The 113486-nt window shown below is 41.1% G+C and overlaps 2 protein-coding genes across 6 annotated transcripts in view; both read left to right on the top strand.

The window, feature by feature from the left end:
- Window positions 1–7855: 7855 nt before the first annotated feature.
- On the top strand, window positions 7856–101050 carry ARFGEF3 (ARFGEF family member 3). 4 transcript variants are annotated; one of them, XM_035323280.1, is made up of 38 exons: window positions 7856–8237; window positions 9161–9212; window positions 25279–25360; window positions 29987–30118; window positions 43954–44022; window positions 46544–46672; window positions 47596–47718; window positions 49325–49367; window positions 50381–50459; window positions 53788–53892; window positions 57306–57630; window positions 58973–59085; window positions 59789–60699; window positions 64070–64153; window positions 65353–65519; window positions 66799–66964; window positions 68788–68895; window positions 69140–69355; window positions 69615–69725; window positions 71089–71239; window positions 71714–72028; window positions 73547–73680; window positions 75081–75226; window positions 76791–76970; window positions 77679–77823; window positions 78824–78946; window positions 79226–79323; window positions 80841–80985; window positions 84008–84136; window positions 84700–84876; window positions 85453–85567; window positions 86175–86277; window positions 86891–87022; window positions 88471–88601; window positions 90018–90026; window positions 92066–93290; window positions 94037–97944; window positions 97979–101050. In XM_035323280.1, the coding sequence occupies exons 1-37, from the start codon at window positions 8153–8155 to the stop codon at window positions 94226–94228; spliced, it is 6750 nt and encodes a 2249-aa protein (XP_035179171.1). In that variant the 5' UTR covers window positions 7856–8152; the 3' UTR covers window positions 94229–97944; window positions 97979–101050. The 4 variants fall into 4 exon arrangements, with proteins under 4 accessions (XP_035179171.1, XP_035179174.1, XP_035179173.1 ...); XM_035323283.1 differs by lacking the exon at window positions 46544–46672; XM_035323282.1 differs by lacking the exon at window positions 90018–90026.
- An 11702-nt stretch (window positions 101051–112752) lies between these two features.
- SMIM28 (small integral membrane protein 28) overlaps window positions 112753–113486 on the top strand; it is a 7519-nt gene continuing 6785 nt past the window's right edge. The window contains exons 1-2 of one of the 2 annotated variants that reach the window (XM_035322598.1): window positions 112753–112839; window positions 113181–113422. In XM_035322598.1, the coding sequence (XP_035178489.1) occupies window positions 113312–113422 (111 nt within the window). In that variant the 5' untranslated portion in view covers window positions 112753–112839; window positions 113181–113311. Of the gene's footprint in view, window positions 112840–113049; window positions 113423–113486 lie in introns of those variants that run through there. The other variant, XM_035322597.1, reaches the window with a different exon arrangement.

Below are 113486 nucleotides of genomic sequence, written 5' to 3'. Positions count from 1 at the left end.
TCACATGGGCAGCTACTGGACTATCTGTTCCCGAATGAAGCAATCATTCACGTTAGACACTTGGTATTCAAGAAGACAATGTTTTCATCTTCCACACAGATCAGAAAAGCCACAGTATATGAAATGAACAATATTGCTATTCCTAACGACATGTTGTGGCTGCATGAAATAAAGATTGTATCTGTAATATATATGCATGTATGAAGTTGGCTGGCATTATAGGTGGGACTATCCAAAGGTTACCTGGCAACTGCCAGAGTACAATCTCATTTTCACTTGCCTCGCCAAACACTAACCGGGGCTGAAATCTCCCATCTGGATGGGAGCGGGAGTGACTGCTTTACATTTCGATCAGATTAGTTTCACTGCTTCCAGATGAAAGAAAGAAGATAATGTTTTGCCAGTGTTAATACAATCTGATAACATTTCTATGAGAAGATGTGCTGTCGCTGTTTGCTGGCATGAAGAATTAATATAAAAGGTACAAGTGGCTTGTGTATCAGTTATGCTTTTTGCTGCATTTTTGAAAACTTGTCCAAATCTTGCCAAATTTCAGAAAATCAGTCCACACATGTTTTATTGGCTGAAATCTCTGAAGAGTCTTTTTATAGTTATGTGCTAATACTCTACAATGTAAGGGAGTAAACACCAATTTTCTTGTCTTTGTAAATCTGCACACCTGCAGGCTATGTGTGACACAGGAGAGTGAGTAGACTTGCTTATCTTGTACCGTAATAGTGTCCAAGTAATGGAGCACTGCGCAACGTAGACATACATTGGTTGCCTTGTCCTAATAGGAGAGAGTACTGAAGTTATTCTAACTGAATTCAGAGTAGACCATCCTGCACATGTGAATATGTCACCTGACTTTAAAGATCTATGAAGGTAGGTCTTTGCAGCAAAAGACAGATGAAAAAGAGAGGAGGACAGAGTCATCATCACCTATTCTTTAGCTGTCAGCAAATCATGGCGTTACTAATTCAGAACATCATTAATTCAAGCCAAACCTCAAATATTGGTGTGCATGTCCAAACATTCATTGGTATTTAAATTTTACACAGGAGAACTTCCATAAGATTGCAAAGATAAAGAGCTATGACAGAAAACAAACAAACAAACAAACAAAAACACCTCTTATCATGTCAAGACTTTAAATCAGACAGTTCTGCTGGCTGCAATTGTGGCAATATAATATCAGGAAGAAGAGGTCCTATCATGTACCACTGAAATGAGTGAAGCTTACATCAGTGATGACTACAACAGTTCTGGAAGCAAGGCTTCTTCTAGGTGTCTTTAAGATCAAGCCAACTAAACACATTCAGACTGTATCCCTATAAACAGTCATCATGCTTTAGAGGACCATCATTCTAATAACCTCCCAAACATTTTTGTCTGTTTTTCTTTCTGCTTACCCTCAAGTGTACCATAGATACCAAGAAATCCAATTTGACTACTAGAAACTGGATGAATCTGTAGCCTTATTTGATCCCTATTTCCCCAACTTTTTTTTTTTTTTTTTTCATTACAGACTGAGTATATTTGTGATAGAAGCTTCTGAAATCCAAATACAGAACTCTGCAATGCCATTCTTGGAATTTTATTCATGTATTTATTTATTTATCAAATAGATGTTGGAAAACACTGTATCTTTCTGCTAGATTTTCCATTTAACCTATTGGAAATTTCCAAAAGTGTTTAAAAACACACACTTGGATACTAGTGCTCAGTCCTAAAAGGCTGGGTGCTTGTGTGCCTATTGCTGTAATAAGAGCTTTTGTCTGTCAATAGCCACTTTGCATTGGATTTTCAGATCATGACTTCAAGGCAATTACTATTTACTCTTAGCAAGCTGAAAGCTGAATGCTATATTGCCTCAGCTACAGTCCCAGAAAGAATATGCCAATAGCAATCCGAGCATTGACTTCACACTGGTTAATAGTAGTAGTGAAATACAAAAGGGCATCACTCAATGTGCAAGTTCATTGGCCAGTTCATAGCAGATGCTTTATTATTGCTCTTATTGAATGCTCCAAGACAAACTTCCAAGCGTATGGCTATACCACAGGTCTACTTACAGGTCAACTTTACTGTTAATATGCAGATTTAAGTGTCAAATTCAGGAATTCTGTCCTGTGCCCAGCCACATGGCAGAAATAGGTGTTTAAGCAATTGTTAGTCTGACGCACGTTGGAAGCATTGAACATGCTTTGCTTTGAGATAACAAGTAGTGTCTGCAGGGGTGAGTGCATATGGGGAATAACAAATCCTTTGGAAAAGCTTTTGGAGTCCAAGGCTTGCCTTCCTTGAACATGTTATTGTTAAGAAAAAAAGTATGCTAGACTAAAGTATGTTCAGGAGCTAACTTGCTGTCTTAATTCAGAACCTTTTCATTTCTAAATCTTCTAAGTTGGTCTGCAAAGTTGGCCAAATAAGCACCATCGACTCCCAGAGCCAAACTACACCTCTGAGCATTCTGAGGGTAGCACAGAGAAGAAAACACAAAATTTTCTCAAGTTCAATCTTCACATGTGAATAATATATGAATGCTTATTCATATGCATTCTGATTTTAATGTTATCGCTGTTGCATTGTAAAACTGGCAACATTCCCCTGAAACCAGAAAATTCATTTTAAACTGATCTGTCTGTGGCAGAAAATAATCTGCAAATCAACACTATTAAATAAAATTCTATTTAGCCTATCTCTTTGTAATTCTGTTTACTTTTCACTATACTTAACAAGTTTAGAGATCTGTCTCAGAGGAGCCATACATTAACATTTGAAATAGTGATATGAAAATCTATTTATCTATTAAAAAAAACAACAACAACATTAGGTTGAATGCTAAAACAATCTGAGCCTTTCTGGGTATATTTCTAGCACTTCAACACATTTATTTATATGCTTAACACCTAGCAGAGTATGTAAATCACAATCCATTTCCTGGCCAGCGGAGAGATGCACTTAGGTCTCGCTGACCTTTCTCAGCTGTGCTTCACAAGCTTCTGACAGATGTGGATGCCATGATGTCCTTGTTTCCTCATAACGAGAGCCATGCTTTCATCAAAGGCCACAACAGTATATGGCGCCAAATATGTTTAATGCATTTGTAACTTTGAATGACCTACGTTTCATACAGCATTATGACAAATTATCAGTTCGGTCTCTTTCTAGACACAGCTCAAGACAGCTGTTTTTGAACATTTTGGATGTTCTAAATGTATGATGGCCAGATGGTACGATCCCTGCTTTTGCATTTAGCCCATGAACGTACTGTGGTTGCACTTTTTAGCTCTCTTGCCATAGATTATGACTACGGGAATCCTTTGGATTAAAGTGAGAAAAGTGGGAGAACTATGAAGTTTAGCTTTTGGCCAACTTGGAACTCTTGTGATATTAACTCCATAGTTATTACTAATTTTCTTTCCCCTTGAAGCTTTTTCAGTAGAGTCTGACCAAAGAAAGAGAGCCTTTATAGTTAAAATCTTCATGCTAACTGTTTCCTATGTATTCACTCTTTTTTTTCCAAACTCTCTCATTTCAGGGTAGGACAGTACTGGAAGTGGTACAGAGAAGGGAAATTAGTATGACCAAAGATCATTCAGGAAAAAAAAAAAAATTAAATAAAATAGTGCACTGTGGGTTGGAATAAAAACAGCTGAACAGCTGAGGAAGAACCTGCTCAATGAATAAGGAATTGTAAGTGGTGTGGAGAAAGTGAATAGGGAATGCTTATTAAAAAGAAAAAAAAAAAAAAAAAAAAAAAAAAAAGAAGAAGAAAAGAAACTGTACAAAACCGATTTATTTCGTTTATGTGCAACTCACCTATGCAACTTGCTGCCACAGGATGTCTGTAAAGGTCAAAAGCATGAAAAAGGTTCAAAAGAATTAGACACATTCATGGAAGAAAAATCTGTCAGGTATTACGGAACAGATAAAGAGAAAAGCCCTGTCTCAGGAAGTACCCAGCCTGCAAATTAATAGCAACTGAGGGACTTTACCAGAGGGTACCAGAGGAAGGGGCACTCCTTCTGTCCCTGCTAAGAATCACCAACTAACCTCTGTCAGCAATGAGCTCCTGGGTAAGAAGGACCTTGATCTGACCCAGAATGGCTGTTCTGCATTCTTGATACCCTCGTTGATTGCCTTTGCAATTCTATGGGGAGATGAGAAGATTATGGTAGATTGAAGGTAGTTAAGTGGATTTTTGCGTTTAATTTGTCTTTGCAGAAAGTATGTCTCAGCAGAGCCAGAGAGTCTAGTCTCACTTTTCTCTCCTGACATGGATCTCAGGACTTTACTTTTGCTTCAAGTGTTCTTTACAGAATAAACAATGTAAGGTTATGTTGAACATACATTGCTGAATATATGCTAGCTTTATTCGCAGCTGGAGGGTTTTTCTCCTTAACTCTGTCATCCCCACTCTCAGCAGCACCCTTTGCCACTGCACTTTGCAGTGTTTTGCCTTTGCTTAGCAAGGTCATGCTGCGGAGGGTGCAGAAAGCAGCACCTGACAAGGAACAACTTCACTGAGCATTCAGCTAGCCTCTGGTAACTCACTGTGTAATCAAGCAAAAAATGACAGATGCCACCCTATCATCAATGACGTGGTTAAAGTCTATATAACCAAGACTAAAAGCAAACCCCAACAAAGGTCTTGCTTGCCAAAGCCTTACTGCCTTTCAGGAGAGGGAAGAAAGGGTACCTTCCTCTGTTATCAGGTGTCACAAAGGTGCGGGTGAGCCCATGTTCCAGCTACACCCATTTTACTACACGTTTTTGAGCAATTTGTCCAGCGTATGTGGAGCCTGAGGAAAACTGAGCCCAAGGATCTTTTGCAAGTCTGGTCTCTCCGGTCAATGGAGAGGCAGCACCTCTGGGAGAAGAGTAATTCTGAGAAATCTGGCTCTGTCCCCTTGCTTGAGCCATGGAACTGGGTGGGTGTTTTTTTTGTGTGTGTGTGTGTGTGTGTGTCATTGGAGGGTATTTCTTTGCATTTTCTACCTAGACTGGATTTTTTAGGAACACAGCCCACCTCTTTTATCCACACTGCCCAGAGTCTGTAGTGTACAATGAGATCCTGACCAAGCACATTGTTAAAATGGCTAAAGCACAGGCACTGTGTGATTATCTCAGTCTAACATGCTTTTTTTCTCTGGCTTTTCAACAGTACATTTGGTCCTTTTTTAGGATCTCAAAGAATACAGTGACAGGGCAGGTGGGAGCCATATGCTGTAGAGATTTAAACCAGCATCACATAGCCTTCCTTGGCTGCTAGAAGCAGCAGAGCTGTAGTAGCATGGAGGCAAGCATATGCTGCTCCTTAACTCTGCTTACAAGCCTATATGGAGAATTGTGCTAATATAACTCTAGTGCTTCGGGTGTGTTGACTAGCTTACACACTTCCAAGCTGTATTCAGTCACGTATATATCCTGGGATATAATCTGCATTCATGTAATGCAAAAGATCGGTAGCACTGCCAAGCGAGAGCCCTGGAAATGGCCTGCATGCCTGCCTCTGCGAGTTAGTGATATACAACTACCGCATCCTGCAGATGTGAGCTCTGCATAGATCCTTCTGACTTCCAGTTGGACAAGGCTTGAGCTGTGCAAGGGGCTAGAGATAAGTCCTGCATAGCTTCTTCCACTGCAGAAGGTTGCTGGCTTTTGGCAGCCAAGCCATGGCAAGGAGAACTTTAGAGCTACAAGAGTGTGACCATGCTTCATTCTCCCTGCCCTATACCTGGATTTACAGATTTTGTGACATTCTAGGCCATTTGTCCTGGAGGGGAGCCCTAAGCATATAACATGTGACCTCTGTGTGTAAAGTGAGTTCAGTGACTGACTCCTACCAGGACATGGTTACTGTGTATTTATGTGCTTACTATAGACATCAGAGACAAGGACTGATGATCTGTTCATGGAGATGGAAGGCCTTATATGATAAGTGTCAGCAAACAGACTCATGGTATTCTGAAATGCATTTCCTTGGGAAGACTCATCATGGCTTACTTGTTTTTCCATCTGCATTATCTTATAGGCATATCTTAAGATGCTCTAGAGAGCCTGAACATGACCTTTGGTTCTCCTGGTTCTCTCACTTTGCCATTCTGCTGACAACATCTGGGAAAAAAAAGTGTTTGTTTTTTTTTTGTTTGTTTGTTTTTGGCAGCATGGAATTGATTGGACAGTGAATGATGAAAAAAAATGCAAGTTTTGATTCAATGACATCAGCGTCTATGAAAACACTGCAGCTCTGGTAAGGATTTCTGCTGCAAAGGGTTTCTTGTAGAAACCACAATGAAATTAACTAGTGAGTTTGTTGTATGCATCTGGAAAATGATCTAAAATTCCAAACAAATTCAGTTTCATTAGTGGCTTCCTGAAAATAAGCAATTAGTTATTTATAATGAATAGACACATAGTTATCTATCAGTATTCTATGGGTCCCAATGATCTGTGGTATATCATTTCTACAATAAACACCTAAACATTAAATACCTCAAACACCATCACAGTCCTTTTTTGCTTTTTCGCCCCCCAGGAAAAATATCAAAGATCTACAAAGACAGAAATTGACTCCCATGCTCATTCCACTAAGCACATCACAGGATAAAGAGGACACACAGGTGGGGAAGAATTCATCACCACTTCATCAGGATCCGTGACCTAGCACATCGTGGTATGCTGACAACCCTGGCCACTAGCTATTTTCAGTAGCTATTGCCAGGTGTTCATTCCAAGGAAGGTAGCAAAGCATGGTCAGCTATAAGAAACTCTGGGAAACTACTTCCAGTTGCTTAGAGGCTGGTTTCACCCTGGAATCTGAAGCATAAAGGTCTTTCTGTCAGAGCAAGCTTTCTTTTTTTTTTTTTTTTTTTTTTTTTTTTTTAGTCCTTAGTATTGTAACTCTAGACATTCCCTATCCACCTACAGACCTCTCTGGCATCATTTTAAATCCTTTCCTTCAGACACAAGTTTTATACTCTGGCTTTAAAATGAAGCTATGGATTATGCATTCATTATACTTCCAAACACAAGCAGGATCAACGCTTGTTAAGACTTTGGATAAGGGACAGCCTCTGAAAGCCCAGTATCCTATGGGAAATGCTACGGGTGATTCACCGGGAGCCAATATTCTGTCTGGTAATTCACAATTGGTACTCTTCCAATTAGCAGTAGGAGAGATAACCACTAATACAGCCAGCTGCTACCTGCGCTGCCTTTCTTTTCTGCTGTCTTTCTCTTTTCCTATCCTGTTTGTCCTCCTGTACCTTTTGAGAGATAACACATACCCTGCAACAAGACAACGGCACCAAAGCAGTAACTGAACATGAAGTGATGCAGTCACACAAAGAGCAAGCTGCGTTTCCTAGGGATGAGGCAGGGAAACGAGAAACGGGAAAGGGAAGGAGTTCTGCCGGGTAGGAAGCATCCAGGGGCAGCAGGAGGAGGAGGGCTGGAGCTAGCTCGCTGGGGGCACACACTCCTCAGGGCACAGGTGAAGGCGAGCGGGCTGTGCTGACCCTGAGCACGCTGCAGCTGGGAGGAAAGCCGCAGATCATGCCGTTTACCCGAGCCCAGAGGCAGGAGAGCCCCATCGCGGCCGGCGCCTGGGGAAAACGGGCTCCGGGCCCTGCAAGCCCAGGCCGTGCTCGGTCGGAGCGGCGATGGAGGCACCGGCCTGGGGCACCGGGCCCTGCGGGCGGTAGCCATGGCAGCCGGCCAGGCCGCAGCCTCCCCGCCACGCTTCATTCCCAGCCCCGGGCCCGGCTTCGCCCCGGCCGCTGCCGGTCCCTGCCCGCCGGTGACGGGCGGGGCCAGGCTCGGCCCCAGCCCGGCTGCGCCACAGGGGCCTGCCCGGGGCGGGTGAAGGAGGAGGAGGAGGAGGAGGAGGAGGAGGAGGGACTCCGGCGCGGCACCGACTGACGTGTCCCCGTTATGGAGCCCGCCGTGATTCATCAGCGGCGGCGGGGCGGCAGCGGGGAGCCGCGCACCGGCCCCGCGTAGGCACGGCTGCGGTGGGGGCAGCACCAGAGCTGCACCGCCTTCATCCTCCTCCTCCTCCTCCTCCTCCTCTCCTTCTTCCTCCTCCTCCTCACCGCCCGCTCCCGTGCCCCCGCGGCTAGGCGAGGAGCCCGGGGGAGGCAAGATGGAAGAAATCCTGCGAAAGCTGCAGAAGGAGGCGTCGGGGAGCAAGCACCGGGCCATCAAGGAGAGCTGCACCTGGGCCATCGGTACGGGGCGGGGGTTGTCTTGTGGGGCCAGGCAGGTGTTATGGGGTCGGGGCAGGTGCTTGTTGCGGGGCCGGGGGCACCTGCAGGATGCGGAGCCCCGGGCGGCTCCGGGCTGGGCTTTGCCGGGGGTCCGCGAGGCCGGCGGGGGCGTCGTCTGCCCAAGGCTCTCTCCTCCCCCAGCGCCCTTTCCCAAATCATCGCAGGTGAAACCCTAGGACGGACTTTTTTTTTTTTACTGCTGGTTTGTGTTCCGGCAGCTTTTTGGAAAGCTGATTTTTTAAATTTTGACTGGATTCAATGAGCTCTTCTATTCTTGCTGTGTAATGGGATTAATAATCACCGATACGAGTTCTTCCAGGGGAATACAGGCTCAGGTAAATTTCAGTGTCGGTTGTCTGTGACTTGAGGTGCTTTTGACACCAACAGCTTGGAGCTTTAGTCAGCAAGACCCTTAACTTGTATCAGCAAGACCATGACACTGAACATTGCTTCAGTTTTCAAGAGATGGCAATTTTTATTTTTTCTTATCTGTACACGATTATAGCAGAGTTTGTGAAAGCTCAAACCTGTTGCTGTCTCATTACCAGCCCTTCAGCTGGATGTTCAGCAGATTGCTCCATGAATTTGCGTGTTACCCTCGCACAGCAGCCATGCTAGCATCCTCTGTGCTGTTCTGGTTTTAGTAGACGTGCTGATACGTGAAAGGGAATTCACTGAGGAAAAGATGGTACTTGGTGCCTTCTCATTGGGTGCCCGGTGCCCTGATAGTCACGTAAATCTTGCAGGAGGCTGTGACTATTGTTCTCTCGGTTGCAGTAGGTATGAACCTGAGGATCATTGGTTCAGGGATCATAGCTGGATGTAGTCCATGGTTGAACTCAGAGTCTCTTTTAAAGGTCTTATTGTTTTCTTTGATCACACAGAAACCTTGGATTCTCCTGATGCTGCTGTCAAGATCCCTCCATATCAGCTAAGGTAAGAACATGTAATGTTGAGACTGGCGGAGCTGTGAGTATTTGTAAAATTGAAGTCAAAATTTGAATCACAAACTAATTAGGAAGGGTCTGAATCTGCGTGTTTTCCTTAGTTTAGATATACACATCTGTAGGTTAGTTGTAATGAATACTTTGTTGATGTGCCCTTGGCTTCCATTTATAAATAAACTGTAAGGAAAAGTATTAAACTGGGCAGCAGTATCTATAATGCTGATACTTGGTTAGAAGGGAAGGTTGTTCTATGGTCCGATACTGTTTGACTTCTAAATTGCAGTCTCCAGTGTGATGATACATATATCAATCTTTCAGTGTGCATATTTTCTTTTAAGTCTAGATCAGTTCTTGTTTACTGAAACAGTAACGCCAGTTACTGTTTACTGAAAACCGTGTCTTGTGATTTCTTATGAAACGTATTCTAAAAATTGTGAAAGAATTATCTAAAAAAATATGAAAGTATTCTGAAAACAGAAAGGTATATAGCTGTCCTATAGCTAGGACAACGGGTAGGAACTTAAATAATGTAGTTCTTATGACTGCTTCTTCCTCTAGCCTGCTAGGTTATCTTGAGTAAGTCTTGTCCCTTCCTCTTGTCTTCATTTGGCCACCTATAAAGTGGTGGAGGCGGTGCTGCCCCCATTTGTAAAGCTACTTAAGATCTCATTTTAGCAATTGATTGTTAGGGAGAAAGTACATAGACAAAATCATTCACTGCCCCTCCCAACAGACTCAATAGGAAGCATCAACAGAAACTAGCAGGTTCAGTGCTCAAAACAGGAGGATGCCACTTCACACAGTTTATAGATAAGATGTGAAATGCTTAAAATTCTCTTGTTAGAGAATGTCGTGGATGTTAAAGGTTGCATTGGTTCAAAAAGCACATCAGCAAATCCATGGAAGAAGTTGATTGAGGTCTGTTATATGCAAAAGTACCCCTTCTTTTTCAGAAGTGTCATGGCAAGAGATAATTGAGCTTGTAAGAGAATATGTAGGAGTGTTGCTATGAATTCGCGCTGTCCTGTATTCTTTCTGGATAATCACTACTAGCTGCTGACAGAAGTGATGTTTTTAACCACAGTATTACTCTCTTGGGAGTATTTTTACCACCTCATTTCTCTCCACTGCTCTTGGTGTAGCTGTGTGCAAGGAAAAATACAGAATTGGAGAAGTAGTTATTCCAGACCAGTCACCAAATAGGGAAGGAATAAGAGCAATTCTCTTGCTGCTTTGCATGACTGCCAGTTACAGTGTCCACAAGGGGCCTGGTGTCAATAGGGAATGGATGTAGCGCAGGTCTGACATGACCAATCCCAGATCCCTGCATTTCTGACACAGGCAGAACAGCTGAGAGCAGTTGGATTAGTAATTCCCAGTACCTCCATTAGAATTAGATTGTTTACTTTGCACTGTGATTGGAGAAAACTTAGCTCTTTATCTTTTCATTTATCAGCTTCTATACTTAATACAGGGTATGGTCTTTTTGTATATAAGTACTCTTCTCATTCTGTAAGACTGATAGCTAGCTGTTAACACATTTCTTCCTTGTTCACTACCTCTTTAAAGATGCATCTTCTTTTTCGTCCAATGTTTTTAATGTTTTTTTTTTTTTTTTTTCTCCCCGCTGTAAATCCTATTTATTTTTTACATAAAGCTAATACTTTGGCAAGTGTAGCTGTGAAGTAAACGTGTATGTGGTGGGGGGTGGGTTTTGTTTCTTATGAAATAAAGGGCATGTTAGAAAATTTGAGTAAAAGCTTTGGTAATGGGATCTTTATGATGTAGGCACTGCCACACAACCTGAGATAGTGCCTGAGGAAATACTAACTTTCCCAGTACTCTGAGTTTATTCTTCGTTGTCTAACAAACTACTGTTAAGGTCCAAATGAGCACTCTGGGCTGCCTTTTGGGTTGGAATTTGCCTGTATAATGTACCGGTGAAAATATGGTAAGAGCTCATCTTTGCTTGGTATTTGTTAAAGAACAGCACCATGCTGTTAAAGAACAGCACATTGCAAAAGGATAGCCTTGAAAATAGGGCAAAGACAAAGACCAAAAATACAACCAAGACAGATGTAGCATGGAGAGATCCCGACCATGCACCTTGCCTTATTTCACCTTGATTGGCTACAGATTGCATCATCTGTTTAAACACACATCAGCCTTTGGCTGCTTACCCACTTTGAATCTGCCATTCACACCTTTACAGCTATGACGTTACTGGGAGTAGTAGCAGAGCCTGGGATGTAGCCTGGAGTATTCAGTGGTACCAGAGTTAGTGAAGGTATGTATCATTTTTCCATCAAGTGACCCTAGCCCACAACTTGGATCTGAAGTCCATAGTTGCAACATACGGAAAGTATTAAAGACGGTGTGGAAGGTAGTTCAGGAGAACAATAAGTATTTGTGAAGTCTCCTCCACGAATAGCAGCTAAATGCATGTTTTGAGTACTGTATGTGAAGAGAGACTATTCAGATGTGTTTAGTAGGAAATTTTGTTGTGTCCTTAGAATATACCAGATACAAAACAAATACGTCAGTATTTTCCTACATTATATTTTGCTAATAATCACAATCTGGGCACATATTTACTGCATAAGAATGTGGGACAGAGATTCATGAGCTGTCATGTCCAGTTGAGGTGGTTGCTGGCTCGCTTCCAGAAATAGCAAATCTGGTAAGTACCTCAGTCAGTTTCTCTTTCTTCACAAAGCAGCATCTGGCTTCTGCTAGCAAGTTGTGCTGGTGCTTGTGCCTTTTAACCATGCCGTTATTTAAATCCTTTTCCTTCTAGAACTGAATAATGATGTCTGCTTACAAAAAAAGAGGAGGTGTAACCTATTTTCTCTGCCTAACTCCCCTCTCTCCCCCACCCCCTTTCCTCCTTAAAATATAAAAGGACATTTGTGGCTTTTGAAAGCAGTTTTAGATGAGTAGTGGTCTTTCATTGTGTTTTAAGACAGTGGTCCTAGTGTGAGCATGGGAGTACAAGCTGTCTCTGCACTTCCTCAGAGTGACTAAATGAATTTCAGGTATTTCGTATGTATTAAATAAGCTACATTCTTATCTCCGCTACAGTGTTGGGGTAGACTTTCTTCGTCCTGGCTTGCTCGCATCCATAGATTCCTCTCCTGCCTTTCCTGAAGTCCATGCAATTAGTTAGCAGGCTCAGCTGTAGCATTTGTATGGGAGTTGTTTCCAGCATTTGTCTGGTAGTGGTTTAGACAGCACATACCTGCGATGGTTTGGAAGCGCCTGGGATACTTTTCCCCAAGGGAATGTGGTGATTGGACATTCAGCCTGGAATGTCATTTTTTAATTAGTTTAATGGTGATCTATTGGGCATATCTTCGGAGGGCTAAATGAGACTATTTTGCTGTTCAGCTTCCTTTGATGTTAATTGGACTTATGAGTCCAAATCCCAGTTAATGACCTTGAATATTAATTCTAGTGAGGGGCATTATTTAAATGACTCACTTCCTAAAGAGTTGCAAATCACCAACAAATACAGACTTCCCCACAGAGTCCCATTGGCTCTGCCTCGAGGTAGAAATGTGTGTGTGCTTCCTTAGTACTTTAACCTGTGAATGGGGTGTTGAGCAAGGGTGTAAAATAGTAAAGGCAATTAAGAGTGGACTGGGATGAGAATTACCTTAAGTTAGTTAAAGATTTTCCCTGGATGCCCTCTGAATTTTTGAGAAGGAAGAGTCATAACCCGCCTGGGCTGTTGTGGCCTGAATAGAATGATGTTTTTTGATGAACAGGTGTGAAAATTAAATATGTACTAAGTGCTTGAGGAGACTGGATGGATAACATAAATAATGAATTAGGTAAAAGGAACTGATGTGCTGATGTTTTAATTGGTGAATTGATCACGTGGAAGATAGCTTGAGAAAGAGCTTGATGTCATCTGTCAACCAGCAATTGTTTGCTACTAAGTTGGGCCACATTCATTTCAGTATTTTTCAAATGCCAAGTTCTGTCCTGGGGCAAGCTACCTGCACTGAGCTGGTCTCTCTTCTTGGCTAATTCCTGGCGAGTTTCTCCATTGTGATTTTAGAGGCTAAAATATGTTCCATAACAGGTAACTGAACAGAGACAAAAAACAAGCGTTGAAAAAGAATATTTGATCAAAGCAGATTATCATTCATGAGGAAATAACATGTATATGCACACCAGAATAAAATAAGAGTCTAGACGTTGCTTAACAGTCACATACCACTTTGAAAAAAATTAGTTAAGCAAGGGGCTTTTAGAATGCTTTATATAATTGCCATGCCTTATAGGCTGTATAAAACCTAGTGGCTTTCAGTCAGCATGGACTTGGTGCTGCAAAGAGGAGGTTGGTTGGGACTTGTGAGGGAGCCTGTGGTTTGGTGGCTAGTTTAGCTGCTGTGTGTTGGTGTTACTATCCTCACTGGAACTTGGAATCTTGTATACTGATTTTCTTGCCACATCCCTGCTGTAATTTGTTTGGAAAAACATTTTGACTACCAAGAGACTGTGTCACATATTCTAGGACACTTTTGCACTTTCCAGGTCTTATTGTTATCCTATCACTACTGTGTTTTTTGTCTTTTTTTTCTTCTGACCAAACCAGTGGCAAAACACGCATTTTGCCCTTTAGCTAGTAGAGCAAAAACATCGTTGCAGACTTGAGTTCAGTGTGTTGTCTCTTTCCTCCTGCAGAAATGTGATTTCCTCTGAGAAATGCAGATGATGATGCATAGGCAAGATTCTCAATGGTATATGTTGCTGTCAATGCCAGCTTAAAGTTTCCCCTATGGACTTTAAAGTAATGGCTGAGACGTGTTGAGTGAAGTGTTTTGGCACGGTAACTAATGTTTGCATTCCTTCTTCACAGAACCGGAAAGGCCTGCCAAATGCTTTCTTATCTCTGCAGCATGTATGTGTGCTGGACATTTCTGTACCTAAAAGTTTCAGGAAGTAATTGAAATTAAATGAAGGAACAGGCTCAAGCCTTCAAGACCCCAGTTTTGTGTACCTAATCAGAGAGATACAGATCCTGGCTTTCAGAGGTGCTGAGCGTTTGTAAGTCTGTGTTAGAAGCAGTTCCTATGTTCACTACTACAAAACCTTGAATCTCGCTGGTAATTCACAGCGGCCTCTCAAAACTAGCCAGCACTTCTGGGGATTAGAGCTGGAAAAAATCAGAAGTTTGTGGTGAGCAGGGTTCTCTAACATAACCACCTTATGTCCAGTTTTGTGTCTCATGTTTATGTCCAAGTACTGTTCATCTTCATGCTAGTTTTTGAGGGCTATTTGTGAACTTAGGGAAACCAATGCAATGAGGAGCTGTCAGGAGCAGAAGTAAACCTTAAATCTAGCTGACCTCTGAAATAGTTACACTCTTTACCTTTTTTCTGTAGTCAGATTCAGAAGAATTTGAGGGGGTGCAGTTGGAAGTTCTACTCTGCCATTTATTTTTGTGTCTCTAGCTTTGTATCTGATACCTTGCAAAGTAGCTGTGGCTTGCAAATTCTTAAATAAAACAATGTATAATTTTTAGTTTTCATGTGCTCAACAAGTAATAAAAGCTGTAAATGAGGTATGATCGTGACCAAACATACCTGGGATCCTTCCATCCACTTTGCTCTGCAGATAGTGTGTCCATTTAAAGATTCTTGATTCTTGGGATGCATTTTTTGGCTTCTCCATTGTGAAGAAATATTTGTGCTTTCATTTCATTCTTTTCCCATCCAATTTATTTTGTTCATAGCTTCGTTTAGTTCCTTTCTACTGTGAGAGAGTGGGGGGGGGGGGGGGGGCGGATTAGTCTTTATGATTATTTTTTAGTTTGATCTAAAAAATATTTTAATATGTTATAAAAGGTTATATCATCCAGCACTCCTAACTTTGCTTTCCTAACTATAGGAAAAAATTTAATGTGTGTGTTGTTTGAAACTTCTTACTTTAGAGTTATTAAGCAAACCTAAAATGGGTGGAGAAATGTGAACAGAAATTTACTACTCCTCTTGCATTTATCCATTGAGAACAATGTTGCTAAAAGATAAAAAGTTTACATGTGTTTATTATGGGAATAGAAAAATAGAGGGGGGACTCTATAAATATACGCAGACATGTCACCTCTGACTTGGTAAGCATATCATCTGTAGTCTCATGCAGTTGGTAGGGAAGGGTAATTGTCTGCTGGTTCTTCTGTTCTATTATCCATTCAATGTTGGCCATCTAGTAGGGTCCACTGTCTTTCTGATAATAGCTTTGTGAATCAAGAAGCAGATTATCTTTGTTTTATTTGTATATAAGCCAAAAGCTTAAATTTGTGATATCCTGTTAACATTTGTAGTTTATTGTCAAGAATTTGTCCACATCACCACTTGAGATTGTAACTGATTAACTTTGTGTGCCGTGGGCTAAGGTAATAACATACAATATACATCCTCCTTCGTGGATTTAGAAAAAAATCAAAAATCTTCATTTTTTTCAAGTAGTATGCTAGCATGCTGGTTGATTAAAACATCAAAATTTTTATTTATTTCATTGCACATTTGTCTTAAATCATGCTCCTATGAAGACAGGCGGAGGGAGCTGGGATTGTTCAGCCTGGAGAAGAGAAGGCCTCAGGGAGACCTCATCGCGGCTTTCCAGTGCCTAAAGGGGGCCTACAGGAAAGCTGGGGAGGGACTCTCTGTCAGGGGGTGGAGTGACAGAGTAAGAACTAACGCCTTTAAACTAAAAAGGGGTAGATTTGATTAGATATTAGGAGGAAATTGTTTACTCAGAGGGTGGTGAGGCCCTGGCACAGATTGCCCAAAGAAGCTGTGGATGCCCCATCCCTGGAGGTGCTCAAGGCCAGGCTGGATGGGGCTTTGGGCGACCTGGTCTGGTGGGAGCTGTCCCTGCCCATGGCAGGGGGGTTGGAACTGGGTGGTCTTTGAGGTCCCTTACAACCCAAACCATTCTGTGTTTCTATAATAATGATGAGGAGGAGAAAAAAAGAACAGATGTTTAAATTAATAACTGAACTAATATTCATTTACCTATTTTTTGAATGTGTATACGTTTTTTTAATTTTTCCTTCTGGTATGGCTGTGGAAGCTCTTAATCTATAGACAGCAGTAGACTAAATCTCCTATTGCTTTGTTTGGGAGTGGTTTATGAGTCTAGCAGATGACCTGACGAGAAGAATGGAGTGGGGAGGGAGTGATGACTCTCTCTGAGTTTTTTTGTTTGTTTGTTTGAGGGAAATGTTTTGAACGTACCTCTCTGTGTTAGCTTTCCTTTCTTTTTATTAAAACACTGCTTCCTGCTCTTGGTGCCACAGCCACCTGGCATTAATTGCTCCCGGGCTTTCCTCCTGAAGCTGACCGCTGGACGTGTGACTCATGCTGCTCAGCCACTGCAGAGCCGCTCTCTGGCATTCAGCAAGCGGATGATGAGCTGCCTGGGAGGCATCTGGCCAAGAAGAGGTTTTACAGACCGTGTGGTTTGCTGAGCTGCATCTCCTCTGTTGTCAGTCTACGTGCTGGATCCAGGCTTCTGGGGGCACTTACGGTTTGGTGTGTCTGAGTGGTGTATGCGCTCTGATCTCGATTTGAAAAGTTGTATTCCTGGTTCTGGTGTGTGTGGAGGGAGCGACTAAGTGTTGAGAAAGGCAGCGCAGCACTGTCTGATCCTGTGTTTGGATCAATCCGCATGTTTATTCCGAGATATGTAACTGGCCCCATTTCTTGCCTGATGGGCAGGTATTTTTGTCTCCACAGAACTTTGCATTCGTTCTGGGATCACAAAATAAAAGTGCTGGAAACGAAAGGGGTGTATAGGGTCAGTGTCTGCTATGCACGTCTGAATTCTTGCTGTCAAGGCAAGGTTTGGGGAATGTTGGAAGGCCTCTTGATCTAGGAATCCCTAAAAACCTGTCAGGCAGACTTACGGCTCTTGAAGGTATCAAAGGAAGTTTAGTATCCTCATGGGGAAAAAAGTGCATGGATTTTGAAATATTGTTTCTGTTGCTCTTATTTGGGGCCAGTGGGAGGTTTTAAAGGATGGTGGCTGTTGTTTCAGAGGCTAAATTCCTGCCCTTCCTGACATTCTTTGTTGCAATGAACCTTAATATTTACCACTGTGTTGGCTCTTTGTTCCTTTTACGTATTTCTCTGAAAGTCCGTTCTAGATTTGTGACAAAAGCATGCAGTTACTGTGTGATATACGCAACTTGTTCAGTATAGGAATAGCACCAATAAAGGATTAGAGCAGTCAGGTTTGAACATTTGTCCAATTTCTAACAACTGAAATGTTGCCCTCAGGGTCTAAGGATGATAATGGGATAGCAGTGTGTTTTAAACTTCCGATCGCTTTTAATACTTGAAAAGGAGAAAAAAGTGAGAAAATCAGGAAGCTATTGATAATTGCCTTAGAGAATGAAGCATGGCTGGGGGTGAGGATCCAGGGGATGGAAGAAAAGTGGCTCTGAAGCTGTGTGAACCGTTTTCCTTAAAAATGAGGCTCAGCTCTGCTGTGGTCTTTGTTGTGTAATGCAACTCATGACTCTTATTTGTTTAGAAAATTAAGGGGTGAGTGGGAATAATAAATGTCTTTTCTCACAGTTTTTATTTACCTTCCATAAAAGGCAACAAAGCAGCAGGAAACACGCTACCTTTGGTTTCTTTGAATGGTCGTTTGTTTAAGGAATTGAGTGTGCTAAGGTGCAGGGAGTATAAAACACACAGTGCATTGTAAATGTGATGGTATTTTTAACAACTATCCCTTTGGTCTGTCAAGATTTAAGATTGCACTGCTGTGAAAGTTGAATGAGATTACAGGTTGCAGCATTAACCTTCAAAACAGACAAACAGAAATATACTTCCTCCTATTTTTTCATCAAACTTTTGAAGTTAAGTTATCCAGCTGCAATGGAGAAAATAAGGTCATTAACAGGATGTCTATGCTGCTCTATCTCTTTCTTTTCTGTCACTCCTATCATACCCATCTCAGCATTGTAAATTTCTGTTGGATGTTTAACTCTTGTGAAATGCTTTTTTGTTGTTTGCAGTGTACTGAAATTTTGAAACAAACATTTTCAGTGGAAAACCCTTAGATTCCCTTCCAAGCTCACCAAATGTAAGGAAGAGATTTCATGGAACAGCTTGATAAGCTTTCAGAATCGCAGGCTCAGCTAGTCCAGCGAGTGCTCTTCCTAAGGCTGAGAGGTATATGCCAAGGATGGACACTGTGATCCTCACCTCATCTTTATGCTGTGCTTCACATGATAATAAATAAAATCGATGAAAGGATACAGATTGTTCTATGATGAAGACCTTGCGGGGTTTACACGTGTCATCAAATTCCTCAAGAGCAGAATTATTAAGTGGCTGTCATACGTCATGCACAAAGGGCAAAAATCTACTGAGATGGATGTTTTAGGGAGAGTGATGATAATGTATCACAGATTATGCTACAGCTTTGGAGACTGGAAGCATCCTGATTAGCATTTTAGCCTTGTCCGCTTTAATATTGTGTATAATCATTTGTTGTCTCCCTTCTCTCAAGCAAAGGTACACGGCGTGCTTATGTTTTCTTATGTTTCTTTTTTCCTCTTGACAACAGTATCAGGCTGCTATCTGGGAACTTTGTGTTGAGATGAAGATGTTATTAGTGAGTGTGGCAAGGAAGCAAACGACCTTAAAAGCACCCTCAGCTGAGTGACGGTTCTGAGCTATTCAATTGTTATAGTCGGTTTGAATTCTGTTGTGTCAGCTGCCTTAGGCTAGATTGAAGATTAAATTGGTTACATTGCCTTTCCCATGAAGTATATAGACTTCTGCTATTAAGGCAAATGCATTTCTCTTGGAAAGTAGGTAGGTAATAAAAAATTAACCTTTTTAATACCAAGAGGCATTAAATCACAGTCTCATTCAATATTTCAGGTTGACTAATTGTTAAAGTTCTAGCTATCAAACTGTGTGAAGCTAAATTCAGGCGTCGCTTCCCTCTTCCTTTCTTGTGTGTCATAAAGTTTCCTCTGATGCACAACTCATGCTTCCCTCCGGAGACATGTTCAGTTTATTGTAGGGTGAAGATATCACTCTGTGCCTTGGTTTGTAAAGTAAAAACTCTGAAGGGAAGACGGAATACATGAAGTAAAAAGGAAAGAAATACTGAGCTGGAGGAAAGACCCAGCGGGAACTTGGAGAGAGCTGATGTCAGCAGTTGAGGTGAGGGAGACTCAGGGATGGATGGAAAAGGAGAGTTAAACCTCATGCCATGTGACAAGAACCCTTTTCATAATAAGTGTGCAGAAGAGTTTGTACTGTGTAGGCAGAAGAAGAATGGCATAAAAAAAGCTGCAAGCGGCAAGGAAGAAAAATGAAAATGCTTTCAGCAAGAAGTTACAAACTTATTAGTGAAGGTGGAATCTCACCAGGTTATGTGGGGGAATCCTCTTAATATGGAAAGCATGCTCACAAGTGACTCTGCTTGTCTGAGTAAGTGGAGTAGAATCCTGGCCCTGTCAAAGCAAGTCAGAATTTATATCAACTAGTACAACAGCAGTGTCTCACTGTTTTTTTTAGGACCTGTACACTTCAACACTGCTTGTTCCTATGCAGTGCTGTAACGCTGATGTCTCGCAGTGCATGATCGTCGTAAAGTTGTTTTTTTTGTTTGTTTGTTCTGCTTTCTTCCCTTTTTCTCCCCTGAAAAGGAGGGCTCTAACCGGAAGGCTTTGGTTTTAGAACAACAGGATAAAAGATAGAGTTCTGTAAATGATATCAAAATGCTATTTGCAATGACATGTCTGTTGTAGTCATCTGGTCTGACTTGCTGCACTGAGGCTTGAGAACTTGCCCTGTGCTTGTACACTGCAAGCTCCAAACTTCTGTCTTAAGCTTAACTGTAATGGTCTTCATAAGTGGGGCATTCATATGTCTTCTGTAGATAAAATTAACCACTTGTCTTACATGTGAGCAAGGATTGAAAATCTGCCTTCTTCATGAAGAGTCATTGCTTGAATAAAAGATATATTTCCCACTCCTCCAGGGTTTAAGTGCTTCCATTCTGATCTATAAAGTTGTTCACGGGTTCTTTTGTTTTCCTGTGATGGCTTGAAGAACGTTGACAAGAATTACGGATGTTTCTATTTCTACATGCCTATGTGTTCATATTGACCCTGCTGGAATTTGTTTTACACAAACTAAATCCATACCTTTCATGTGGGGATAATATTTGCCTCTGTTTATTGTACTTAAAGGTAACAGCTGGGAGTATGTCCAGAATTTTGAGAATTTATTTTTACCGTTTATTTTCTCATGGTGGGCCAAATTTTCTGCTTGAGTAAGTGAGGTTAATGGAGTTTCATGCTGTGATAGTTTGTTCCTTTTAAGCAGCCAGGACTGAGGAGCTCTTCTCCACTGTCACTGCTGCTCTGACTGAAAAATGTCCGGCTCTAGCTATGACTGTTTTGCTGCCTAACAAACAGCTTATCTAGACCTCCACAGTGTGTGGACTGAATCCCAAGTGTCTGGGTTGTGAATTATACTGTGGAAAGCAAATTGCATGCTGATAACTAAGGTAAAGGAAAGATTTTATGATCTCTTATTTAAAATAGTCGTCCGTCTTGCTCTGCCCTTTTTGGCAGTGTGTTTTGACTGGCTTGTTGGATCATCCCATGTGACAGACCTGCAGAAAAAGAGGCAGGTTGATGAGCCGTGGCAAACTCAGACTATTAGGAAGGTGGTTTTTATTCAGAGTGCTGAACATAAAGGCTGTTTACCTTCTCATGACTCATTCTGCAGTTTATGAAGCTGACAGTGGCGGGGTGGGGTGGCTCAGGAGGGACAACCTGTGCTCCTGAAGATACTGCTCCTGGGGACGTGCTTGGTTCTGTCACTGACCTTTTTGCTTGACCCTGGGCAGGCCACTTGGGCTTCAGTCCACACACCGTGGAGGTCTAGCGGCAAAGCTCCAGCTGGCCTCAGTAGGAGCTGAGTTTTTTTCTGTAGTGCTCTCTGCTGACTCTGTTTTGCATGAAACAAGGTCCACACTTACCACGCTTATTTCCACACATTGCTATTATTTTCTTAAACTGAGCTCTTTTGAGAGCACTGCTGCGTGGACATACGCAAACAATGTTTTCCAGCAAGTGGTGTAGATTTCAGCATAATATGCTACTTGTATCTGAATGCACTTTTTCTTCACTGTTCGTCTTTCTTTACACAATCTAAACTTCCCTCCAGCTTCCATTTTCATTGCTTTGTTTCATGTATCTATGCCTAGGTTACCATATCCTGACGTTTGGTAGCTTCCTTCTTCTGCAGGTCAAAGGTGTCCCTTTCTGTTCATGCCCCCCCAGTGTTGTACCTGACTCACCTCATTTAGGTTTAAGATGGTATTTGTGCCAGTAACTGTGTGGGTATGCATGAAACCTGCATATAGCAATAAAGAAACCTAGGAGCTCCAGCGTGAGACTAGTTTCTCGAGGGTAATTTAAACAAGAAAACAAACCTGTTTTAAGGTATGTCAACGTGCACTAGTTTATTCTGAGAACTTCACGTAAAATACCGTATATGTGTAGCACCATGCAAGCTGAATGAATTGTCACTTGATAGTATAGAACTGCAATGTGGTCCGGTGGTAGGGGACCATGGGACCACTCAGAACGGGCTGCAGCCATAAAATGGCTGCAAGGCATAAGGCAAACCTCAATCCCTTTCTTAATTGCATTCTGATACCAAATTATGGTTGACGTTATCACTTGTGCAGCTTTATTGAACCCGTTTTTTAATGGTAGACCTTAATAAGGACCAACTGCGTTAATTTACATCATCTCCTGTTCTAACTGAGCACTGTCTGCCTTGACCCTCTGCGTTCTCATCCCAGCGGATGATGAGTTTAAATGGCAGGTCAAACCAAAGCATGGAAGATGCTCAAGCTGATCAAAGGTGGTGAGGTATCTCTGCAGGTGTTTTATAGCTGTAGCATGGAAATGCCTAAAGATTTAATAGGCTGAATGTATAACAAGGACAGGAAGTGACACAACAGCAATTCATTTTCTCTGAAAATACAATGTGAACAGAGACTGCAGCAACCTTAATTAGATTTTCAGTTAAAACATTTTTAGCAAGGATGAGAAGTTCAGCTAATTGAATCTGTTCTAATTTCCATCCTCCTGTTTGTCATTTTTTGCTCTTCATTTTGGGAGGTATCTCAAGAAACAGCTCTCATTGTTCTCCGCTGATTACAGTATGTGACGACAGATGGCAGGCACCATGCTGATGTGCAGGGTAGCTACACATAAGCCATAGGAGCTCCCACCTGTCTTCATTATAATGAAACTAAACTGGATCCAGTCCAGTGACTTACGACTGCCTTCCCTTTCTCCTCTACTCTATCTGCTTTAATATGAGAATGTTTTTTGTTTATTAGCAATGACTCAAATCTTTAGATGTTGCTGCAGTGAACTGTAGGAAGTCTAAAAGAACCATGTTCTTCCCTCAAGAGGTGTAGGTCTAAATAACTGTCAGTTTTTAGCATCACTACAGTTAGTTCTATACATTATTGTGACTTTTTTTTCTTAATTTTATTTTTTTTCCCATGTGTTTCTGGCTGTTTGAATGCCAGTTAATGCACAGGGACCTTGTTTTGGCACCTGTTGATCTACTAACTTCAAGTGCTGAGTTCACCACACAGAATAATATTGACAATATGCTTTAAAAGAGACCATAAGTCAAAGTGACAACACAAAGGTAAGCACTTAAATGTGCTTTGTGTGTTAGAGAGGTACTGCTGTGGCAACTCTAAACCAGTAAGTCTTCTTACAATTTTCCTGCACACTATGTGTGTTCCCAGGCTTAGGCAAAGCTGGCAGTAGTAGCTGGTGCTCAGTTCTGTCCTGGCTAAAGAATTGCTGTCTGAACCATGGAATAGATGTTTTGGCAGTTTCTCTAGGTCTAGATGACTGAACACTCTGAGGACATATATCCCAGATATTGAATAATTTTAGGTAGTTTGGATGTGAAACTTGCAGGTTTTAAGAGTCCTTCTAGCTAAATTGATTCCTGAAGCATTCGGGAAAGGATCTTCTGGGAAAACTGGGCTTTGTGCCTGCCTATTTCTCAGAATATCCTGAGTGAAGCAAATGGCGAGCTTTTTGTGGGAAACCTATTTTGAGATATACATATAGCCTACTGGAAGGTCTTTAGAAATCTGTGTTAATTCAAGGTAATTAAAAAAGCTGCTTTTGGTGTTAAGCCAAATGACCTTTTACAAATTCCTGTAACCTGGGAAGAAGGTACAAATGCGAAAGACCTTCAGATTCTCCAGAGATCTTTGTTGAATACAGAAGCTCACTAGATTGCTTAATTGAGCCATGCCTGTGACACTAGTCCTTATTTAATCATTAAGGCCTGTGACACTAGTCTTTACTTTATCATTAAGGAAGAGGAGCTGCCTTTCAAAGAATAATCAGCAGTTTTGTGCCCCTTAAGGAGAGCTTGTGATTTGAGTGCCTTTTTGGGACAGATGGAGGGAGAAAAAGGAATACAAACTGAACCCATAGAAATAAAGAGTTGATTTTTGTAACGGACATTAAGTCCCTGATGCAAATGGTATCTAATGAATGAGTTGCAAACTAGGTTCCCTGAAGTTGAAAGGGCTGGAGTTTGGTAATCTCAGCTTTAGTTTTTTCTTCTTCTTCTTTGCCTTTTTTTTTTTTTTTTTTTTAAAAAAAAATAAAATAAAACCTTCATGTTGTAGACCCTCAGTTTTGGAGGGAGGCTGGTAGGTTATGGGCAGACTCTGGCAAAGTGTGACTTTAGGTAACTGACGATTGCTGAAACTGCAGCAATTACTACTGCTCTAACCTAGGGCTTCCCCTTAGCTAGCTATGAAGGGGGGATTTGTAAAGGAACAACAGATTATGCACCCTGGAGTAATGCATGTATTTTCGTTTGTATCAGAATTGATCATTAAGAATTGTAAGAGTTTTATTTTTATATACTTTTTGGCAAATAATCATCATTTGGTCAACTGAAATTAAGTGAAATCAGGTCCAAGGTGGCTCACAGTAAATAATAGAAAAAGAGGAAAAATGCTTCATTTTGGTGTTTTAGAGATTAGACATCTTTTTCTCTGCTTTGAGAAGACCAATGGGTTTAGGTTTGAATGCACTGAAATTTTAACACAAGAGAATGCTCCGAACTGAGCAAATCAGGGCTTTTGAGTTTCCAGTTAAATAAGAGAAGTACCTAGTTGTTGTCTTTCCCTTCTTGCCTTCCCCACACTTGTCTCCATGGGCAGGAAATTCATGCAGGTGTTCCCAAAGAAGGTTGGAGAGCTCAGTCTCTTGAGGGCTGGCACAGAATGCTTTGCCACAAGCAGGCATGTCTATACACATGCAAAACTGGACTCTGGGTACAGATAAGTGCCTCTTATGATACGTGACCTAATAAAGTGTTGCAAACCTTCAGGGAGACTGGTCAGACATGGGCTAAGCATCTCTGATCAGGAATGAATTTCCTGCCAACTAGCAAGATTTTCTTAAAAAGGTTTGTGGCTGCTATGGGTTCTCCAGGTGCTGCAGACCCTTTCTGACCCATAACAAGGAGCAAGGGAAAAGTTACAGCTCCAGGCACTGTTGGTTTGGTCACCAAATAAAAGTTCAGTGTGTGAGCACTGGGTCAAAAGCAGAAAGTAGAATACGAAACTATTTTTCTGTCAGTCTGAATATTAAACAGCAGTCAAGGGACTGAAGTGTAATGCTTACAACGCTGAGCTGAAGAACCACCAGTGATCTGTGAATCTCCTCTTCATGCTTTGCACATTCGGGTATGCACACAGAGGGCTAACAGTTGGGAAGTGTTTTGTGAAATTTCAATTAAAAAGGCCACTTTTAACAGAATGTGAAGACATATGTCAGCTTTCTTGAAAAGTACCTCACAGAGTTGTGAAACTGCCCTTGTTTACTGCATCCAAGTGTTATCTTACTGAAAGTGATACAGCCTTTCTGGAACCATAGTTTTTTGAATACCAGTTCCATTGTTACCTCTCACGTTTATTTATTTATTTCACTTCAGGGAGAAGTGTCTCCTTCCTCTCCAACTGGCTCTGGAATCGAAGAGTGTGAAGCTGGCCCAGCAGGCTCTAGCAGGGATGCAGGTATGGATTGGGGGGGGGGGGGGGGGGGGTAATAGGAAGGGTAGCAGGTGCCAAGGAAATATAGGCTTTTCTTTTGAAAAATACTACAGAAAATGTCTGTCTCCTGGTGGATGTAACAACGATGTTCGTGTTTCTGTAATGGAGTTCGGAATTTAGGGTGCAAGTCAAGGTTGTTGATTATGTGGAAGTTAAAATGTTCTGGAGATAGGTGGCAGTTCCTGGCTTTCAACATTGAGGCAGAGGTGTAGTCTTCCTTGTGTGGCCCTGTGCTACCCTCAGTAAGCCTTACCACTGCTTAATTTCTTAAAAACTAAACTGAGTCAAGTGATGAAGAGGTCAGTAAAGTGTCCAGGTGCTGGATTTCTTGGGAACACTCAGTCAAGATAAAATTTATTATCCTTTTACTTTGTCTTACTCTGTCAACATGTCAACACGTATGCTTGGGTTCTGTAAGAACTAGAATTGCAAGGTTTTGGATTTACAGCATGGTGCCATACGTGTTAATGCCTATCTAGAAGTGTAAAAGAGTAATCCAGGCAACAAAACAGTTCTTCATCTGCAATTAAGATATGTGAAGATTTATGAAGAATTAAAAACAAACAAAAACAAACACGTGGGGGTGCTTTAAAAGTAGGATAAAAGACAAATGAGATGAAGTACAACTTGCATTCAGCAAAAGTAGGTCATGGGATCACAGAACAGTTGAAGTTGCAAGGGACTTCTGGAGGTCACTTGGTCCTATCCTGCTCTTCATGCAGGACCACCTGGAGACAGATGCCTGGCAGCATGTCCAGGTGACTTTTGAAGATCCCCAAGGAGGGAGGCTCCACAACCTCTCTGGGCAACCTGTGCCAGTGCTCCATGACCCACACAATGAGAAAGTGTTTTATGATGTTTAGATGGAAACTTCAGTTGGTGCCCACTGTCCCTTGTCCTGCCACCAAGCACCACTGAAAAGAGCCCGTCTCTGTTCTTCTTGCACCTTTTTTTCTTTTTGTTCAGGTATTTATATACATTGATAAGATCCCTCTGAGCCTTCTCTAGGCTGAAGAGGCCCTGCTATCTCAGCCTTTCCTTGTGGGAAAGATGCTCCTGTCCCTTTATCGTCTTTGTGGCCCTTCACTGTTTTCTCTCCAGCAGCTCCATGTCTCTCATACCAAATTAATTGTCTTCTCCTTTATGTAGAAAAACATAATATTTTCCTTGTACACTGACTTGTATCTTGTTAGGCTGGATGCTGATAAAACAGTTGATATACCACTGTGTGGAAACTCTTTTAAAATGTTGTGGGTTAGCCCCAGTAAGCAGCTAAGCCCCTCACAGCTGCTCACTTGCTGCCCCACAGCAGGATGGGGAAGAGAACTGAAAGAGCAAAAGAAAGGAAATTTGTGGTTGAGATAAAGACAGTTTAATAGACAAAGCAAAGCTGCACACAGGAGGAAAGCAAAATAAGTAATTTATTTACTACTTGCCATTGGCAGGCAGCTGTTCAGCCATTTTTTTAGTAAAGCAGGGCTCCATCACAGCTAAACATTACTTAGGAAGATAAACACCATCTCTTATCCCCCTGTGGTGGTTTTACCGTGCTAGGCAGCTGAACACCACAACTGCTCTCTCACTCCCCCTCCTCAGATGAGGAGGGGAAGAAGTAAAGAACAACTCACGGGTTGAGATAAGGATAATTTAACTAAAGAGAAAAAAATTAAGGAAATATTAATTAAACAATTCAACTAAAGGGAAAAAAGGGAAAGGGGAAGAGGGAGGGGGAAAGGGAATAACTAAACAAAACAAGTAAAGGCTGTGTGGAAGAGCAGAGGAAAGAAATTCTCTCTGCTTCCCACAAACGAGCGATGCTTGACCACGTCCTTGAAGCAGGGCCTCAACGCACGTAGCCGGTGTTCGGGAGGAGGACAGACGTTTTCTCAACAAGACCCCACCCCTCCCCTCTTCTTCCTTTTTCCACCTTTTATTGCTGAGTGTGACATCATATGGTATGGAATATCCCTTTGGGTGGTTTAGGTCAGCTGCCCTGCTGATGTTTCTTTCTCACTTTTTCGCCCACCCCCTAGGAGGGTCAGAGAGAGCCCTGATGCTGTGCCAGCACTTCTCAGCAGCAGACACAACACCGGTGTGATACCACTGCTGTTCTAGCTACAAGTGCAGAGCGCAGCACTGTATGGGCTGCTGCAGGGAAAGTTAACATCCCAGCCAGACCCAGTACACCCCCCCCACCCCCCATCCCATTACTTTTTTTTTTTTCTTTTTTCCTTCCAGCTTTTATTGCTGAGCACAGTGCCATAAGGGTAGGGAGTATTCCTTTTTTCAGCTGGGGCCGGCTGTCCTGGCTGCGTCCCCTCCCAGCTTCTTGTGCATCCCCAGCCTATTCACTGGCAAGGCAGCACGAGAAACAGAAAAGATCTTGATGCTGTGCAAGCTCTGTTCAGCAATAGCTAAAACATCAGTGTGTTATCAGTGCTGTTTTGGTCACAAATCCAAAACACCATGTGGGCTACAGTGAATAAAATTAACTTTATCACAGCCAAAACCAGTATAAGTGCAGAAAATATAAAGTAGGAATGAACCAGTGAAATGTGCTACAGACCTGAAGCTGAGAAGGAGCCTCAGGACAGAAGTGGTGCAGAACGTACAGGGTAAAGTGGACTGCTCTGAGTCTGGTCTGGGACAGAGCAAGGTTTTGTTTCTGGGAACTAAGTCGAGGTAGTTTTGTGCTGCAGTAGGAACTTCTAAGAAGGCTGGTTCTGGAAAAAGACTTGAGTGGGTACCTCTATTGCAGGATGCCTGCCACCGATGAGAGATACCTGTGAAGGTGGTTCTGGACTATATGGAAGATGTGTTTTCAGTAGAACTCTGAGGAAATAGTGCCACTGGTCATGTCCTCGTGATGTTTTACCGAATCACAGAATGGCTGAGGTTGGAAGGGACCTCTGAAGATCACCTGGTCCAACCCCCCTACCAAGCAGGGTCACCCAGAGCACATTGTGCAGGATGGCATCCAGGCGGGTTTTGAATATCTCCAGAGAAGGAGACTCCACAACTTTTCTGTCCCAGTGCTCTGTCACCCTCACAGTAAAGAAGTTGCCCCCTTGTCTTGAGTCAGAACCCCCCCATGCTTCAGCTACATGGTTCTGATTTAATTCTCCCTTCTTAGTAAGGCTGCACTGAAAACAATTTGGAGACAAGCTGTTATGGTATTTGAGAGAGTGTCAGTCTTGCTGGAGAATTCTAACAGGGCCTGGTTTGTCCAGGTTCAGTGAACAAAAGCAAACGTTTCAAAACAAAACAAAAAGCAAAGCACAACAGACAAACAACAAAAACAACAAAGAAAAAAGGAAAAACAAAACTAATCAAAACCAAACAAAAAACAAAAAAGCAAAACTAAAAAAAAATCCAGTAAAAACAAAGACAAAACAAAAAAGAAACAAACAAAAAAAAACAACACAAAAAACAGACACAAAAACAACAAAAGAAAAAATGCAAAGAAGAAAAAAAAACAATAGCAAAAATACTTTTTTTTAAAAAAAAACAAGAAGTAAAAAAAAAAGAACTTTAGGAAAAGCATGAAGAAAAAAGTGTTCTATTTTGGCAGCTGATAACTGTGGAAAGCTTATGGTCATGGACTGGCTGTGAATAAATTGATGCTGCAATGTTAGAGGAAGTTGTTTTTTATTTTTTATTTTTATTTTTTGTTTGTTTTTTTTAGAAATGTGTTGGTCCTTATGGGAGAAGTGTGAAATAACTGAAATCTTCTGGAAGTTGGACGTGGTTAGCTCAGGGGTGTGAGAACATAACACAAAGAGCCATTAAGCGATGCTCCAAGTCTTGCTTTCAAGCATGAAAATAGGCTTCCACAGAAACCTAGTGACAGTCTCCTAGATTGCAAATATTTTCATGCTGTTTCCTCTTGTTAACCCTCAGCCTTACATATACCCACGAGAGACACTGGCTCTGCTACTGGCTTTTTTGAGGAAAAGGATATCTGATTGATCTGATTTTCACTCAGTCTGTATGGAACCCGCTCCTGGGTACCCTCCCACATATTTGTGGTCCTCATGCTGTTTACTAGCTAGCTGTGTTCTTCCTTTTGAGGACTTGATGGCATCCACAATTAGTCAGCTTTTGAATAACACAAAACGCATCTTGTCAGTGATCTGAAGCGCCACCTCCACCATGCTTCTGTTCTGTGCCTAGCAGAATTTTAGACACCTGAATCTTTGTCTCCTGCTAGGCAGGGTATCTGCTAGTGCTAGTTTGAGGCCAGGACACCTAGCCTGAGTGTTTTGTTTTGTTTTTCTTAAATTCATTTAGAGGGGATGGGAAGCATTACTTGGAGTGGTTTGTGATTTTTTTTTTCTTCTGGACACACAAGAGGTGGGGTGGGGGAAGGAAATGCTGGAATGGCAGCTGATTCAAAAGATGTTTACTCAGGGCATGGATTTCTCAAGTTTTGCTGTGCTTTCTTATTTGATGTTACTGGATCACTGTTAAATCTGTACATAAAACCTAGGCACTGTAGTACCAAACATCAATAGGGTTAGGTGTAGCAGTTTACAGCAGAATTAAAGGCATTCTGTCTTCAACCTCTGCGTTGCCGTTTTCTCTCTGCAGAAGCTGCTGTCTGATGAGAGGTTTGTATCTGTGGAAACAGACTCAGATGAGAAACAGTTGCTTAATCAGATGCTGAATGCCGTCAAAGTGACTCCTTCGCTCAACGAAGACCTGCAGGTTGAAGTGATGAAGGTTAGTGTTTCACACACGTCAGTGCTCGCAGCAGAGAGGCTGTATGACTGAATGCTGGGCTTAGCAAACAAATTAGCTGTTGCCTTGAAAATCTTCACCTCAGGACAGTATTTGATTCCCTCCTTCCTGGTGGCAGATGTCAGTTGTTTTCATTTCTACTCAGTTTATGATTCGCTGTGTTAAACAGGAGATAGGTTGTGTTAAGAGTCAGTAGCAGTCCCAGTGTTAGCAAACTGAAACAGGACAAGCAATTCACTCTATGGTATTTCACATGTAAATGACTTGCAGAAATGGAAGTTGGTGTTTGAAGTTAGTGCTCATGAGTTGAGCTGTGCAGCCTTGTAATTTTGAATCATGTGGATAGGTGCTTCCTAGCTGTGTATTCCTTAGCTGTATTCCCTAGCTTGTTAGCTGTGTATTCCCTTTGTAAGATGCTAAGGAGGGAGCATGATTTGTCTCGGCACCAAAATGTTCCTGGACAAATGCGTAAGAGAGATTGTTGTCTTGAATGCTCAGTGAAAGCTTTCATTTCTAGAAATGCTTTAGCATTCTCCTGGCTCGTGTTAGGAAGCCTAGGTGCCAGGAAGTATCCTTTTGGGAAGGAGATGCTGTGAATTTTCCTTGCCATGTCATTGGGTCAGGATATGACTTGATAGTATTGCCACAAAAATTTGTACTGCAGGGTTTGTTGTGCTGTGCTGATCCCTGGTGGAAACCCCTCCGGAACAAACCTGAAGGTCTTTTTTGGTTGTTTGCTATACATACTACTGATTGATATGCTTGGGTCTACTTATTTGACTGTCCTTTACTTCTGAGTGTATAGATTAGATGTCTTATTTCTTTTCTGCATGTGTCATCCTCATCCTAATGAATGTATGTTATTCACTGTTGAACGGCTCTGTACTAGCTGTACTCTGCCAATGAAGCCGTCTGCTTGGTTTCTGCATGTGCTTTGTGCCAGAACATGCAGAAGGTTGAGCCTAGCAGTAGAGAAGAGGGATGAGCATTTTTCTGAACTGTTCCTCATTCTATGGAAGCAGGATTTTGCCCGTATGCAAGCTTAACTTGAGGCACTCACATCTGCAGCCCTGACCCAGCATGGCTCTTTCCTGCCTCATTTTTGCAGTGGGAAAGGTGAAGGGCTAAGAAGTAACCAACCTGCCAGGCTCTCTGGGTACAGAATACTTTTTTTTACAAGTCACTTTTTCAAGCTTTCAGCATTGCAGATTCAGAATCTTCGGGTACGCTGTTTCTTTGAAAACTGATACATATTTGTGATGCCTTGACTCCACACTGAGAACAATATGAATGCTATGTTCTTCCACAGTTACCAGGAAATATCTTGTAAAGTTGTCTTGATACATAATTTAAAAAAAAAAAAAAAAAAGTGCACTTAAAAATAACAACAAAAATCAACATGGTAAGTTCCAGTTTACTGCAAAAGTGAAAGGGGGACATGGTCTTCATTCCACTGAGTGGAAATATTAATGTATAAATCCTTTCCTAAAGTCCTGTCTAAAAAAAAAAAAAGGCAAAAGGGGGTGCATGGTAAAAATCAGGCCACATTGTTACAGCCTGACAACAATGTAAGACTTGTATTTTGACTTAGTTACTTAAAGAAGACCAGAGGGCCAAAATCTGGAAGCAGGGCAGTTAAAATCGTACAGGCATTACATTTGAGACTTGCCTAGAAGCCAAATTAAGCCAGATATCTTTTTACATTGTAACCTGAACGATACAGATGCAGTTGCAACACTTGAAAATGTTGTAGATAACCTAGGTCTGACTGAGTGCTGGTAAAGCCTTCAGGGGGCTTAAAGCAGCTGGTCTCAGCAATGCATTGTTATCCCTAAATCTGTGCTAAATTGTGTCCTGAAGGCAGTGTATGATTGCACATTAGACTGGGTTATTCCATCCAGAGGAGCTTTAAATACATTTTTATGCATTGCAGATATTAGACGCTCCTGCATGTGAGGTGTGTGTGAAAGTGGGTCAGCAGTGATACTGGCCTGGTTCTTTGTGGCTTGCTGCACAGTTGCACAGGTATTGAGAATGTAAGCATCAAGGATTTCACAAAAACTTCTGGTTACACAAAGTAGATGCAAAAATGGAGGTGCAGGAGTGCAGACCTCACTGTAAGTTGCTGGCACTTAAGCTCCTAAATCACTTAAATGTCTTTTTTTTTTTTTTTTTTTTTTTTTTTTGAAAACCCTATCCAAAAAATTCCTGTTCCTGTTGTTCCCAGCAAGTATCCACTAGAAATTTGGACTTCACAGATTATCCAAAACAAATGCTTTGAATGTTTATCTTAATGTTTCTTTGTTGTCCATCTGCTTTGCAGATGTGCATGGGAAGAGATTTGATTAACTCAGGAAGCGTTCTGTAAAGCTTTTCACATTCAGGTGACTGTATACTTGGATTGGTAGTAAGAGGAGGAACACAAGAGAGAGGCACAAGTGCAGTTAGCTGCCTTGATAGATATGCTTTTGGAAACTGGCAGATATTGCAAAGGGGGAGCATTAGACACAAATGCAATAGAACAACTGTAACAGTTGCTGTAAATGAATGGAAAGGAGTGCTGGCTGGACGTCTCCTGGCACTGAGGAAACCGAGCAGTTGGGACCACTGTTGTAAAAGTGGAACAGCACTCACTGATTTATGGCTAGGCACCAAGTCCTCCTAATTTTTAAGTGTGATTGACATAGCATGATCCACAGTTTCCCAGACTGGAGGATCACAAAAGCAGCACTCTGACAGTGTTCAGGCTTGAGGGCAGGGGTTGTGGACTGTGCTGGAATACAACCTGGACAGCCAGGGAAGATATATACTGCCCAAATGCAGCTGTTAAGATAAACTCAAAGCCTTCATCTTCTGCAATGCCCTTCTCTCTGTGATAGGTGATGTACCTTTATCCTTTCTATAAAGTGTTTAAAAGTGGAATTTTACTTACTGTAATAAGCAAATATTAAATTAAACTCCAGGTTAGAGATTGTTGGCAGTATCATCAATTCTTCTAAATACCAGCTGTGAACTGCACCTTTCCCTTATGTGTTTCATTCAGACTGATTATGTGGGGGAAATTTCCAGAGTAGAAGTGATACTCTGCTTATTTTTCTGCAGGACACTCTTAATATTACTAAGTACTAGGTAATCCCTACGTGAACAATAGTTTTGTGCCCAAAAGAAGGTAGTGGTCTTTCCTATGAGGAAGGGGAAATGGCTACAGTTTCTCCTTGGCATGAGTGTTTGCACCTACCACAAACACGGGTGTACGAACTACACTGGATTTCCCACATACTAACAAAAGCCATCTGTGGTGTATGAGACTTGACTGCTACTTAACTGCTGAGCCTCGTATGTCTTTAGAGTATCTCAGTGATTACGCTGTCTGTGTATTCTCAGTATCTCTAATACAGTTTGACAGAGATTTATAAGTATTTTCACACTGTGACGTAAACAGGGGTTATTTAAGTGGTTTAAATCATACTAAAAGGATGCTGAGAAATCAAGGTATCCAGAAAGTGTGACCAGAGGGAGCAATGCACGTGGCGCAGGGCCGCCTTAGCATTCACCTTGCTGTTGCCATGATACTTCACTATCACATGGAAAAGTCTTCTCATATACGTAGTACCGATTTGTGCTCCTAATATGCTCAGCTGGCTGTGTGAAGGGAATGGAAAATAACACAATCCTACTCTACCTTGTTGATCTTTCTGAAATCCATCAATAGCTGGATTGCAGTTTAAAATGGAATAATCTGAATATTTTTACTTGTGTATCAACATTGCATTATTCATGTTAGTTGGGAAGGGAGAGATATATTGATCACTAATCAAATTCCATGTTTTATCAGTGATGCACCAAAGTGACTCACTGCTCTATTTATATAGACTTGCAGGTTTATAGAAACAATATTGTTGGCTGGGGGGGTAACTCAACTTTACCTTAGACCAACAATATGGCCCAGAAAAGGTGACCAAACTCGATCAAGATCCCGCACCTGTGTTACAGGAGAGAAGCTGAAGCATTAAGAGTTAGGAAGAATTTTGTTTTGTGACACGAGGCCACATTATCACTGCAAGAAAAGCAAGGATGTATTACGTGTTGAGGATTAGGGACAGTTTGTTGACCTTGGATCTAGACAAACAAGCGAATAGATCGTCTGCAGCAGAAAGGGGTACTGGGCGAGTTCTTGACTGAAGGTAAATATCATGGATTTGGGTTTGGTTGTGGGGTGTAGATCCTGATTTCTTTCCCAGTTAGAGGTTTTTTAAATTCTGGCTTCAGAATTTAGAACGGCTGAAGTCATTCTCCTTCGTGTAATTAGACCTTTGTTTGCAGGAACACATGCAGTGTTGACAAAAGCACTATCAGATGTGGCCAGATCAGCAGTGGAAAAAGAAACTAAAGCGTAGCTGAGCATTGTTATTTTCCCTTTGACTTTTGGTAATTTTTCAGCAGGAGGAACTGGAATTTATCTTTGTACATAACTCTGGTGCCAAAGCAGGTGAACCCAGTGTGAAGAAAGAGGCTAGGGTGGAAAGAATCCAAAGCCACAATGGCTTTTTTCCTCTTTCCACTAAAGTTATAGTGACATATAAAGTCATAGTGATTTATAATTTGACAACCTTCTTAACAAGGCAGCACCTCTTTCTATCTGCCTGTGATAGCTTTTTTCTAAAGTAACAAAAAGGGGGGGGGGGGGGGGAGTAATGAATAATTGCTAATTAGTGGACGAGTCATCACCCAGAAATAAGCTCTCCAGATAAGCTGGATACACTGTAATGTGGTGGGCATTGACAGCAAACAAGCACTTTTTAAAAAAGAAAGGCATGATGGAGCTTTTACAATTCTGAGAAGATTAATTTATTTCTGGCTACTGTGCTTGTGATGTTTTTTGAAATAGACTTGTGGATCTTTTGGAACCAGAATCTGTTCTTCCAAAGTGGCTTGAGAGAAGACTCTTCTAATCCCTGTATTTACCTGTTACTCACGGTGAACAGCAATTTCATTTAGAAAAGGTTAGTTTATTCCCAGTGACTCCAACTTTCATTTGTTGGTGGATTAGGTGTACTGTACGCTGATGAGCATAACTTTTCCGGTTTGATTCTGTAGGCTTTCAGTGAACAGTCAGCCAAAACTCTTTTTAAGCTTTGAATGAGGTTTAATAATCCTTGCTAAATCTGCTGTGTTACGGCAATCTTCTTGCTTCTTCTTCACTGATTCATTAATACAGCATTTGGGAACTCTCCAGTCATAACACTAGACAGCTCTTTTTGTGATTTCAGTTCTTGGTTTTGGCTATATTCAGAAATGAAATTTAAATTAGAGTTCTGTGATAAAAATTAGCTTCTATAAGGACAGGCAGAACGGAACAAATAACTGCCTCTGAAATGCTTTTTTTAGGTTGAGTATTTGTAATTGTTCTTTCCAAGATTACTACCATAATGCTCTAAAAGTTGATGGCTGGTTATCTGAGTAAAAAGAAAAAAAAAAAAGAAGAGCTAACTCCTAGTCTTTTCTTTATTTTTTTATCCACTAATAACTTATTTTTATTGGATGGGCTGCAATTACAGTCAAATTAGTTGGGACCTGAGGATCTGAGAAGATTCCTATTTAAGACACACAGAGAATAGCCAAAAGCTTGGGGAAGATTTTTGTTTGCTCTTATTTTTTTTAACAGTCATAGCTGACCTGTTTTACATTCTTCACAACCACGTCATTGTAGGTTCAGGGAGACCGTCCTGATCTAATGCAAATATTGGACTAAGCTGGGTTGTGTTCAAGCAACCAAGCAAAACTTACTGTTAACTTTTTCAGAAAAGCTGGCAGGAACTTCGTTGCTCTTGAACCAAGAAGCCTCAGTTTTCTATTTTCTTTTTAGTTTTTTCAAGACTTGGAGGGTTTGCTGGAAGGTGCGGGGGCTGCTTGATTGTTGTGTTTTGTTTTCTTTTTCTTGTTTTGGCCTTCTGATAGAGAACAAATGATAATGTGTTTTTGAAAAGTAGTTCTAAACTGATCGGAAATGTTGAAGGAACTCAATTGTAAAATCCCAAGCTCTGATTATATTTTACACCTTTTTCTTGGATACTGGTAAATGAGCTGATCAACATAATGAACTTTCACAAATAGGTATATCTTCCCGTTGTTTTAAGGTTAATGTTTATGAAATGTCTTTCCACATGCAACTTGAACATGCTTAGTAGAATACTATTTGCAACTGTTTTGCTTGACCTGTAAAATCAAATGGAAAGGGAAATTGGACTGAAACAACTTGAATTTAAAAGTGCATATATATAAACTATATTCTCTGTACTGCCTCTTTGAGACACGGCATGTATAATGGTTTTATTTAGGAGTAAAAAGAATGATCCCACTGCCCATTTAAAAATGAGTATTCACTGGTGCAGCAGTAAAGCTGTGACTCCTAAGTGGAAGTGGAAGAGAGGAACTTGGAGAGTGTCATTATCTAAATAGGAATCAGCAGCCCAATTACTCATACTTGGTGTTAATCAACATGTTTTAACATAGAATTTTGTAGTAACCAATCACTTTTTCTTCACAATATTTATGCACTGCATCATTGCAAACACTTTTTCAACATCAGTTGCAATAAAAAATGCATTCTAGTCTTTATGAGTAGAGAAGGACCTGTTTCAAATAAAGAAAACAAAAGAAAAAGCAACGTATTTGCATGCTTTAAAGTAGAACTGGCTTTATGCATTTTATTAATGCATATTAATAAGAAAAAATAGTAAAGAACATGCTGAAAATTTGTAGATGAAAGTTTCACTTGAATGTGTTCATCAGTTTTTGTAACAATGCTGCCTGATATGAGCAATAGGCAGTACCTGATTTTTGTCCAGTCCCCAATTCAGAGATATATTAGCAGTGTGCCCTGTCAAAGAGGAAAGTCTGTAAAAACTTGCATAATGTCACACAAATAAGATTCTCATTTAAGATCAGTCCTACCTAGCAAAGCTAGGATTTTCAGTGTCTCCCCTGTTCAGCCTTTTCATTATGTTAATTGTAATGTAGACCAGTTACAAATGCAGACTCTCTTGGGTTTGCTTTTTTTATTTTTTTCCTGGTTCCTTTCTTAATTCACTTTATTCTTTTGCTTAATTTTACATAACCAGGTTAATTCCAATGGATTGAGTGACCTACCTTGTGTGTTTCAAGATAAGCTCGTCCTTTCCTGAATTAATTAGGGCTGTGGTAAATGCCTAGTACTTATAATTAAGATTGTGATATGCCTATAAAATCATAAAGAACTCCCCTGGTTTTTAGGTGCCTGGTCATCATAGCAGAATCCAGTCTTGAATTAAATACCTGAGTTTTCTCCATAACAGGTACAAAAGAAGGAAAGTGTAACAGGGCAAGATTTCTGTCTTCTGTGGTGATTCCTCCTTCAGTCTCTAGCATGGGTAAGACAGAAGGGTTCTTTACTGCAGGTCACCTCAGCAATATGTTTCTTCCCAAGTTACCTAACAAATGACTGGTCTGTGAAGGACAAAAAAAAATAAAAAAAATAAAAATCCTGTTATACATGGATCAAATGCTATATGACAGTATACATGCTCAGAAGCAGAGTTAATACTGCATAGATTTTGCTGTTCATGAGAGTTTTTTTGTTATTTTGGCGTGCTTCTGACTGGCATTCTTTGTTGCAAAAGTGCTGATTTTGAAGAAAAACTGTCTCAAAAAAGAGAAATAAAGGAACTTCAGCAGTTTTATCACAGAGCTGTTCCGTGCAGTGAAGCATATGCAAGCAACGAATCACTGAGTCATACCTGCAGATTTTCCTGTGCCACGTGGAAAATAGGCAGGTCTCTAGTTCTGGAAAGTGTCATTTAACACCTGTCCAGTGTGGAGGGGAACTACAAGTTCTTACGGACTTTTAGTCTTTGTTTATATAGCAAGAACTTGGAGATCACTTACCTGTTATGGAGGTAAACCACAAAGGCATTGTCTGATGACAAAGCCCAATATAGAAACCCTTTAACTTTCATATACTGACATTTAATCTTTGCCTTGCAGCAAGACTTCACTGCTTACTGAAGGTTGCAGTACAAGCTGGCCACGTAGCAGTGGCATGGAAGGGTCACTTGCCATAGCTTTCATTTGCAGTTGTCCACATAATGTAAATGTGCCACAGACCCAACGCACCTAGCTCAGACTCCCTGCTCATGAGCCTACTACGTAACAGAGGCTCCTGGACAAGGGCTGCTGCCACCACAGCATGCCTGGTGCTGGGGGCAGCTGAGGAGGGAATTCGTGTCCCAGTAAGCTGTTGTGATGCTGCCAGCGAGTTCTGGGTCATCTTCCCTAAGGCTCTTCACTTGTACAGGGACTTCAGGTGGTAGTGGCTGATGCTGCAACCACAAAAACAGCTTATCTGGGTTTTTATTATTTTTCCTGGATGCAGGTCAGGAGATGGTCTTGGACAGGGTGAAGTGCTCTGGCAGGTTGGACAACCTGTGGGACACCACTACTTAGGTTGTCTACAGGCCATCTTATCAAAAAATCTAGTGACTTGAAAACAGTAAGCTTATTTTAGCTGTCCTAAGGTATGTTGCCATACAGAAGGTTCCCTGGATGTACTTTAGTTGAAACCTTGCATGTAGCTGAGAGTAAAGATGTTTTCATCCCTCTTCCCTATCCAAAAAATTTTACTCAGTGGCAAAATCTTCTAGTCAAGGAATGTACTAGTTCTTGTTTCTTTCACAGCTTGGGGTTTACTTAGACCACTATGTTGACTTAATTTCTGATCATTTTGGTAGTGGATGAATGTAACTTCATTTTTACTTGGGAACTGAGTTTAAATGGAAGGGATTGCAGTTGAGAGGCAAGGGCTTTAATTTTTTTATTATTTTTTATTATTATTATTTTTTTCCCCAGAAACATTTAGGGCAATCATTGTAATTTGCCAAGTGGCTGAATGAATGAACTTGGTACAGAAAGAAAAGCTTCACCATGAGTGAAGAAAAAATAGCAAAATTACTGTCATGAATGTATGCAGTATGTGTTAGTTGGTGGTCACTTATTTCCTTCCTTTTTTAGCCTTTTCCCTCTCTTACAATTTCTGTTCAATTATGCGGTTGTCTTTTTTATACCAGCGTAATTTACCAGCATAGCACAGAAACAATTTTTAAAAATGTGCATTTTACATACAGTAATCTTACATACAGTAATTTTACATACAGTAATCTTACACTTATCTGTATGTAAAATGATTGCCTTAGAAATGTTTATTTTTATATAGTAATTGAGTAGACCAGTGCTTTGAGGGTTTGTTTGTGGTTTTATGTTTGTTTGTTGCTTTTTTTTCCTTTTTTTTTTTTTTTTTAAGATGCCCACTTAATATTTCTATATTTTCTTTCTTTTGGGTTTTACTACTTTCCTATTTAATTGCCTTTTTCATGGTGATAGTCCTTCTCTCCCTTCTACACTTTCCCCTCTTCCCTTTTCATTTTTTTTTCTCTCTTACGTAATACTACCCATTTCTACTTAAGGGAGGTTCCTAACACCGCGAGCAGACCAAAAAGCACTTATTTCATGACTGATCTACTTGAACCTGCCTTTAAAATCCCATTCTTAATGAGAGAAGGAGCATTAGAACTTTCATGATTTTTTAAACTTTTTAAACCTTGTCATTTTCATGTTTCAATTGTATTTCTTCCTTTTCAGTTTTGTTTTGCTCAGTTTAACTATCTTCTAGTTTATAAAGTAATGTAGTATACCTAAATATGTTGTAATCTGCAATCGTAGCACTGCTAGTCATGCTAGTCAGCCATTTTTTTAAATCTTCCTTGCTCTTAAGTGTTATAAATCTAAAGATAAAAGCCACAGTCAGAGCTGTTAAGAAAACCTGTTAACTATCTATTAAGCAATTGCTTTAAATCACTTCTTTCCCTCTTACAACTGTACTACATAAGCAGAAGTTTCACTTGTTTTCATACCATCATAAATAGTGCTCAGCAGTAGTTCTGTTTTAGTCTAGTGAACTAATGGGCATGGTCTTCTGGGAGCATTCAGAACGTCACCATTGATAATTTGTGAGGTTCTTCTATACCAAATACAATCCTTTTGTTTGAAGCCCTGGTGCATTCATAATGCTGAGCACCATTTGCTGGTGATAGCAAGACCTTTTATGGGTTGACTGATTCATGGGAGATGCTGTCTCCTTTCTCTGCATAATTAAAATCTTGCTGTGTTTTGTGGGGGGGTTACGTGGTGACACAATGTATGTAAGTTCATTAATGCCTTTACATTCTTTGGCTTTTTAGGAAAACGGGCAAAAGAAATGGATGTGACCAGATAACTAATTATTCCGCCAAATATGAGGACACCTCTTGCTTAAACTATTTGGCAGAAATACTGAATGACTGCTTTAAATGTTGAATTATTAAATAAGAAGATGACTACTCCTGCCTTGTCTTCTGTGTTTTCTGTCTACTGGGGGCAGCAAGGAGAAGGTTTTGAGAATCACTGAAGTGTACATTGCATGCAAGCTTACCAGACTGCAAGTAAAATAAGTCAGGAAATGGTTCTTTTATGAATGCTATAAAGGGATTAGAGGTGGCTGCAAAATGCAGCATTCTCAGGACTAAAGTGGCTGCACTTCTCCCAGCTAGGAGAAAAGCAGATGTTTAGAGGATTTTGCTAATTGAACTTTGAATGCTAGAACAGAAGAAGGATAGCAGTGGTATATTGATGCTGGACTTGGGCACCTAAATGCAGTGAATCACTGAAGCATCCTCAGGTGATATTAGATTACTATTGCTTTCAGGTTTTATACCTTTTGTCGCCTTCTCCATCTTGGGGGACACTGCTTGCTTTCTTTCAGACCTTGCTGATTTCATGTGACTCCACTGTAAGCTCTTCAATATGAGAATTGCTTTTTACTACAAATAGGTACTAAGTGCCTAGGGAGCATGGCTGGCACCCTTTAGCCTTACCTCTTATAAACTAAAAATGTTCCATCTTTAAAAGACCTCTTAAAATATGGGATAGACATTGTAATGTAAGTTTAATTCCATTGCAGTTCAAATACTGTACAGTTGTTTTTATGTCCACTGACTTAGTATATGATCAGAAACACTTTTTTTCCCGTTCTTACCCTATTGTGAAAACTGCAGGGCGTTGGAATTGTATTTCTTGTTCCATGACAGGCAAAGCTTCAACAGTAATTAAAATGATTGCTTTCATTATGGGTAAGCCTTTTATAGAAATCTGATCTCATCTGGGCACTTGCAAGATAATACAAGCCAATTAAAACCTCCTGGAGGTTGTGGGACTTTGAAATTATCTCTAGTTATCTGAGTTCGTTCTTAAAAAAAAGGTATGGACTCTAAAACAGCTTGAAGATCTTACCACAGTTACACACAGCAGAAGCCGATTTTCAATTTTGTACTGAAGGTGCTAAAGGGAAAAAAAATTACAAAGCATTTCCTTTCTACTACTAGTGGTTGTGGGAAAAAAAATGCCATTGCACAAGAAAGTTTCTCTGTTTTTTCTATTATTTTTTTTTAATGCAGACTGCTTGAGGTAGTATCATGAGTAGTTAAGCAGCCTATGGGATTGCATTGGGTTTATGTGGTTTTGGTAGTGGGGTGATGCAGGGTGGCCTCTGTGTGAAGAGACCAGAAGCTTCCCCGATGTTGAATAGGGCCAGTTCCAGCTGTGAGAGGGAGGAGTGAGAAAATGTGAGAGAAACAAGCCTGCAGCCCCCCAGGTCATTGCAGAGGAGGGCAGGAGGTGCTCCAGGCAGGCAGCAGCAGTTCCCCTGCGGCCCTTGGAGAGGCCCCTGGTGGAGCAGGCTGTCCCCCTGCAGCCCATGGGTCCCACACGGAGCAGATCTCCACGCTGCAGCCCGTGGAGGAGCCCCCGGGGGAGCAGGTGGATGTGGCCTGGAGGAGGCTGCGGCCCATGGAGAGCCCCTGCAGGAGCAGGCCCCAGGCCGGAGCTGCAGCCCGTGGAAGGACTGCAGAATCAGTTCAGGAAGGACAGCATCCCATGGGAGGGACCCCACACTGGAGCAGAAGAGAGTGACCGTAAAGAAGTGGTGTAGACATCAGGGACTGACTGCAGCCCCTGTTCCCCCTTCTCCTCCCCCCCTTGGGGGGGGGGGGGGGGGGGGAAATAGAAGAGTTGAGAGTGAAGTTGAGCCTGGGAAGAAGATGAGGGTGGAAGGGACGGTGTTTATAGTTTTGATCTATTTCTCACTATCCTACTTTGTTAATAATTGACAATAAATTAAATTTATCTTTACCAAGTTGAGTCTGTTCTGTCAGTGACAGTAACCAGGGCACCTGGCGTCTAGCCAACGTTAACCCACCACAGGGATTTACCGTCTGGAGAATTAGTGTCCTTAGTGGAACTGAATGACTTGGGGTTGTTTGTTTGTTTAATCCCATCTTTCAACCAGTGATCTTGAAGAGAAGACTGCTTGTTTTCCTGTTCTGTTCCACAGAAATGGGAAGACGTGTGAGTTGAGTGTCTGGAACATTGCCAAGACTATAAATGAGCCCTGCGGCAGTCCTGATGAAAATCATAGCTGAGAGCAGTCTTATGCATGGTGAAAGACCATCCTCCAGATCTTAGGAATGATTTGTAAGGGAAGATGCTCAAGGACAATAATCTTCCAAATTTGCCACTTTGGTTCCTTTTTTGTTTGTGTAATTTGTAAGGGTATCTGATCAGACATGCTGTGGTAAAGTTATTTGTTTTGCATGCTATGCTAAGGAGATTACCCCAGGATGTCACGTATAGCTGTCAAGGAATCGAACCATAAAATAAAAACCTAGTTCCACTGAGAAGCGTGTAATAAATGAGAGAAATGATTAAGAGTCAGCAATGCTGACTTATCTGATGTCCTGAGATTCCTTTGAAGCAGAGAACAGTAGTACTTAGGGACTAAGGAAGTTCTAGGGACCAATATATTACTGTTAGTGTGATTGATATTTCCCTGGTACACTTATCCTAAGAAATTCTGGCTGGTTCAGCTTTTTCAAGCAAACCATAAATTCCGACACAGAGAGAATTTTAGACGTTGAAGGAGAGAGGACAGTAGATGAGACTTTGTCAGGACATCAGCAGATGCTGAAGGCATCATACCACAGCACCTGTCACCACGTTGCCCCACTCACCCACCACACTGCCCCCCTGATAGTTCCACTCCTTTTCAAGGGAAGGTGCAGGGCTTTTAGTTTTCACTCCTCCTCCTGAGTTCAAGACAGGACAAGCTTTCCCTCATAAATTGGGGCTTATGAATTGTTTCTTAGCTGCTCATTATCAAGTGACTACGATCCATTTACTGGAAATACCCTAGGCTTGGAAATACTTTCCATGTCAAGCAGTAATTAATGGCTATTTTCACATAATACATGTGTATCTGTGTCACCTGGGTGATAATTTGTATTTTATGCATTTTTCCTCTCTCATTTGTCATACTAATAGAAATAAATGGAGGGACTGGTTATAAATCATGCAAAGCTTGTGGATAAAATATGAACAGATTCTGGCAATCAACTCTGGCTTTCAAGGCCAGAGATGATCACAGAACTGTCTTACCTTCATTGGTCAGGTACAGGAAACAGTGAAAAATAATCCATTGGGCTATGGTTCTGGGGCCAACAATTGCAGATTTTCAGAAATAAAAAACTAAGCACCTTGATTGTGCCAATTCATTTATTCCAGTAACGTGATGCTAAAAAGTTTCTGATCCCTGCTGTAAGAATAGGAGGAGTTGTGGCTAAAAGCACATGGATGGGGAAGGGAGGCAATTACAAATGAAATTTAAATTTTCTTTCCCTCCTCTCTCTTGATTAAAGGTCCTGCTCTGTATAACATATACCTCCACATTTGAGCTGAATGGGAGCTCAGTGTTGAAGATTGCTGAGGTAAGTGCCTCTGTCATACCATTGTTGGTGTCTCTTAGTGTTTCCCCACTAGCTATTGTGTGTCTTCCATGTGTATCCTGACACTGAAGTACTCCAAATCACAATTGCCATCTTAAGGACCAATATTACCTTTTGTCTAGTATGAAGAAATAGCTGCAAAATGGACATATCTGATGGGCTCGCATGAGAAGGCACACTTTTGGAAGCTGACTGACAGTTGTATGCTATAGCACTGCATGTTCAGTATTCCTCATATTTATTTTGCTTTGCATTTTGCAATAGAAAAAACAATCTTGAGTTCTTTATAACACAGCACTGTGCTGATTCCTTGCCTGGTGCAGCTCTAAAACTACCGAATCTTCATCAAGAGAAGTGCATAGGCTATAATGTGCCTTGATAGCACAAGTGCTGCAGTGTGCCTTGTTAGCCTTGTGTTTACCTTTTTCCTAATGCTTCCAGGTAAAGGATTCATTACAACTCTAGATATATGGTGTTGTCCTGGTAGTACTAGTCATTCTTCTCCTTTCTTTTTTTTTTCCATTCGTTTTTAGTCCAAATTAAGTTATAAAGTAGCTTTGGTTGTAGAAAAACAAATGTGCAGATCTATTAAGTGAGCATTTCTACATGGGTAATACTTTTCGTGCAGTGTGTAGCAAGCCAGTGGACTGTTTATTCAGGTTAGAGAAAATGCATAGGAACACTTAATCAGCCTGCACAGCACACATATATGCAGAATGTGTTCTAAAATTATATTGTTAATGTGGTTCAGGGGAGAGCTAATGCCCATGGAGCAATGTAAGGGTTATATACATGTCCTTGTGGTCTTCATGTACAATTTCCTTACTCCCAACATACGTGTTAACTGTTCTTTTTAAAAAAAAAAAAAAAAAAAAGCTTATCAGTCCCTAGTATTGCCATATTTCAGCCTTGACTATGGCTAGGGACACCTTATTCTTTAGAATACTTCTTCGGAAACTCCAAGTGGAATTAATGTATGTAAACACTTAGAGATGTGTTCCTCCTTGTTTTTTTGTTTGTTTGTTTGTTTGAGGGGAGTGTGAGATTTTTTACTTTAAAAAGGAAAATAAAATTCTAATGTGCAACTGGATGAACTGAGCTGAACTGGTATGTAGAGCCAGCTACCACTTCTTAAGTTTTACTAAATCCTCTTTTCATTAATGCACCACACCAAAAAAAATACAGATAGTTTCCCCTCCTGCAGTTTTTCTCAGCAAACTTTCTAACATGCAGAGCAAAAACTGATGAATTCAGCTTAACACATCTCTGTTGTAGGTAAAGAGCTCTAGGTTAGACAAAATACATGCTGGGGAAAATATTTAATGGCTCTAAGCCCTCCAGATTTCAGCCTTAAAGAGTAGTGTCTGAGTTTAGGGAAAAATGATCCATCAGTCATGCTCCATGGGCTATAAGCTGTATCAGAAGTCATATTTTCTGTTCCCTCTGTAAATTTGAATAACAATAGGCCTGCTATTCATTTAAAGCATCCTGAAAATATTTTTTCATAGATTGGAATTAAACCCTGCTGTTGTTGATAGTTGCACTTCACTTCCCAGAAGGCTAGCCTGGCTCTTAAAAACCCTTGCTAGTATAGTGGTATAACTTAGCACAATGGGAGTTTCTTTTTTCTTTTAAAACGAGCAGGATCCCTGATGGGGGCTGATGAGGTCTGCCACTGTAACAAACAGAACTTGTATTTCCTTCAGAGAATTAGAATAAACTGTAATACAGTCACATATGTTTTTATTCAGTGTGTTTGGAGGTACAGCTATTTTCCCCTCAGTCCTTGAGAAAATACTGTCTCAGTGAATGCCTAGCTCTTTCTAAGTAGCAAATCCCACCAAGCACCTATATGCTTCCTCAGGTTCCTCCCGGCCAGGTTTTAGGTAAGACAAAGGCTTTAACAGTTGGACTCAACACTGCTTTGTATCTGAATTCTGCAAGGTGTTAGCAGTAGGAAACAGAAAATGATTTCAGAGTTCAGCATTTGCTTAACCTCAGTATTTATTGTTCTGACTTGCTGTAATGGAAAGGTGGCAGAAAGGAGCTCTATGCTCCAGTGCCCCTGCTGTTTGGCATTTCTTTCCAAGTGCCTTGCTTCTCCTCGCCTGCCCTCTGTAGCAAACTGGGAGCCACTGCAGAATTGGAAAGGTGCTGCCTGCACGTGGAACTCCTTCTGGGGACTCCCTGTGACAAGCAAGTTTCAATTCATGTATATAAAATATTGGCACCTCAAATCTTACTGAATACTATCAGTCACAAATTAAAGAAGCAACAAGAAGAGTACTATATTATGTGGCTTAAGTATTAATAGTATCGAAAACAGATTAGATCTTGCTATGTGCAACTTCTCATGTTTGCCTGGAGCCCTGCAAGAAAGTTTAGTCGTCTTCTGACTGTTGTTTGTTTTTATGTGTATTTGTTGCTCCCATCTACCATTTGTAAGTTTGCTTTGTTTGACTCTATTGTTTCATCGGCTAACCCCTCTGTGTTTTGCTCGTAGTTGTGCTTTGCATGCCATAGAGCTGGAAGTCCCCGAGTGCATGAAATGATCAAAATGTCCATTGCATACCTCCTTGGGGCCCTGAGCTCTCGAATTTTTACTGGTGATTCATCAATGGCTTTTCAAAAGGTACCTTGCCCAGCTGTTTTAGAGCAGAGGCCTTCTGTAAGATCAGAGCTCAGTTGGACAGTACTGTTGCTCATCAGCAGGCATGGGGAAGGGAGGGAAGAAGGAGATATCAACCATGCTCTTTCCAGAAAGTCAGCCTATTGTTGAGAACGGTATTTCATCAATTAATTCAGGAACTCCAGAAAAAGAGTTAGAGCTCCAGAGAATAATCGCGCCACTGTTGCCAGCAGCTCAGCAGCACTGCATGGTTTGGCCTCAGCAAAGGGCTGTATGTGGTTAACAGGCTTTAGAACTTCTTGACCACTGAGTGTGAGAGAGAACTCAAAACATTTGGTCTAGGTAGTAGGAAAGCCCTTCAAAGGCTTTCAGATGTAAATACACACGCTTTAGTAAATAATACTGCACACATATATGTGTGTACATATATGCTGCAGGATTTACTAATTCATTATAGAAAAAATGTGGCAAATAGGTATATGACAGTAGCAACAGCTTTTAAGAATTGGAGGGTATTTATCTTACAGATTCAGGCTTGCAGAGTGATAGTTACAAATAAGTATCTAGAAACAAACAATCAAACTACCATTTAAATAATTGTTTAAACAATTATTTACAGTACAGTGCCAGAGCCAAACTCACTTGGGTTTGACAGATGGGAAAGGTTTTGCCAGTTCTGCCTTACCATTCCTGCAGCTGTGAGACTTACTAACTGATGAACTGCATGCTGCTTCTCGATGATTTTTACTCAGTTACCCATATTGCTGAAAACTTTGTGTGTGCTAACAAAGAGTAATGTGGAATAATAGGGAAGGCTGACTATCTGCACGCAAGAGACCTTGGTATCTTCTTAAAAAGTGTGAAAAAGTGTGTTACTGGTAAGTTACAGTTCATATCTATGTATTGCTGTCTTGTTTCCTCATCAGGTTTGCATTGAGACATATGTATCTAGCTGTCACCAGCGGAGCATAAACACCGCTGTGCGGGCAACCCTCAGCCAAATGTTGAGTGACTTGACTTTACAGTTACGACAAAAGCAAGAAAATATGGTGAGCCTTCTGGCATGAACAAATGGTTCCATCTCCATGACTGCGTACATTTTTGTTTCTCGGAATGCAGTGTATTGTACTGGCTTATTGCGCCTTATGGATTTTATTTGAAACTTCCACAACTAAGCCTGTTTGAAAGCTTTTCTGGACTCTGACTCTGCGCCTGCATCAGAGCAGTCTATCAGAAAAGCAACTCTCGCATTGTCAGCCCTGCTTGGCTGATCTTTGTTCTCCTTCCATTAAACAAAAGAAGCTTTGTTCTGATGTCAGACTACCCTGGCCTTTTTCTTTCCCATTTTTTATTTTATTTTTTTTTTCTGTTTTCCTGAGGTTTGTTGAAATCCTTTTTACCAAAATATTTTGCATGACAAATATTTACATAATTCAAACCAATTCTCAACTGTTGAAAGTGTAATGGGAATTTTTTATTGTTATTCTTTTTATTGAAGATAATTCAAAGGAATGCTTTGTTTGCCTGGTTGTTACCAAAACGTTTATTGGATTATTAAAATCCACGAGAGCTGTTTGAATGAAATCCCAGCACATCATCAGCAAAACTGTAGATGTTCTAAGCACATGAAACAGCATCAGCTTCTTACAATTTGTTCATGCTTCTTTGTGTATAATCAGAAAAGTGCTATTTGTAAAGGCCAATTTCTGTTTCATAGAATCATAGAATATCCTGAGTTGGAAGGGACCCATAAGGATCATCGAGTCCAACTCCTGGCACCACACAGGGTTTTAGTTTATGTTTATTAGAAAACTTTAAGGACTGTATTTGTACAGATTATTTTCCTTACACCTATTTTGGCTAAAGGTGATGACTTCTATTTTACATTGTTAGACTAGACTATTTTTATCCTAATGAGCAACTGTAGAATGGAATTTATAGATTTACTTAAACTTATCCTTTCTCTGTGATAAGTAGGTTCATTTTACTAGACAAAACATTTAGAAAAAAAGAAAATAGTAGTTCTGAAATTTTGGTTTGGGTTTGAAAAGTTCAATTTTGTTAGTTCTGTTTTTAACTGCAGAGTAACTGAAAGTATGCAATAGCTGCATTTAGTTCCTTGCAGTTTGTTGTTGAAGTTTGAGAGAAGAATTTGGCTTGAACCTTTTGTGCATTGGTAAGAGGAGCCCTGTACCACAGCTGAACCAAATGATGTAAGGTTGTTTCTATTTCCAGATTGCTATTAATCGTGTTGGCACTGTAATGTCAGTGATGAAGGTGTGATAAACACTCCAATACTTAAATTACTTTGATTTCTAAGTACTGTGTAAAATCGAGACTGTACCTTCCTCTCAGTTGTTTTCAATGGGACCTACATGCCTACTTATTACTGTGTTCTCCTAGCTATAGTAAATCCCTTAAGGGCTTAGAGGTCCTAGTCTAGCTAAATGAGATGTGAGTTTCTTAAATCTAAATGACTGAACAGATCTTTAGGTACTTTTGAAAACATTATGCAAAAGCTTCACTTTAAAAAAAAAAAGAAAAAACAAGTAGAAGACATGGGTTTGTTAAGAAAGCTCTGCTGTTAAGAAAGCACTGTTTTTACAGTGCTTTTTCTATTACATGCACTAATTATGACATTTCTTTCCTCTACAGACAATTGAAAATAGTGACGCCCTGCAGAAATTCAAGAGTCAAGGTATCTACCACTTTTTTAGTGATTCCTTCCAATCCAGTTTTTTTAATCTTCACTTTACTTTCATCAGCACACTGCTGTTGATATCACAGAAAATTCATCTTAAGGATTTCCTACCTTCTCCATAGCTTCATGTTGTCTGTTTTACCTGGGATAAGAACTGAGACAGCCATGTTACCTCCTGATACTTCCAATTGTGTCTTCACTTGAACCATGTTAACATCATTGGACTCAATATAGTAATAAATGATTGCTTCAAGGCACTCATTTCCATAATTAAGGTGTTTCAGTGCTCTGGAGAAAGATGTGTTAAGTGGGTTCCTAAATTGAAGCAGATTCTTAGAGGAGGATGTAGAATCTGGAAATGACTGTGTTACTGTATGTCAGGCCAGAGATAGGGTTTGTAATGGCAGCTTCTCAAAACACATCACTAGCAAAAGTGTGTTCACATTTGCCAAACAATTATTTTATAACAGATTTTTTTCTTTTACTCCCATTCTGGCTTAACATCCACCATTTTCCTTGATTGTTTAAAATATTCCCTGCTTTTCCTCTTCTCTGAGGGATTTCTGAGGGAGAACTTGTGTGGATGGAGGCTAAAATCTTGGAAGTGCACGACTATCCTCTGTGTAGCAGACACAAATTGTGTGGAGAGATGCGGATATTTTTAGCTGCCACACAGAAGTACTGGATCAAGTCCTTTTTTATTATTTATTTATTTTTATTTATTTATTATTATTTAGTATTGCTTATTTTATTATCTTAATTGGATTTCAGCTAACCTTCTGCAAATGCATGTAAGCAGTCAATGCTCTCTCTGGATTTAAGACTACTGGTTTTTCATTGTACAGAGATCACTTTCCAATCTAGGACTTTTCCTACTGTATCTTGTCTAAATTTTGACAGCCCTGCTCATGATTTAGAAGCTCTGACCAACTTTGAAAGTCCGTGCAGGGAATTGAGGTTGCAGTCCAGCTATACATATGTAATGCCTCTGATCTTTGTCCTTTTTGGAGGTACTTCAGCTGAGTCTCTTTGTGATGATGTTGTATCTGTCCTCACTGTGCTCTGTGAGAAGCTCCAGGCTGTCATAAAGTGAGTTCTTTCAGTTTATAATTTGAATTTGTTACTTGGAGAGTTTCTCTGATTCATGTGATTATACTGTTGTAGTTCTGGGATTACAGGGCAAAACTGTGATTAAATGAAGTGTTTGTTAGAAGAAGTATTGTTCATCATGCGTTAATTTAATCCTCACTTGAGATGAGATACTAATTTGCTTTCTTTGTGCTTTAAAGAGCCTCCAGTACTCTGTAAGTAACATCTACTCTGTAAGTAACTTCCATAGAGTAGCGAAATGCTTGTCAAAGGAGAAGTTTTCTTTTCTGGCTTGCTAGGTGTCATGAAAACAATAATTGTAGAGAGAACAATCGAGAGACGTGGAAAAACATAATAGCAGTTATTAATATGCAGAATGAATTAATATGTCCTTCTTGGAAAGGCAACATTTATCAGATTGAAATAATTTGCATTACCAAAAGCATTCCTTATGTTTAGAAATTTCATACACTCTACCTAAAAATGCATGAGCCTAACTTTTAAAATGTAATTATTATGTGCAGGAATAGGATGTTACATCACATTAAAATAGTGGAGTCTCTTGTTGGTAAATACTTACCGATGCATTAAGAATTACTTCCTGTGGCATTCTAGCATTGCTTGACTAATTGTCTATTAAGAAATGAGCCAAAAAAAGAAAGCCTTAAGTGATGCGGGAGAGAGAAAAACAACCAAAAGCAATGCAACCATACAAAAATTATTTAAATAATGTAAATATAGCAAACTGGATTTTTTTTTTTTCAAATTTAAGGGGAAAAACAAGTTCATACATTGTTTCTATGTCAGTAAAATAAAACTAACTTTGCAAAGAATATGATCTGAGTGCTAGTGAAAAAGTGATCTAAAACTATTTTACATTTAGCATCACGCTGTCTCCTTGGTTGGACCACCAGGCTCTGTATGTCTCTGAAAGCAGCCTGTGAGGATTTCAGGGAGAGGAGAAAAATAAAGAATAAGCGTATGCTGAGGCTTCTTTTTATTTTATTTACCTTTTTCAGGAGAATGTTGGCTTAGGAACTACTTGAGCTGAAGTCTGTACAAACACCTTTGTGTGCTATTCTTCTCTAGACTTTTCTCCCATAAGCCTATCTAATTACAGCATGATTTGAAAGGGACAAGTGCCTCACTTAGCACTATTTAATTGGTATCGGCATTTGGGAAAGCGAAAGCGTGTTTCTGAATCTTCCAAAGGAACTTTTTTTTTAAGTTGTGTACATAGTTACATGGCAATAAAATGAAATCTTCAAAAGTGTGTAGCTAAAAATAATGACAAAAACAGCTGAAAGATTCATTCTTTGTATCAAACTGTAATTTTGCCTAAATGTGTAGCTGTAAACATCTATCATCTGGTAAGTATTGTCCACCAAATGATAATAACTTTGAATTACTTTATGTGCAATAACAAAACTGAACTGACTGACGTTATATGTCAAAATCACCAAAGTCTTTTAAAAAGTTACCTGCGGATTGCAAAACTCTCCTCACAAAACTGTACTAAATTAGAACTGATTCAGACATGTTGTTAAAGCTCAATAAGAAATTCATAGGACTTACAAAAACTCATCCATGATTTACTTCATACTTGTACCTAGACTGTTAGCATTTCTATGAGTAAAGTACAGTGAAGGATTCTGACCAAATCTGAGGGAAATAAATTTAATGAGGCTTGTTAAAGAGCTAACTTCATGAATGAAAAGCCTTCATTTCTTTCAAGGCCAATTTCGGTACCTCCTTCAAAAGACCTAGCTGGCAGCAGCTAATACTCCTTTCTAACCTCTGGGTCAGTGAAGTTAAGTTTTGATACTCTCCAGCCTGTTCTAGTTTCTTAGTCTGAAGAATACTTTAATTCTCTCTTCTAAATTTCAAGCTTATTACATTTTTTATTTTTATTTTTTTTTGTGGAAGGCACAGTATGAGTGATGAGAAATTATTCAGGGAGCTGAAATTTGTCACAGGACCACTGGTGATTCTGAAATACGCGGCAGCAGTGATGTAGTCCTATTAGCTACACTGAGTTGTGCAGTAGTGCAATATTAATTTCTTACCACAACATTTTGGTAGTAAGAGGGATCAAAGCAATCAGGAATGTAGGATGCCCTGTGCATGCTCAAGCAAATATCAATTGAAAGACGTTGATAATATGCATTAAGATATATTGTAAAAAAAGCTGTCAGGAAAGAAGGCAATTGTAACTAAAATACATGCGTCTGTGCGGATAGGTATGGACTGTTGTGAAGAAAAGGCTATCACCTCAAGAAAAGATAACAGCCAGCAGTTTTAAGCCCTCCGTAGCACAGAGTTAGAAATCTAGCTTCAACTTCAGGATTTATTATTTTTGATATGGAATGTGAAATGGACACTGTTCTACTTGGATGAAAATTCATCGAGGTGAACAGAAGGCATTGAGACAGACAGTGACAGAAAGCAGACATTTCTCATTCCTTAATTTCATTTAAGATAAATCCATACTTTACACCTTTTTTTACCTATCGTACATCATAAAATACATTCCTCCAGCTCTCGTCTTGGACCAAAAAAGCATGGAGAGGAGCATTTCTTTTTAGAAATGGAAATGAAAATGTGAGTGCAATTGGCAGGGGAAGCTACCTTCATATGGCAGACCTCAGCTTTGTTTGTCTCCTGAATCCTGCAGCTAATTCTGAGAATAGGTACAAGCACATTGCACATTGCAAGCACATTGATTTCAAATGACCACAGGATCTTTCACACTCTTCCTCTTGAAGCTCACTTTGTGTTTAATTTATACGGAATAACTGACAAGGCCCTGAAAGGTGGCCATGTGATCATGTAACTTTCTGTCTATGAACATTGACTTGTGACCATTATTGGTTGTCATCAAGAAAACAGAAAAAATAACCAGAAGAGAACAGCCTAAATGGCTTTCGAATTACCTGAAGAAGCTGTCTAATATTCCAACATCTTCTGGTTGTCTCCTTTTCCTCTGCTTAAGGGCTCCTTCTACCTCAAGATTTCAGATTGAATTTGAAAAATTATTGTGAATTTTCTCATCTTCCGTCACATAGATTTCTTGTTATTCACTCTGAATTTGATGATTTAAATCTATTTTCTTTACATTAAGTACAAAAAATAATAGATTGCTGCAAATGATCAGTACATAATAAACAGGGTGATAAAGGTGATCACACCATTCTAAGTCCATAGAAAGAAGCAAAATAAATCACTGCTATAAATTGAGGTATAATTGTCAAGTGAACTAATGTAGTTACTTTAAATGAAATAGTCTTTGTTTCAATGTGACATGAATGGTGTATTTTCTCTTTGCCAGTGACAATCGGCAGCTTCAGCTTCTTTATTTGGAGTGCATCCTCTCCATGTTAAATAGCTCCTCTCCAAGCATGCACCAGCACAAAGGATTCACTGATCTAATATGGTGAGTAGATCTGAAGAGTAATACAAATACTCAGTTTATAAGTATAAAAGGGCCTTTCCCCAACACCACCCATACAAACAAACCTGTAGTAAATCACCAGATGTGAGCAGAACTCTCTGTTGACCTTGCATGGGGACCCTGTCCTGAAGCCTCCGGGAGCTCCGATGTAACAGCAGCATTCTCTCTTTCATGGCAAGCCCATTTCAGAAGGTTCTGTTCATGAATTTCACTCAACATTTGTTTATGCTAATGTGACTGTCTGTGGGGCCATCCCCAAAACACCTCCTGTTTTATTTTAAATTTGTTATTTTGATGATCTGGTTTACACTGCAGATCACTGCAGGTATTTGTATTCGTACATGCTTATCATGAGGACAAGCCATGAGGGTTAGGTCTTTTTAAGCAATCTGTGCTTATGCCTCCTCTGAGACAGGTACCTTTCTTAAGGAGTGTATTAATATATTCCAAAATGTACCTAATTGGGTACATTTTAAAGAAATGGATTATGCAGATATCCCATTAAGACATGGGATATCTGATGTCTGATCAGAAACTGGTTTTCTTACTGTAACTTCAGGAGGCCAAGCTGTTTTAGCAAGCACTTTAAGAGAAGCAATGAAAGTTCTGAGCAGCATGAAAATCTTGGGAAATAAGATGTACGTACCTATGCAGATGTGTTTCTTTTTATGGTGAAGCATTACTTGTCATTGAGTGCTTGCTGTAGGTGCCAGGTGAACAACCTCTGAGGCATGTGGGTGAAAATTGGGTTCAGGATTGCATTCTGATACAGCACTTGGATTTTCAAATTAGGGCATTAAAGTAAAATGCCGAGTGCATGAGGGCAAAGCTGAAATAACAGCTAATTGAGCAAAGTGCTGAGTTGATTTTGGCTCTGGTTCCACCGTGTTGGTGAGGAGAATTGGTCTGCTGGTGTGGAATCACTTGAGTGTTCCCACAGAAAGACAGTTTAAGGAAGGGTGGTGTGGTCAGTGGCATGCGAGGAGTTACAGTGCACACTTTGAGTTTCTGTAGAGGGCTTTAATTATGTTACAGAATCACAGAATTTCTAGGTTGGAAGAGACCTCAAGATCATCAAGTCCAACCTCTGACCTAACACTAACAGTCCCCACTAAACCATATCCCTAAGCTCTACATCTAAACGTCTTTTAAAGACCTCCAGGGATGGTGACTCCACCACTTCCCTGGGCAGCCTGTTCCAATGTCTAACAACCCTTTTGGTAAAGAAGTTCTTCCTAACATCCAACCTAAAACTCCCCTGGCGCAACTTTAGCCCATTCCCCCTCGTCCTGTCACCAGGCACGTGGGAGAACAGACCAACCCCCACCTTGCTACAGCCTCCCTTGAGGTACCTGTAGAGAGCGATAAGGTCACCCCTGAGCCTCCTTTTCTCCAGGCTGAACAATCCCAGCTCCCTCAGCCGCTCCTCGTAAGACTTGTTCTCCAGGCCCCTCACCAGCTTCATAGCCCTTCTCTGGACTCGCTCGAGCACCTCCATGTCCTTCTTGTAGCGAGGGGCCCAAAACTGAACACAGTACTCAAGGTACGGCCTCACCAGAGCCGAGTACAGGGGGACGATCACCTCCCTGGCCCTGCTGGCCACACTGTTTCTTATACAGGCCAGGATGCTGTTGGCCTTCTTGGCCACCTGAGCACACTGCTGGCTCATATTCAGCCGACTGTCCACTATCACTCCCAGGTCCTTCTCTGCCTGGCAGCTCTCCAACCACTCATCTCCCAGCCTGTAGCTCTGCTTGGGGTTTATTGCGCCCCAGGTGCAGGACCCGGCACTTGGCCTTGTTGAACTTCATGCAGTTGACCTCGGCCCATCGGTCCAGCCTCTCCAGATCCTCCTGCAGAGCCTTCCTACCCTCGAGCCCATCGGTCCAGCCTCTCCAGATCCTCCTGCAGAGCCTTCCTACCCTCGAGCACATCGACACACGTACCTAACTTGGTGTCATCTGCAAACTTACTGAGGGTGCACTCAATGCCCTCGTCCAGATCATTGATGAAGATGTTAAAGAGGACCGGCCCCAGCACCGAGCCCTGGGGAACGCCACTAGTGACCGGCCTCCAACTGGATTTGACTCCATTTACCACAACTCTTTGGGCCCGGCTATCCAGCCAGTTTCTAACCCAACGAAGCGTGCGCCAGTCCAAGCCAAGAGCAGCCAGTTTCTTGAGGAGAATGCTGTGGGAAACGGTGTCAAAAGCCTTGCTGAAGTCAAGGTAGACCACATCCACAGCCTTTCCCTCATCCACCCAGCGCGTCACTTTGTCATAGAAGGAGATCAGGTTCGTCAAGCAGGACCTGCCCTTCATAAACCCATGCTGACTGGGCCTGATCGCCTGCTTGCCCTTCAAGTGCCGCATGATGACTCCCAAGAGGATCTGCTCCATGAGCTTCCCTGGTACTGAGGTCAAACTGACAGGCCTGTAGTTCCCCGGGTCTACCCTCCGGCCCTTCTTGTAGATGGGCGTCACTTTTGCTAGCCGCCAGTCAACTGGGACCTCCCCCGATAGCCAGGACTGCTGATAAATGATGGAAAGCGGCTTGGCCAGCTCCTCTGCCAGTTCCCTCAGTACCCTTGGGTGGATCCCATCCGGCCCCATCGACTTGTGCACATCCAAGTGCCGTACCAGGTCACCAACCATTTCTTCATGGGTAGTGAGGGCCACATCTCTCTCCCCATACCCTTCCACCAGCTCAGGGTACTGGGTATCCAGAGAACAACCGGTATTGCCGCTAAAGACTGAGGCGAAGAAGGCATTAAGCACCTCCACCTTTTCCTCATCTCTTGTAACTAAGTTTTCCCCTGCATCCAGTAAAGGATGGAGATTCTCCTTAGTCCTCCAGTTCTCAAAAAGCCATGTTCTCAAAAAAAAAAGTCCATGTTCTCAAAAGCCATCAAAACAGAGGCTCACAAGTAAGGGTGCTTACTAAAATACTTGCATGTTCAGGTCAGTTATGGAACATAAAGCCTTCTAGTTAACAGAGATTGTGTTTCATTTGGTCAGATTTTTTTTTTTAAGTTCCCAATTGGACAGAAGAAAATACACTTGGCAGCAGAAAACTAGCGTTCCTACCTTGAGGTAGGTTGCAGACAATTAAAGAGGCAGGTACTCTATCCTGTGAAGGACAGCATGGTGCAGTTATGACCTTGCAAAATCATTATCGTGTTTATAAAGCACCCAAAAGTATTTCCATACATACTAGTATGCTGATGCTCGGGAGCTTAAAAGAGCCTGGCACAGTTTGTTATTCAATCTAACCACTGCTGTTGACTGATCATTAAAACAAGAGTGTGTATCTCATTTAACTGTGGGTTATTTTCAGTCTGTTCCTGTGAGGTTTTTTTACAGTTACCATCTGCTGCTTTTTCTCTTTTTCTCAGGAAGCAACTGTGTCCAGCCTTAGTAGTAATCCTGGGAAATCCAATCCACGACAAAACCATCACCTCTGCCCATAGCAGCATCTGTCTCGAGGCAGATTCGCCTTCCTCAGGTGTCTCTGATCACGGCCGGGGTTCGGGCTGTTCATCCACAGCACCTGCCCTTAGCGGGCCTGTTGCACGGACCATCTACTACATTGCAGCCGAGCTGGTTCGCCTGGTGGGGTCAGTGGAATCCATGAAGCCAGTACTGCAGTCTCTGTATCACCGCATACTGCTTTACCCACCACCTCAGCACCGAGTAGAAGCCATCAAAATTATGAAAGAGGTAGGAAAATCGCAGGTGCAAATCCAGGCAAATGAAGCAAAATGTTTGTGTAACGGTAAATGTTGGTGAGATGTGCATACCTGTCCATTCCATACTTTAGCACTAGGGATGTTGAATTTGCCCTTTCTGAGCACAGCTGTTACGTCAAAGCCACTCTGACATATATTTTTAGTTTTACAAATCATAACAGCTATATTTGTCTCCATAATGCAAGCTGCTATGGCAACTCTGTCAGTGTTCATGCTGTGGTACTGCATGGAGGAGGTCTTATCACTGAGTCATGACTGCTCTTTTGGATGAGATACAGTGTAGTGATCCTGTTCTCAACTTCTTTGGCATCTTTCCCCACTCTCTGCTCCCTCTAGAAGGAGACACTCATCCTCACCGTATAGTATTCTGGACATTAAGTTGAACACATGCTTTGATTATGTGTCAGGTTTTTGAAATGCTGTTTCCTTGAGCTGTATTACGATAGCTGGAATGTCTCAAGTGGCCATGCCAAGACCAGTCGTTCTGGCCTGTCACCCAGTATCTGTGACAGCATGTGTGAGACCTCTCTGAGCAGCAGCTGAAATCCTGGGCTTTTCCATTTCACATGGGCAGCATTTTTCTCATGTTGTGGAATGCAAAGCAGCTTACATAATTTGATGAACAGCAGTCTTTTTTAGATTTTTGCTCTAGCTGTTCTGCAACTGAAGATCTCTCCTAACACCACACAGCCACCCACTGGGTTGCTGTCTAAACTCACAGTCATTCTGGCAGTTGCTTTCCTCTAATTTTAAACAATAGCAACATGACAATCTGCATTACATTTTCAGGAAGTTTTAGGAAAATATTAGCTAATGTTTTTTCTCTGCAGGATATGTTGTCTCTTTCTGCTCATTAACGTGCTCTCTCCCTGTACGTCCTGGTTGGCATTAACAGGACTTGCCACCCAGCATGGTTGGGTCAGAAGGAATGACTACCATTTTATAACTGGATGACTGAAAAGCAAGGCTCTCTTAAGTATATAAAATAATGCAAGATACTTGCTCTGTATTCAGGCATATAGAATGTCTTGTGTGCAGTTCAGTTGAAACATACTCAGTCAAAAATGTAAAGCACTGGAGAACATTTTGTGTGTGATTCATGTTGCATATGCTGTTTTTCTCTATCTGTATTTCTCTTTTTAAAAAGAGGAAGGATACCTTTAATATATTGAACATGAGTGTGCTGTTTTCCTTTGCTGGGAGAATTTACTGTACTGCTACTTCAGGTTCCAGGACTTGACAGAATTATGACTCATTATATTTAAAAAATGCTTAAATCACCTTCTAGTAACTTCTGCTTTATTTCCTTTCAGATACTTGGCAGTCCTCGGAGGCTTTGTGATTTGGCAGGGCCCTGCTCTTCTGAGTCAGAGTCCAGGAAGAGGTCTATTTCTAAAAGGAAGTCCCATCTGGATCTTCTCAAGCTGTATGCTTTGTTTCCTCTTTTAGCCTCTTCTCTCTTAAACGTGTGCACACATGACAGTTAAACAGTTGTACTTTCTGAAGCATATCCAAAAATTAGCCAGGGTTAAATAAGCTGTGAAAATATGAGATGAGTAAAGCTTTCACTGGTTTGAAGTGAGTCTGGGCCTGTTTGTAAAGGTATCCACCTTGAGTTTACCAGAATACAGTGTAATAAATTGTTTAACTCTTGGTATTGGGTGGTAACCTTTCAATGAAGTAATCATGCTTACTTGGAAGTACTGAGGTCAAAAAAGTTGATCCAAGTTTAAATGTCAGATTGGGCAAAAAGTATTCTCAGTCCTTATAAAGAATATATCCTGTCAATAAGATAATTTTCAAGACACAGATGGCTTTATATTTAGCTTCAATTGGGTGTTTTTGTTTTTCCAGTGTAAGGGCTTGTCTGTAAGGGAAAATACTCTGTACATGCTGGTACAAATTTATAGTAACTATTTCTTTGGTTGTCAGTCCCTTTACAGAATGGCCATGTCCACCTGGGAGATGTAATTATTGGTGTAGTACTAGTTATCTTCCTCAAAAGTAGTCTTACAGGATAATTTAAATTCTTTTTTTTTTTTTTTTTTTTGAGGGATGATGTTGGATGACTGCAATGAGCTTACTATATATGCTGCATCCCTTAGAAAAACTCTTTGTTTTAATTACAGTATCATGGATGGGATGACAGAAGCATGCATCAAGGGTGGTATTGAAGCATGTTATGCTTCAGTGTCGTGCGTATTTGCCCTACTTGGAGCACTGGATGAGCTAAGCCAAGGCAGGGGTCTTAGCGAGGAGCAGGTCCATCTGCTCCTACGGCGCCAAGAAGAACTGAAGGATGGGACCGAGGCAAGCAGGGACTCCATGGAGATCAATGATGCTGACTTTCGGTGGCAGAGGCGCATCCTGTCCTCTGAAAATCCTACCTGGGAATCAGGAAATGAGAAGAGTCCTGATATTAGCATTAGTGTTACCACAGACACAGGTCAGACCACTTTGGAAGGGGATATGGGACAGACAACTCCGGAGGATAATCCAGAAAGTCAGAAAAACTCGCTGTCATCTCCAGCTGGACGTGAAAGCAAAGAGATTCATTATAGAGAACCAGAGTCAGAAACCATTGACCAGCCAGATGTTGTTCAGAGAAGCCACACCATAGTCTATCCAGATATAACTAACTTCTTATCAGTGGACTGCAAGACCCGGTCCTATGGATCCAGATACAGTGAAAGTAACTTCAGTGTTGATGAGCAGGATCTTTCTAGGACTGAGTTTGATTCATGCGATCAGTACTCCATGGCAGCAGAGAAGGACTCTGGCCGGTCAGATGTTTCGGACATAGGCTCTGACAATTGCTCCCTGGCCGATGAGGAGCAGACACCACGGGACTGTCCAGGTCACAAGTCCTTACGTAGTGCTGCTCTCTCTCTGAAATTGCTGAAAAACCAGGAAGCAGACCAGCACAGTGCACGGCTGTTCATCCAGTCACTTGAAGCTCTTCTTCCTCGGCTTATAGCTCTCCCCAGCATAGAGGAGGTAGATGGAGCACTGCAGAGCTTCTCTTCAACTTTCTGCTCAGGTTTGCAAGCAAATATTTACTGTCTAACCAATATGCACACTGTAACAGCACAGTACACAGATTCTCTTGTAGGAGTACATCTTCAGAGAACATATTCAGAATAATGTGGTTTGTGCTCTACAAAGCACATTCGTCTACAACAGCATATTTCATTTAGGGCAAGAAAAATTGAATATGCAGATGATGGTTCAAAGGGAGGTCAATCCACTCTTAGAAGACTCTGGATTATGTCCTCAGTTGATTGAAAAATCAAATTTTCTGTAGTGAGATACCTCTTCACAGGTTTGTGAAGATCTTTTGACAAAATTTGCATGTGCTGTCCTTAGGGAGAAGTTGGGGTTGCCCATTAGCCTGAAAATTGGGGGTACGGGGAGGACCATCACCCGTTTTGAAAGGGGTTCAAGTAGCTTAATATATTACTTCATTACTGTTAGTAAGCCATGCAAAGAAGATGGTAAGAATCCCACAACAGTAAGCTATTGAAAGAATAAAAGAAGAGGAACAACTCCTCCTTTTCTCTCTTATTTCATGCTGTTATTTTATGCTGAAAATCTGAAGCTCAAAGCTCATTCCCAGTGAAAAATAGTTTCAAGAGATGAAATAATTGCTCTTCTTTCAGGGTTAGATTCTTTGGGATCTTAACTTGGTCAATCAAACAAAAAAGGGCTAATGCAAAGGCAAGTTTGTCGTGTTGATAGTATATTTGAGATGTGTACAAATATACATGTTTTCAGAAAGGTTTCTTTTTCCTGACAGTGGCCAAGGTGGAAATGTTCATTAAAATATATTTCTCTGTTTCTTAATTCACCACAACTGCCTTTTCCATCACTCCTCTCCTAATCATTGCTTCATTCATTTGTGCTCTCACACACATTACTGATACAGAGTCAGAAGGGATGCCTTCCATCATCATACAGCATAATTTAGATACGAAGCTGGGTGAATGTGTTGATAGCACCACACAAATAATCTGATATTCCTGATTTTCTGTTTAAATGCTGCCCAAATAAGCCCTAAGTCAGGAAGATAGTAACTGGCATTTGTAAGAAACACAGTAGCCTTTTTATATCACAGAAAGGAGGTATCTTAAAAGGGACGTTAATATTAATCGCATTCTTAATTGAAGTGTTCAGAAGCATCCTTCCTGTCACAAAGAATTTATTTTTCCTGTAAAATAGTGAGGTTGTGGCAAAAGATGAGGACTAGAACTCTTGCTCTAATTTCTGTTTGCCTGTTAGCTCCTGTGTAATTGAGTATACAACTTATTTTCTCTTAACCTTTTGTCTGTGAAATCCCTTTAGAAGATTTTAAAGTGTTGGGAGAGGGAGACCTAGCAGATTTCCAGATTTTAAGGCTAAATGCAACTTCAGTTATCATTCAGTATGAATAATACAGTGACAAAGATATAAGGATATTACTCCATTTCTGCATTAAATCCATAATTTCTGGTTTCTCTCTTAAAAAGATACCTAGTCATGGGCTTAGGCCATTGAGTTGAGGAAAGCCCTTTGCATTCCTAAGAAAGGCAGCCACGTGGCTAACCCTGTATTTAAAAATGTGCACCATGTTTCTAGTCTGACTTGGTGAAGTAATGGACAAGGTTATCACTCAGCAAGGTATCACCAACAAATACAATAAGTTACCGCTGTTTGTACAGCTATGTGATGTATCTTAGCATTTTCCCTGTGTAAGAGGGATACTTTTGAACTCTCACAAGATCTGTGCAGTTCATGTTTCAGCCAGAAGCCTGGCCCATGAGACCCAGTCCAGCTGAAACAATCCTTTTAAGCAAAAGTTCATCAGTACTCCTTCAGGGAGTACTTACCTCAGGGCTTCCTCATTAGCACCAGAAATTCAACACACAAATTAAGTGATGAATATAAAAAAAAAATGGTTCTACTACTTTTATGGACAATGTATATTCATGTATAATTCCTGAAGAATGCATTAGGAAATATGAGTAGCAGTTGAAGTCCAAGTTGAGAATAAGAGACAGGTGCAGTTCTGGGACCATATAGGACAGAAAGAAATATTTTTATGTTTCTGAGTCCTTACTTAGCTGCTTTGATTCATTCATCAGGTTTTTTTCTATTTCAGGGGAAATCAATTAGTACACAATTTAGTAGTCTTTCCTACAAGCTAGGTGCTTAAATATTATTGTAATGTATTTTCATAGGTCTGAAACACAGTGAAAGGAGGTAGGAATTTGAGGCATTGGCACAGGAATGTAAGCATGGAAAAAGTGAAGTAAGCTAAAGAGAGTTAAAAGTAAGATTTGCAAGTCAGTTGGTTAAAAGCCGTTTTCAGCTGGTTATAATCTTTCCTTAGAAAGCTCCCCCTTACTTGTTGCTAGATAAAACCAATGCTAAAAAATCCCTTAGTGACACTGGAATGTGATGTCTATACTGCAATATCTAAAAATTCTCAATATTGTCTTGATTTGCACAAAATACTCTTTGCATTTTATGTGGACCCCCTTTGACCTTGGCAATGTAAGTGAGCTGTCTCCTTTAATACAGTGTGCTAACCTCACTGTTTGCTGTGGCCTGCAGATTTTTATAATTAAACTTGATGATCGGTATCATCTTAATTCAGACGTAACTATTCCCATGAATTGCAGTATCAAGGAATTACTTCTAATAATTGTGTGCCATTGCGTTAATAGTCATAGCAAATACTTTAGCGTCTTGTTTCAGTTTTGATTCCCTAGCTTTTAGTGGCAAGGTTTTTATGTTGTTAAGCATTAGTGCAAGTTTACCCATCAGCTGATCCTCTCCCGTTGTGAGCTGAGCTTCTGTCGAATGTAACTGGTTGTTCTCCAGTATTTCAGAGGGAGTTAGGGCTCTAATTTTTTACAAACACTTCTGGGTGCTCAAAGACATACCTTATTGGTACTAGCCACTTTTATGTGCAAGTGTACACAGGTGGGCTTTTTTTAAGCAATTGGCCCACGTTTTCTTATGTATACCTCTCTACCTTGATTTTTTTTTTTTTTTACTGTAGGTGATTGTAGTCCCTAAGCTACCTAGTTAAGAGATATCAGACATCAAAACAGCATAGTCTAGCTACATCTCTATCATGATCCTCCACCCAGCAATGTGTTAAAAAGCATCTTTAACCTCAGTGTGGTGGGGTCACTGGAACTAGGCTTCCTTTGAAGTACCAGGTTGTGATTTTGGGACTAGGCAAAGATTCTCCGTTAACATTCACCACAAGAAACCTACCGCAAACGCACGGAGGTCCGTGTGGATGTAGTGTGTGGCCAGCCCTCTCACCCCTCTTCCACAAAGGTTGCTCCCTTGAAAGAGTTGTTCATTTTTTGGACCCACCCTGGAACAGTTACTCTCTCTCTAAATCCGCCCTCAAACAGTTATTCACCTTATCCACGCCCCCAAAGTGACGTCAGTGGAAAGTCCGAGAAGGCAGCAGCACAGAGCTTTCAAACCCTCACGAGGCAAGAAAAACATTTGCTTCTTTTCTGTGTGTGGATTTTTTTTCTTAATGTTAATGGTTTGTTGTATTTTGTCTAAGAACAGGCATGAGCTTTGTGGTGGGAGGAGTATGTTCACAATAAACCACTTCAGCAGCTACCAAATGACACAGCTTTGCTTCATCATGTAACTAACCTTGGAAGCTGTTTCTTTGTTTTGTTTTTATTTCATTTCAAATGTTCCACTAGGATAAAGCTTACTTCTTAATTTTCCCTAATTGGTGTTATATGAATGGATTTCACAGTTGTTGTGAAAACCATGAAATACCGTGGTTCATGGAGGGAGGGAGTCAAATATTTCTGGATTTTTCATGTCTCAAACGACAGATCACAGGGATTTGATTAAGTATCTCTCATACTCCATTTATTTTTTTCTACCAGTAGGTCAGCTAACTCTGAGGAAAATGTATGTGCTGCCCATTCCACCTGGGAAGAAGGCATTGAACCACTGGGCCTGGCTGTAGGGTGTAGTTTCATACAAATAGTGTTTTCAGGAGTACTGAGCACTTTCAGATGATGGCTTTTGGGTCTGACAAAGCTGCAAGTGCTCAGCTGTCTAGAAAGCAGGTCTTGTATGAACTAAGCAGGGCTTGGAGTTGTAACAAGTCCCAGCCAGCTTGACCCCAAATATTTGTCCACGTACCTCTAGGCCATGGAAAGGATGGTGATTACGGCCTGATCCTGCAAGGTACTGAGCACTCCAGCCCCATCCAATAACTCATTTATCTGATAGCAATTTGCTGGGAAGTTAAACGAGCTTTGTCCCTCATTAGCACCATTTGGTGCAATGTATGCTCAGTTTCCTGTAAGTACACAGGCTTTGCCTCCCTCCCTTCCCAGCTCACCTTTCTGTTTAGCGTTGTAGATACATCCTGCCCTTGGCAGTCATCCTGATGACTACTCGTGTCTTTCAAATGAAGCTTGTTGCTGCTTTGCTGGACTGTGACTGGAGTGTTCAGTTTCTCTTGCAGCACTGCATTCTAGATGGACTATTTGGTTTTCTACTCCCTACTCTAGTTCATTTTATAGAGTCACTTCTACTGATGATTCATTAACTATTCTAGGAATCTGTTGCTGCTGAAATGCTAGGGTTAGTTTCTGATTTTTTTTTTTCCAGGCAAAATCTCTGTTAAATGTGAGAGCTCACATGGTGTTTTTGTTAGGTATGATGCACTCACCAGGATTTGAGGGAAACCCAAATTTCAGCTTCCAGACTCTGATGAATGCAGACAGCCTCTACATGGTCTCGCATTACACTCTGCTGCTTAACCTAAAATTGGCCAACTCGGATTACTACAGGAAGAAGCCTACCCAAGCCCCTGTGTTGCTGGTGAGTTATGGAATACAGGAAAACTGTTTCGAAAAAAAAACAATTTTGTTTCCTTTCACATAAAGCAGCCCACACATAAATGTTCTTCATGCTGCTTGCTAAGTGGAGAAATAATAATTGCAAATGAAGCATTCTCCAAGCTACTTACGAATCTTGCATGATAAATGTCATGCCTCTGAATTACACAGCTTCCCTGAAATTCAGGGGGATGCTGCTTACTGATGATCATTACAGTAACAGTCATTTTGATGGATACTGCATCTGCAGAACAAATCTTCATTACCATCGGGTAATGCAGCAAGTTTTGTTAGTGCACACTGTCAAGGGACATACCTTAATCCTGCAACTCCTTTTGAGCATAATGACAAATTTCTTGCTTAATACTAGCTTTGTGTTTACATAGATGAAGACATGAGAAGTTTGAGTGAGATAATTAGGTTTCACTCATATAACTGATAATTTTTGTGACACCTGGGATTCCTCAGGTTTTGTTGTTGTTGTTTTGTGTTAAATTGTTTTGAAGGCTACAGGCATTCTAAAACTTGAATCTATGCTTTTCAACTGAGCTGTTGAAGGTGAGTCATTCCAGAATTTTCCTAGAAATAAAAAAAATAATCAAAAACCAAAGAACAAACATATGGAACAAACCAAAACATTCTGTCAAAAAGCACCATTCCTGCTGAATTTCCCACTTAAGATAATTTATTTTCTAGGAAATACTAAAACAACTGTTTTTGACCATCGCCATCAGTTCTGGTATGCTTTTCAGCAGCTTCAAGAGCAAATCAGTAACTCAGAACTTTCTTTAGGGCCAGCCCTGTGCACAATACACCTAAGTATTGTTGAAAGTAATTCAGATGTACCTAATTGGGCCCCAGGTCATCTGTGGTGAATGTTCAGTGCAAAAGAGCCTGATTGCTGGACAGGCAGCATTAGGTGCCACAAGTTCATTTTTATTGGAGTTGAGATCCTATCCCCACCTTGTGGAAAAAGTGAAAGATCATCACGTACCATTGTCACTGTGCAAGAGCTGTCATCATGATTTGTATCTTGCATGAAGTGCAGTAGGAGAAAGGAAATCTCCTCATGTATGTCACTGTACAATGAGATTCACGTTCATGTCATTCTCAGCATAGAGACACATTGCAATTCTCGATTTATTCTTATTTTTGTATAACTTCATTTATACTTCTGCATTATGTTATGCATAGGAATCTAGTGCCTGAAGTGCTATAGGACTTACTGTTGTCTTACATCTGGCTTTTATGGTTGTCTGCAGAAAGAGTTCATGAAGCAGGTCCAGTCCAGTGGAGTGTTGATGGTGTTTTCCCAGGCCTGGGTTGAAGAGCTGTACCACCAGGTACTAGAAAGGAACATGCTGGGGGAAGCTGGATACTGGGGAAGCCCCGAAGAGCACAGCCTTCCACTTATCACCATGCTGACTGGTCAGTATTATGTTTTGATGTCAGGGAATAACTTCCAAACGTGTATCTAAAGCTACAATAACACACTGCTTCACTCCATTGCATACAGAACAGTGTGTAATCATTCAACATGTGGCGTTTCACTCAAGTACAAGTAAAGAAAGAATCAAACCCAGTTGTGGCTGAGTGCGTGTTCTGTAAAAGGCAGAAAGCTTTTGGAGCCTGGGTTTAAAACCAAACAAAACCCCTGAAACTTAATAGTAGTCTTGATTCGCTGTGGCCAGTGTCATCAAAAGCTGAATAGACTGGAATGTCCTGTTGTCTTGACTTGTACGATACCATCTGTGTGATGGCAGTGTCCCAAAGTCACAGTTATTATCAGGATCCAAATGAGCAGAACCCCCTCTTTATTGCCTGCAGAGGAATGTTTGCTAATTGAGATGAATGATCAGGATATAGCCAAAAAAAAATGGTTTTGTTATTTTCTCAGAAAGGTGGCTGCCTGATACTTCAAGAGGTACAGATAGACTTCAGGCATTTTTTGTGGAAGAAATATGCTTCTTTACATACTTCTGGATCCAGTAACCTACTGATACTCCTAAAAACCTATCTGTAAAAAAATACAAACTTTGCTTACTTTTAGAAAGTAACATACTGTTGTTTAAAAAAAAAAAAAAAAACAAAAAAAAACCTAGAAGTATAATGGAGACAGGAAGGGTAGATTTGTTCACTGAATCAAAGTTCTTTTAATTCTTTCAGCTTCAGGCTTGGTACCTGTTAATGACAAGCAATAAAGCTGCTGTTTTCTTGATGTCATAGCAAAGCCATTTCAGTATGCCTGTGGTGCAATACAAATGTAGGTAGTGGAGTCTGATCGTGGAAGCCTTCCAAAGATTGGGCTCCCCTTGGTTCAGATTTGTGCTATGCCAGGGGTATGCCAAATGGCAGTAGTAAGAAGCTGAAGACCCGCCTCACCTCTAACAAGTGCTGAAAAACAATCCTTAGCTTCATTTGAGGAGAAAAAATTAAATGGGATCTGCTGAAAGGCAGCAAGATGTCTATGATACTGTAGAGATATAAAATACACTGTTTGAAATCATGTACTGTATGATTATGATGAGGTAATTAAAATGTATGCAGGGAGAACACTGGCTTCATTAACAAAGAGCAATGCCGTCAAAGAACAATGCTCTGAGAGGTTTTTGCTTATCATTTTGAGCTCAGAGTTGCCTTTAAATATCGAGTTGAGTGATAAATAGTCAGTTGGCAGCTGAAGAAAAATAGCTGTGAATTGTGTGGAGAAGGGAGAGAATGGAATTTCTAGAAAGCAAATCAATGTGATGCCCCTAATATTAAATTCTGTGTTACAAAGATAATCTTTTTGTGTTGGAGAAAGGGTTATGTTTCTTTTGAGACTGAACCCACATAGGTCTACTAAAAATCCCATATAGGACATGGGATTTCAGTGTGTCTAGGAACACACAGTTACAGGATTTAGCAAGACTTGAAATACTTGGAAATACAGAGATTTAAGGGTGCAGGAGGTTCTGAACTGTAAGAAATACCATGAATTCTCTACTAAGAGTTCTGTTGACTGTTGAGTGGGTCATTTCCCTTCTCCAAGAAAAGGTTGGTTATTCTGGGCAAAGCATAAGGTGCCACAGCTCATGTTTATAGCAAGGCTTCATAACGCTGCCAGAAAAGAGGAACTAAAAGACATACCTGAGAAATCAGGAGCGCTAGAACCTGCTTGAACAAGGAACCAGTAAGGATGCTTTCTCTATGTCATCTCTGTGTTGCATAGTAATCTTTTTTTTTTTTTTTTTTTTTTTATGTTCTGGCAGACATCGATGGCTTGGGAAGCAGTGCAATTGGTGGCCAGTTGATGGCATCTGCTTCAGCCCAATCTCCTCTTTCCCAAAACCGGAAGGCAGATGATTCTGTTGTTGCAGGTATTGAGACTGTACTGTAAGTACAAGTATATTGACCAACGGTGGGTTGTTTTATACCATAAACTTATGAAAATTGGGTTCTAAAGGGACAGTTTAGGGGTTGAGGGAAGTACGTCAGTACATCCTACACAGGAATCAGATAGACAGTCCAGTCTGCATAGAACAATTACGACTTCTTTTTTTTTAACCACTGATGCTATTAAGTCATTTTCCAGTAGTAGTAGTAATGCATTTCTCACTCCAGGAGTTGCTTTTGCCCGATACCTCTTAATCGGCTGTTGGAAGAACATGATTGACACCTTGTCCACACCGCTAACTGGCCGCATGGCAGGCAGCTCCAAGGGGCTGGCATTCATCTTGGGAGCAGAAGGAGCCAAGGAGCAGAACCAAAAGGAGAAGGACTCCATCTGTGTGAGCCTGGATGGACTGAGGAGGGCAGCCCGGCTGAGCTGTGCTCTAGGTACTGCTGCATGTGGGTTGTCATGGCAGGCATGTAAGTTAGGATGATAAGTTTCCTTGAATGAATTTGGGAGAGAGAAAAGCAGCATCCTGTTCTCGTCTAGCATGATCAAGGAACCTGGACTATAGAACTCCTGTTGGGCCCCTCTGACCTACAGCATAGACATGTCCATCCATTTTTCCCTTGACACAAGCTGTTGTTCAGACTGCATGGAGGTGGGGAGGAAATGCTGGTTAAACATTGTGTTGTTGCTTTGCAGGTGTTGCTGCTAACTGTGCATCTGCTCTTGCCCAAATGGCTGCTGCCTCCTGTGTCCAAGAAGAGAAAGAGGAAAAAGAAATCCAAGAGCCCAGTGATGCTATAGCTCAAGGTAACAATGTGATTAAGTGATCCACCTTATCTCATATTGCCTGCAGAGATGCAGTTGGAAGGTACTTTGCTATACACAGAAGCACAACAGAAGGAGATATCACTATTGTGCATTACTCACTTGTAAGCATACAGGATGTAAATCTAGAGGCTTCAATACATGTCCTGCTGTCCAAAGTTCTTAACATTATGTCATGCTGATTGGTACCTATAGAGAACTGAAATCAGTAAAACAACAGATAAGGCTAACTGCATTTTGAAACCTGCACTTTCTAAAAATTGTGATACAGGTACAACCAGAAAGCATCAGAGAAACAGTTTGATAATGTGTTGTATGATAATAGAAGCTGAGCTTCTGTCCTTCTCCCTGACTTATCTGTACGTCCTGCTTGCTTTTGTCATCATGAAATATTTAAAAATTTTCAAACCATGTTAAATGAAGTTGGAATGAAAAAAAAAAAAAAGGTTAGATAAAACAACTAAAAAGTTCTGCATCCCTATAACAGTGGAAGTCAGTAAAGTCAATTGTTGTCTCTGGTGCCTGGTGGGAAACAAGATAACATCCGATTTCTAATGAAAAAAAACAAAACAAAACATAGTGTTACACAAATGACCCTGCTTGGTACTTTAATTTGGTGACTCAGTAGAGAAACCAAAACTGAATAGGCCTGAGCACAATCTGTGTTTGGATCACTCTGCTTGATATAACTGAAGCGAGCTGGCCAGGCCACATTGAGGCAAAGAGGAGGCAGCAGTGGTGGCCAGAGGCCAACAGATCTGTTTTATGAAAGCTTAAAAAGCTTCAAAATTTGTTCCAATTCCAATGCAACATGAAAATTTCAGAGATTCTCATGAAAAAGAATGAGGCCCAAATGCTTGCAAGTTCAGATCAGGATTAATTTTGCTTTGACAGAGTATCTATTACCAAAAGCTCTTTGATGAGAATTTCATATGGAAATAGATGTAAAATCGGTAAACGCTTTTTTCTGTAGCAAAGAAAATTTTGGTAATAATAAATAAAAATTCAGCCAGCTCCAAAGAGAAACATGTAATATGCTGGCAATGCTGCATCTGTTCTGTGGGCAACAAGATGTGAATTTGGGGGTGGAGGAGTGTCAGTCTCAGACTGATTTTTCATGCTCATAAAATCAATCCAAATGGAATTTTCATTTTAAAACTGCCCTATGTTTCTGAAGAAGAAATGGCGTTCTGTTTTGTTTTTTTTTGTTGTTTTTTTTTTTTGTCTGAAATCCACATTCTTTTGTAGCTTTCAGACCGTATGCAATTACCTGCACCATATATCCAAACAAAAGTTTGTTTAAAAGCTGGATAAGGTAATGTTCTTTTTATTTTTCATGCTGCAGTGAAACAGAAAGTGGAGCAGAAACTGGAGCAGATGGGGAAAGTGCAGGGAGTCTGCCTACACACTGCTCATGTTTTGTGTATGGATGCAGTCCTTAACGTGGGCCTGGAGATGGGAAGCCATAATCAGGACTGCTGGCCTCATGTGTTCAGGTACTCAGCAGCTTTCCCAGAAGTAAAAGAGTTTATAACATGTTGCCTGAAAGTTCCAGGCTGAGATGAAAGACTTTACATACTCTGGGAGTCTTCTGTATAACCAGTATCAGAGTGAATTAACTGTTAGTATCTGTAAGAGAAAAACCTTCTTTTCACCACTGTTTAGAGATGAAATCAATGCTTAGAAACTTCAAATCAATGTTTAGAAATTTCAGCATTACTAGAAAACTGTTGCAGACCCAGGAACCCAGGAACCTAAAATCCTCAGCTAAGCTGTTTGCTATTGTGAAACATGGGAGGCCAATGGATATAAGAAGACAAGTTATCTATGATTGTATTGGGTATGGCTGAGAGCTATCCTTCTGGAGTATAGATCCAAGTGTTTCTTCAGTGAGCCCTTTGATTCTAGGGAGACGAGAGGTGCTGTTCTGTGGTGTTTATCCATCTTTTTCTTCTCCTGTTTGTTCTCAGGGTGTGTGAGTACATCAGCACACTGGAGCACACCCATTTCAGTGATGGTGCTTCGCAGCCCTCCCTTACCATCACCCAGTCACAGCAGGCACCTGGAGGCCTGCAACCAGACTCAGAGCTGGGGGAGTCCCCCCAGGAACTGTCGCCTGAGCAAGAGACCACCCTCAGCAGCAATCCTGTTATTCAGCCAGTTTCCATCCAGGAGCTCATCAAGGAGAGCAGTAAGGGCAGAGCTTTCGACTTCCGTGGGGGCAGCCTGCTGTGTGGGACCAGTGCTGCCAAGGCTGTTCTCACACTCTCCACACAAGCTGATAGGTAAAAGCATGACTAGAGTCACAGAACAAGACAAAATGGACCTTTCTGTGGTGCACTGGGGCCTGATTTTTATGTCTGCTTCAGTTGAGTTTCACAAGAGAGCTACGTGTGTGTCACTACCAGCAGTTCCTAAAATACCTGCCTTTCTGCACCTCTGCTGTACCTGCCCTGCTTTGTGGAACACTGGGCTGAGTATGTCCGTGCACACAAAACAGTGAATATGCCAAGTATATCACATGCATCCTGGGAGTGGAAGACTGGCATGTAAATTCATCTATTGTCTTTGCTCCTTAGAGCAGACAAAAATGTAGTTGTCAAGACCAGTGTCGGTCAGAAAAGAGCTGCAGCTGTCAGGACAATGTGGACAGCTTGTCAGCCTGCCCCAAGGTGCTGGAGGAGGGAAAGCCACCATGCATGGTCACAGACTGGCTAGGTTAAATGTCCCTACAGCACAGTCTGCAGACTGATGTGTCACAGACTTCTATTTTTCTCTTCCTGCCATTCATTTAGCAGCCAAGGATATAATTGAAAACTTCCTGGTTTTGCATGTTTCTAATATCCTTTTTTGTCAGCTATCTGGCTGACATTTTGTGCTATTGATCTCTCCACATAGGAGGGATTTATTTGTAAATTCAGAGGAAAAATTAATGCATACTGATATGCTTGTAGGAGTTTGATTCTGTGCATGGACAGTACCTTTTATTCACTAAGCTCATGATTCCAGCCTTGTTCCAAGGATTAGATAACAGCAGTACTGTAATATTTTAAGGACTCAGGTTTGTTCCTTTAGTGCAGACGTCATTAGGACTCAATCCCCAGTTTCCCAGGACAATAGAAAATTCTTCATGAAAAGCAGTAGCAGGAAATCATAGTTGAGTCAACTTCTGGCTGTACCATGTGAAATTCTTTGTGATCTCTCTGGAAACCTACCTGCTCTCTAAGCAAAATTTTACTGCTTTAAGGGTATGCATTTTAACTCTTAAATTGTAAGAGTTCATTGAAGCTGAAAATAACTTTATATTGCTAAATAGCAATTCAGATACAGCCACTTTAGGTCTAAGACTTAAATTAATTTGTTTTCATGTAAGGGGCTTTTCAGATGGAAAAAACTGCTGTAACTCTAAAGTCACTGAAGCTGTGATGATGTAAACTGTGAGGACTGAGCGTATTCTCAATTTTTGAATCACTGTTCGTGAACTACTTATGGCATTAAGATAAAATAATGGGGAACTGGTGACTCATTGAAAAAGTGTTTTTTTGTTGTTGTTTTAGTGCTGCAGTTGAATATTGGAAAGGTTGTGGTTGGTCCTACAGCACTCTGCTTCCCACTCTCCAGTTAATATTTTTGTATCAAAGTCTTTCTGTAGTACAATATAAATGAAGAAATCCTTTATAAACCCATGTTTTGCCAGAGGCAACACACTGAAGCTATTGACACACAAGGGTTTTCCTCTTATATGCACATTTAAGTCTCCGTATCATGAATTTTTCAATTGGTTTCTGTTCTTTTTGTCACAGGCTCTTTGAAGATGCTGTTGACAAATTAAACTTGATGGCACTGGCAGGCTTTCTTTACCAGCTCAAGAAGGCTTCTCAGGCCCAGCTTTTCCATTCAGTCACAGATACAGTTGATTACTCCCTAGCAATGCCAGGTAAAATGCCTAAAGATCCCTTCCAGCGTTCTGTGTTTTGTGTATAACTGTACTGCTTGCAGGATTTGCTTTGTATTCTTACAGTTCTAATTTTTACAAGTGAAATTTCAAGGTATAAGTAAAACAGTATTCAATCTAATAAGATTTTTCTATAGGAGTCTTTAGAAAAGGTTGAGATTTTTTTTTGGACAGGGACTACATCCGCACCTGCTGTGAAACACTTCAGAGGACATTCATTTGCTTGTTGGGCTTTGGGGTGTTAATTATCCACCAATAGTTAATCACAGCTCCATTTTGGAACCTGATCTGGTAAGGAAACTCAGGGTGAATATGGAGCTAAGACAGTGGATGTAGCTTAGGCATTTGACACTTTGGATAACCTCAGATGTGTTCATAAAATAAGTGAGCAAACAAAACACACAACTGAAGAATGTAAAGAATTGTCTTGCTTGCTCTTCCCCAGAAAAGTAGAGCATATACCGTACAGTACAAAGCCTGTAAAATGTTGTTTGTTCTGTGGCAGACATGGATTTTATCTTGTGTATGTCTCCAATTTAATTGTTTTCCCCTGTCCCTGAGGACATTTTCCCATGTCCCTGAGGACATTCCCCTGTCCCTGTCTGTCATTACATCCATATGAAACATAATTGTTCATGTTTTGTTCCGTCATGTCTCCAGGCCTCAACGCTGATCACTTTCTTTAATAAATAGTGACCGTGTTATCTTATATGTAGCAGTAAATCAACAGTAGTTAGTAATAATTCTATTAAAAGAGCATAGAGCAATTAATTGTACATATATCTTTTTAATAAAAGTGTTGTGCCCATATTTTAATGAGACAATGAAATGTGTTTCCAAATGTCGTAAGAGGAAAGGAAAAATAATCCTTTTCAATAGCAAATAAAGAGTATTAGTGTCTCATGAGCAGATGATCGTTTTCTCAAATTCTCTGCTTCACGTCCTTTGCTTGGTGAGAAATGCAAAAGGGAAGCCAAAGCTAAATAATTTGCAGTTTATGTTCTTTCCTGTAGATGTCACCAAAGGTTTTTGCAGCTACTGTTTTCGTTCTCCATAACAATTGTTTAACTCCTTGCTTATTTTGTCTGCACTTACCTGTACTGGACACCATAACTGAATTATAATGCATTAGCTTCCCATTTATTTATGTTTTAAAAGTGCTCCCCCAAAAATTTATCACTTAAAAAAAAATGAAGTGGTTTTAGTACATTGTTCTTAAAGCTTGGGTCTATCTCTTGTTCTTTTACCTACACAGGCATAGCTAGGATTTCTTCCGAGCTGAGTACTATTAATTTCCAACCAGATTTAAATTCTTTAGACATCCAGAGACAGGGGAGCAGCTGTTTGTTAGCTTTCATTTATTTACTTTTACTTCTTTGTAGGTGAAGTAAAATCTACTCAGGACAGGAGAAGCGCACTTCACTTGTTCCGTCTTGGTGATGCCATGCTCAGAATTGTAAGGAGTAAATCCCGCCCATTGCTCCACCTCATGCGCTGCTGGAGCCTGGTGGCACCTCACCTGGTGGAGGTAGGAGTGGGGGAGAAAATGGGAATGGGTGCAAGAGATGGCAGAGCTGAAATAGCTCGAGAAGGCTCGATAGTTCTTAAAACGTATATTAACCCTCAACATAATGTCAAATTTGGTCTCAGTCCTGTTGCAGTATTGTATATACTGTGTCATCTTTTGCGATACTGCTGCTGAGGATTGTACTTCTAAATAAATAACTGAAATGGCCAGGTCCAGGCACAGTGCATTGGATTTTCGTGATGTGATACTTCTTGTTTGTCTGTGGTAAAAAAATGAAACCACCCTAAGACCTTACAAGCAAGTTCTCCATCTATTTTCTGAGTCAAGGCCTGCATCCTAACAAGTCTGTCTATAAAAGGATGCACAAGAAGTCCACATAAAGCCAGCCCAACTGAGAAGATGGTTACATTTTTCCCTTTCCACTTCTTCTTTGTGAACTCTGGTCAGTGGCGTGCCGGTAGTAGCCACATTATGCTTTTCAGTTACAAGAAATGACCTTTCCTCAACCAAACTTTCTGTCTTATTTGGTGAAATGCTGGTGTATTGACTTCTCAGAGCTTTTTGCTTTGTAACATTGATGCTAATAAATGTGCAGTACCTGCTTGCTATTAGTGAGGCACATGGTGTCATGTGCCTAGGTATGTTGAAAGTTTAAGCTGTGCAAGCAATTCACTAAATTGCCATAGCACTTAATTTCATTGACTCAAGAAAATGTGTGGAGTATCTTACAACAGAGTTCAGACATTGGGGAGTCTCAGTGGAATACCTCTAAGTGAAGTAGAAATTGCAGAGAATAATTTCGTTGTATGCTTTAACAGCCCTTTATCTTCAAAACTTAAGTCTTACTTGTCTTTGGATGCCAGCTTGAGACCACTTTAAATTATTTTAATGTTTTCAGCACTTTTAAGCCTTTCAAGATCCCAAACCAGTTTAGACTCCTCAAATAATTTCCATGTTTTTAGAAGGCAGGGGTGGGCAATCTTTGTGGCTGACTTCAGTGAAGATGAGAGCATTAATGGGAAGGAGCAGCATCAGGGAGAGTGAAGGAATTCAGTATAACCTGCATGGTGGGTAAAAATAAAGCAACATTATGTCCAGATTTACTGGTGCTCAATTTTTTAATAGCCCTTTCAAAGTGAGCAGGTTCTCATCACTTTTAATTTTCATAAATAGCCAAATAAAAAGTGGTATTTGATCATGCATATTTCAAGTATGGTGTGTGTATGCAGAAACTACTTTTTTGAAGGGAAAAAAATTGTCACATAGTAGAAACAAAAGACAGCACTTAACATGAGATCTGTTCTGTGGTTTTTATTGTTTGTTTTTAGCCTCTGTGCTTCTTGAATTTTCATCAAACCTTCAGGCATCTGTAGGACTGCAAGCAGATTCTCAGTCATCTGTTTCCGTAGCAGTCCTTTTTCACTGCAGTGGGGTCCCCTGTCACATTAGTGGTGAAGCCATCTTCAGGGTTCAGCGACATGAAATGCTTGCCTTCCTTAAAATTGTCTCACTAAAAGCAATTTTTTTGTTTGAGTGAAGTCTTACACTCATGTTCTCCCTGCAGGCTGCCTGTCATAAGGAAAGACACGTGTCTCGGAAAGCTGTCTCCTTCATCCACGACATCCTCACTGAAGTGCTGACAGACTGGAGTGAACCTTCTCATTTTCACTTTAACGAGTCGCTTTTCCGCCCCTTTGAGCGTATCATGCAGCTAGAGCTATGTGACGAGGATGTTCAGGACCAGGCAAGTCAACCCTGATTAGGGCGTCAGTATCTAACCTGCTGTGCCCATAAGAATGGTCTCCATAGCGCGCTTGGTCCATGGGATTCTTTCCCAAATTCCTTTTAAATGGTGTCCCCTAATTATCTTAAAGGAATCAGAAGGACTCTGCCAACCTGTGCTAGTACTGTGGTAGAGTACAGGTATCTTTCTGTACTGGAAAAGAGCCCTGACATCATGTTGCTCTGGTTCTGTGTAACCTACTTTTTTTTTTTTTTTTTTTTTTTTTTTTCCTGTAAAGCAGTTGCTGAGTGGTGTATATGAGGCCCTGTTCTTCATTTTGGTCTTCCCTCAGAAACAGACCTAAAGGTGATACTCACACCCACCAAAGTATTTCTTTTCCTGAGATTCTAGCATAACAGGTATTAGTACAGTGCCTTCAAAGAATGGTTAAATACAGTTGCAGAAGCACAGTTTTCAGAACTCGGCGCCTGGTCACTTGCCTGTTTTTTTCTTAGACCAGTTCTTCAGTAGAAGTACACCTGCCTTTAAATCAGTTAAATACATCTTTCTATTATATACCTAAAAAATAGCCTACATTTTCAAATCTAGATGGAACAGAGTGAATCTAGAAATGGGTTTAAAGCCATCCTTAGTCCTTCTGCAGGTTCAGCTATGTATCAGTTCTGGTTTTTGGTTTTATTCTTTCAACCTTTCCTCCACTGTCTGCAGGTGGTCACCTCTATAGGCGAGTTGGTGGAAATGTGTTCTACCCAGATCCAGTCAGGATGGAGACCCCTGTTCAGTGCCCTGGAAACAGTTCACAGCGGCAATAAGTCAGAGGTTAAAGAGTACCTTGTAGGAGAATACTCTATGGGTAAGGACTTGTATGTGCTTTTGTTTTACTATTTTATTCCTTGGGGACATAGTAAATAACTCGGTATGTTTTAAATGCCCCACCTGAACAGGTGCTCTGAAACAGTATAGCTCACAGTCGCAGTGGCACTGTAATACTCTAGGACAGTATTGAAGTATCTGGTTTATTAGTTGGGCTGGGAAGGAAAGCAGAGGTAATGTTGTTTTTATCTCTTAGATTCTAGCAGATGAGTAGAATAAGAAAAACATGCTTCAAGCCTATTAGAATATTTTTGAGCAAAATAGTAGGGCAGGAATACCGAGCATGTCTGGGCCCTCATTACTGCCCTGCTTCGGCATATAGCCACCATTTTTCATGTGGACTGTTTTTCTTACTATGACGTGATACTCTTACATATCAGGGTCATTTAGTGTGATAGTCCAGGTGGGTGCTTGTCCAAGCTCTTAACCACAGGGATTCAAATTACTAGTGCAGAAGTGTAGAGCAAACTCTAGTACTAGTGACTGATATGATTTGTCTCCTAAATTTTGTCTTTCACATCAGTTATGATCAATGGCAAAATGCAAGTTTATACAGCTTCTGAAGATTGATAAACTACTTAGGAAAAACAAAGCTATTTTGTATCAGAATAGTGAGAATAGTTTTCCCTGTGAGTGCTGTCATCTTGACAGTTATTGAGGACTAAATCACAAACCTCCACGAAACAGAAGTGTTAGCTACTCACCTGAGTTCAAGAGCTTAAAACTCTACTTACTATTTGTGCAGTGGTAAGCTGATATTTCTCACGGATAAGACAAAGAAGGGAGTCTGTATTACTTTCTACTTAGGGCTACACAAGTTGCCTCAGGAGCAAAAGTAAACATACTAGGTTTCACTAGAGCATTTCTGTCTCTGCCCAGAATAGAAGAGACTTTACAGATTCAATTAAATTGTTGAGAAACTGTGGGAACATCACCTTTATGGGGGATGGGGATAAGTTCTCATTTTGTTATTTCCACAGGGAAACGCCAGGCCCCAGTTTTTGATGTCTTTGAAGCATTTCTAAACACAGACAGCATCCAGGTCTTTGCTAATGCCGCCACCAGTTATATTATGTGCCTTATGAAGTTTGTGAAAGGACTGGGTAAATATTGTGATTTTCCTTTTATTCTATTAAACCATAGTACGTCAGATTCTGCAGAAGATGAGAATCCTATTATATAATACAGAGTATGGAGTAGAGAGGCAGTGAAGAAATTGAGTCCACAGTGCTGCCTGGATCATTAGAATTTGACACTTTTCACTGAACTGTGGCATTGACTTTTTTTTTCCTTCTGTGAAATGCAAAACTTCTGATGAGCAGTAAACTGGAACTTTGTTTCTCTTCTTCTGTCCCTCCCAATGCTGCCTTTGCCATCCTCAGGGGAAGTAGACTGTAAGGAAATGGGTGACTGTGTGCCAGGATCAGCATCTACAGACTTGTGCCTTCCCGCGCTTGATTACCTCAGGAGATGTTCTCAGGTATGCTGAATAACGTTATACAGGAAACAGTCCTTACCTCCAGGCTTTGCATCAGTGATTTGTTAATTTGTGTGAACACAACAGAATTTGTTTTAAATCCAGCAGTAATAGGGTGCACTGCCAGACAGAGTGGCAACCTGAACAAGTCTCATGCATTCTAGGCCAGCTAAACAGTGGGAAAACAGAGGAGATAACAGCACTCAGAACCAAGGAGCATGTGAGAAAACGTGGACATTCAAAACTCGGTAGTAACTCATCTAAAGCTATGTTAATTCTCGTTTAAACAGTTACTGTAAACAGAGTTTGAAATAAAGGAGAAAAAAAATCAATTAAAATTCTCAGAGCTTAAGAAGAGCAACAAGTTATACCCTCCTAAAACACAGCAGTAGCTGTTCCTTATCTGTACCATGAAAATACATCTGAAGCTCTGGGCAAATCTCTAACAATTAGAATATTGGCATCTTCCCTGTAATCTCCATGCAGAGAGCACAGATTATTATCCAGGGTTATTAGGATGTTTTTGTCTGATTTTTATAATGTTGTTTGTATTTCTGTAGTACTTGCAGGTCTTTGTGTTGGACTCAGATCATCTTTTTTCTAGGTATAATAAACACTTAACAAAGGACATGGCAATAGCTGAAAGGACTTAGTATCTAAATTCAGTGATAACAGGTGTATTCTGTACACTGACTGGCGGAAAAAGAAAGAATAAGGCAGCTCAGCCTAATAAACACCTCCAAAAAATAGTAAATACAGTGTGCATATCTAATGTGTTTGTTCTACCTATACATTATTTGTATCACATCCTTACAAACCCCAGTCCACTGTGAGGCAGAAACATTTTCTCCATTTTAAAATAAAGCATTTATAGCATTTTTAGCTTGCTATGCATTTTAACTACCCAGTAGAATAAAAAATGGGTTGATTAAAAAGGAAGCCTGTTTGTATATTGCAGAAAAATGGTTCACTTTAGAAAGTCTCAAGAACAAAAACACTGGTAAGCATCATAGCTTACCAAACATGTAAGTATTAACTTCATCTATACCATAATTCTGCAAATTTTATATTTGCTGTGTAATGGAAGCTCTGCAGCAGACCAGTACAGGTGCTTTTATCAGTATTTATGTGGCCCTTCAGAGCTCCAAAGTACTCTGTGTACAGTTAATGGAGCTTCCCAGGGCATAGGTGCAATCAGTAAGTAGTAACATTTGTCTTCCACAAATGAGGGAGGAGCACACTCCCTTCCCAAAAACATGTTCTTTAAATTACTTTTCTACTTCTCTTCCCCCCCAACCCCTTTCTTGTCAATAGTCAGAAGACCACTGAGTTCACACTGTTTTTGATTTACACTGTTGGATGAATAGAGCAGATGTTGGTACTATGCTGCTTTCATAAATTTTATTTCATTTTCATTTTATTTCATTTTATTTTGTTACCTGTGCAGTATGTGACAGCCTTTGCACACCTTCCTGTATATATTTTTCTCTATGTATTTTTTTCTCTTTTTTTTTTTCCAGTTGTTAACCAAAATCTATAAAATGCCCCTGAAACCTATCTTCCTCAGTGGCCGGCTTGTTAATTTGCCCCAAAGAGTGCAGGAACAATCAGCCAGCAGTGAGGATGGTATTGAGTGCATCCTTTCTGACTTTGACGATGACACTGGTAAGTGCACTGAAAGCAGTAAATGAGGTATGAATCAATTGCTTCTTCCACACGTCATTGTAAATTTTGCCAGCTGCCAAAAGCGAAAAGGGAAAAGCTTTTCATAGTTTATTATCTCTGTTGTATACACACCACACACACAAACCCACACACACAGAGCTTGGAACCTAAGGTCATATCAACTCCCTTATGTTAAAATATACAGCTCATATATGAGAAAAATACAGCCTGTCTCTTGGGATAAGGTAATAACATTGTAATTAATAATATTTTAATTATCCTGACATTCATAATACAAACAATATATATATTCCCAAGAGCTAACGTAACAATACTTCATTCAAATTCAAATACTTTTTTCATTAAAGAAGTGAAACCTTTTAAGGTTGGTATTGGCAGTCCTGCCTTTGAAGAAAAATTACCAATATTGAGTTAAAGTACAGAAAGATAAAGAATACTTGTTTAAATATGTTTCCAAACTTATGTCCTGTGGTCTATTGAACCAAATGATGTATTTCTAAAATCTATAAAAAGCGCTATGACCTTCAGAAAAAACAAGGAGCATTCATCTCCTGATTATCAGTGTTGCTCATATGAGTTGTGGATTAACCAGGTATTCAATGAACCTCAGAACTAGATGTGTGTGGAGCCAAGCAGTAGAGGAATGCAGACTTTGTGCTTCTGGACCTGTGATGGCCCTTTGAAGCAGTACAGTCACTTTTGAACCTCCGAATTACTGAGCTGTTCACATCCAAATACCTCTGTGAAGAGCCAGCTCCAACCATTCAGAAAACCAGGCTGACTCCAACGCCTTTAATTTAGGTGCCTCAGCAGCCATTCTTGGTACCTGCTTTTATTTAGGCTCTTTCATCACATGGATTATGCTGTTCTACTGCTGCCCTTGATAAAGGAGAGAAAACCTGCTCTCTGAAAAAACAAACCACAAGTCCTCATTTAGAAAAAGAAAGTCCAAGTTTTTTGTTTGTGTGGTTTTTTTTTTTTGTTGTTGTTGTTTTTGTTTTGTTTTTAATGTTTTTGGAGTTTTTCTGTCTCTGGAAATTTTAGGCTGTTTACCTGAGATGTGGGAGACCCAAGGCACTGAAGTCTCTGCTTTGAGTCAGGCTTGGGACTTAATCTAGGGTCTCCCCACCTCAGGTGAACTCTGCTCACCTACTGTTATGAAGTGGCTCTGCCTGTCAGTGTGTTGCTTGCTGTGATTAGAAATGCTACCCTCCTGCAAGGAAGCCTTCTGCTCTGGTTCTTATCAAAACTAACCACTGAAACTTTCACCCGATTTTTATTTAGCTGGTAATGGTATTAGAAGAACACTAGGCAAACTGACTTTACAAAGACAGAAGACAGCGCTTCACCTGGCACTCGAGTCCCAAAAGTCAGTACCAAGATGCAGCAGAATGTTTTAGCCTACTTTGCTGCATGGTAGTGCAGTGAATTTTCATGGCGTCTTTGATTCCATGACAAACGTCTCAAGAGGATGTTTCTAAACAAGGATATTTCTCAATTTTTCCAGATTTGAAGACAGACAGACTTGGTGCTGAGTGAGTTGTGCTGTTTCCTTGTTTAGAAAGATCATTAAATAAATGTGTATTGTTCCGGACAATGTCACCATACATACTGAATGTACCCTGAGGAAGTGGTGTGAATAAATAACTGATCAATGCAGTAACTGAGGAAGGATCCCACTCTGTTTTCCTTGGTTCTCAGGAAGACTTTTGCAGTCAGCATCTTAAACATAGATCCTTCACAGGCTTTTATTGTTTGTGTAACATAATTAACCAGCAAGCATCATGCAGACACAAACTAACTGCATCAGCATGGTTACAGGTGGCAGAGAAGATGGGCTTGTTAGTGAGGCAAAGTAAAATCAATTTTAACCTAATAAATCCATAGCTTTTAAGAAGACTTACCTCAAAAAGAACACAGTACATTACAGGAGCAGTGAGTAACTGTGCAAGATCATTCTAATCACTGATACAATATAGGAAATGAGCAAGTACTCAAGTGATTGGTGAAAAATTAAAGGGCAGCAGTTCCTAACCATCGTCAAATTTGTATTGAAAAATAGCTGCATCCTATAATGTGCTAAGGGTTTGCTAATGTACATTCAAAGCCTCAGTACTACTTGCATCCTGATTGCTTTTCTAGCAGTTTTCTGCTGTATTCACATTTAATACTCTTCTGTCTGTGACCTCTTACATACCTAAAGATGACATGTGAGGCAGCCTGATGATACTTCATGAGGCATTATTACTTTTCAGTTCTGGGTACCAAATAAAGCCAGTTAAATTACAGGTGGTCACTTAGGACCCTAATCTAAAAGCATAACCAAAACAGGCACAAACCATTCTGGGCAGCACTTACCCTTTATGAGATCCTTTACTGAGTTCTGTGCTTCATGTACAATTGTACTGCCTGCAAATTTGCTTTGTATTCTTACAGTTTTGATTTTTCACAAGTGAAATTTCAAGGTGTTAATAAAACACAGTATTTAGTCTAATAAGATCTTTCTGTGGGGGTGATTTAAAGTCTTTGGAAAAGGTTGAGATTTTATTTTGGACAGCAACAACATCCACACCTGCTGTGAAACGCTTCAGAGGACATTCATTTGGTTATTGGACTTTGCATTTTGTATGCTCTTTAAGGAAAAAACTAAAATATACAAATTTCAGACTGACTTGGCTGATGCCAATACTAAGCAAGACTTTAAAATATGTTATGGAGCGAATAAAAAAAAATCTGGACCAGTGGGAGTAGCAGATTACTAAAAAAGACCAAGGTGTTGTGGACCAGGAAGGAAGGGACAACATATGAAACTTAATAAAAAAGGAAAGAAAAAAAAGTGATATTGCCCACCACCATTATACAGTGCTGATTGAGTAAGAACCCATGATCTTTAAGTTAATTAATTTCATAGTCTCCATCACTTTCTGAGGACAAGTTCCACCTGCAGCCTATGCGCTCTCTCACTCATACTGATTTCTAATTTTTGCTTCCTTACTTGTAGGTCTTATCAATGTCTGGATTATTCTACTGGAAGAATTAACAACTGCCATATCCAACTGTCCCCGCCAGCACCAACCTCCGACTCTGGATCTGCTCTTTGAATTGTTGAGGGACATTGCCAAGATACCTGGTAATTAAAGGTCTTGATAACCTGTGAGCTGCTGCTCTGATGCTCTTAGAATCCCTGACCTGATGCTCTTAGAATCTTAAACCACCTCTGTAAACCGCATTACTCATGCTAGAGCTGCACAGAGATGTTCTCAAATACAAAGGAATTTTCTCAAAATATGATCTGTGGTTCCAGTTAGCCTATTGGTTTATGTTGACAAAAGGCATCTTGTAGGAATTGAAGTCCCAGTTGCAGTTCCACATGCACAATTAAAGAGGTGCAGTACTCGATCAATGTTCTAGCCATGGAAGAAGGTTTCTTGGTGTCCAGGAAACTGATAAAGTTATACAATCCTGTAGACCTGCTGGGCAGCACTGGAGATACACAGTTAGGTAAATGTTCATATACTACCTCACTGTTAAATCGAAAACTGCTCCCCCTCTCATCCTATTAAAAAAAAAAAAAAAAAAAAAGTTCCAGAACCTCCTTTCTATGGCATCAGCCCTGGCCTCAACCTTGGAACAACTTTGCAAACGTAGGCTGTGTAAGCAAAAATATACAATCATCATTGTGTTTATTTTAAGGCCCAGGATTTGGCATTTATGCAGTTGTACATCTTCTTCTTCCCACGATGTCCCTTTGGCTCCATCGCAGCCATGGTGACCATTCTTACTGGGATGTGGCATCTGCTAATTTCAAGCATGCCATCGGCCTTTCCTGTGAACTCGTAGTGGAGCACATTCAAAACTTCATCCACTCAGGTATGTCATTACGCTATCAACTCTACTGACAGTCATTGGTGGCATGTTAATGAACAGCTACTTGGGAAGATGATTTCATTGCTTTTTGGTTGCTCAAACATAAAATAAGAGGAGGAGGGTTGAGAATTTGTTTGCTTTCTTTTTTAATAGCGTTTAAAGGGGTTGTGATTGTGGAAAAATGTAACTTGTGAGGGAACTATGGAGGTTATCTATATTACTTAGTCCATCCTCCTACTAACAGCAGGGCTATCTTCAAAATTAAATCATCACGGTCCATATTACGCTTTCCAAAAGAGGATGGTAAGACTTTGATCTTAAAGAACTAATATTCCAGAAACAGGAGCTAACATAATTTCTCTAGTACCACTTAAGTCCAGATATTTTCTATTGTTAACACCAAAAGGACTGTTCTTATTTCAGTTAGATGCGATGCATGTTTCAAATTGAACAGATATCTGCTTAAAAATAATTGTTTCCGCAATGTCTCTGAATGGCAGTAAGTGTAGCAAGCCGGCCTTTAGTTATAATGAAAAGCAATGATGTTAAATAAAACCAGTCCATATCTTTTCCTTACAGATATTGGTTATGAAAATATGATCAATACTATGCTAAAAGATCTTTTCAAGTTGCTGGTAGCCTGTGTAGCAGAGCCAACAGAAATCATTTCCAGAGTTGGCTGCTCATGTATCAGGTAACAATCTGTTAACTCTGTAAAATATTCAAAAAACATATCTTTATCTCTGAAGAACTTGTGGACTGAGTAAGTTGGCTAGCATCCCAAAAGAAGTCTACAATATATCTATCTCCTTTTATTTGAACAATGAATTTTAGACTTACCAGCCTTTTTTGCTGTTTTATCTCTGCTTCAGAACCTGTAATTTTGGGCATTGCTATGTGTGTGATTCCCATGAAAAGCACTTGTACAGCATTTATCTATAGTTGGTCAATAATTGATCCTTAGGAAAAATAGTCCAGGAGCTTTCTTTTGGAATTCACAGGTCTTTGGATGTAGTTAATCCCTTTCACAGTCTCCAGGTTATTGCAATCATAGTCAAAATAAGCATTCCATTATGGTTCTTGTCCTGGAGAGATGGCTTCTTAAAGAGGAAAATCAAGGGAAAAAGTAGTTCAGAAGTACAGTGTAATTATAAAAATAGGTCAGGATAACAACTGGCAATTCTTAATCATTATCTAGCTACTGAGTGGGCCTTTTCTTTAGTTTTCAACCTACTCCCATTACAAGAGAGAATTGTCTAGTTCTTTATTACAGTAACATTTTCCTGTGTCTCTACTCGTAGGTACGTATTAGTGACAGCAGGACCTGTTTTTACTGAGGAGATGTGGAGGCTTGCATGTTGTGCCTTGCAGGATGCATTCTCTGCCACTCTGGAGCCAGTAAAGGTAAACTGCCTTTTTGCTGTCAGTCAAAACTAATTATAGACACTAACTTTTGTCAGGTTGCTTTTTTTGCCTTTTTTTCCCCAGAAAAGTTTTTGGGTACTGAGCCAGGAAAGGAGAGTTAAACACTATGTTGTAGCTTTTGTTATCTTTTGATTCACTCAGATGAAAGGTGTTGGATCAACGATGGAGACTGAAATCAGTTTTTCTAAACACGGTACATACAACAATAGTCATTAACAGTGCAGACTTACGTTAAATTGCCCTGGCAATATGAAATCAGAAGAGTTACTTACTTTTTGATCCAGTTCTTCTTCAGGATTGGCTGAAACTAGAAAGGAGACAAAGTTGCTTGCTTGATCCAGTTGCTGCATGCTCCGTATAGATAATTTCTCAATTCACTGTCTTGTAACAAAAAGTCCTGTTAAGTCATCACAGGCCAGACTACGTAAGAAGTTGTAAAGCGTTTGCATCAAATACACCGGATGCTAAACAGCATGATGGTATGCGGAAAGATCACTGCAAATCTTGTATTACCACGGACAGGCTGGACAACTCTACAGTCATTGACTTAATTTAACGCACAGTGAAAGTCTGATGTTGTGTCTCTCTATAGAACCTATTGGGCTATTTCCACAGTGGTTCTGAAAGCTTTAGTGGAGATGCCTGTGAAGTGAAGGTGGCAGCCCCTTCCCTCTCACCGAGTGCTGAAGCTGAATACTGGAGAATCAGAGCCATGGCACAACAGGTAGAGACGGACATTTCAGGGAAAGTCAGAGAATCTTTTAAACTTGGCGCTTTTCCTTTGAGCACATTTTCACCACAACCTTCCCCACAAACCCTATGGGCAAATTGAAAAAGACTTCCTCATTACTAGACTAACACTTCTTTTTCTCACTACTACTGTTAGATAAATAAATAAGAGCTAGGAAAATAAATAAATAAATAAATAAAACTGTTACCCTGTCCACAGAAATTAGGAATGCTTGGATGGGGAAAAATGCTTAGATACCTGATCAGGACTATGAGCCTATTGTACAACGTAGATTTAAAATAGGCAATCCTCGCTTACATCTTTGGAAGTGTTTCTGATAGAGAAAGAGAAATAGTAGTGTCACTATGAATTCTCATCTAAAATGTCATACACGTTTCTGGTTATTCTTTAAGAGTGATAGATTCAAAGGGCAAAAAAATAAATTAGAACAGAGGCTGATGTGATACTAGGAAAACTAGGTTTGTTCAGCCTATCAAAGCAGAGTTTGAAGAGGAGCGTATAGTTGGTTTTTATATCCATAAATGCATGGGTAAAGTATAAATACATGGGTTATTCATTTTGAGAAAGTGGTTATAAGGAAATACGTTCCTTGAAATACAGCTGACTGAACTTAATGACCTACAGGGTACCTTAAAACTGTCAGTACTATATGACAGTTTCAGTGTGGGAAAGCAGATGGATTAAAGAGCCAACAGATGTTTGATGTCGATTTCTGACTTGATTAATTATACCCTGATGCTGCTTGAAAATCTGAGATGTCTCAGATTTGTGATCACAAACAATGTGACAGTGGCAGGCTTTGAATAGAAAAAGTGTTTTAAAATAGATGTTTTAAAGAGGCAAAACTCATAAAATAGGGAATGTAGCATTTAGACTTCTGTAGTAGACTCCCTTCAGTGGCACTGCCTGAGTCCTTCTGAGTGGGAATTTGACACAGCTTCTAAGCTATTAAACAAAACCACAGCACCTGAGAGCAGTTTCCCCACTTCCCTCCCAGATAAGTACAAGCTAGATGTCTGTTGGCTCATCGTGGCTGAAAGCAATCCTTCCATCAACCAACCTTTCTAGGTAGAGCATGTGAACTATGTAAACTGGTCCATGTTACACTTACAGGTAGTAGCACACAGCATAAAGCTTGTTTTGGCTTTTAGTGTCATACCTTATACAAGTTCAGCAAAATGATGTGTGTCCTTTTCACGTGCTCTTCTGGGTGTCTGGAGGCAGCCCATGGCTTTGAGGCTGTTTATCAAAGCACCATGCTCCATGGAAGGTCTGCCTGGGGATACCTTGCATTCCTTTGATCTCTGTAAATATGTTGCCAGACCATATCTGTCACAATCCATGAAATCCTACTGTCAGGCTCTTGAAGGACCCAGTGCAAGTGCTAAACTGATTGGTTTCTGTCATTTGTTGTTTTCCAGGTCTTCATGTTGGAGACTCAGTGCTCCCCAAAGACCCCGAGCAACAAGGAAGGGTTTGAACATGCCCAGTCGTGTGTGCTCATCATTGACCTGCCGCCAGATAAAAAACCAAATGGGCATACCCAGAGAAGGTAAAATATCTTCTCAGGAAAACACTGTCATTAAAAGCTAGATAAAAATATTGTCAGGCAGGCAGAGATATGATCAGGGCCTTAGCAAACTATGCCTCTCTCCAGGTCTCATCAAAAACAAGAAAAACACTGATGAAATATATATACTTACTTATTTTTTGACACAGGAGGCAACTGTTTACTGTTATATGCTCAATGTTCACATCATCGTTCACTAGGGCAGGCATTTGCAAGAGCTGTTACAGTTATAGACAGGCCTGTGGCAGTTTCCATAACGTGACTTTTAGAAAACTAGATGAGGAAAATGCTTCTAATAGGTAGTAAGAGTTGGTAGGTTGCAAATACCTGAAGGATACATAAGATCACAGTCCCTTCAAGTAATGGAAACGTAGGTGAAATTAGAAAAAGAATTCTTATATGAAATATTGGAAAAACCTTTTTTATATTGAGATTCTTTTTTAAAAAACAAAGTAGAGTAAATATCAGTTTGAATAAAACTTTGGAAGTGCTGTTATATTTGCAATAATACCTAACAAATGAAATAATGTCTGCTATTCTAATAGTCTTTTAAATTCACTATCGTTGGATTAAGGAGGTGGAAAAATACTAATGTGCAATCTGGAGCAGTATAAATTAGAGAGGTCACACCCAAAGCTGCAAAACTGTCAACATATTGATCTGGGGAACTTTCTTTTTGCTTGGCACTTTTTTCATTTTTAAGGAAATCCTCCTGTATGTTACCACCCCAGACACCCATGTGTTTGCATGATGCTTAGTCTTATCCTGCCAAAGAATATTTCTTTTTGCTTGCACTTGGTTGTTTGAACAACCATGATAACAGCAATAGGGCTCAGAACTGGAGTTCTGTATTCAGGGTTTGTGTTTGTATTGCAAGGTATGTAATATATGGCATATAATTGTCTTATACTAGATACACTAGCATTAGTGGTATGTACCTTATGCTAGCTACATTTTTTTAACCTGAATGTTTGCAGATCCTCCTTCTTGTTACAATGACTGCAAAGCAAAAGACTGGAATACTTCCCTTCATGGCACATAACGCTGTGAAGTCTAACGGTGCATTTGCAAAGGCAACATGTTTGTCTTTAAACAAAGAAATGAAGCTTGCAATTAATACAAACTCTGAATGCTTTCACACTGCTCTTTGTCTAAACAACTGCAAAAAGTACATTCCCTGGTAGGGAAATGTTACCCCAGCAGTGTTGATTTTTCACCAAAATGGGGCTAAAAAGTTGACTGTGCCACTATTTTTCATATTACTTGCTACAGCAGTGCAGTAATATGCCAGTCTTGCATGCTAGTAACTGTGGCCTTTCAGAAGTTTTACTTTAACCTTAGTGGAGTTTCTCTTCTCCCTTTTTGCTTTTGTTTCCCTAATGCTGCATCGTTTCACAGGAAGCTGGGGTAAGGGAGCTTTTCTTCTTCCTAAAAGTAATAATATATTTCAGTTCCAAACTTTGGACAGAATAAGAAAATACTGTCCTTATCCAGCTTTGGCATTGTGTGTTTTCACCACCAGTTCTGTTCCAGTGTCTTTTGGAATTAAGCAGTACTTTGAATTGGCCATGTAAATTGGCCTTTATGGCTATTGCAAGGAAAGCAGATCTCCTTCATTCTGATCCTGCATTTGGAACAGCATTAGCATCCTAAAATCAAACACTCATTTAATTTTATATGTGCTCATAAAAGCTTTTCTGAGTAAGGCTTCCAAGAGTTTTTACAGCATAAAACTACTTCCCTATAAAGAGCTCCACTGTATGTATCAATCATCAGGAGTTTTCCACTGTCAGATAATAAGACTACTAAATTTTACTGATGTATCAGCACTGACAGCTATAGTCACGGTAAGTGAACTGACATAGGTCAGAAATAACAGTGCTGCTAGGGTTAGCTAATCTGTAACTTCTACATGGTCAAGTACATGCAAATAAATCCATTAGAAGTCTCAGGATTGTCTTTTTTTTGAGTTAACAACTCAATTAACATAAGTCAAAATTTTGAGAGTTAAAGCATCTGTTCTTCTGTTTGGTTGTTTGTAAGTGTTTGTTTTTTTAAGTCAATATTGCATTCTCAAAATTGACTTTTTGATAAAATTTCCCCCAGAAAAATAATCCAGAAAAGAGTTCAAATATTTTGTTCTGGTACTTTGAAAACACTTTTGAAAATTGTTTAATGAAAGTAGATTAATTTTTGCACCAAAATTTTATAGGCCTACAACTGACCATGTCATGTTGCATGAAGGTTTACTTTGACTTAGACCTAAAACTTCAGTGTTGCAAGCAAACTGAAAAACCTTTACCTCACCTGGTAGCAGTGCTATTTGAAATGTGATCCGTTATAGTTCCCTAAATCAAAATAAGTATTACTGTGTTTATGAGAGCATCATCTCTATTTCAAACAGATGTAATCTGATAAAAAGACTTCTCCTAAAATTAGTGAAGAGAAATTTCACAGGTTATAATTTTTAATCTGTGAGATACCAATGTCATGCTTTAACAACACTCCTACCCACCTCTTCTTCCTATCCTCATTAATTCATTATTTACTAATGACTTACCTAAAAACTTTGTCTGGCAGAGTTTGCTGTTCATAGGTTCCCTGTGCAAATCAAAAATCAGTGAGATCCAGAACTCAAACATCTCTCTAACAGGAAAGAATGACCCACTATCACACGTGAGAAACAGGGCTCGGAATCGACATTTCCATGCTAGTACCTCCGTATTTGAGTTGAAATCTTAAAGAGTAAACATTCAGCAGGACTTAGGCTTCTTTGCATGTCTCGTTGCACTGCTGATGTTTTCACAGATATTTTGTATCTGTTGGTTGGCTGTGTTTTATTTTTAAGATGTACCCCTGGCATTACTGGAAATGGAAGCCAAGTGGTAAGCCAGCTTAGGCCTCGTTTTGTCAAAGTGAAGTTTAAATTTGCCAAAATGCCAATGGAGGAGTATCAGGAATGTTTCAACTTAACTGACATTGAGCAACAAGAAAAATAGAAAATACAGTCAGGGTACAGTGGCAGGAATGCTGCATAATCTGTGTTAACAAATTCCTCATTTATAGGAGTTTGAAATGCTCAGAGTATCTGCACCTGCCATGAAATCAACATGCAGGGTATTTAATCTGGCTCAAGAAAAGGAAAAAATATATACATATAATAGAGTTTTGTTTCAATACTGCCTCTGCATTAAGTTCCAGTAGAGTACTTGCTGTGAATGGTTATTTTTCTTAACATATGCAAGTGCCTTCCCTTCTAGGAAAGTATCTGAAAGAATGGCTGAAAGACCATTCTAGACCACTTCACATTCCTCCACTTTTTTGTAACAAGGTTCTGAAAATTTGATCCTTCATGTTAGATTCTAACTATTAAGTACTCCTGTGTTATTAGTAAAAGCATAAGATACAATTATATATTTTTTCCTTCCCATGCTTGGTTTACCAAGTATTCCTTTCAGGACGATAGTTGTGAGCTTGCTGTCCCACCAAGTACTGCTCCAGAATTTATATGACATCTTACTGGAAGAATTTGTCAAAGGTCCTTCTAACTTGGAGGAGAAAATGACAATACAAGTACCAGAAAACAAGTTGGCTGGTTTTCTCAGGTACATCTCCATGCAAAACTTGGCTGTCATCTTTGACTTATTGCTGGACTCCTATAGAACAGCCAGAGAGTTTGACACCAGACCTGGCTTGAAGTGTTTGCTGAAAAAAGTGTCTGGCATTAGCGGAGCTGCCAACTTGTATCGCCAGTCAGCCATGAGCTTCAACATCTACTTCCATGCTTTAATCTGTGCTATCCTGACAAACCAGGAGAACATCACTGCAGAGCAAGTGAAGAAGATCCTCTTTGAAGATGACGAGAGAAGCACAGACTCATCGCAGCAGTGCTCTTCAGAAGATGAAGACATTTTTGAAGAAACTGCCCAGGTCAGCCCCCCCCGGGGGAAGGAGAAGAGGCAGTGGAGGGCTCGGATACCATCTCTGAGCGTCCAGCCCATCAGCAACGCAGACTGGGGGTGGCTAATCAAGCGGCTTCATAAGCTCTGCATGGAGCTGTGCAACAACTACATCCAGATGCATCTAGACCTGGAGAACAACGTAGAGGAGCCTCCGGTGTTCAAAGGCGACCCTTTCTTTATTTTACCATCCTTTCACTCAGAAACTTCCACCCCATCAACCGGAGGGCAGTCTGGGAAGGACACGCCGTCAGAAGATGACCGGAGTCAAATAAGGGACCAGCTGGGAGACAGCCTGACCCCCCGAAGTGGAGAAATGCTGCTGCTGCCCCCGCCCCTGAGCCCTAAACCAGAGAAAAAAGAGCAAGCAAGGAAAAAAGAGTGGTGGGAGAGCGCGGGCAACAAGATCTACACCATAGCCGCTGACAAAACCATCTCCAAGTTCATGACAGAATACAAGAAAAGAAAGCAGCAACAGGCCATGACATCCTTCACCAAAGAGGTCAAAGTGGAAAAGAAAGGGGAGCTCCTGGGCTCCAGAGGGCAGGACTCACCCATACTCCAGCGGCCACAGCATCTTATAGACCAAGGTCAAATGAGGCATTCATTCAGCGCTGGCCCAGAGGTCCTGAGACAAGAGAAGAGACCACGCTCAGGATCCACGGTCAGCTCCCTGAATATATCTGTTAGGGATGCTGAGGCCCAGATTCAGGTAGGACATCTGAAGAATGCTCATACTGATAGCAATAATTTAAAAGATACCTATAAATATTTTTCTGTTGCTTTTATTACAGCTATTATAATCTCTTAATTAAATGTCCTCCTCACCTAAAGAGGTCATCATGATGAGGACTGAATATTTCAGCAGCTGGCACAGACAAAAAGCTAATTTTGTCCCATCAAAAGAAGATCAGGCTTCAGGACAGGTGTTATCAGGCGTATAATAGCACAGCTTTCAAGAATGCTTTCGTAACTGGAGCCAAAGCTGTTCTTCCCTAAGAGCTATCAACCTATGGTGTCCGCATTGCTTACTGCAATGGGCTCCGTGCTGCTTAAGGGCTTTGGAAAATGTGAGGGTACTTGCTGCAACACTTTTCTATTTAAGATTTTTGTTAATTCCAGAGCAGAAATACTGGGCTCTGTTGCTAAAAAGGAACTTGCTACTCGCATGTGCAAGTAAGCAAATCAGGGGAAGCGTCAAATTTGGAAATCATTGATCACTGTGGGATGAAATAAAAGGTGATGAAGGGTGAGCATGATACCAGCAATACAAAGTGAAACAGTGCCTTACAGTGCTGAATTATGCACACCCAGTGAATGTTAAATTAATATGCTGGCATTACTCAGCCCTCTTCATGAGGCTGCAGCCACAAGATCACTTTCTTTCTGCCTCAACAACTGGACTCCTCTACATAGGAAGGTCTTCTAAAGAGTCTTTTGTATCCAATTTGCTTGTAGGCATGGACCAACATGGTGCTGACCGTTCTCAACCAGATTCAGGCCCTGCCAGACCAAACGTTCACGGCCCTCCAGCCAGCAGTGTTCCCCTGCATCAGCCAGCTGACTTGCCACGTGACGGACATCCGCGTCCGCCAGGCAGTACGGGAATGGCTGGGAAGAGTGGGCCGCGTCTACGATATCATCGTTTAAACTAGCTTGGCTCTGCTGCGAAGGGGAGAAGACATCCAAGGTATACCGCAAAGAAGTATTAGGGGTTCGTTAATTGCCTATTTGTTGGTGATAAATTAAGAAACAATGAGCTTGTCGATGTATATCCTCTATCCACTTGAGACTGCGTGTCCCTCACTCACTAGCAAAGGAGGCGAAGCATGAATGTGCCCAGGGGGCTCTGGAATGGCCCCAGAGCTCAGAAGCTGCCGGTAAATCAGGCTGGTACCTAAAGGCATACCACATTTCAATAGCCTTCGTTTTCATTCAGATTTGCAACAGTGGGAGCCACATCAAACTCAGGTGAACTTCCACACTTGCAATTAGCTGTGAATGGAACTGCCATCTATCTGGGTGTCAAACCAGGCAAGTAAGCCTATGTAACTAAAACTAAATAAAAGGCAGGAAAAAGGTGAGGGCTACAGGACAAGTAAAACATGGCACTTGTTGGGAGTAACTTTCATTCTGAAATTAGCAAGAGAGAAGAAAGCCAACTAAAGATTATTGTAATAACTACATGCCTTGGTCACTAGAGGAAATTGAAACTAATTTTGCTCTGAGAAGAATCTTTGCAGTCTGGTCACATTCAGGGTAGCTAGTGAGTGACAATTAACGTATCCTAGGTCTAAAACCAGTGAACCAAGCACAGGCTACTCATCCTTTCATTAGCCTTGTGGAGTATTGCTCAAAAAAAAAAAAGAAAAAAAAATGCACTGTCAGGCTGCCCTCTAACAGCACCACCCTGGCTACTCCAGCTGATCCTTTTTTGACATGCAGATAATTCCCCCCAGGGGCAACAGGAAAGTTTGCTTTGCTGTTTCCTGTGATGCTGCAGGGGAAGACACACCACGAGCAAAGCTACAGCCAGGCCCTGTGACAGTCCCCGGCACTCAACAGAGTAACGCATTCCAGTTCAAGCACCGCTGCAGCTGAGCTGGCTTATGCTTCTACTGGAGCTCTGCAGAGCTCTTTGTAAAGCTGCTGTAGCCAGGAGGATCCTTACCACCTATTAACCTTAGCCTATCACTCCACATTGAGCTTAATCAAGATGGAAAATAGTCTGAAAAGAAGGTAACTTCCCCGGTTTTCTCCCTTTTCTCATCTGTTGCTGTAAACAGAAGGGGACAGCCTCATGCAGGTACATCCCTCCGCGCTCTGTGCAGCACTTCTATGAGGATTACGACCGTTTGCCAACGTGGTTATCAGGGGGAGAAGGGGAAGGATAGACTTATCTTGTCAAATACGTACATGATGCTCTTCACACTAGACACAGTGAAGGGTTACTTTGCTGCCCAAATTATGTCACAGCCCCTGGGACATTCCCTCTTGTACTCCCATATGAGTTTAATGTGATTAAACGTTTAAATAATTTTTTGTAACTAAGTTGAATTTAATCTTGGGTGACCTTTAATGTTGTTACCCCAAGTCTTTTTAAAACGTGCACACCAACTAAATATACAGCTTCAGTCCTTGCTACAAAGCATCCTCAAAAACATCATCCCTATCAGGCCTGGACTTTGCACATCTGGTTTTAGCATCTTGAACCAGAAAAAAAAAAAAAAAAAAAAGAGGGTCAGTCCAAGAGGATCTACTGACCAGCCATCACCCAAGCTGACGTGTTACTAGGAGTCTACCACCACCATCCTGCCCTTGCCCTCCATCACCCACTCCCTGTCCATCAGCTGCTAGACTCCTGCAGGGAGTACCTTTTCCTATAGCGTGCTGCAGTGTCAGTCACACTGTTTCCCTTTCTTTCAAAATTTCCTTTTGTTAAATTGTTTCAAGAACATTAAAAACAAAAGCAACTCTTTCTCACCACCTACATTGTCAATTGACAAAGTTATTAAAGTATTTATAAAGTCAGTTTTCCCAACAGATCAAGTACTTCCTTCCTTGGGACGGGTGAGATTAGCCCTTGTTATAGAGGAGTGGTGGCAATGTTTGATTTCTGTTGCCATGTCTTTCTTACACATCTTTAGGTAAAGTAAAAGGGTGGTTATATTTTTGTTAATCTTTTTATTGGGCATCTATATAGAACTGCTTTTAAAGCAGTACATTAATTAGGCAGCAACCAAAATCAGAATAAAGTTTATGCAAGACACCCAACTCTGCTATTTTTGTGCATTTAGGGGATTCAGCTCTTCACTGTGCTTACCTAAAACAAGCAAATCCCCGAAACATGTTAGAGAAGTATAATTGATAGCAGTACCAATATAGCACAGAATCACTCAGGATTCCAGAAGCAGCCCCAGTATCTATGAAGCACTGTGGTTACCTGTAAATCAGAAAGAAAAGCTCTAGGAATGGAAATAGCTGCCCCACCCAGGCCTACAAACACAGCATAGCCTGGTGTTACATGATTAGCCTGCTGCTTGACCCAAAATACTGCTGTTGCCCTATTTTGAACTCCACCTTCCACGTTACACACTAAGTGCCCATTGTCACCCTCAGTGCCTCTTCATTCACACCCCTCCCTGAGGCAGCCCTAAGAGGACGTAACTGAGTAATTCCAGAAATGGGATGAGGATGAAGGAACCTTTGTAGTAGCAGGCTCTAAATGAGCAAAGTTTAGCAGATGCCATTCCTCCTTTTCTTTGTGAAATGGTAAGCAGGTGAGCACAACAGCTCGTTGCCACTTTAGGAACCATTAATCTGATGTGTAGAAAAAAAGAGCATGGCATTGGTTTATCAGATTTTTGTTGTTGTTGTTGCTAGTTTAGCCACAGAAATCAACAAGCCCCAAAGAAGTAAAATGCTAAAGTGTATGCAGTCACCACCTCACAGGCCTGCACACTCTGTTTCGTGCATATTTTGGGCTGCTTGTGAGCTTTTAGCCCAAAGAAGGCGCCTGTGCAGCACGGGCCCAGGAGAAGGGTACTGGCAGCAACCCCTCATGAGCTTCAGGAGAGGACTCCCTAATTCAGACTTCACCAGGCACGGCCAGCTGCACCACCTTACAGCCACTTTTCTGTTTTCCACTGCTGAGTGGAGAAGCACCTCAGGCAGTTGCACAAAGTAGCCCTTGTCTCCACACGTACGTCAGTCTTTCTTGCATAACTCATTCAAATTCTTACCAAATTTCTTCATCTCAAATTCGTAGCACCTAACGTACAGCAGCATATTACCAGCTTCAGAGTTGAATCGAAACATTTACTTGAGCCTTGGGGAAAACAAAACCAACAAACCAACCCACGGTCTGTACGTTCTCTGTTCTGGTTAATGACCACATTCTCTCGCACCTTCTTTTCTGACACAGGCTTCTATAGGAGCTGGTTTTTGATTTTCATCTAACTAACTGGCAAGTCAGCTATTTTTAAAACTCTTTAGCCAGTGATCTTTGTTTAGGTGACCTGCTTTCAAAAGTGACACACTGGTTTACAACCCTGCTCGGGTACCAGAGCCGCACGCTGGCTCCGCTGCCTTGGCTCGATTCACATCACCCCCCCTCCCCCAGAAGGGAGAGGCAGCTCCTTTCGTCTTCTGAAAGATGTTTCAGGCAGCCACCGACAGAGAAAGTTGCTATCAGCCAGAAACAAACTCCCCTGCTCACAAGGAATAACTTCACCATGCAAATATTTAAAGCTGGAACAAGTGGCACAGCCATCAGGAGTTACTCGTACCCTACAGGAGCAGGGCGCGACGCCAGCTGCAGGCCACGTGCCTACGGTCACGTTACTGTGCAGTGCCATTACATGCGGGTGCACAACAGGAGAGGGGTGTTTGTGCCTGTAGCTCCAGGCGCTGCGAGCACTCTGCATGTTAGCGGAGGGATAGCTACGTTACCAGGATGTTTTCTTATCATGCACTCTGGCAATGTTTGCATCAGGTCAGCAGCGGCATCTGACATCAGCAGTTAACGCGGTCCTTCTGGTAACTTCCTACTCTTTCCTGAGCACTCAGCAGCCACAGAACTGGCAACACCATCTCCTGGTTAACAGGTTTTCATGTCTTCGGATGTTAAGATACAGATTTAATACTCTGCTAGGAAAAGCCATTTTAGAATAATTTCCTTAATTCAACATCTAAAAATAATTACTAGGTAAAAATTTACGTAGACCTGGGCAAAACATTCCTTGTAAAACTCCAAACGCTGGCAACGCAGCTTTTGTCTCATCACAGCTAAACAACACCCGTCCGCTCCTGGCAAGGCCAAGCAGAGTTTACACCCGTAACTTGATCTGGTAAGGTACTTTGCCTTTAATTTGAGCTTCAAGTTCTGTTTAATTTTACAGTAAAATTCACTGACAAGTCTTCATCTGCCACAGAGGTAACTGCCACCTATTAATATCTTGTGTCACCCTACGTAATCTCCGTTTGCTCTTGATATAGTAGTATCTCAGTGCTGGCTCCACTGTGGAGCTCGGAGCAGGACCAGTATGACACTTGAGTGAAACAAGCTAACAAGTAGAGAGGTCCAGCTCTGCCTGCTGCCTGCACTTGCTATCTCTTACTTCAGCTTAGGCCCATTCTCATAATGCTGTTGAAATCAGTGGAAATATTTAATACTCTGGACTCAGTCCTTGAATCCTTCAATCCCTGCATAGACATTGACAAGTTCTCAGGAAAGGGAAAGTCTTACATGGTTCCAATGTCACTTTCTCTGCTGTGGTCCTCTATTCCCTTCTGCTTGAAAATCCACAAGAGCCAGCACATTGTACTCCGGTGCGTCCCCGTGCCCCCAAATAGAACTTTCACTTTTGCACAGAGCCAGTTTTAATGTGTAAGAAGCTGACCATAGTGAGCCAAAGTAATTTATTTCTACCTAGCTCTTGTGTACAAGCTTATTCGGAAACTAAGCATGCAGTTTAGCTGTTTTCACCTTTAGCAAACCATTCTGGAAATGCTATTACTCAGTGATAGGCTGCTTCTAATTTTAAAAGAAAAAAGAAGAACCTCCTTTCTTCCCTTCTCTTTATTTTTGTGGGGGTGTGATTATGCTTAAGCAAACTGTTTAATCATTCTTGTTATAACCATTTCTGGGAAGATCTGTGTATAGTGCTAGTCATGGCATATGAAATGAGAGAGTAATTTTTTTTTCTTCCAATTTTTGATCATTCCACAATTCTTTGAAAAAAAATAGATTATACCATCAATCAAATAGATATTTACACACCTTATCTTCTTTATTAATAAAAAAGGACCAAGTTACCATAGCTCAGAAGCACAAATATTGGATTTTATGCAATGTAGATAACATCTGGCAGCTATTGACTGACCCCTCTTCTCTGAACCTCCCTATTTTGAGTAGAGCTTCTATAGGGATACAGCCTAATGGTCCGTCAGCAGCCCTCACCAGCAACACGCCTGGTTCTCCAGGAAGCTGTATGGCTGCAAGGAAGAAGCGTTACCTCCTCTGTGTTGTTTCCACTAATTCTCCTCAACATACACTTTATATGTGATATCGACTGTATGATTTCATTTCATACTAAACAAGTAGCTTTGGCCAAACACAGCAGGCTGGCTGTTTAAAAGGACAATTAAAAAAAAAGCACCTGGCATGAGCATGCATCATTCTTTTCAGTTAACACTCAGAGGTCCAAGAACTAAAAGCAGAGGGAAGAGAAAATGTCCTAATTCTGACTGTGGGTATCAGTGGAGCTACACTGTATGATCCTGGATTAATGCAATAATGAGCTTGCCTGTGGGACCAGATCTCTCAAATCCTCTTTATTTTTGGCAAATTCACGGGCTGAGGTTTGCAGGGTCTCCCCTGCCACATTGTTTCAGGGAACTGGGTTTATGGAGAGCTTTTTTTGTTAAGAAACATGGCAAGAGGATCTATTTCAATTCTTTTACCCCAACATCGCACTTTAAAAAGTAGTTACGTATTTCCTCAAATTTCATCCCATTACCATGGAGCACTAGGGCCCTATTTCCCGTTCACACATTGGTTTGTCTGTGAAATGCTGGGCTTCCCAGCAAGTTGCAACGAGAATCAAGTTGAAGCGGGAGCGAGCAGAGCTAGCAGAGAAGGCCAGGTGCACAGGTTCAGCAAGGGACAAATATCACCTCCGCAACTGGGCTGTGGCCCCTGAGACCCCAGCTCTGCGGAGGAAAGCACCAAAGGGAGATACCAAAGGGGGAGGGCAGAGCCCTGTGGTACCTGAGCCTTGGACTGCACAGTTTGCTGGAGCAGGTGGGAGCTAGAGATTTGAAAGTATGCAATGACAGCAGTGAGCACCTTCTTTCAGTTCCCCCCTCTCCACCTCCTTTTTCCTCACTAGTTATGATACTGCAGATGCACTTCCATGGGCCCTTTGACCAGAACTGAAAACTGAATGAAAGCCAAAGGGAGTGGACACTCCATTTTGCCAAAGATCTAATCCTTCCTATTCCAAAATGAAAAACAAATTTTATTTCCACAATGATGGCTGCCGTATGAAGCAGTTTACTACAAAGCATTATTCCCAGGACTTCATCTCTATAGCTGTATATTCAGGAGGAGCCACTAATATTTTTTGAGAGAGACCGTAAATCGCCTTGTCAGGAGTTCTTACATTGGGTTTGCCTTCTACAGAGCTCATACCTAGCTGCAGTCCCCCCGTTTCATTCCTGTTTCCTCCCTCTACCTTTCTGCTCTGACTCAGAGAAACCTCCCCGTACCCGCTGCGTCCCTTCGTGCTGCTAGCTTTGTTTGGTTCCTTGGCGTCCATTGTTCAGGCAGTCGCTGTAAGCTGGCTTGCAACTTGTATTTTGTGTATATTTTGTTCAGACTGAATCCTGAAGTGGAAATATTTTAAAAGAAAAATTATGAACTATTTATGTTGCTTGTGTTGTAGAATAAAGAAGCAAATGCAAAATGCATCTGGCTCTTGTTTTCTCTAAAGGCAGTTATTTCATGGTTACTGGTTAAGCACAAGGTAACAGAACTGGGAAGGCTGCTGTTGTTTCTCTCTCCCCAGTGGGGGCTGAGATCTAAGCACTGCAAGGAGAGAGCCCTGCACCACTTCCAGCCCAAGTTTGGGCTGGGAAAGGGGGGAAGAAGGATCAAGCTGCTGAGACAGCTGAAGGAGCAAGTAGACACAATGCAGAATTTCACAAAACAAGCAAAGGATTTCTTCCCTCTTTAAATCCTGCAAAGTATTTTTGACTTTAATTTCACTGGAGCTGACTTTTTTGGGAAAAGACCATGGCAGCAAAGACATCTATTTCAGTCATTCAGTGTCCCTAAAAATCTGTAGGGACTGAACTCTAGAAGAGCAGTTCCAAGCCAAAGTACACTACCTCACTGCCACCAAAATCCAGGCACTGCCTCTCCCCCGCCATGCCCCCAGCATCAGAGCCATGCTCTGCAAACGCCACAAGCAGCGGGCACGGAGATCCTTAGCGTGCAAATTCACAGCAAAATTGCATTGGGTTTCCAAGCCATATTTCCCTGCCACGATGAGTTTATTTGGCACTCAGAAAGTGTTCCCATTCTAGAAGTGCATGCCAACAGCAAGGACGATGCAAGGTTTTGCCCCTTGTCAAGGCTTGGTAAGGCCCACCCACCTGAATCCCTCATTTTGATCAAAGTTGGGTCAGTAATTTCTCCTGCAGTTCAAAACCCTTTAATAGGATCACCACACATAAACAGTAAACGCTTCCTGCACAAGCACCTCACACACTTCAAATGCAACAAAATTTAGGTGCAGGAAGTGTCAACCTGTACTCTAACAGAGAGCCAGTACTCCCCACGGGCCCATGCCTGCGGTCCCTGGCATCGCCAGGCTTGGTCTTGGGGAACCAGAGTTAGGACCTGCATGGCCAGGTTTCTGCTGTTATTCCTTCTGGCTAACTAAATTTAAGCTAGTAGGAGCATCTCTGCCCACGCAAACATCTCACCTCTGTTCTTCTGAACAGGTATTTCCTTCGACTATCCCCACCATAATATTACTCCCTGCAGAGTTTTAAGCACTGAAGCACCGCAAGGTCTGGCCATCAATGTCTGTTACACAACAGCCTCATCAGCAGGAAGGTTAAAAGAAATGTATTAGAGCAGATTACAAAGCAACTGAATGAGGTTGCGATGCTTTAATAATCTTATGGCATTTCTGGCAAAACGGGAGTTTGTTAAATCCCACCAGTCTGATCTAATTCAATTCCAGGAAGCCGCCTTCTGCTGCTCTACATGTCTCATTTAGATCCCATTAGAAAGACTTTCTTTTCTACCTAAACAGCATTCATTAATGTAAAACAGCAACCAAGTTAAATACAGAAAACCCTACTCCACTATTTCACCAACTCTTTACAAGGTCCATCTGCCTTCTCACTCGACACGGGGGCAGATTAGCCTGGCTTCTGCCGCCACTGCGGGGAGAGGAAGAGGTCCACACAGGGTGGAACTGGTGGAAGTTTCTTTGTAGTTACATGTAGGACACTTGTACTTCTCCCATTTGTTGGCTTCAATTAAAAATGCTTGCCAAAGAAAACAGCTGTTACCAAACATATATAAAATGTGTCTGTAAATACACACACACACACACAAGAAAGGCGGCGGCCATTTAACACGTCGCTTTGTAGACAAGGTTTAACAGATTGCTTTTGGTACAGTTAATCGACCAACAGTAAAACATCCCCACTGAGGTTTTTACCAAACATATTCATCAGCAGAAAGTCATCTTGGTTCAATTTTATAAGGCTAGCTTTTAGGCCCAGGAAGGTCTGCTCCCTCTGCTCCCTCTCCAGTCTAGCAAGAGAGGGTCAGGTTCAGGGGGAAAATAACCTCCAAACCTCACAAACCCCCACATTCTCTCAGGGGCTCAGGCAGAGCTCTTCCTTTCTCTGCCATTACAAGAGGTGCAGAAGATTGATGCATGGAGATCCAATTACCCTAATCACCCTCTATGATGTATGTTTATTTACACCAAGTAGGACTTCAAAATCAGCAATCTTTCACAACGTAGGTTTGCCCCTGGCTATGCTGTATTCATCTATAGTCAACTACCAGTGAAGCGCTCCCGATACAAGCTGGACATCTCTCCCGATTATTTTTTGCCAGGGTGCCAAGAGAGTGCCCAGTGTCACCGCTACCATTTTACAGAGGGGGTGAAAATAAAGTGAGCAAGTCAAAAATTTGTCTGCAACTTCAAAAGGCCCCAAAGGATCTGTGTTGCCTCCGCTGGCCTCTTGCTTATCCCAGGGCTGTAGACAGGTGGGATAATCTGGCCAGAGGGGGAAAGAAACAACCACAACACACTGCACAGACAGCTTATGGGAAGGATAAACAGCAAGGCAAACTAAACACTAAGCACTCTGTTGTCCTGACCTACCCGGAGGGAAATCCGAAGTTTCCCAATTTGTTTAAAACTCTGATACTTCAAACCACAGTAGTTTGCAAAGACTATTATCTTACACAGGTGGGGCAACAAAGGGGAAGTTGAATTTTAACCTAAGAGAAAATACCAGAGACACTTTGAGCAGCTACAGCACAGTCAGAGGAACAGCAGGCACAGGACAAAAGAGAAGGGGAACACTTGGGTAATGCACTATAGGGTTGTGTAGGGCACCGCTGGCACACTCATGCACTCGGAAGTATGGCAATAATGGGAATTGATTTTCAGTAACCTTGCTGGAAGCATGTTTTTTCCAAGATAGATATTCACATTTTACAGGAGAAGAAACCTTTCTATTGGCCCACTGAGTACGCCTATGATAGAAGTAGAAATAAAAGGTGGTTTGGGTTCTGTCTGCTGAGCCACATGAAACAGAGGGCGATCTCCAGTGTCTGAGCTTTTGGCAAAGAAGCTAGCATCAGGATAAACCCCTTAACTTCTAATGTCATTGTAAACAAACACAAGTTGAACTCTTTATCCAAATGCCTGATAGAACATCCTAGAACCAGGTTTCAAAATCCAACAGAATCCCAAACAAATCAAAGTCAGGCTGCATGCGCAATCTTCTAACCCCTGACAGAAACCCAAGGTAGTAAATCTGTTTTTATTGTTTTGGCTTGGGTCATTAAAAAAAAACTGGGAGATCTGTATCCATGAAGCAGAGACAATATTTCTGGTTTGCCAGCTCTAGGGAAACATGCTGAAGCTCTTTATTTGCTGTGGTTAGTGTGACCACCTCTAAGGAGATATCTCTCATCATCCTCATTTCCCACCACAGTCCAACAAAAATGACTTAAGTTTAAATAATTTTAAATATTTATCCTATGTGGCATTTCCCAATGATTTTCTTTACTACATTTTCAAATGTTACCTTACATTCCTGGCCATGTTTTTGTACTTGAGACCAGTCTCCTTTGTGCCAGAGACTCTGGCGAGACCAACAGATCAAATAAAACTGGATAAGATGCTGTACTCAAATTCTGTCCCTGTAAGTAAGCCCAAGAGGTCAAAACAGACAAACCATCAAGCTTGGGAAATGAGAATGTCAAACATAATGAGAAAGTAAAAAATGGTTCTGTAGTACAGTAACTTGTGTAAGGAGAGGAAGGTGACAAGGCTCTTGGCTCTTACCTGCAAAAACAATTAATTTTCTCTCAAGAAAACATGAGAATTGGTTCCTGGATAGAATTGCAATGGTCACGCTGTAAGAGCAAGGGGAAGGTTTGTGTGCCCTGATAAAAATATGCTGTTAAAGTCCCAGCTGTAGGGATGTTCACTGGAGCAGATCTTACTTCCCCCTTGCATACAATACCCTTTCTTTTAAAAGGATGCTAAATAATTGAAGATCTCAGGCTCTTGTGACCAGCCGCAAAGCCCAAGAGAGTAAAGATTATTAGATTATTAGTTTGCAAAGCCAACCATGGGGAAAAGAAGAAGGAGAAGAAAAGTAAAAGTTAAAATCTAGTTTGCTAAGATTTTTTTTTTCTTACAAGCCTCCAATCAAGCTTCCTTTAGCATTTCAGGGGGACAAGAGCAGTAAGAGCCATGGAAAGGAACTGCAGTGCAACAGCCTGCCACAGAATGGATGGCCACCATTCAGTGTCCCTCAGGAGCGTGAGGGGGTCTTGGGTAAGCATCTCCCAACCTCACTCCCTGCTTTGCCACTGTAGAAAACAGGACAGGTCTGCAGTGACTGCTGAAGAAAAATGGTACAAGAAAGAAGACGCCAGGCAGGGCACACCGATTGCCAGACTGTGTCATTTGGCTCTACCTCTCGTGTCTCTTCAGACCTCATCGTGCCTGAGTCTGATCCTCCATAACAAGCTGTGCTGGCTGGGCAAGCCTCCCTTTCGAGGAGGCACCATCCTGCACCTGGTGAGAAGCAGTGCTTGGAGCCAAACACAAATGCCCCAAACCAGTCAGGCAGTCAGGTCTGGCTCTGCCCCTACAACCTGGGCCCTTTATAAGTGCTCACCTGTTCGGGCCCCACTGCCCCACAGCAGCTGCCTGGTTCCTCCTGCCGTGATACAGCAGGTCACCTGGAGAGATTCGGGCTTGAACATGGGGTGAGAAGATCCCCACCTTGCAGCAGAAATCACGTACCTCCCTCAGCTGTTCTGTTCACAGCTGATCTGCTTGTACACCACTGCCCCCAGCAAAATTTAGTTATTCTTTAAAGGAAAACTCACATCAGCCTGGACCCAAGTCTTCCCCACTATACAAACTGAAATGCTACTCCATTAGCCACAAGGGTAGCCACACTGAGTAGCGTACCTCAGCACCTTACACAGTCCAATTACTCCTAGCTTGCAGTTTTTCCCCTCCAATCACCCAATCAACACGCTTATTTCATGATCTCCTATTTCCAGTGCCAAACCCAGCTGTCCAGCTAAGACACCTATTTTATGGAGTCACAATTAAAGCCCTTGTCTTTGCACCCATGGTTTCCTCTCCAGGTTGTTGCACGGTGCCTTACCTTTTATAATACCAAGGGTCTTTTGTTTTCAGTCTTTTTCACTAGCTCTCTGTAACCCCTCATCTTCTAGCCTGAGGACACCATGGTAGTGCCCTTACTCTGGTATCCCAACTGCTCTTGTCCTCACAGCCTTGCACAGCTTGATTCTGGAGCATTTTTATATCCCTTATGTCAGAAAATGTCTGCCCTTCCTGTTCTTATCATCCCTTTTCCCCCTTTGCCTCCTCACATGTAGTTCTCAGTCTACATCTCCATAGTCAGATCCCGTCAATGCTCCCCTCACAGTTTTCCACTGGTAACTCTAGCACCTGCTAGGGCAATGGCCGTTTGCTTTCCCAGTACACGTTACCCAGTAACACACATGCACAAAGCCTAGCAGCAGGCCAACCAGCACGCACACGTGCACCACATCACACCTGATGCAATCGACACTGACAGCATCATACGCAACAGCAACTTTCAGGGAGCTTGAGCAGCTCCTGAACCAAGTGCTGCAACAAGGGGACACCCCAAGGAGGACATCTCCCTGGGACTCCCTCCTCTCCCTGCTGCCTGGTGGAATAAATTCTCATTTTTATTTTATTTTCCCCTCTCCCTTTCTGCCCCTTCAGGTAGCTTTGAGGTCAATGTATGCCATCAGCCCTGCTTGTAAAGCTCTGTGTATTTAAGGCTATCCCACCTGCCTTTGTGCAACATCCTTGAATTGAGGTTTGACTTAACTTTACTGAGAAGTTGAACCATTAACAAGCGCACATGAGAAAATAAAGCTTTTGCAACGTCTTAGGGTTTTTAAGATTTTCTGCATGTATTTCATTTCCATAGCAAACTTTATCCTACAGGTTGCGGTGGGCTGTGCACCTTCTCCAGAAGCTCTAAGTGGGAATCTCCAGATTCAGAACAGATTCAGATTCAGGACACGAACTCCAAATTGAAACAGCACGTGTGCTATTTGAAACAAAATGTGTGTTATTCCAAGCAAAGTCCTGTTCCAGTTCACCTAAATTAAAACAGCACAAAATTGCCAAAAGCCTTTCAGCTGGTGCTCTGTTAAATAATGCACACTCCAATTCAGAAAGTTTCACACGCATGCGGAAGTCGGCAGATTGGAGTAATTTCCTCCCTCTCCCCCAAGGAGGGCCTTTCCTTGACAGCTGAGCACAAAGCCGAACAAATGTCTCCTGTACAGTCCCATACAGGTGCAAACTGCACTTGCAGGAATGCTGCCTCACCAGGCAAAAAATGGGGTTAAGGGAAAGCAGGTCCTGAATGCCTCCCGCTACCATGTCTTTGGTCAGGTTTATCACGCAGCTCATCCTCACACATATATGGGCAACTGCAACCCACTCAGCTCTACAAGCTCAGGTACTACATCAGCTGCTTCAGGTTATACAGAGAGTTTTCAGCTCATACATTCTTACTGTTATTGCTAAATATGCTTTGGGCGAGGAATGTATTTCAACAGCTGTATTTCTCAGGCTCTGAAAAGTTTTGAGCATTCTAACAGCAGCAAATATAGTCTTACAGATTCATTGTTAATGACATGAACTATGAAATGCCATGTTAATGACATGGCTATGAAAATATAGTCCTGCTTTTGTACAAGACATACCGTGCTAGCAACAAATACTGACATGGAGACTGCTGTAGTTAGACACAGTCTCAGGGGATTTGATGCAGGAATGCACAATATTCTATCAGAAAGTTACAAAGTTTTGAACAAGGATTTGTAAAATGGATTGGAACTCAGTCACTGTAGGCAAATACCATATCATCTTTGACTGCACTTAGTTGGGATGAATTGTTTTAGTAAGAGCATACAATAGCCAGAATCACGTAGTGTTTTGTCAAACACTGTCATTAGCAAGCCTGACAGAATATAAAGAACTAACTAAATCCCTGCATGGTACCGAAGGATGCTGCAACCACCTCTGAACATACAAGGAGAAAAATCCAAATGCACTAAAAGGTTACTGAAATAGCAGTGAAAAGAAATGGGGTTCAATCTGGATGGATCATACATCTAATAAAAACAAAAAACAAGCAAACAAAAAACCAGTTACCTACCAATCAAGAAACAACTACTCAGATATATTCATGAAAGACATTTAGAATTCCTGGACCATGGAAAAAAATGCAAAACAGAATGATTAACTTTTAATCAGCACTCCAAACAAGAACTTTCAAGAGAAAAGAGAAGTCTCCCTTTTCTAATCTTTTTTTCTGCAATGATGATAGTAAAAGAGATGGCAGGATGCTGTGGGCCTTTTGGTATTTATTTATTTACCTTTCAAACATGCTGCAAGAGAGGTTAAGATCTGGGCAATCTTTTTCTATTTTTTTCACTATAATACCCGATTTCATCAGTTCCTAACACACTGAATAAACACAGCTACAGATCGCTGACCAGGTCTGTAGGATTTCCAAGGAGAGCAGTGGTAACTGAATCACACAAAATTAGCTTAAATCCAGCACTCAGCAACAAGCCTAGGAAACTTATGGTAAAATAGCAGAAGTGTTGTTATACAAATTAAATATCTTTTTTCTATTCATATACTTCATGCATACATACATATATATCTTAATTTATTATTCATTGCAGCTACTTTTTGGTTATCTGTCTCCATGCTAGGAGGTTCAATTTTGATTATTGACGAAACAGAATTTTTGCAACTTAAGCTGACTCAAAGCTGTTACATACCTTGGAAAAGCAGTAGCTGCACAAGTAGTGGGTGGCAGCTGGAAAGGCACACTCCCTCACAGAAAAGGAGAATCAGTCAAGAATGGCCTTTCTTCAGGACCAAAGGCAAAGCCCCTGACATGCTGTGCCACAGACACCACAGCACAAGGCCACACAGTCACCAGGATAAGTTACCCTATGGTAAGTGTTCAGGCACATGGAGCTTGGACACCAGTGAAAACTAAACTGCCTTGGATGTGTTTGGAGTATAATCCTTATGCCAGATAAATATATTCTGGGTTACATTTTACTAAAACAAACACAACAAAAAATCCATTCCACTGAATAGGAGCATGTGAGAAACTGGCCTGCGCCCACTTCAGCTCTGACAGGTTAGGATGACATACAGAGCTCGTTATCTGTCCCTTTGTGTGGAACTGATAGCAAAATTTTGACCGACTTTGATAGCAAAGAGACTGAGCCAAAGATGGTAACAAAACTTTCATCAACATTATCACAAAGAGGAGAGGCACTTGACAATATCAGTAAGATAGAATAAATAAAATAGGCGTATCTCAGGCTTAAAACATGAAAGATGCAACAGCATTTAATCCTCAGTTCCCCAAAATACTCACAACCCTATCTCCCTTTCCCCAAAACATGAATGAGACTGAAATCAATTAGCAAACATGTAAGTTACACACGTGCACACACACACTTGTACAAACAGTTCAGGAGAGTGAGGAAAAACATGTCATACCGCTCATGGTTAAGCCCCATGGCCCCTGCCAATGCTCATTTTTTCCAACCTTTGCCACTCATGGAGGAGTGAAACATCCTCCAGATGTGCACTCACAGCAGTCACTGCACACTCAGGCCCAAAGAAATGTTCGGGATTTTGCTTGCCAGATTTACTGTGATGGGCTCCATCACCCAGATGGTGTCTGCATTACAGCTCTACAGCATTACAGCCTCGGATCAGTGCTTAGGAAAACCTCCTGCTGCTGCTTCTGTGCCAAGGCAGGCAGCACCAAGCTCTCAGGCTTGGAAAAGTTTTGTAACTGGTTCCTCCTGCCTCTGTTTTTCAGGCCATGAGTGCATTCGGCCTGTCAACACAGGCAGCTCTCCTGCATGCTGGTTTTCAGTGGGGTTACGCCCGATTCCATCTGCCCCCCAAAGCGACCACGCCTTTAGCTTGATAGGGTGTGGGGCAGGAGGAAAGGTTGCTTTTCAGAAGGTGCTTTCTTTTTGAAAAAGTTTGAAAAATAAAGGTGTGGATGTCTAACAGCGACTCAAATTTCAATATGGTAAAGAATTTGCCAGAAAAGACCACATCATTACAACCTGCTTAATTGCACAAGTGAAGAGGAAGGGACAGGAACAAACACCACTCCTGCCTGAAGGACACAGAGACACCTATGTTGTGGCTTAAACCTATCAGCTGGTTATAGGCAGGAGTCAGGATCTCCCTCCACTTCATCCAATAACCTACACCTCATAACAGCATACAGTTACAGTGGTAACGCCTTCCTTCCCTACAATTAATAGCATCACAATATTCAGGTTGGCCCTCACACATGTCCTCAAATAGAAGGGTCATTACAGCAGGGAAGGTTTGCCACTGAAGCAGAAAAAAAAAGTGTGGAAAGAAAAAGCAAGAAAATTCAAAGGCATTTAGGGCACTGTGGACATTCTGTTCCATGCTAATATTAGTGGCAATATAGTGTAGAATTACACTACTAGCCTCAAACATCTCAGCAGATCAGAAATATGAATTATTTATGACAGATGGAGAATAGAGGAGGAGCCCATTTTCTGCACTGGCTTCCTATCCCCTGGCTTCTCTCCTTGCTCATTAGAAGTGATATTAGTAACACTAACTGATAATGACAAACATAATTTTTTCTTTATTTTTACCAAACTTTGATCAATTTGGTGGTACCATTCCAAGCCAGCTATTTTCTCCAGATTGACAGGATCAATCAAAACAAGTCAATGAATTATTTCAAAGAACAAAAGGCAGGGGAAAAAAAGACTGCTTTGACCCTGCTAAGGTCTGAAGACCTCCAAAATTCTGCCTCCCCCACATTTGGATGCAGCAAGCCTGACACCTGGCCATGAGGCTTGGGTTCAAGGATGTTCCTCCTCTCATTTTCCACACTACAGCATGCCCAAGCTATGGGGATATCTATGAACTCTTTGAGAAGGAGAAATAAGTCATGTGTGACCCATAGAGTTGCTAGAAATCTGTGACAGGTTGGTCATCACAACATAAGTCCAGAATGGCAGTGTTTCCGCTTTGCACAAGCAGGTCTTATATACAAATGCAGTACATCGCATGAGCTTCAGACCACTCACTGGCAGCAGAAAGACTTTCTCTCCAATCCTCTCAGTAATTTTCCTGCTGGGTCCACTGATTATAAAGCCAAAGAGAGAACTACTATTTTATATTCCAATTACCTGCATGACGAAGGTCACCACATTTCCCCAAATTCCCATTTGGCTGCAGCTCTACTAAATTAAATCATTCTTAAAGATTTTCCAGAGGCCAAGAATTCAAAGTACTTAGTATACCAGGTCAATTAGTCTTAAAAGCACACACCTTTTGGCTAAAATTCATCTAACTGTATTCTAAGAATGCCAAACAGGGTGTTTACACTCTAAGTACACATAATCTTTTACTTCTCCTCATTATTCATGACAGTCCCAAAGCAAATTTACAGCAAGGTTTTAAAAATAGCATTAATAATCTTAGGGGCTGTATTAAGACCCTAATTAAGATAGTATATGAAAGTTTCCTGCTCGTGAGATGACAGATTTAAACTATGCAGTCACAGAGCTCCTTTAGGAAATTATTTTAACACCACAGTCTGGGAAATATAGTTGTCATTTCTGCTCCCACACAAGGTATTGAGACATCATGGCAGGTGTTTGGCTATCTTGGTGTGTGTGCCGTTGAGTCACGTTTAGGACCCAGCTGCTCAGGGGACACTGCAGTTCACACCTCAGCCCCACAGATGCATGCTTTCACCACTTTGCAGAGTGCTTTCCAAGACGACAAGTGAGGCACCCAGAAAAGGAGGAGTCTTCAGACAAGCGTGCAAAAGCTTTGCTTAGGTGACCTTCCTCACTTCGCGCAGCACCTCCTCAGCAGCAGCAAGAGCAGGATCCCATTTCTGATGAACGGTGCAGCTGCTTTAACACTGAGAACAAACTCTCAGTCAGCATGGCTAACCGTTCACTGCTCAGCTTGCAACTTCTGCTACAACACAGGCTGCATTTATCAACCTCATTTTTCTCCTACAGCCCACAGTTATCTGGAGGGTAAATCCACCATGTATGCCAAAGCTGCAGGGATCAAAGCCCATCTTTGAACACACTCTTCCAAAATCCTCTCATTAGACATGTCAAGAGCTGACACTTCTTACTGACTCTTGGAGTTGTAAGAATTCAGCCTGCCATCAGTTAGGCCTACAGTTTTCTGGGAGCAGTGAATGAAGGAACCCCAAGCAAGAAATAAAATGTGATAATTCTGACCCCGCAGTTTTGTATTATCAGTCACGAACAGAAATTTTGCTTTAACGCATTGACCTTGAGAAGCCATGCAAGATACATCACAGTTGAACTGAATACTAACCACAGCCTCTCCCTCTGCTCTGAGCAAAAAAGCCAGAGATAGTTCCAGCTTCTGAGTAAGAGCTAAACCTTGATTCAACTGAGATTAAACATTGCTCCCTTCAGATGTTAATATACATCACTGACATTTTATTTCCTTAAAAAACACCACAAAAGCTTCTCACTCAAAACAGTCTCCATTTAACAACACGCATCCTAGTGAGTCCAGATTTAACAACACTGACTACTCGTTATTGAAAGTGCTTATGTGCTCTCAGTGACCAAAGCTGCTCTGGCAGAGTTCTCTCTCTGGATTTATCATTAACATTTACATTCTCGGGCTGCTAAATAATTCAGTATAGCATTTAGCCTTGTGTCCTTGCCTGTCTCTCCAGAAGCCGCTCTCGCTGTTTACTGTATGTGCCAGCAGCAGGGAAGAAAAACCTGTCTGGACCCTCAGTGCTTCCTCACACTCTGCAACTGAGAGGGAACTTTCGCTCTTGACATTGAAGTTAATACTATTTTTTTGTTGTTGTTGGAAAAGTGTTTATTAGATACCTAAATATAGGCAGTTATTTATCCACATGGAGCCAGGACCATGTGGTCTCAGCTTCCCATGCAAATTCCCCTTTTAATAATCCTAATGCGGGGAGCTCTCCAATCAGAGCGCTATCAGCCACGGCGTCCTGATACCTGATGCCAGCTTTGCTGGTAATGTAGGCCACTGAAGCAAATCCAGGGAGATTGAGTTGGAAGTGGAGAGAGAATCAGAGATCTGTTTGCATGGCTTCCTGACGGGGTGGGGGTCTAATTTGTTATTTATTTATTTATTCTTTCCTCGGTGCTGGAAAGGAGAGATACAATTTCCAAGCGATCACTAGCTGAGAGCAGCCCAGCTGGGTTGAGGCTGGGAGGCGGGGACGTGGTGGCAAGCAGCAAAGCGAGGTGCAAGCACGAAGGCAGAAGACCAGGTGGATGACAGCATGAGGTGGCTCTTAGGCAGCAACTGGAGGAAATTCGGACATGCTGACAGGGGGAACTACGACTGGCTAAACAATGAGCCAGGTGAGCCACTGCTGGAAACAGAGCTCCAGGTCTGTACCCTCCTGCTCATGTTTGTGGCATCTCCTTTGACTTTGCATGTGTGCATATGTTTGT

Source organism: Oxyura jamaicensis, chromosome 3, assembly GCF_011077185.1.
Source record: "Oxyura jamaicensis isolate SHBP4307 breed ruddy duck chromosome 3, BPBGC_Ojam_1.0, whole genome shotgun sequence".
In the NCBI taxonomy this organism is placed as follows: Eukaryota; Metazoa; Chordata; class Aves; order Anseriformes; family Anatidae; genus Oxyura; species Oxyura jamaicensis.
The sequence above is the reverse complement of the archived record's forward strand: the minus strand, read 5'-3'. Positions and strand labels throughout refer to the sequence as shown.

What these genes read in the sequence shown, in the direction of transcription:
- ARFGEF3 (XM_035323280.1), top strand. Translation starts at nt 8,153, where the DNA reads ATGGAAGAAATCCTGCGAAAGCTGCAGAAGGAGGCGTCGGGGAGCAAG. An exon ending in AAGCTCCAGGCTGTCATAAA is followed by an intron (nt 50,460 to 53,787) that starts GTGAGTTCTTTC and finishes TCTCTTTGCCAG; the next exon opens with TGACAATCGGCAGCTTCAGC. An exon ending in ATGCTGAGGCCCAGATTCAG is followed by an intron (nt 93,291 to 94,036) that starts GTAGGACATCTG and finishes ATTTGCTTGTAG; the next exon opens with GCATGGACCAACATGGTGCT.